The 144,179-nt window shown below is 35.5% G+C and overlaps 3 protein-coding genes, 1 long non-coding RNA gene and 1 pseudogene across 5 annotated transcripts in view; 3 read left to right on the forward strand and 2 right to left on the reverse strand.

Moving 5' to 3' along the window:
• Positions 1-18,071: 18,071 nt before the first annotated feature.
• On the forward strand, positions 18,072-99,155 carry LOC146746152 (uncharacterized). 2 transcript variants are annotated; one of them, XR_014929593.1, is made up of 3 exons: positions 18,072-18,198; positions 46,108-46,193; positions 98,992-99,155. It is a non-coding gene; the product is annotated as an uncharacterized LOC146746152 (long non-coding RNA). The 2 variants fall into 2 exon arrangements; XR_014929592.1 differs by lacking the exon at positions 98,992-99,155 and having other exon boundaries at positions 46,108-46,398.
• LOC146746153 (uncharacterized) lies at positions 20,464-25,098 on the forward strand (annotated as a pseudogene).
• LOC146746154 (uncharacterized) lies at positions 28,630-30,467 on the reverse strand. Its single transcript, XM_085499464.1, has 2 exons — positions 29,655-30,467; positions 28,630-28,956 (listed from the first exon to the last, which is right to left on the reverse strand). The coding sequence occupies exons 1-2, from the start codon at positions 30,465-30,467 to the stop codon at positions 28,630-28,632; spliced, it is 1,140 nt and encodes a 379-aa protein (XP_085355590.1).
• Positions 99,156-132,146: 32,991 nt separating the features above from the next.
• Positions 132,147-135,441, reverse strand: LOC102808983 (uncharacterized). The gene is made up of 6 exons (XM_006824592.3): positions 135,375-135,441; positions 134,865-134,889; positions 134,437-134,589; positions 133,619-133,963; positions 133,229-133,312; positions 132,147-132,500 (listed from the first exon to the last, which is right to left on the reverse strand). The coding sequence occupies exons 1-6, from the start codon at positions 135,420-135,422 to the stop codon at positions 132,343-132,345; spliced, it is 813 nt and encodes a 270-aa protein (XP_006824655.3). The 5' UTR covers positions 135,423-135,441; the 3' UTR covers positions 132,147-132,342.
• Positions 135,442-142,255: 6,814 nt separating this feature from the next.
• LOC146746155 (uncharacterized) overlaps positions 142,256-144,179 on the forward strand; it is a 4,728-nt gene continuing 2,804 nt past the window's right edge. Inside the window, exon 1 of the mRNA XM_085499719.1 lies at positions 142,256-142,360. The gene's annotated coding sequence lies outside the window, so the exon portion shown is untranslated. The remainder of the gene's footprint in view (positions 142,361-144,179) is intronic.

The raw sequence follows: 144,179 nt of genomic DNA on the forward strand, positions 1-144,179 counted from the left end.
TAATGTGAATGTCTTTAGTTTATACTAGAAGACTAGACGATTAATAATGTGAATATCTTTAGTTTATACTAGAAGACTAGAAAAGTAATAATGTGAATATCTTTAGTTTATACTAGAAAACTAGAAGATTAATAATGTGTATATCTTTAGTTTATACTAGAAGACAAGAAGATTAATAATCTGAATATCTTTAGTTTATACTAGAAGACTAGAAAATTAATAATGTGAATATCTAGTTTATACTAGAAGACTAGAAGATTAATAATGTGAATATCTTTAGTTTATACTAGAAGACTAGAAGATTAATAATGTGAATATCTTTAGTTTAAACTAGAAAACTAGAAAAGTAATAATGTGAATATCTTTAGTTTATACTAGAAAACTAGAAGATTAATAACGTGTATATCTTTAGTTTATACTAGAAGACTAGAAGATTAATGATCTGAATATCTTTAGTTTATACTAGAAGACTAGAACATTACTAATGTGAATATCTTTAGTTTATACTAGAAGACTAGAAAATTAATAATGTGAATATCATTAGTTTATAGTAGAAGACTAGAAGATTAATAATGTGAATATCCTCGTTATCCTGTTTATACCCTAAATCCTAAATGTAACGTTGTTATACAGTTGGCTTTACCCATGCTGCATTTCAAGCCGGGAAGGCGAGACAAAATGATTGGGTTCATACATTCTGTGTTGCGAAAATAGTATCTTGATGATTGGTTGTTTGTAATCTTTCTGACTACGTGGTTGTTGTTCATTAACTGGCATCGTGGTGTAGTATTGGAAGCAGAGGTATATATATATATATATATATATATATATATATATATATATATATATATATATATATATATATATATATAGCCATCGACCAGTCTCGAAGTTATTTGACGTTTTTGCAACATAGGCAGTTGTCTCTGTCAAGTGCATGCTAATATTTCAAGGTCTTTATGAAATGTTGGCCCATAATCTTCAACCAGTTTCCTGAATGTATGGTTGCAGTGCTGATACAGTCGATAGTCGGCATAATTCTAATCCTTTATCTGCCTTTCAACTCCATTTATTAAATTAACTTTTTTCTTTTCTGGTGGTCGCGCGTTTTTCATTAAATATACTACATCATTCCAGTCCCAGCACAACTTATTTTTATAAAGTACAAGTGATTCATCAAAATACTCAGTAATTAATACAAAATGTTAGGGCTTTCGTCGGTTATTCTAATTTTATTCAAATGTCCACTTTTATGATTTGTTTTAACAGGACGAATGACAAGTTCCTATGCAAACCATATGTGTTGAGTATTGACGACAATGTTGTACTACCCGTTTTTGTCGTCTTTATGAAACATACGTTGTCTTGACGTTGACATGCATCGCGTTGAAACTCTTTGTTTCCTGAGAAATCAGAATATATACTATTCAAATCAGTATTGTTACGGTTCATGCCACAGCACGAAATGCGTCATTCACAATAAGGGTGAATGACGTTTTATTGGGGTGAAGATACCATCTTCATCCTTGTTTTCCCTACTTTAGTGAACTAGTGATTCACCTAATATTCAACTGTGGTATTATAGAGGACTTGTCCACACCTTTAGTCTATTGTATTTCAATTCTGAATGACTGTACTATTACAATGTTTTACATAATTATTACAAAGTTTAATTGATCATCATCACACCATTAGTCCACGTTGTCTATATCGGACTATCTATTTAAACAGCCACATTCTACAATATTCACCCATGTAGATAATGGGGTGATAACACCAGATTCGTGCTGTGTTATCTATGTCAATCTATTAGGTCCAACCACCACATTCTACCATAATCACCCATGTAGATAATAGGGGTGATAACACCAGATTCGGACATGTTATCTATATCAATCTTTTGGCCCAACCACCACATTCTACCATATTCACCCATGTAGATAATGGGGTGATAACACCAGATTCGTGCTGTGTTACCTATATCAATATATATATTTGGTCCAACCACCACATTCTACCATATTCACCTATGTAGATAACAGGGGTGATAACATCAGATTCGGACATGTTATCTATATCAAACTATTTGGTCCATCCATCACATTCTACCATATTCACCTATGTAGATAATGGGGTGATATCACCAGATTGAGACATAATTAAAGAAGCAATATGAATAACTTTGGTAATTTTTTGAAAAATCTTCCGTTGATACTACAATTTTTCAGAATCAATTATATGATTCATCAAGAAATAAAAGTGCACTTTTTTTAGCAATCCCAGAAGTATTCATTTGGCAAAGAAAAGGTAAGGTCAAGTGAACCTTTGTCCTTTCTTTGTGTACGAATACTTCTAAGATTGGTACACAAAGTGCACATTTATTTCAATAAGTCATATAATATTGATTCTTAACAAAGCCATTAAAGAAAGATTTTTAAAGATCCTTAAAAATGCCTCAATTTGTCCACATTGCATCTTTAATGAGTAAAAGTACAGGATTGGGACACGTTGGGGAATTAGCAGCGAATTTGGGTTAACCGGGATGGGGGAGCGATGCATCTGTAGAAACAACAAAATCAAAATATACAGCACTATTAACATTTATTACATTTAAAAAACAAAAATCAATCAACCAGAAAAAATTGAAAAGTTGGAAAAAGCTCTGATAGAATAAAAAAAATTGTTCCCTATTTGTGTTGAAACACAAAATTAATTTGCCAAAATATCATTCAGCAGCGACAACTTCTCCTTCACCTTCTTGACTGTTGTTGTTGCCCTCTTCCTCTCCACTGCTAAAATCAGTCAAGGAGAACCTTGGTGCATTTCTAGAGTTATCTCTAGTCGACTGGGCTCCCACCTTTCTTCGACAGCGTTCTTGCATCATGCCCTTAGCCTGAACGCGTTTAGCGTGTTTTTCCCAAGATACTTGAACAAATTGTTCAGTATGACTGAACGCCATGGAAGTGGGTTAATAACGAGGAGTTTTCTCTGGTCTTCATCATCATCCTCGCTGCCAGACACTTCACTGGACATATATCCCACTTTCATTGCACTAGTATATAGCTCTTTATCTCCTTCAGGTATTGACCTATTTCTGTTCAATTCTGTTACACGCTTGTTCAGTTTCTGTGGAGACAAGAATAAATTGGGTTAAGTTCTAAAATTTGAAGGAAAATGCATCAATTAAAAATAACATATTTTCATAATGATAACCTCGCAACTAAATTTATTTCACTGCTAAAGACAAAACAACACAATACTTACAAATTTGCTTTACATATGAAAAAAAAACTACTTTTGGCTACATCTGAACATTATGTGATACTCATACCACATCTTCAAATGTATGGGTTCATGTATTGGTAACACATGCTCTTAAGAAAGAAAAAAAGACTATTAAAGCATTGACTTCCAGATTAATTGTTTAAAGCTGGTTCTCTTGAAATCAACTAGTTGTGTGTGGCTGTATGTGTGTTGCTGGGATTTAAAAGTGCATTCATGCAATGACTGCATTCATATTTAGTGTGAAATTCAGTGTGCACTAAAGTTAGCCATAAAATAACAAGCGGCCTGATGATCAACTGCTCTATTGTCAGTGAAATACAGAAGCAATACTAATACACTAGAATACAATTCAACAAAGCAATCAGTATTGGATATTAGGTACATGTAGTGACTCAAACAAACAGTAGTTAAACAACACAAACACATAACATAGTTGACAATTCATATGATTGTAAAGAATAGGAAAAATTAACCAAAAATAAAAATTTCCACAAAAATATTAGAAAATTGTACTGCCCATCATGAACCATGGGCAGAATGTCACTTTTATATTATGGTTTAAAATAAACGTAAATCATAATGTGAAATCAGTGTCATTTTTCCTAGTGAGAACTCTGTCCTCTATGCTAATCTTTCGTTTCCTTGGTGTTTTTCTTAATAGACAGGATGTGTAGGATCGATCAAGGTGTCAGACCACCTGCATAACCAAAACGCAGGGACACCCATGACAACTAGGGTCAGATGCTGCCACTTAATTCTGTGGTCCCTATTACTGAATTGTTTTTCTTTTTAGATTGAAGATATAATATTGAAGATATATAGGCTACCCATGCATGAACAACTTCAAGAGATAACTGCACCATGTACTTGTATGTAAATTTTAAAACACTGTGTTATGGCTTTGAAGAAGAAATTAAACCATTAAATATGGCCTAAAAAATCAAAATATGTGGTATTGACACTAGTGAACAAATCTGTGTGACAGCCATAGCTACTTGCATATCAAATTTGAGAGTATACCGACATATTCTTAAAGAATAGCAGGTTTGACATGAAATTAATTCCACGTACATAATAACAATTCTGAGAGAACCAGCCATGGCACGGATGTATGATTTTTTTGAATCTCTTCTGAAAATATAGTCAAATTCCAATTTTCATAAAAATATTCACCAAACATTTTGACATGAAATGAACAAAATTTGAAAGCGAACTTCCCAAGCATTCAGAATTATAGTTTTGAAGAAGTACTCAAAAATATCAATTTTAACCCAACATTACAAAATTAGAGAAATTGAAATGCTGACACGAAATGAACAACCATCGGATGTACTTGCATATCAAATTTGAATGCATTCAAAGTTACCGTTTTGTATTAGAAGTCAAAAGCACAGTGACTGAAGATAAAAAAAATACATTTTTGCTGCATCTTAAAAAAAACTTCTTATTAAATTTGAAGGCATGCACGCAGAGTTAGGTATTCGACCAACATTTGAAAAAATATTCACTAAACATTTTATGAGATAATCATGAAAAGGAACCTGTTCATCAAAAGTTGAATATAAATTTTCACCTAAAATATGGAATTTGTGATTTTGAGACAAAATAAACAAGAATAATAGACAAAAACATTCATATCAAATGTTAATGCATTGCGAGTTATGGTTCTGAATAAGTTAAATTTACCAAATATAAAACAAACACACACATATATATATATATATATGTATATGAGCCTCATGAATTCATGAGTTTCTGAATGAAAAGCAAGTAAAAACATTTCTTTTAGAAGAATACGATTGTAGCTGACATGGTTTGAACACAAAAAAGTGGTGATTCCTTTAGAAGAAAAAATAATAATTATATTCGTTTGGTTTCAGTGACTTCAGTCCTCCTACCGAATTTAATTTGAAGAATTATTTAAACAATTGAAATTCATTACCTATGAAGTAAACATCTGCTGATTACAGCTGCTGTGAACATGGAATCCATACTTAGCAAATATAATACAAGATATACAGCTATTCACCTGCAAGAACAGTTTAGCTTACCTCATTGAGAGTGACTTGGTAAGGAATAAACAGACACTTGATCTGTAATTAAAAAAATAACCTTGTAGGGTGTTGTTGCTTGTGTGTGTGTGCGTGTTTTGTTTTGTTTTTATAAAGTCATGTGAGTCTAAGTACAGACCAATTTAGCAGCTCCGGGTTGTCTATGTTAGACTATGGTATGGCAGAGAAGCTGCAGGTCTATGCATATGATAAATATACAATTCGCCACCCCAAATTCCGAGATGGTAAATATTTAACTTATGTTATTTTCTCCCCCTCCGACGCAGAGTGTCGATTTCAACTTCAATATCAATATAATATCAATATAATTGTTAAGTAGCGAGTGAGTAGGATAAGTTTTGTTGCATTTATTAGAGCAGAATGGTATTGGGGAAGTGTTTGTTATCATACGATCAAGGCATAGAGTAAAACTTTCCCCTCGCCTTTTAAAAATGAAGAATTTTTCTGAGTAGCATAGCACCCTGGATTCAAAACAACGAATCTCAGGTCTACAGACTTTGTTGATGCATATGCACTGTACTGAATGCGCTTAGCACGTGATTTGTGATGAAGTACAACATGTAGTTCACACATACATATATCAGGTGTGATATTTATTGGTTATTTGCCTATCGTTTTTAGACAAAAATAATGTGCACATGTACACTGTTAATTATGTAACATACAACCGGGGATTATTTATCTTGGGTCACATACGGCTTAGCTCAGTGAGTAGAGCGACTAACTACTTGGTTTGTCTGAATAGAACACGGTTTCTGATTATTGGCAATGAAATTAAAAATCTATTTTAAATTTGAGGAGGAAGTTGCACTCTAACATTCACCATGGGAGTGAGGTTGGTTCTACAGTGAGGTTACTTTTGGTTCAAAAATTACCTCCACGTGTTTTCTCTTACTTGGCGGTTATTTTCCCATGATATGGACAGCTGCAGGTAAACGCTCTGTAATATGTGCAATGCCAATAACATTAGATATGTGCTAATAATATATATATATTAACCAGGTTATACCCATACATTATATGCTGTTTTACCATGTGTAAGTATTATATCAAAATAGGAAAACTTCTTTAAATATAAATCACGATACTGGATGTATGTGATAAAAATGCGCTATGTTGAGCATGTAGTTGAGAGAATATGGAGTTTTGGTATGACATGGTCACAGTTGCTGCAGCAAATATCGTTTTATACAAATTCTATCTTCCCCATTTCTGTGCATGTGTTATTTAAACAATAATGATGGGCGAAAGCTCACGTGAATCTCAATAATTTAAAATGTCTTTCTGGAAATTATTTTCATAATCTCATATAGCAAAGAAACTAGTTTTTAATCCATCAAATATTATTGTATTTAAATCATTTACATTGCGAATGGACGAGTGAATGATGTGTGGTGTGGAATAGCGTTGTAGTGATCGCCGAGTAAAGGACACACCTTGACTGGTACGCCGTCTTTGTATCCGCCGAGGCATTGCACAACGCTACGCCAGCTCGCCACTGTGGTCTGGCTGGATCGACAGTGGGTAGGGGCCTGGGGGTCACTGGATTTTGAGGTTAGGGGTGAGTGTGCGGTAATACTATGAAGCCAAACGAAACAACAGGCGTAGCGAGCGAACAGACATGGTGGAAAGCTAGTAGGTGCTAGACATCCTAGAAGAGAACGAACAATGATGTTAAGATTGAATAAATAAAAAAAACATAAGAACACGGATACTTTCATTTGTTCATGCAAACTGTGCCCGGACTTTGACATTTACTGGGAGGTCGACTCGGACGCTGAGTAAATACAAGTCACGTCGGTATTTCGTCGATCTCGTTTCGCAAATTGTGTAGTACTACTCACTACAACAAACAAAATTTACCTCCCTGTACTCATGGACACCCCCCCCCACTTCGTTTATCGTATTTGCTTGGATAAATCACCCTCGGTTAACCTCACTTCATCGACACAATAGGGCGATCTAGTTGGGAAGCCACCAGGGCAGCGCATCAGTCGCGGAATCTAGAAGCAGAACGCTTCAACCGAAAGTTCTTCAGCGTACTATACAGAGTAGTCTACGATGCCCTTACATAGTTGTCTGATTTCCATATTGAAATCCGCTGTTAATGGCAATAGGACATTTTATTTGATACCGATTTTAGTATCAAATACTTGTTGTCTAATAATTTCCCTCCCTTTTAAATAGTTCCTCCTTAATTTCGAAAACAACATTCATATCCATGGCACGGGGCATTGCTGCTCAATAATGGGATACATTATCGCGAATAATCTTCTGTAACTTGAATGACGTCATACAATCCACTGGTATTGCTATTTAAATAATAACACATGTTCATGAAGGGTAATATCACGATTTGTTGCCTGCCCAAGGGATGGTGGTCATGACCATAATATTGATGATGCCAGAACCGAAGTCTTGATCAACAGCCCGAGCGCAGACAACAAATCGTGATATTGGCCGAATGTCAATGTGTTATTTTATCATATCGAGCAGACATCCACCATGCACAATCACATCTACCATATCACTCCACAAAATAACAACACTTATATTTGTATATAATATTTTATTTTATGTATTTCACATTACTCATTATAACAAATTTCACATTACTTAATAGCACACATTGTTTGCTGAAAAAAACTGCTAAATACACACAGTAAACGTTATTTTCAGCTATGGATGCTCTTTTTCAGTAACCGTGTTTCAGCAGTGTGAATTACTCAATTTATAATAATAGTCTAGTAGCCAATTTGGAAAAGGGCCCTATATAATGAGTTCGTGGTCCCCTCCGGGCAACTTTATTTTGACCAGTGGACATGAAAGTACACTTCTTATCCTAATTATTTTTGGTGGATGCCAGGAAAAATATTGAATATTTAATGAGTTATGACACTTTTGACCCCGCCCCCTAATTTCATCAAAATGAATGGTTTTGTGAAAAGGCATGTGAGTGTTTATTTGTATTTTCTTCTCCTGTGGCTTCACAAGTGACCAAATCTTAATGGAGTAGTTTGAAGTTTTCTAATATATGGTTATGAAAAATTAGTAATTTAGGTCAAAGTTCACATAACTGGCGGCCATTTTGAATTTTCAGCTAACAACTACATATGATCTCCGATGAACACAAATGTTACCAAAACCAACCTTTAAGAAATACTAACAGACGTGTCCGTTATTTTTTTTCATATAAATTAAGAGATACTGAGCTGGATTTATTTTTTGCATCTTGAAATCTGCACTCAAACTAGAAATTGAGTTGTTACATTTTCGAGCATTGTCAAAGACATTATCAATACCAGGGAGTGGATAACTTGGGGTCAGTGAGATACACAGCCTTGTGTATAGTCATGAAGCCAAGATCCCATGCAAATCTCATCTTGTAGATTTAAATATGTGGAACGCAATTCTAATGAGTACGCGAAGGGACGCAGATATGTGCGTTTGAACAAAATTGCGATTAATATAATGTTTTGCTCCAGGAGATTTTGTTTCTTTAACCTAAACAAGGTCCATTTTTTTTGCACAATATTTAAACTATACATTTTGCCATTTAATGTGATTCATGAGGATTTCTACCAACAGGGTTGATAATTGCCAAGATCGTTCAGTTGCTTTACATTCAGTTGCTTTAGTTATCTACCCTTGATAACACTCATCCAACAAGAAATCTCACCATTTCCCAGTTAGCTGGATTTGCAGTGAATACACAAAGACAATAGAAGTATATTGTAGATGATTTTCTGTATATCAGGTCGGTATTTATTTCTATTGAAAAAATGAACTGTTCACAATCTTTATATATTAGATACACATTTATAGTAAGCATTAAAGATAACAATGTTTATACAATGCTGCAAACGAAGAAGGATGTCCTAACACATATTACACTATTTCTGCTTTGTCAGGTCTTCAGAAACCTCTAAAAATTACCATACAGTCTGTGAATTACCAACAAGATGGAGGGACTCGCACCAATAGGACAAGCTCCCCCTGCTGAAAAAGCTAGAATGTCAACAGATTGGTCAAGATGTATTTTTTGTCAAGGTAAAAGTAAAACCTTACGATGTGGTACTATTTATGGTGTGAAAACGATAAAAGCTGCCATAGAAATCAGGTGTGATGAAGAGCCATCAAAGTGTTTGGAACAAAATATTGACAATCTTCTTGAATATGGTGCAAAATGGCACAAAGATTGTTACTCAACATTCGCGAGTCAAGAAAAGCTCAATCGCATTAAGCAGAAACAGTCTCATCTCCTTCACCTGAGTTCAAGTGGACATAATCCAGTTAGGTTCACTTGATCTGCTCTAGAATCTGACCCTAAGTGGCAAAACTGTTCGATTTGTGGAAAGTCAGAAGAGACACTTTGTCAGATTCTGACTTACCAGGCAGGAGAAAAGCTATGAAATGCTGCTGAGCTACGGAATAATGAAATTGTTAAACATCGACTAGGAGATTATGATCTTATAGCATATGAGGGAAAGTACCGTAAGAAATGTTATCAAACATTTACATCTACAGATCACCTTGCTCGCATCAAAAGTTCTGATGATGAAACAAGAAATGAGTACAGCAAAGCATTTAGTATGCTGCTATTCGAAATTGATGTTGGACTTTTCAGCTGCACCATATATATGAACTGACAAATATACGAGATAGGTAACGACAAATTGCATGCACATTTAATGTGGAAGCACATAACTACAGGTCTGGTAGAGTAAAGGAGCGTCTTCTACAGAATTATGGTACACTAATTTCCTTCCACAGACCTGAATCAAGAAACAAAAGTGAGCTTGTTTTTGCCAGTGACAGTATAACCAGACGGGCTGTAGATGCAGTGTTAAATGTTGATGCACCAGTGCTTGACATTGATGACAAGACTGCTGTTCTTATTAGAGCAGCACTTATTCTGAATGCAGAAATAAAAGAGGTAAAGGCTTACAGAACATACCACCAGATCCAGAAGATATTAATGTTTCTGAAATGGAGAACCAAGTAGGATATTGCCTTTTGCTCTTTCTTCAGTGGCTGGTCGCAGGAACTAGTAATTCCAACTTGATGGACCCTCCGATTTCTGCAGCTGACGATCGCTATAAGCATGTTCTTGCCATTGGTCATGTGACATCTAATGGTCGCAAACATACCTCAAAACATATTGCAGTTGCTAATGCCATCCACCACATAACCCGAAGCCAAGAACTTATTACATTGCTGAATAGGCTTGGACATTGCGTATCATATGACCAATTGCTTCGATTCGAAACTTCTATGACAGAACAATAACAGGTAACTGAAGAAGAAGTAATTGTTCCTTCCAATGTACAGGCTGATGTGTTCACACAAATCGCTGCAGACAACAATGACTTCACAGAGGAGACTGTGGACGGTAAAAATACCACACACTGTACCAATATGATAGTAATACAGCGAAAGAGCAATAATCCATTATTATCTGGTAGTTTCATGGATGACATTTATGTGCGTAAAAGGTCAAAGAACCTAATGTGAAAATGTATTTACCGCCCCGAAGACGACCATGTCCAGTGCTACAGTCCAAAAATTTTACCTGGTTGTCCAGAACCATGCATTCCTGAATGGACTGGCTTTAACGTGAAAGCTTCCTCGTACTCGCCAGTGTTATCTGTCATAGGTTATTGCCCTGTGATCAATGCATCGACAACACAGTATGATGTTGTGTACACAGTGCTGGACATAGCTGATAAAATTACTAAACGTGTTGGACAGACACACACTAAATTAGTTTTAGACCAAGCAATTTACTATAAAGCCATGGATGTAGTTCTTGAAAAGAAAAATGAATTTCAAAATGTTGTACTGAGAATGGGCTCATTTCATATATTGCTTGCATTCCTCGCTGTACTTGGTAAACGAATGGAATGTAGTGGCTTTGAAGATCTGTTGGTGGAAAGTGGAGCATTTGCAGAAGGATCAGTCCCAGGTATCATGACTGGAAGATCTTATAATAGAGCTGTGCGGGCTCATAAGTTGGTGTTAGAGGCCCTTGAAAGATTATTGCATAACAATTTACAGTATGAAGATCTTGATGACAATTATCAGGCCTGATATACCCAATGCAGTTAAAGACTTAACTAAACTTCTGGGTTCTCTTTTGCAGTTGAGAGATGCTACCGTTAAGGATAAATCATCCCAGTCACAAATGTTTTTATTCTGGCTCGAGTATGTTCAAATGGTTGACATTCTTTTAGCATGCATTAGAGCTGAGCAAGAAGGAAATTGGAATATGAATCTGTCATCTCTGAGATCAATGGTACCATATTTTTTTTTGCATTTGATAGACATAATTATTCACGATATGCTACTCTTTATTATGTACAAATGTTGGAGCTTGAAAATAGAGCACCTGGTGTCCATGAACATTTTATAAATGGCGAATTTGTAGTTGCAAGATCCTGCCAAAAGTTTGCACAAATACCAGTTGACCAGACACTGGAACAGACATTGAACAGAGATAGCAAAACAAGTGGTGGTATTGTTGGATTTTCAAACAAGGCAGAAAGTGTTCATCGCTGGATACTTAATGCACACTACAGAGCTGATCTTCTTTGCTATCTTAGAACAGTTCTTGAAATGAATATTGACGCAAATTCAAACAATAAAGATCTACACAAAAATACAATAGCTCGAGATAATGATATTGTCTGCAAGATATATAACCAGTTTGAAGAGTGGGTAAATCCATTTTCCATTGATGACCCATCCCCACTTTCAAACATTGCCTCAGGTTGTCAGTTGTCTGAACAAGATTCAGAATGCCTCCTAGGATCTTGCACCCTAAGTAAAGAAGCTCTTTGTAACTTTGTACAGAATCGTCTTGCACAAGGACAAATGTTCTTTGACAAGATTAAACGCAATAAAATACATACCTTTGCAAGCCTGTCCAAAAAATCGTCTACTCAAAATTTGACCCTTGCAGATAGAGAACTATTTTCCAGACTTGTAGTCATTGCTCAAAGTCGGAAATTCAGTCTGAAAGAACTTTTCAAGTATGAACTAGCCAATATACCTCTGTCAATTGCTACATCCGATGGGAAACTACGTGAGACCCAGAAAGAAAATCTTTTACATGAGATTGAACAATTTGCAAATGTACATGCTAGCAACACAATTTCTATCTCTGACAAATGTAAGTGGTGTGTTTTCTTCGACCTTATGGTCGTCATTCAAAGCCCAGGACAACTTGCACATTCTTGCCAATCATTCAGAGAGTATGGAGATAAATTATTTGATTATATTCTGGTAACATCAAAGTCTGTGGCAAGAATTGATATTGTGAGTGATCAGTATTTTGAGAAATCAATTATATTGGGCGAGAGGTCTCGCCGAACCAAATCTGGTGGAATTACAATTCACATTCATGAGCCACAGACATTGATCCCGAAACAATGGAGGAAATTTATTTCAGTCACTGCGAATAAGATCAATTTAATTGATTTTCTTCATAAATTTTGACTAGAGCATTCTGCTCATTTACTAGAAATTGACTAAATAGTCTTTTTGGTTGGAATGCAGAAAGCTAATGGACTTTCCTGCACTGCCCTGAGAAGCAACTCTGTTGCAACTATTATTCCTAGTCTGTCTTGTTCACCTGAAGAGGCAGACACAAGACTTGTCTTTCATGCTAACCATGCTTTCGATACAGGTTATGAAACTGTGATTGTGCATAGTCAAGACACAGATGTGGCTGTTTTATGCATTGCCAGTGCCTCAAGATTGGCAGGAACAGTGTATTTTGCAGCAGGCGTGAAAGCCAACTTTAGGTATATTAACATTTCAGAAATAAGCAGAGCACTTGGATGATTAGCTAAAATCCTTCCAGCTTTACATGCATTAACAGGAGCAGACACAACATCTGGATTTGCTGGAATTGGATAGAAAACTGCTCTAACCATAGCTACTTCATGCGCCGATCTTCCACAGAATCTTGGAAAAACATTGATTGTGGTTTTGTATAAGAAGATTCGCTGTGACGACATTCCAATTAATTCATTACGATACAGTTTGTTCTGTAAAACTCAAAAGCGAAATACATATTTACCACCATGTCAGGATACCCTTCAACAGCATGTTTGTATGGCAAACTAACAAGCAGCAATATGGATTCGCTGTCTGGATGGAAACCCTGAATTACCTTCACCATGTGGTCATGGATGGAATGAAAATTGTGAACCAGTGTTGATGAAGCAATCGGCAGCTCCAACTGTTCTACAGGAATTGACAACATGTAAATGCAAAAAAGATTGTACAGGACGTTGTGGCTGTCGTAAAGTTAAAATGACATGTACACCAGCATGTCGCTGTTCCTCGGAGTGTACCAACATTGAACGTATGTTCTTGCCATATTTTCTGTTATATATCACCACATTGAATGCTATCAATGAATAGCATAATTATGTATATCATATTGTATATGCAATATGAAGTTAACAATCTGAACACACTCCTTCAGGGAAATCTGTTCATCCAATATGGAATTTTCTTTGTTACCTTGGTTAGCAGCTGGAAATACAACCCACGGTATGTAGGGCTTTGTGTATTTAATGTGTATGTTCCAACCTTGCCAAAGCCATTTCAATTTGGATTTGACTTAAGTTTAGGAGTTAAGTACTTATAAATAAATTGCCCTCTATACCTTCAACAAGTTTTAAAGGATTTTGCTGAAAACTTGTCCAGATGCATCATAAAAAATAATGACTGTAGATATACACAGTCACAGGCATAGACTAAAAAGTGGCATTTGGATGTAAATGGGGGGGGCTCAAGGTGGCAAGGTGTTATAACTAATTAAATATGCGGCAATTTGTTTGGCATCCACCAAAAATGATGAAGGTAATTTATGTACTATCACATCCAATAATCAAAATAAAGTTGCCAGGAGGGGTCCACGAACTCAAAAAATACTGGCCTTGGCTACTAGACTATATCGTTGCGTAGTAGTTTTAGTGACGTCATTCATGTAATATACACATGTAATATCCAATTGGCGGGCAATATGCCATGTATTACCATTTGTATTCAATGTCACGTGACCGATTCTCAACCAATCACGTACAGCACTCGTAACAGCAGTGAGATGTGATAAAATGCTATAATATAATAGTTGTTTGCTATGAATACATTTATTCAAGAAAAGCCATGGACATCCAATGACGATACAATACAACACAATACAATACTGGTCGAGTGAGCACGTCGTTTCCAGCGCTACGTGCGTTTTCGCCTGGTTTTGGTGTCTTGCTTCCGTCTGAGTTGTGATTTTTGCTATAGGCGTTCTGTTTTTTGTTATTGTCACTACGTGAGTAACTTTGGTTTACCTTAACATATTTTGGTGCTTTTTGGAGTGTTCCTTCCCTCTGCCTTGGCAAGGTGGTCGGCGACCAAGATGGCTGCCGCTCACACACGACCACCTTCAACGCCAACAAGTCAGTTAACGAGAAATCATGCGATAAGGTATGAAAACATTGATGGAATTCCAGTCGAAACCTATGTGGAGGCAATTGCTGATTTAATCGGGGCTACTAATATTGTGGCGGCCTCTCGCATGAACCGATCTGTCATTGTTTTTTCTATCCGCAGGACTCCAGAAGACGTACCTACACTTTATGCAATTTTTTTTTAATTATGCTAATTTATTCATGACGTAGCAGTTTATGTGCTCATGAATATTCATTAATTTGTGGGTCAATACATTTTAAAAGAGGCGATATAGTATTTTGGGGGAAAGAGTTAGTTAGAAAGGGGGATCAGTAATCCTTAGGGGGTCAATACAAAAGAAGGGACCAGTTGGAGAGCAGCCATGCTCCTCGAGTCTGTTGTTGCACGTGACCTACAGCTGTCAACTGTGTTTGTTCTTCGTCGACGACTTCCTTCCATGTGAGGTAGTATTCTTGTGTTCTGTTTTTCTGACTTGAGTTTTTGAATCTGCTGTTTATGTTTTTAACGTCTTTCATGACTTTTGTAGTAGTGTCAATTCCGTGATTCGAACTTGTGATCTTTGAGTTCCCAGCGCACTGTCTTGTCCACTGTACCACGAGTGTCTTCACACAAGATATAGGATTTAAGTCCTATTCATAGGAGCACTGTCTTCACTAGCATTCAAAAATCTAACCAAACATACTGGATTCGAACCAGCGATCGCTCACATTGCTGACATAGTACAAATCAACCGAGCTATTATATGTGGGTAGTCATGCAAATTGAATAATTTGTTGTCATATTTAGCTTTATTGCCAAATAGTGTTTGCGAGAAAAAGATGGGCAGGCAAGGGAATTGAACCCGCATACTCCTGATCACTATGTAGAGAACTGACCCACAAGACCACGATGAATTGACTGGTTGTGTTTGCATTTGATAAGAGTATATAGTGTGTATATATATAGAAATACAACATATTTCTATTATTGAGTTACAATTGTCCAAAAAATTGGCAATTTTGTGTTTTTACTTGTGTAAACTATATACATGGCATAACCCGTTAGTGTACATTTTGCCAATTGGGTGTTTGCCATTTGCGTTGCCCATACCTGACCCGACCCTAACCCTAATGCCAAGACACGTTCCTGTTTATATTTGCTCAATAAGGATACTCTGTTGTGCACTGTCTGCGGGTAAGTTGCATTGATGTCAACTGATTGAACAAGTCACGTTTAAGTAATTTCCACTATTAACAAGTGGTTAAATTGTGACAATAAATGTGTGGACAAATATTTGAGATTAATTTTGGTGTAGACAACTCGTTTAATTATTTTACACCATTACAAGTTGTTAAATTGAGAGAATAAATTTCTCAACAAATATTTAATACTTAGTTTGGTGTAAACAACTCACGTTTGATTAATTCCCACAATTACAGGCTGTTAAATTAAAAGAATAAATGTGTGGACAAATATTTTAGACTTATTTTGGTGTAGACAGCTCTCGTTTGATTAATTCCCACAATTACAAGTTGTTAAATTGAGAGAATGAATGTGCGGACAAATATTTAATACTTATTTTGGTGTAGACAGCTCTCGTTTAATTATTTTACACCATTACAAGTTGTTAAATTGAGAGAATAAGTGTGCGGACAAATATTTTAGACTTATTTTGGTGTAGACAGCTCTTGTTTGATTAATTCCCACAATTACAAGTTGTTAAATTGAGAGAATAAGTGTGCGGACAAATATTTTAGACTTATTTTGGTGTAGACAGCTCTTGTTTGATTAATTCCCACAATTACAAGTTGTTAAATTGAGAGAATAAGTGTGCAGACAAATATTTTAGACTTATTTTGGTGTAGACAGCTCTCGTTTAATTATTTTACACCATTACAAGTTGTTAAATTGAGAGAATAAATGTATGGACTAATATTTGAGTCTTATTTTGGTGTAAACAACTCGTGTTTGATTAATTTCCACAAATACAAGTTGTTAAATTGAGAGAATAAATGTGTGGACAAATATTTTAGACTTATTTTGGTGTAGACAGCTCTCGTTTGATTAATTCCCACAATTACAAGTTGTTAAATTGAGAGAATAAGTGTGCGGACAAATATTTTAGACTTATTTTGGTGTAGACAGCTCTTGTTTGATTAATTCCCACAATTACAAGTTGTTAAATTGAGAGAATAAGTGTGCGAACAAATATTTTAGACTTATTGTGGTGTAGACAGCTCTCGTTTAATTATTTTACACCATTACAAGTTGTTAAATTGAGAGAATAAATGTATGGACTAATATTTGAGTCTTATTTTGGTGTAAACAACTCGCGTTTAATTATTTTACACCATTACAAGTTGTTAAATTGAGAGAATAAATGTGCGGACAAATATTTTAGACTTATTTTGGTGTAGACAGCTCTCGTTTAATTATTTTACACCATTACAAGTTGTTAAATTGAAAGAATAAGTGTGCGGACAAATATTTTAGACTTATTTTGGTGTAGACAGCTCTTGTTTGATTAATTCCCACAATTACAAGTTGTTAAATTGAGAGAATAAGTGTGCGGACAAATATTTTAGACTTATTTTGGTGTAGACAGCTCTCGTTTAATTATTTTACACCATTACAAGTTGTTAAATTGAGAGAATAAATGTATGGACAAGCATTTGAAACTTATTTTGGTGTAGACAGCTCTCGTTTAATTATTTTACACCATTACAAATTGTTAAATTGAGAGAATAAATGTATGGACTAATATTTGAGTCTTATTTTGGTGTAAACAACTCGCGTTTGATTAATTCCCACAATTACAAATTGTTAAATTGAGAGAATAAATGTGTGGACAAATATTTGAGACTTATTTTGGTGTAGACAACTCTCATTTAATAATTTTACACCATTACAAGTTGTTAAATTGAGAGAATAAATGTATGGACAAATATTGACCATTATATTTGTGAGTAAATACCTGTTGTTTAATTAATTTCCACCTCTACAAGGTTGTTAAATTGAGAGAATAAATGTGTGGATAAATATTTGATACTTATTTAGGTGTAAGAAGTCGTGTTTGACCAACTTCCACCATCGCAAGTTGTTAAAATAATGAAATAAATATACTGGTATCATTGGATATTTGATTTAATTGTGAAACTTTCTAACAAAATGTTAACTGCTGACTTCGAACCCTCAATCAACAATTCCGCAGACACAGTATAAATTCCACAACACCACTGAAGATATTCGTCTGTTGCCTGAATTGTTTTCGTAATATAGGGAACGCCTTGGACGCTTTAACAAAATTTACCTTGAATTGGGTCTTGTTTATCTCTTGTGACTGGAAACTGTTGAACAAATTGCTCGTCGTCCAGTTTAAGACGTAAGTTATTTTATTATTTATTCATTCAGTTTTGTATGGTGGAGTTTTGTGAGGTTTATTATTTTTTCGCGACGTTCTTTGCTTACTTGTTTACGGTTTGAGAGATTTCAGTTTATTTGATTTACGTTTTTACGGTAGCTCTGAGCGAGACTCGAACCCACTGTCTTTTCAAGATAATTTTGTTTTATTTTGATGGCACGCTTGGGTACCACGCCACGACGTTGGTCGTTAAGTGGTGTTCATTTTTCTAACTACTCCAGTGTTCCGATGAGTTGAACGGAAAAGCCAAAACGATTGCTCGTTTCTGATTGCTTCAGTTCGGTTCTGGTGAGTGTGTATCTAGTGTGATTCGAACCCATGTCGTTTGTATTGAGCGTTTTTTTATTTCCCATGTTGGCTACGCCGTAATATGCAACCACTTCCCCGTTTTATTGTGATTTTGAGAGTGTTTAATGATGTCTTCCTCGCCCGTCACGCCATGACCCAGTTTCAACCACACGGCCATTTTGCAACAAGTGCGTGACCCTCGGCGTCACCCGACTGACTATATGATCGTTCTGTTCAACTGTTAAGCTAGGATTTATTACCGTTATTATCATTATATTGTCACATGATTTGTTTTACCTTATGTGCAATGTCTTAAGTATCTTTATTGTAATCTGTATATACCAATTCGTATATACCGAGGAAACGACCCCGATTGAAGGTCATGTATTTTGTGACGTCACCAATTCGTGTGTAGGTACGGCTCCTAGATCCGTGCTTTTCTATCTAATGTCTCATGGGTTGACATGGTCTCTGCCGCTGGCATTGATGTTGAAGATTTACATGTGTCAGTCGAACCTCTGGTCCGTCCCTCAACAAAAAATGTGTTATCAAATGTACCCCCTTTTGTGCCAGATAAATGTATTACTGACGCCTTGGCAAACTATGGGCGTGTTATGAGCGCGGTGTGAGCGACCCCACTCGGTTGTAAAAATCCAACACTAAAACACGTTAAGTCTTTTCGCCGCCAGGTTTATGTTCATTTAAAAGATCTGAATGGTTAATTGCCTATTACATTCCAAGGTCAAACATACAACATTTATGTTTTATCCGATGAACTGACTTGCTTTTCTTGTAAGATGAAGGGGCATACTCGGAAAAATGTCCAAAATCACAATCAATGGATATGCAAATGACTCACAGTGAAAACAATGGTAATCAAAATAACTCAACAACAGACATGCAACGGGTAAAAGGTTACTTAAATACCACTGATACAATGAAAACGATGACATAACCGATAAAAATGTTACAACACCAGCTGATACTGCTATACAAAACATTGTGACCCATCTACCAGAAAACATTGAAACTGATATGGCTACTGGCTCAACCAAGAACACGACAAAAAAGCGCACGCGTTCAAAATCGCCAGTGAACAGAGAAACACAAAATGGTGACAACATAAATAATGAAAATAAGACTGAACCGATCCTCAAAAAGCGCAACGATGGAATGAAAATGAAATAGAACTATTGAAGAAAATATTTCAATTGATGAAGAGAGGGTACAAACCCCTCCTTCCCCGCTTATTGCATCACCTTCGCCTCCCCCACCCTGTTCGCCTTCCAAACCCCTCCCACATGTTTATGACAATGTGACAGTGTGCAACCCTATGCCACAACCCGATGACACTGTGTTGTCTTCATTTCCACCATCACCCTCACTCAATTTCACTACTACATCCCCGCGCTACTCATAGCTTTCTGCTATCCCGCTTGACTTAAGTGGGCTAACCGATCAGTCTCAAGACCTTTTTAACACACCAAATCCACCAGATCAAATAAATATTGAAATGGAGGAACCTGTTAGTGAATGTAGCGACAATGAAGGGTCTACGATATCCGAGATTTCAACGTGTACTGACAGTAATGAAACATTCGGAAGCGTATTAGTGCCATACTCTTAGCAAAATAATAAAAAAAATCTCGTTATAACGAGTTTATTTCTCGTTATAACGAGTTTTTTCTCGTTATAACAAGTTTATTTTTCTCGTTATAATGAGTTTTTTCTCGTTATAACAAGTTAATTTCTCGTTATAACGAGTTTTTTCTCGTTATAACGAGTTTATTTTTCTCGTTATAACGAGTTTTTTCTCATTATAACAAGTTTTTTCTCGTTATAACGAGTTTATTGCGCCCTCAGCGTTTATTTTAAATATGAATGTACTTCCGGTTCATTGGCATGCTTTTATGTTTTATGTAAGTTTTCTGGTCTACAATGGCAGATGATGATAAGTTCAACCAGTTTTTACGAGAACGCGGAATAGATGAAACAATAATAACAGCGCTAGCCAGAGAAAAGGTAAGTCTGGGGAAAGTGAATTGATTATTTAACAGATGTGTGTTATGTTTATGCTCCGTTAATTAGCAAGCAAATTTGACCCCGAGGCAGTTTTGCTGTATGGGGGCCGGACAACACGCGACACTTAGGGTCTTTTAACCCAGATGGTAGGACCAGTGTTTGGCTTGTGTCGTGGATGAGCTGAAGCTAGCAGACACTCCCAGTAGACAGTAGTAGAAGTGGAAGTTTATAGCAGACATTAGACAATGTTCAAATGGCCAGATAGTTACGAGTACATATTCCCATCAAATAATCATTTTTCACGATCAGCATAATGTATAATATTATAATAAAAACACATAGTGACTACAACTTATGATCAAGCAACTTAAACACCAAAAATTCAACACAGTGGAATGCCCAATAGAGTGTAATAATTATACAGAAGCAAATTTATTACCAACTATCTGTACTGAACAACATGACTTTGACCCGTTGACCCCTACATGTCAGGTCTAGCTTATTTCAGGGTGGATATACATAATTGAGGACAGATATATATTTCATTACAGAACGTATAATTATGATGAATACACATCTGAATGAACTGATTTAAAGGCCGGAGGTTATCGTGCGTTATCCAATTTCGAGTAAACAAATAATCTATTTTACATGTGTTGTATATGTCGCTATGATACCCATATCAAACATGACACAGCGTAACGACCACCAGACTTTAATACTGCAAGTTCAGAGAAATATGATTGACCTTGACCTTTTGTGTTTAGGTCCTGTGACGATATAGCCAGAACCCCATATTATGCCACGACCAGTTTTCATCAGGTTGACAAGCAATTGTATAAGCACCGTAGTCCTTGTGGCTGTAAAGTAACATCCCAAAATATTGTGTTTTTTTTATCCTGTGACATGTGGCATTATAGCTTAAACTGTATTTTGGGGCTTTATGACCATGAACTTTGACCTTTTGCCCCCCCCCCCCTCCCAATATAACATGTCCCGTTTCCGTCAGGGTAAATGTACATGCCAAGTTTAAGCACCTGAGGCTGAGATGTTATAGCCCGAACTGTTATTTTTTATGGTTCTTGTGACCTGGATCTTTGACCTGTTGACCCCCAAAATATATCACGTTCTATTTTCGGCTGGGTGAATGTACATGCCAAGTGTAAGCACCATAGGTGGTCTTGTTTTTGGTGTGAACAAACACACATACGTACACACATACATACATACATGCACACATACATAGATACACACAGACGGCACTGAATGCCCTACTTGCACTGCCTCTCGGGCACCAGTAATAATTAGCATGTTTTCAGATATTAATTTCAAAATTATGCTATGGTCCTAAAAAAATGTACCCTAGCAGACACTGTTTTTAATACACTAATTACACTCAAAATTGGTGCACAATCTGGGAGATTTAGTGTTATTAGTAAGTTACACACAAAGTTTCTTACACAATTGAAATGAATTTCGGATAGACGAGTTCCATCTTTGTGTCCGTTTGTGCACTCGGAGCCATTTCTTGAACATGCTTTGACCGATCTCATTCAAACTTGACCTAAATATAGTGTATGATGATGTACAGATGCAGAAAGATTTTCGTTGTCATTTGCTCAAAGTTTTAGTCATCAAATTTGCTTATTTATTATGGTTAAACATGTCCGGAACTGTTTCTCGAAGATGAACTGGGTGATTCAAACATTGGATAATGATCATGTTTATTAGGTTACATTTTGAGATTTTACATTTTTCCATGTGCGTGCTGATTCCTCGCTACCAGTATTTTTTTGATGGATTCAGTTGAAACATTGCACAGAAGTACTATACTGGTTGTGTTGTAGGTATTGCACAGAAATTGTCATGAGGGGGATAGGGATTATGTAATTTAGTAAGACTTGTTTTATCATATTTTTGACTCCCGTGTGCGAAGCACAGAAAGGAATCTTTGCAATGCGCAGATTCGATTAGGTTTTGGTAATAATCTATGCATATTAATTACCTAACTTGCATTATAATTAGCAAATTTTTAACTGTTTCATGACTGTTTCACTGATATCTAAAGAACCAGTCATTGGATTTTAATGAAACTTAGTACATAGATGCTCTGAGCTAATGCGCAGACTTGATTAGTTTTAGGTGAAAATCTGTGCATATTAATTAGCTAATTTGCATAATTAAATCAATTTTAAGCTTTCACAGTACTAATTATTCAATTGGTACATAAATGCTCTAGGTCAATGTGCAAGCCTGATTAGTTTGGGGTTAAAATCTACTATTTCCATAATTAGCATAACAATTTATAATTTTTTTATTCTAATCACATTTCAATGAAACTTGGTACATAGATGGTCTGTTACATTGTCTCTTGTCTCCAATACTCTCAGTACATGAGAGTTCTTTCTAAGCTTTCTTTGATTGTTCATTTGTTTATTGCACTAAATAAATAATTATTATTCAAGTGAGAGAATAACTTGTTTTTCTGTATGGCTCAGTTGACTTGATTTTTGTATCATATTTATTTTATTTCAGATTGATAGTAGTGTTATCAGATTCATGGATGATGAAAAACTAGCCATGTATATTAAACAGTATGGTGATAGACTGGCTATATTCCAGTTTTGCAGACGAAGCGCTCCTGAAGCCAAACGCAAACAACTTCTCTTTCAGAAGCTGAGAAAAAAAATGAAACTGAAATCAGCTACATCATCTGAAAAAAGTGATTCTTCTGATGATAACGACAGTTTATCTTGTCCAACCCGTCAAACAACCGCTAGTAAATTGGTTGGCAACCTAAATGCCAAGAAAAATTACAGGCAAGTTGAAATTGGTTGGATTATGAAAGATGTGAGCTACTGTAAGCATGTACGGACCAAGCAGGGTGGTGGTACAAGGAAACTAAAAGTTCATAAAAAAGCCAACAAAACTGACTTGCTCAAAGAAGGACTAAGTCTGTTTTTCCCACATGGACAATCAACGAAGGGACCAGAAAGTGATTTTGTGTTTGACATCTGTGACTTCACGGAAAATATTGTGGATGAGAACATCACTGTAGGACAGATGTTCATTGAGACAAAACTGACTTCACTGCGTTTTTATTTAGCCAGTACCCGTAAACCACGTACACAAAATAAAGCACAAGTTTGCAACGTTGGGGAATCTCTTGGTTCAAATGACGTCAATGCAGTTGAAGTGAAGCAGTGCATATCTTGTATGCAATCCAATAGTATAGCTGTTTGTTCGCATGATGTCAGTGTACTCGTAAGTGATGATGTAAATGGTATGGCAGATACAGTACTACCAAGTGGTGATGATGTGGTGAGAGGTGATCCAGTGTCGTCACCCAGTGGTGATATGATTATCGGTGATCTTGGCCCGTCAACCAGTGGTCATGTGATGAATGATGAGCAAGAGCCGTCAACCAGTGATGGTATTAATGCAACAGGATTAGATTTACATGTATATGATAGAATTCCTGATGAAGATGATAGTGAAATTGAATTTGGCCCTTTGAGTCCTTCAACCACTGACCATAATGCCACTATCCCAGCAGTAACTATAAGAACTATTCGTGCGCACCGTGGAAATGTTTTGAAAGAAATGATAAATGCATTTAATGATGATTCACTACGAGTTGGAACTGACATAATTACTATTGAAATGGTGTTACCAAATGGTGTTACTGAAGCTGGCGAGGACACGGGTGGTGTTACAAGAGACTGTCTGTCTGAATTCTGAGATTCTTTTTACGAACAATGCACTATGGGTTCTACATATAAGGTTCCATGCATTAGACATGACTATGGCAAGGAACAGTGGATGTCAGTTGCTAGAATAATAGAATTTGGATGGAAACAAGAGGGATATTTCCCAGTTAATCTGGCACCACCATTTCTTGAGCATTGCTTTTATGGTTGTGTTCATATCAGCATAGCTGAAGCATACGCTTTATTCTTACCAGAGTCAGAGGCCCAAGTGATTCAGCAAGCGGTTAATGATTTCACCAGTGTAGATGAAGATGAATTGACTGATATACTTGATAGCCATCAATGCAAATCATTACCTACATGCCATAATATAGCTACTATTGTAGATGAGATAGCACACAAAGAAATGATACAGGAACCTATGTATGTTATTGATTGCTGGCAACAAATGTTCAAATGTATGCCATTATCATATGCTGAGTTGTCAGAAATATATGGTAAACTGAAACCTACAGCACGAAAGGTTTTGAAGATTTTGAAATTTCCAGACAACTTATCTTGTACAGAAAATGAAGTTGCCAACCATCTGCAAAGATTTCTAAGTGGACTTGATGAATCCATGCTGAAGAAGTTCCTGCGATTTTGTACAGGTGCAGATTTACTAATTAAGGATGAAATATCTGTGCAATTTACTAGTTTAACAGGGCTTGCACACAGACCAGTTGGACACACGTGTGGATGTGTTCTTGAACTACCAAGAGTATATGACAACTTTTTGCAGTTCAGATCGGAATTTAAGTCAGTGTTGGATGCAAATGTTTGGGTGATGGACTTTGTTTAGATTGTTGTCCATCCCATATAACATAGTGTTCTCAGGATGCATTAATACAGTATAAAATACGGAAATTAAAACCATTTATGGATCTTTGCCCTTGGTTCTCAAGATATTGCGTAGTTTAGTAGTCTTAATTTAGAGTATGGTGATTGGCCATTTTTAGTTCGAAGAGAAATACTCTCTGACATATGTGATGCCTAAAGACGTCATTCCGATCTTAAGAAATAATATATGAAATTGTCTGAAATTGTATGTGTGATATCGTATGAGCAATTTCAATTGTATTTCTGCTTATAGTATTGTTGCCATGGCAACACTAAGAATTATGGGTCAAAATAGTGGTCATTATGTTAAGTAGGTTTTCACATGTAAAGGTCAGTTGTTTTATCTTTAACATTTATATGCCAAAAAGTATGTGTCATAATGACCATAATCACAGAAATAAAATGTTGCTTATTGGGTCTCTGTGTGATTAATGTTGGCATTGCAACAATTGTATAGGCAGAAATACTGTAGTTATTACTCAACACACAATTCCCATCAATTTGATTTATTATTAGCTATGGTTATTAACATTTATTTCAATTTTGGCATTATATGAGATGATGTCCGACCTCCTTATAGCATACTCTAAATTAAGCCTACTAAATATATATCTTGAGAACCAGGAATGATATCAAAGATCTGTAAACAGTCTTTATGTCCTTAGTTCATCATTTATTACATACAGTTAGTAAATAACCACATTTACCTTTCTTTTATTATTGGATGTGTACTGTTGACAGTGTTTATGTAGTATTGTAAGATAACACTAGTGATAGAATACATAGATTATGTGTATGTCAGTTGGCATGAATTGAATCTGAATTTGTCAACAAATTATTTTGTTTCAAATTCAAATCAAAAGTGCATCTGCTTAATTTGCGTAACGTCTGCCACATTTGGTTATGTTTAAAAAAAACATATTTTCTAATGTTCTGAGTTATTTTAGCAAAATAATGCGCTTTTAAGGAACATAATCAGTGTATACTAGTATGTATTTGGCTCCTGTGTGTGCGAAGCACAAAACACGAGAGCTTTTGCAGTTACCCTATCTGTGCGTCACACTTGCCTTTGTCTAATGCTATCTTTAAAATGCTTTGGTCAATGTTTACCAACTTAGCCTGAAGAAGCTATACATTCATTTAAAGAGTTGAAAAAAGTTTTGTGCAATTTAGTACTAATTAGGTATTTTTTTGAAGTTTTTTATTTTAACTGTATGGCTTGTTCGGGTAAATTTTGTGGCTGCCTCTTTTGAAGAAACCTCCACAATATGGCCTACTTTTATATATCTTGGCATCCACAACACTAACAAACATTATGTTTACATGGTGGGCGGCTATAGTAGGACCAGATGTTTTTTCCTAAATTTGGGGTGACCTTGGATGACATTTGACCTGTTTTTACATATCTTCAAATCTAATCTTCAAACAATTACTTGCAGGTTTGGGGACAACTATTTGGCAAAACATTTCTCAAAAATGTTGTGATGGTAATTTGATGACCTTTGACCTTTTACATATCTACGCATCTGCAACACTTGCGTGCATAGTAAAGAGTTTGGAGGATTGGGGACTATTTGGCATAACATTTTTTCCACAAATTGACCTTAGGTGACCTTTGACCACTTTGCTACTACACATTCAAAGTTTTCTTTGATGATATATTGATATAGATGACAGTATATTGTTTTGGTCTATACAGTTGTAGTGTAACTGCAATTGGCTATGCATAAAAGCAAGCCTTGATTCAACTTCAGAGCGAGTTAGCCAACCTACTATACTATCATGTGTTTTCAAGGAAAAAATTAGTTACATTATTATCCCACAGCATGTAGGTGCTGCAGGGGATATTATGGATCCAAGTCCGTATAGAGTAATATTTGTTACTTCAAACTTAGTGTGGTTATTGAACTTATGGGTCCAGTGCTGTCAGCATGTAGTGTGTGTGATATTTTGCATATTTGCATATGTTTGCATATTTTAATGCTTGTTGACTAAGTCATTTTTTTCATTTCTCTGTCGATCTTCACTTGGTGCTATCATGGGTGCGGTGTCGACAACATATATTGTTGGTGCTTATTTGCATATTTGCATATATTATTCCATAATTAGCGTCTTTACCAAGATTTTACCATATAACTTTCTGGTTTATGCACCGATGAAACATGTTGTGCTTGGTGTAATTGTGACTACCATGGCGATGACGTAGAAAATGTATGCTAATATACGTCTATGCACATATTAATAGCAACAATCCTCCCTCCGAGAAAGCCGGCGGATTTCTGATCGCTTTCTTATTCGACATTGTTGATATTATATTATACCATTGTTAGGGTTGTTTCAAAGTAAGTTATATGCCTGTGTAGTATAGACAAATATATATTTATATCACGTTTTATAAACATTCTTCTGTTCATGTTGTTATTATGAGTGTTATCATTAAATCAAAGTTTGGAATCTTGTTTTTAGTTCACCTCTGTTCGTGTCATGTATATTTAGTGAATCCAATGAATGAAAACGACATAGATTCGTGCACTGAATAACGCAAGCAAAAGTCAGTGTGAGATAATTACTTGTGTTGTTGAAGATTATACCATGAATTAATAAGTAATGTTTGTGAATGGCACTACGTTTATTGAGAGTTGTTTATTGCCCATGATGATCCCTTCACTACAGAAATCCAACATTGAATCTCAATTGAGTACTTCGTTATCTAGCATATTCACCAATGGTCAGAAATTACATGACAGTCCTTAATCTATGGTTTTATCTTTATTGTATTAATATCTACGAACTGAAATGCATTCAAATACATTTAAACGAATTTTAAAAAACTGGTTGCACTGTTTTCACTAGTGCAAATGTATATTGGCCAGTAAAGACACAAATAACTTTGCCTCTGGTCTGATTGTATTTGATACAAAGAAAAAGGCAAATAAAGCTTACAAATTGAAGTGCTCCGATATGTAGGGGCACTATTAGGAAATACTTTGCAGTGCTCAGGAAACCTGATATAGAAACACACGCCAAAAGCTTTATCTTGCGGAAAAAAACAGGTTTTTGAAAATGATGCTCAAATCTTCAATCCTGATATTACATGCATCTATATGAAATGTGCTTAAAATGTGCTTTGTGACGACAAAAGGAGTTCATACAAGTAGTTAAGTAATACAGTTAAAGTGTTTGTAGGTTACAGAAATGTGAAATTCATCAAAATCCAATAATGATATTTGTCGATACAGCACATTCTGGAAAACTGCTAATTGGTATGCAAATTATTTAATTAGCATAGATATGTGCTAAAGTCCACTTTGTGGTACAGGATTCAGATCATTAACCATGGTTACATTGCCTTTGCACCAAATGATAATTAGCCTCAAAGCATCCATTCATATTTTATTCATATCATAGCAGTCGCATATATTTCAGGGTCCCAATGTTTACTTCGTACACAAGAGCCTATGATCTTAGTAGTCTGCGCTACTGTATCAACGTTTCACAAAACGGCATTGAATGCACCTCTCAGCGATGTGTAAAGTTGTGCTGCGGCAAGCGGATCTGAGGGTTTAAACCAACCGTTTTCTTCCATAATTATGCAGCTAAGCTCAAATATAGTCTCGTCACATGGATATTCCGATTTGGGAGTGCATTCCCCTTCACATACGCAAATTTCCTCTACATCGACATCACGTATCTGATGACTAGTTTCATACAACTCTGGAACTGAATACATCATTAATGGGCGGCCGCTTGGTGCTGTTTGATTTCTAGAAGATCGAATCCTGTGGCTGTTCCAAATTCTGGCAACTTCGTCCAATTCCGCCTTAAAAGAAATGAAAAGAAGTGTCAATGTGAAAGTATAAAAGTATTTTATTTTATTGGACGTCAGACAAATGATCGACAGGCAATGGCCACTTCGGCACATTTTGTCACGATTCGATGCGACTGGAATTTACAAAGACGTACCACACACTATTATGTGATAACTGAATAAACGAAAATAAACGCATATAAGTACTTCTTCATGGCATGTAATGTCTACATCCAAATTTAATTTAGAATCTAAACTAGGCGGATACCTATTAGCGATTGAGGGAGTGTATAAATTCCACACACCCATCAGAACGAGATGTGACGAGGTGGGATTAGTAATGGATTGCTCTGTGGTGAGGTAATTCGTGTAGTTTTACGAAATGGATCATGATTAAACTACAATACGGGTTACGTTAAATGTAATAGATAATATACCTGAATTACAAATCAGTGTCTACAGGTTTGTCATGCAATTTCGTGCAAACGAGTCTAATACATCTGTAAGATTTAGTCATTTCAGAACGATTGAAACGTCAAATCGTCGAAACCTGAAACCTGCCAGGGATAGACGAAGCGTTGCGAAAGAATCAATGAAATATCATTTCACACAACAATGGTAGTGATAAATCACGAGACATTACATACATATCAGGACCATATGGGTGACGATACGACAGTGTGCATGGGAAACGTTTCAATGAGCATTACCTGTATCAAATTCATAAAGCAGAACTGGATGAGATTTACATCAAGAAAACTTCCAGAAAACAAACCATCATCTCTAATATTTGCAAACAGATTTATCCAAAACTTGGAATTCTGCTTCCTCATCGTACTCCACCAACACTCTATTCTTTGATTTGAAGTACTCCGTCCATATAAGAAGCTTTTAGATCCAGCGAATGAATCAGTGTGGTTTCTCCGCAGAAATATTTGCATTTGTTCAATATAGCCATTTTCAGTGCCCCTGTCTGCGCGTATTATTCGTGGGCACCCTTGTCTAGCCTTTACACCTTCTACATAGTAGCTTGCAATGACTTTAGAGTCATTGTTCGTTATATATGCTTCAAGCCATATGATTGATCTGGAAAATCCATCAATGCACCCACTGATACATATTCTATATGGCTTGAGTTTATCATACCCATCTAGATGCCACAAAAAATCCGGACCTTTACTATAATATCGTCTTCTAAGAAGAACACCGACAGGATCCAACAACTTCAGCAGGAGTCTCACTGTTTCCTGGGTCACAACAAGTCCACTTTGTATACACTTTAAATGTATCCATCGGTAGCCTGGCAATTGGTTAGATCCCTGAATTTGTCTCTGAATAAAACTGACCACGTCGTCGATATTGGTGAATTTTTTTCTCCCGAAGAGTCCTAGCTTCCGCAACCATCTTTTGAGAGACCGGATACTTAAAATTACATTGTGCCTGTGAGCTAGGTTGACCAATATTTCGTTGTAGTTGAGACCAAGGCGGAAGTAAAATGTAATCAGTTCATCTCTATCCGCCATTGCACAGCATATGACACCAGCTGGGACAACTATAAAATAACTCGTTATAACAAGAAAAATAAACTCGTTATAACGAGAAAAATAAACTCGTTATAACGAGAAAAAACTCGTTATAACGAGAAAAATAAACTCGTTATAACGAGAAAAATAAACTCATTTATAACGAGAAAAATCTCATTATAACGAGAAAAAAACTCGTTATAACGAGAAAAATAAACTCGTTACAGCGAGAAAAATCTCATTATAACGAGAAATGAACTCGTTATAACGAGAACAAACTCGTTATAACGAGAAAAATAAACTCGTTATAACGAGGTTTTTGTATTATTTTGTTAAGAGTATGGCACTAATACGCTTCCGTAGAAACAGCTATATCAAATGAAAATATTAAAGAGTTTTTGGTGTCCACGCTGCATTCTCGTAGATTTATAGACAAGTGCTTTGAATTTTGCCCCAATCTTAAGATACTTGCTAGACACCTAATAGACAACCGAAACTCCCAACAGTTGAACACTTCAGACAATGCGCGCATTCACAGACTCATTAAAAAAATATAACAACAAATCAGAACTGGTAATTTTATGGCCGATTTAAAAAAAAAAAAACCCACTCTCATGATAGCAAGCTCAATAACATGCGCAACATACAATGTTAATGGCTGTCGGGATGCTCTCAAACGATATAGTGTATTTGAATATATCTTAAGCGTGACCACCCATGCAATTTGTATATGTTACAGGAAACGCATTCTATTGTATCAGATGAAAACATATGGAAACTTGTGTGGCGTGGCCTTGGTATTTTTTCTCATGGCACCGTTAATCGCGCAGGTGTAGCTATCTTGTTTTCCCCAGCAGCAAACGTAAATATTTTATCACAGTATGAAATCATGTCTGGGTACGTTGTGCACGCCCATATTCAAATAAATAATATCTCATTTCACATTATAAATATGTATGCACCCATCAACGGCGCTGAGCGCATGGAATGTTTTTCTAAGCTTGAACATTTTATTAGTAATTTAAACAACGACCCTGTCATTTTAACTGCACTACTGAACCTGAAATAGATCGAAATAAAGGTAGAGAACCTGACATGCGCACTGCCAAGCTGCTCAAATGCGTCCTACATCGCCTCAAACTGTGTGATGCATGGCGTCAGCACCATGGTAACACGTTGAATTTTACTTGGGGTCGTGGTGGTACGCTGGTGCGTTTAGATAGAATTTACATCAGCAAGTGCTTGCGCGGTAAAATTAAAAATACCAATACCAGTAATGGTGCGCTAGCGTTTTCTGATCATTCTCTTGTCAGCAGCATAATCATCGCTATAGACGGTGGTAAACATAAGAGTCCTGTGTGGTGTATGAACACCGGGATTTTGGGAGATGATGAATACGTGGCTGTTATCACTGAGTTTTGGGCGTGTTAAGTGTTAATCGCTCCAAAACAATCATGCGAATATCCAGGCGTGGTGGGACATCAGGAAAAACAAAATCAAATTATTAACCCAGCAATATTGCACATTTAAAAAAGATAAACACAAAACAGAAAAAACACGTTTTGGAAATGGAAATCCAAGCCATTGAACGCACTACTACCCGAAATGCACCGCTCTCCAACACCTACACCGAAAAGAAGGAACTTCTTGCACGCCTCGTTAAACATGAAAACACTGGTCTTACTACTCGTGCGCGACATCAGTTTCTGAACGAAAGTGATGTGTGTCACTCCTTCTTTTTCCAGCTAGAGAAAAAGAATGGCAATGAAAAGGCGATTTTTCAGCTCAGGCGCCAAGATAACACACTCACTGAAAATCAAACTGAAATTCGCAAACTCATACATGATTTTTACAATAACCTGTACACTCCCGATAACATCGACATCGAGGCTCAAAATAACATTTTTGAAGACCTACCAAAGCTTAGTGAAATCGACCGTGACGACCTTGACGAACTGATCACATGAGCACTACCGTCAAAATACTTTCACACGGGCGTACGCCTGGCATTGATGGGATACCAAACGAGTTTTACCAAACGTTTTGGCATATTATTGGGAGAGATCTGTGTGAAGTTTTTACTGCTGCCATCAACGAAAATGCGCTCCCTCTATCTTGTACTAGAGCAGTTGTTACTCTCCTTCCTAAACAAGGTGATGTCACCAACCTAAAACACTGGCGACCAGTGAGTCTAATATGCAGTTAATATAAAATCTTCACGAAAACGCTTGCACTGCGACTGCGCGGGATCATTGGCACCATTGTTCACCCAGACCAAATTTGTAGCGTTTCCAACAGGCACATTAATGATAACATTAGTCTCCTGCGTGACAGCATTGACTATGCCAACGTTACTAACTCTCCTCTGGCCATTGTTGCCCTAGACCAAGAAAAGGCATTTGATAGAATAAACCATAGCTATCTCTTTAACACACTTTATGCCTTTGGTTTTGGTGACCGCTTCATTTCATACGTTCGTCTCATTTATGCACACGCCCAGTCTCTGATTCGCGTTAATTGCGCCCTCACTGCACCCATCACAGTGGCTAGGGGTATTCGACAAGGCTGTTCAATTTCCACTGCCCTCAACGTTATAGCCATTGAACTACTACTCCAGAAAATCAGAAATGATAAAAACATCGAAGGGTTAGTCATACCACACAGCAATAAACAGCATTGTAAACTTACTGCTTATGCTGATGATGTTGAATTTTTCATAACTCGTAAACAGGACTTTAGTTCACTTGCTCACTGGTTACAAGTGTATGAGCGAGCATCAAACTCAAAAATAAATCTGCAAAATCTGAAGGGCTTTGGGCTGGTAGCTGGCGCAACAACACTGACTCTCCTCTTAACATCAAATGGGATTGAAATCTGCCATCCTTTTATTGTGAACTCCTTCAGTGTTGGAAGTCTGTTGATAAAATGCGTAATTTGAATGATAGTAACGTTATTGATATTCACAACGAACCACTGTTTCACAATCCACTCATTCTACACCCCATAAGAAATGAACCGTTTGAACTTAGACACTTTGTGGATACAGGAGTAATCATAAGTCAGGGACCTTGTCCAGGAAACAAAATATATCTGGTTGGGTGCTGCTGATCTGGCAGATAGAATTAAAATCCACTCCCATCGTATTCTTCAGCTCAGTATAAAGGTTGTTCATGATTCCATTCCCACTAAATGGAAAGACACAATAAACACCTATTTCAAAAGTAAAAAAAGAGTGCAACCATTCTCTTTCACACCTTTCAAAACTCCACTTTTCTGATGACCTTAACTTACCACTTTATAAATTTGAAAGGAATGCAATTTATAAATATATGATTCAGATTCTCTACGTCAGTCATCGTCCACAAAAACTAGATACTCTTTGGCGTGACATACTGAGTCTACCTGAAAATGTCAAGCCCATTTTCCATGATTGTTATATAGTACCAGTTATTAGAAAATATGGGGACCTGCAGTGGCGTATCTCTCATGGTGCGTTCCCAACTGGAAGATTTCTGTTCAAAGCCTGTCTGAACAGTTCTGATAAGTGTCCTTTCTGTGATGAGGTAGATACTCTTCAACATATCTTTTTTGATTGCTCGTCTAATGATAACCTACTTTACTTTTTTACGAACATCGCATCTCGTCTGGTTCAACAAGACTTTCGGATTCCTGGTTGGTGGTTCATAATATTACCACCCCGTCGCTCAAAACAGTTTCATTCTAGCCAGGCACAAAGCACTTTTTGCTTCTTAGCGTGCATGGCTGAAGTTGCGATTCACTCCAGCCGTCGTAACAAGCGGCAAAACAAAGGGTCTAGTGACCCTCTCGAAATTGTCAAACAAAGTATTAGGTCAAGACTTAAAACGGAATATGAATATTCGCGCGTTATGAACATATTGCCTAAGTTTAACAATACATGGACAGTGCAGAATGCCCTGTGTCACATTCAGGATAATGAGCTCCGCATTACTCTATAACATATTATTGTCTTGGCAAATATTGCAATTTACGTACTCCCCTACAGAAATGCACAACCAAGTTTAGAACACGCACAGGAGCCAATAGTTTCGTCCTCTTGGTGGGTTATCTGCCAATCTGATTAAAATCTGATGTAGTGTACGGGCTTTAATTATTTTGGCTATAAACTTATTTTAATTTTATTTTTTATTACTAACACAATTGGAACTATTTTGGGATAATTGGATTCGCTTAAAATGTGCTACTGTAATGGTTTGTTTTCACAAAAATATTTTATTTGTTCATTTTAGATTTTTTCTGATAATTTCTTGTATTGATATCAGAAATGAGAAAATTAAGAACAATACTACCCTACAGTAGCACATTTTAAGCGAATCTAATTTTCCTAAAATAGTTCCAATTGTGTTTACTTTTGTTATTAATGCCCTTTTATTTTATTATTTTATTTTGATTTTGTGTTTTTTTTTATTCCGCCCTAACTATATCTGATCCGATGTCTATGTAAGTCCCGTTCAAATCTCGCGTAAGTAACAGCCAATCACAGGCCCCCTTTTATACAGGCTGTCGGTTGCTTACTTTTCAGTGTAGTGACACTCTACGGGCAATCTTTCTTTATATTTTGCCCACTTGAATAAACAAACCATTAATAGAAAATTTCTAGTATATTTTTATTTGCAAAAGAAATTCCACAGCATTTTACAATTTTTGTCATTACATTGAATATTTTTTTCACTTCCAACAAATGTGTGCACTTCCAGGTACATCTTCGCCAGCCAAGGTTCGTTCATTCAGTCATCGCTTCAATTTTACATCACTGAGCATAATTATCTAGAATGGAAGCAAAAAATAAGTAAATCGTAATGATTAGAACACTGTAAACAGCTATAGTAAGCAATGCAAACTGATTTTAAATTGTAAAACGGTCACCGGCCCACGGTATCGACGCAGACAATTGGAGCAAAAAAATATTTCCTGATCAATTGCGATGTGTTCCAATAAAAAATATTGTATTCCAGTCCAAATCAGCTCAATTACTTTAATAAAGAGTTATTGTATAATGTACAAAATGTTGATACAACTTGATAAATATTTACAGCTACGGCTTCAATACCGTAGACGATGTTGGCCCGATCGTCAACAAAACATCACCCGTCTCCAGGGCAGGCGACTGGAAAAAGACACTGGTGTTCAGTCGAAACGGTGGAAACAAAATCGTCACTCCCAGAATAACTATGCAAAATAACGATCTAAAGTCGAACCATTCGAGCCACAATATTAACATAAAAATGACTTTCGTTGCATTTGACAATGATAAACTTTCCGAAAAGCCGTGTTATTCTCGGTCGCTAACGTCGGTATAATCCGCCATTTTATTTGAGTGTGTTTGCTACCCGACTCCGCCCGGTGACGTCATCATGTGCGCTATAGAAGGAGGTTTATGATTCGTTGACTAAAGTCGTCGACAGTGGGTCTCGTTGAAATCTCGTTACATAGGCATCGGGTCAGATGTAGGTAGGGCGGAATTAAAAAAAATCACAAAATCAAAATCAAAGTAAAATAATAAAATAAAAGGGCATTAATAACAAAAGTAATAAAAAATAAAAATAAAATAAGTTTATAGCCAAAATGATTAAAGCCGTACACTACATCAGGTTTTAATCAGATTGAGGTACAGTTAACTGTTTTAGGTCCATAGAAGTGTCTGATGAAGTATGAATCACATACACAATGCTTTCTATAGCTTTCTTATCAGTCCCTTCTTTGATTCCATAGAAGACTTTAAAGAAATATTTCATGTTTCACGGTTGCTGACGTTGCTGTTGGAGACGCGTTTGTGGTTGCTAGCGTTGCTGCTGAACTGGTGAATTGGGTTGCTGACGTTGCTGCTGTGGAGCTGGCTGTAGTTGTTGATGTTGCTGCTGCGGAGCTCCTGGTGTTTGCTGGCGCTGCTGCTGGGAATGTGGATTGGGTTGTGTGTGTTGCTGTTGGGCAGCTTGATTTTCTTGACGATGTTGATGGCGTGGAGCCACTTGTGGTTGCTGGCGTTGCTGATGGTCTTCTGCATTTTGTTGTTGACGTTGCTGCTGCGGATCCGCTTGTTCTTGTTGACCTTGACAGCGTGGAGCGGCTTGTAGTTGCTGGCGTTGCTGATGGTCATCTGAATTGTTTTGTCGATGTTGCTGCTGCAGAACCGCTTGTGGCTGCTAGCGCCCTTGGTTTCTGTGTCGGGTTTTAAATTCATTTCCTGTTAGTCCCACATAAGTTTCACACTTGTTGTTGTCTTGCCGTCTGATATTAGCTTGGTAAACCAAGGCCGATTGTAAATAATTGTCGTCTAAGGGACGGCAGTTACATAATCTGTTAATCTCGGTACTGGGTGTATTGGTGTTGGCCGCTGTTGTTTGTTTTGATTGCAGATTATTTACTTCACGTTATTCGTACAACTGTATCTCAATTTGATGGTGTTACGGCTGAAAATTTTCCTGAGTTTGTTTCCCTGTTGGAAACCACACAGCATCGCTACGCAACCAATCATTAAGAAACACAACAGAGCTCAGTAAATATGCTTGGTCATTAAAAGACAATAACATCGATTATGACATCAAATGGAAAGTGTTATCACGTGCTGCACCATATAATACATCAAGCAAACGTTGCAACTTATGCATTAGAGAGAAATATATTACAATTTTCCAACCACATTACTGTAGTTTAAATAAAGGAAATGGGCTTTTTTCTTCCTGTAGAGACAGAGCCAAATCGTTGCTATGCAACAACTAGTTTTAATATCGTGAACCCACTCTATTGTTATGCAAATCTGTAGCACTTATAACGTAGTCTGTTTCGGTGGTTTATTTAATAAAGTCTTAACTCCTGATGAGTGAGATACTCCATGCACCTTACGAAACAGTACTGTAGAGTCAACTTTACTCATGTAGTCGTGTCTTAATTTCTCTATTATATATATGTTTCCGCCCAAAAGACGTCGATGTTTTGACACGAATAGATCGCCAGGCCCCTGTGGGTCCATGGCACAAACACAGTACTGGCGATGTGTAATGCGGTAACTAGATGACAACCATTACCCATGTGTTCTCAGTCACAATAACACTACAATTGGTGTATGTACATATAACAAAAACATATTTCCGAGTGTGAAAAATCCTCAAACAGGTACTTCAGATAAGACATGTACAGACAATCACGTGTTCATCAAAAACAATAGCTTTTAATTATTTTAACTATTCTTTGGGGGCAGTAGGTTCATTGCATAATGCACTCTGGACTGATTGAGTGTTTTTGTTTGTTGCCCTTGGTGCACCACGGGTGTACATATATATCTTGAATTACTCCGTGCTGTACAGTTTTTTTTTTGAAGTGATATTATTATAACATAGTTTTATAGTCAATTTTACAATTTTCGATATATAGGGCGAGGGTTAACTCTGGAATTTAACATGACACACAGTAATTATATATGTTGTCCATTTATGCATATGGTAAAGTGCAGTATTTTTACATGAAAATGATAAAAACCAAAACATCAGATTTCTGATTCAACTTGTGACATCATGGCAAACATCAGATTTCTGATTCAACTTGTGACATCATGGCAAACATCAGATTTCTGATTCAACTTGTGACATCATGGCAAACATCAGATTTCTGATTCAACTTGTGACATCATGGCAAACATCAGATTTCTGATTCAACTTGTGACATCATGGCAAACATCAGATTTCTGATTCAACTTGTGACATCATGGCAAACATCAGATTTCTGATTCAACTTGTGACATCATGGCAAACATCAGATTTCTGATTCAACTTGTGACATCATGGCAAACATCAGATTTCTGATTCAACTTGTGACATCATGGCAAACATCAGATTTCTGATTCAACTTGTGACATCATGGCAAACATCAGATTTCTGATTCAACTTGTGACATCATGGCAAACATCAGATTTCTGATTCAACTTGTGACATCATAGCAAACATCAGATTTCTGATTCAACTTGTGACATCATGGCAAACATCAGATTTCTGATTCAACTTGTGACATCATAGCAAACATCAGATTTCTGATTCAACTTGTGACATCATGGCAAACATCAGATTTCTGATTCAACTTGTGACATCATAGCAAACATCAGATTTCTGATTCAACTTGTGACATCATAGCAAACATCAGATTTCTGATTCAACTTGTGACATCATAGCAAACATCAGATTTCTGATTCAACTTGTGACATCATAGCAAACATCAGATTTCTGATTCAACTTGTGACATCATAGCAAACATCAGATTTCTGATTCAACTTGTGACATCATAGCAAACATCAGATTTCTGATTCAACTTGTGACATCATAGCAAACATCAGATTTCTGATTCAACTTGTGACATCATGGCAAACATCAGATTTCTGATTCAACTTGTGACATCATGGCAAACATCAGATTTCTGATTCAACTTGTGACATCATGGCAAACATCAGATTTCTGATTCAACTTGTGACATCATAGCAAACATCAGATTTCTGATTCAACTTGTGACATCATAGCAAACATCAGATTTCTGATTCAACTTGTGACATCATGGCAAACATCAGATTTCTGATTCAACTTGTGACATCATGGCAAACATCAGATTTCTGATTCAACTTGTGACATCATGGCAAACATCAGATTTCTGATTCAACTTGTGACATCATAGCAAACATCAGATTTCTGATTCAACTTGTGACATCATAGCAAACATCAGATTTCTGATTCAACTTGTGACATCATAGCAAACATCAGATTTCTGATTCAACTTGTGACATCATAGCAAACATCAGATTTCTGATTCAACTTGTGACATCATGGCAAACATCAGATTTCTGATTCAACTTGTGACATCATGGCAAACATCAGATTTCTGATTCAACTTGTGACATCATGGCAAACATCAGATTTCTGATTCAACTTGTGACATCATAGCAAACATCAGATTTCTGATTCAACTTGTGACATCATAGCAAACATCAGATTTCTGATTCAACTTGTGACATCATGGCAAACATCAGATTTCTGATTCAACTTGTGACATCATGGCAAACATCAGATTTCTGATTCAACTTGTGACATCATGGCAAACATCAGATTTCTGATTCAACTTGTGACATCATAGCAAACATCAGATTTCTGATTCAACTTGTGACATCATGGCAAACATCAGATTTCTGATTCAACTTGTGACATCATGGCAAACATCAGATTTCTGATTCAACTTGTGACATCATGGCAAACATCAGATTTCTGATTCAACTTGTGACATCATGGCAAACATCAGATTTCTGATTCAACTTGTGACATCATAGCAAACATCAGATTTCTGATTCAACTTGTGACATCATAGCAAACATCAGATTTCTGATTCAACTTGTGACATCATAGCAAACATCAGATTTCTGATTCAACTTGTGACATCATAGCAAACATCAGATTTCTGATTCAACTTGTGACATCATGGCAAACATCAGATTTCTGATTCAACTTGTGACATCATGGCAAACATCAGATTTCTGATTCAACTTGTGACATCATGGCAAACATCAGATTTCTGATTCAACTTGTGACATCATAGCAAACATCAGATTTCTGATTCAACTTGTGACATCATAGCAAACATCAGATTTCTGATTCAACTTGTGACATCATGGCAAACATCAGATTTCTGATTCAACTTGTGACATCATGGCAAACATCAGATTTCTGATTCAACTTGTGACATCATGGCAAACATCAGATTTCTGATTCAACTTGTGACATCATAGCAAACATCAGATTTCTGATTCAACTTGTGACATCATAGCAAACATCAGATTTCTGATTCAACTTGTGACATCATAGCAAACATCAGATTTCTGATTCAACTTGTGACATCATAGCAAACATCAGATTTCTGATTCAACTTGTGACATCATAGCAAACATCAGATTTCTGATTCAACTTGTGACATCATGGCAAACATCAGATTTCTGATTCAACTTGTGACATCATGGCAAACATCAGATTTCTGATTCAACTTGTGACATCATGGCAAACATCAGATTTCTGATTCAACTTGTGACATCATAGCAAACATCAGATTTCTGATTCAACTTGTGACATCATAGCAAACATCAGATTTCTGATTCAACTTGTGACATCATGGCAAACATCAGATTTCTGATTCAACTTGTGACATCATGGCAAACATCAGATTTCTGATTCAACTTGTGACATCATAGCAAACATCAGATTTCTGATTCAACTTGTGACATCATGGCAAACATCAGATTTCTGATTCAACTTGTGACATCATGGCAAACATCAGATTTCTGATTCAACTTGTGACATCATGGCAAACATCAGATTTCTGATTCAACTTGTGACATCATGGCAAACATCAGATTTCTGATTCAACTTGTGACATCATGGCAAACATCAGATTTCTGATTCAACTTGTGACATCATAGCAAACATCAGATTTCTGATTCAACTTGTGACATCATAGCAAACATCAGATTTCTGATTCAACTTGTGACATCATAGCAAACATCAGATTTCTGATTCAACTTGTGACATCATAGCAAACATCAGATTTCTGATTCAACTTGTGACATCATAGCAAACATCAGATTTCTGATTCAACTTGTGACATCATAGCAAACATCAGATTTCTGATTCAACTTGTGACATCATGGCAAACATCAGATTTCTGATTCAACTTGTGACATCATGGCAAACATCAGATTTCTGATTCAACTTGTGACATCATGGCAAACATCAGATTTCTGATTCAACTTGTGACATCATGGCAAACATCAGATTTCTGATTCAACTTGTGACATCATAGCAAACATCAGATTTCTGATTCAACTTGTGACATCATAGCAAACATCAGATTTCTGATTCAACTTGTGACATCATGGCAAACATCAGATTTCTGATTCAACTTGTGACATCATGGCAAACATCAGATAAAAAACTGAATATAATGTTAAGTGGTAGATATTTACAATTATGTCAATAAAGCCATGTATTGACATATATAATGCTTGAATTGAAAGGCATGTCATTATAACTCGAAGTGCAATTGACATCTGTCAAAAGTGTTTTTTTTATTCAAGGTTTGATTTCAATATATTCATTTTATATTAGCCTATTGGAACAATTTTAGCTGTATTAACTCTCCTGAATGCTCATAATATAAAACAGTAATCTTACACGACACTGAATTCAACATACGTGTTAAATAAATTGCAAACTAAATAATTTCATGATGTGAAAGCAATGACAAGGTTACCATAGTGACTGATGTTTATTTAGTTTTATTATTTATAGACAATAGGGGTTTGTATTACACACTTGAATCATAAATTTACATTTATATTCGTGATTGTGGCATTTAATAGAAGTCACCTGTTTTGTACATAGCGTCAGCTCAGTGACTGAAAGGAAAGCTGTCAACCTTGATTTTATGAGGATTTATTCTGTCACTAATAGCAGTAGTACAACGTTCAAAACCATCTGAGAGCTGACTAGGTATCAAAAACAATACATTTTCCACACACACTATTTCAGCGTGTGTGTCGCTGGTTTCATGATCTAAATAACAATGACTGAATGGTCACCATTTATTAAGGAATATGACAGGACCCGAGAACGAACCGAGATGCGGTGTATTCGCTTCGCTCGTGAAAGTACGGCCGCAGAATACACCGCATCACTCGTGAAAATAACTTCCATACGCAACGAAAGCCACGGGGAAGGTGTGGGGTTCTGTTATTATTACATATGTTCCATACTTGATTATTTCGTATTAAAGAAAGAACGTGCAAACCGGGATGGAATTTAGGTCGGGGAACCCCATTGCCCATAATATGTTCCAATATAAGTGTTACGCCCTAGCAGCGCGTGTCAGTGTAGAACGCGCCGGGAGAACGCGAGTCACTGTTTGTTTGAAATTAAAATAATCAGACGTCTAATCTGAGTCACTGTCCGAATAAATAACTCGTTGACGTTTAGTTGGGGCCACGACAGAACCAGAACTTGAACTGGACGACTATGATACATAGTTTATGTTGAAGTTAAAAGTTCGGCCACAGAACTGTGCATTGGCAAACATGCCGTGCAACTGCGGTACTCCACAGACGGGATGACTTTTGTGGACAGCGGTTGTCGCTTAGCTGCACGCTACAACTTCGTGTGTGATGTTGCTTGCTGGTCGTGGATTGACTGAGTCTTGATTACCGGTTAAAATGTTGCTCTTTTGGCGTTGATAATTTTTATTTGGAACTGAGTAACGCCGCAACGTCACCAGCAGAAACCTGGTATCTCGATGCTGATGGTTGCGGCTGCATAGTAATCGCTAATTTTACTGCTGGTGGATCTTCTGAGAGCCCTTCAAGGTTGATAAAACTCAGTTTCCAGGTGGTCAATATACATTAAGTTCTCCCAATCGTAGTATTCCATGTGATGTACACCTAAAATGCCAAAAATGTGGTTGGACGATTTGAACTGGATAAAAATAGCAGACGAAAATGTGTTTACAAAATAAAAATAGTTCGGTAGCCAATGAAAATACCATGTTCATTTGCATATCGACCGTGAACATACCGAAAACATTATTGCATGGGTGATATGCAAATTAGTTTGGGCCAAAATAAGTGACTGTCTAAAAGTACCACTACTGTTGTTCAAATTTCATTTCACTCGGCAAGTATATTCATGTACCCCAAGGGGAAAATATCGTACTTCTAAATATTGTTTATTTCAAAAAACTGTACTCCTGAAGGGACTACTTTGTTTGCTCTCAGACCTCATTTGCATATGGGTTGTGGAAATACCGATTTTGATTTCAGGGACGAATCAAAATAAACTGCAGTACATATGTAATAATACTAGGGATGTATCTCCAATACAACGATTCTGTTTTATAAACTTCATGGCTGATATGTAGGCACCTTGGGTAAAGCTTTAAAAAAAGTATTCCCTAAATTAAAGTTATGTGCACAAAGTTGCCCTGGCACTGATTCCATGTTTGGTTACTCTACATTTCACAATTGACACTAGAATATGCGCAACAACATGTGTTTACGTCCAAACTGGAAAACATACGACAATAAACAGTAATAACCTTGTTCTGATTCAAATGTTGCTAGATTCATTGAATGTTTGGTACCCACATGAGGAAAACAAAATTAACACTTTTATTTGTGTACAGCTTGGGATCGATAAATACAAGACTCGCTTCGAATCATATTAAATTTACACTTTAAATGTTTATAGAGACTTCTTTCAAGACTGTCATCCCGACTTCCACCTAACCCTCGCATTCCAACCGGGTCAATCAATCGATAATGCGTTATTCCTCAGACAATTACAAGTACAATTATGAATGTGTATCGCATGTACCTGCTGTCGCCAAGCTCTATTAAAAGAAAATAAATATAAATTATTATTGGGGTTTAAAAAGCATTGATATGACATTTATTTACACTTCTAATTTTTCCGTTTTAAATAAAACCATTTACTGCAGTAGTACTGTTCAATTCACACTGACATATATTTATGAATACATCAAGAAATTGTAATCGCTCACCATCTTACACTGACGCGACGTGTCGACAAAATTCTAAAGATGTCTACAAGAAGTTCTACTATTTCAAATAATGTGATTGCAGATATACCAATCCATAAACCCAGTGCGCCACCAATGTCAGAAAACAACTGAATCAACTGGAAATTTAAGAAACGTTCACACATTGAGTTATTTGAACGATTATATCTGATAACATAGGTCAGATAATTTGATTTATTATTTATTCAATATTATATTCGTAGTTATTTCATCAAACTAACAAACATCAGAAATTGACGTGCGAGCGTCTAAAACTTTGTAATGTGTTGCGCAATGTGCACGGAAAGCGATTAACTATAAGTTTATATCTTTTGATTAAATAACTATTTTTCTTAGAGACGCCCATACATGTATACAGCTACATATTGTAAACAATTATATTTTGCGAACATGTTATCTTCATATGTGGCATGAATAACCGACAAGTTTTTCCATGAGTAAGCTAATTGTATGCGTTCCAAGGGCACAATTAGTAAATTAGGGAAGGTGAAATCAACCTTTTACGTTTTCAATACCCTACATACAAGCCTTTAAATTGTGGAATGTGTGCTATCAATTGATAAAATGAGATGATTATTAAATTAAATAGAAACATCCACATGTTATTCTGACGTAATGTTACCATGTGGGTTGAATAAATAAAACATATTTTGTATTTATAATTCGATATACTCAATACCTAATGAATGGCACGTTAACTTGGAAAACTATATATGTATGAATGACACTGTTTTAAATCGCAAGAAAATATTCACCGGGTATGCTTCCTCCTGTGTTACCATATCGATATAAAGACTCTCAAAGTATATATTCACTCGAACAATATTTTGCCTGTTGAGTGATAAAAACATGTTTATATTATTCAATATTTCAAATTATGCGACATCCAACTTCCAATTTTGCTCAGTACTACGTATAACAAATTATCGAAACATCATTTGCTGTATCATTAGACACAATTGCAGTCCATTCAACTTACCTAATATCGAACAATGTTTTCGGCGAACGTGTTTTATCGTTTGTTTTATGTAACTGGTGCAATATTCGATCCTATTGTAAAACAAGTATATTCAAATATACATAAATCACTGCATTATATAATTAAAGCTAAAACACATTCAGTAATTTATAATTATATTTCTTTAAACTTTTTACACACACGTATTATGTAACGTAAATAAATTGAAAATAATAAAAAAATATAATGTTATTATTTCAACCGGGGAAAAATAAATCATTTAAAACTTACAGTATAGGTTTGCGATGGCCATAATGCCTGAGACACCGTCATCGTGTATGTATTGCGCCTGTACGTACAATTTATTTACATGTAAGACATTGAATTTAGTGAACTTATTTAATTTTAACACTATTATTGACAAAATTCGTGTACTTCTTCTTACCTGCACAACTCTGGGCACTCGCAGTTCAATCTATCATTTTCGAACAAGTAATACATCATCTGTCGACAGAGATTTAGTGTGGATCAAAATGGACGTAAACCATTACGTGTTAGTTTTCTACTAATTTTGTTTTCAACTTCACATGCAAATGATTTGAACAGTGTAATTGCAACAAATTATCTCGCTCAATTAGCTTGACAATGAGAAAAATATAACCTTGGATTTTATTTAAAATGTTGCACTTAGTTTCATTAATTATCATATCTACACATCCGCATTGGTCCAACAAGTAGGTTTCCAGACACTCCTTCTCACATGCCTATATCAAAAAAATTGGAAAACATAGTAATTTGAAAAAGAAACAATATTTATTTCCACGTCCCCATTCTTAGCATGTACGTGTATGCATTTATATAAGAACACATGTACATACATTCAAGTGATAATCACGTGATACCATAGTATTATGATGTAGTAGAACCCTGTCATAACAATGTATTCATTCTCTGTCACATGTATATTTTATATAAATGTAATGCTATTGTAATATATATTAGTAAGTCTATTTACCCAATATGACTTTTTTAAAGGTGTATAATTTGGGCTAAGAAAGAAGACACCCATATAAAGAATGGTAGAACTACAAATGCAAGAAAAGAGAAGAGGTGCTCTGCAGGTACAACTAAAGTATACTGTAATCAGTAAGACACCCAGGGTGGGAGTGTGGTTAACATAAGTACAGCCTGGAAAACGCTTGCAGAGACACAATTGATGAAAAAAAGATATGCCAACCCGTCACCTAAGATGTGACGACGATATATCATGTACGTCACAGTATTAAACATACATTTTCTACTTACCATCACAGAGTATGGAAAGTAGCCATGTGGTGTTGTCAAATTATTCGTACAAGTATCCCAAGGTTCAGATATTTTAACGTGTTCATTCTGAATACACCACAACATTATATTATTAGCAAAAACAATATATATATATATATATATATATATATATATATATATATATATATATATATATATATATATATATTGAAATTCTAATTAGAGTAATCTAAATGAATATACAAATATCTATGCATTTACCATTATTAGACCAATGCTTGTCTCATGCCCTGGTTATTGATTCCTTCGTCTTCTGGGAATGGATACAGGCTTGGATGATTCAATGTTATACGAAATCCGGCTCTTTTAGCGAACAACGAAAGATATTCAGATTGTTCAGCAAAAAGGAGTAATGTGAGCCCTATCAGGAAAACAATGACATATTTACGTCCACATTTATAAGCTCGGTTATTTACTATTTATTATAGTGAGTACCAATAGCGGTCTTAGTAATTAAAACAAATGTGTATTTAGCTTAAAATATACTAAAATACTAATCTAATACTATGACGGATGGCCAAATATCAACACAATGGCGACGCAGTAAACTCTGTTGCTTCTACAGATTCAGGTCAAGGAATTCCTTTGTCGACAGTTGTTACAACTGATAAGAATGACGTATTTGGATTTGTTTTGTAGGTTGCATACGACTAATTTGCATAATAAATTACATGGTTTTAATAGCCAATGTATTTTTTTCCCACTTCACGTTTTATCGGCAACGTCATACTTGAGAGGGCGTGCTGTAAGTACGTCAGCTGTTAGACTGTTAGGTACGCTTCTTTTCAAATATCGGCGACTTGTGGATCTGACAACTGTTAATTATACAGAACTGTTTTTGGAGCAATTCACCCAAACGCTAACATTGTCGTCTATGGAGATTTAATTAGTGTACTGCAATGTAAACTTATTATGTGAATTGGCTATATAATTATTTCTACCACAACTCAAAAAAGTAATATTATAACGACGTTAGATCATTGTTGTGTGTTCATACATGGCCGAATGAGAGGGAATTTGTTGAGGGACTTATCATACCGAGAGCCTATTTTTGAAGACTTGAACGGCTCCCTGTTTGCCGTGGATGGATTAAAAGTAAAGCAGTTACCATATTCGTCGTTATGGAAATCTGCAAACGTGCTGAAATAGACAACCGGAATATTTGCGTCTTTCATGATGAACAACAAGAAATCCACCTAGCTATTAAGCGACAGTACTCACCTAATATTGCACACTTGGCTGTCATATGTACATTCCAGAATCATATCCTGCATTTGATGGCCAAGTTTTGCCATTTCTTCTTTTGTTAAGTATAGTATGTCTTGAATGTCGTGTAAGGTGATCGATGACGTAGTCAACATAAAATGTTTCCAAGATGGCGGAACTATTTCCGGAATGTTGTTCTATCGATGTAGTATTGATCTTTGAAATCTTCGAACAAGCTGAGATCATCTGCGATGTCTTCAAATATGATATACCAGTCCGAATTTTTAAACAAATATCAAATACTAAGGTGTTTGTTTGTTTATTTATGAGTTGCTTCTCTATATTTAGATTTGAAGGCAAATAAAGTTTATCTACCGTATATACACTCCTGCTCGTCGTCTCCTCCAGCACAATCAACAAATCTGTCACACCGTTTGTAAGTAGGGATGCATTGAGCTGGCGTGGCTATGCCATTGAAATATCCAGCTTGGCATTTGTATTCTTTGTGACAAACTAGAAACAAATGAATACATATTACATTACTTGATGTCGAATTGTTGCTATTGTTAATTTCTATATTTCCATAAAGTTATTCCCTGTTTCCCACCGAATTATATTGAATAGCATTTCAAAATAATAGATAAAAGTGTTGCAACATAAAAAATAAACACGACAAATATAGGACATGTCACTACATTGTTGATAACAACGTCTTATCGCACACAACATGTTATCGAGAATAGTAATTAGTATTTAGAAATTGTTTGATCATCAACACTCACACTTTGGGCAATCATCTTCGTCAGAATGATCTCCACAGTCATCCCATCCGTTGCAGACTTGCTCGGCGTCGATGCACCATCGCCTGCGGCACTGATAGCTATTATTGCTGCATGTGTCTTAAAAGTGAATACATATTGCATCAATTGGCGTTACATCTACATGTATAATCATTTGACGAAATGGCGAACACAAATCACATTTTTATTTTTCGTGACAACGTTTTTTTGATACACTCACTGTCACAAAAACGTTCATCACTGTTATCGGCAATACATCCTATAATATTGTGGATTCCGTCGCACCATGATTCTTTCAGTACAAATTGTGAGTCTGCACACTGAGTTATATAATCAGGAGGTTTTTCTTGAAAAAATAAATAAATACATAAATAAGCTGCATAAAAATAAATCATACAGATATATATTCTATTTATACTATATGAATCAATTTTACTACCTGTGTGGCAAGTATGAAAGTCTTCATCCTCCCCTTCTGGACAATCTTCGCTGCCATCGCACCACATAGATACATGTAGACATGCGTCATTACTCGTACATGGCAACCATCCATGCTGGCAATTTCCTTTAAGTAGTAGCAATAACAGACGTGATTATAACCTGTATACAATTACTTTTCTCCAAATATATGCTTGTATGTTAGTTTACTATTTGTTACGCAGTGTAATTAAATGTGATGGTAAATAATGTAAATCGAATCGAATTAAATTGGATTTCACCAAATTATGTTAACCCACAACTACATTAAATACTATACGCACCGTTATGACTTGTGCATAATTCATGTGATTCATCCTGTGCATTACCGCAATGGATCTCGCCATCACATGCTTCAGACCATTCTATACATTTGCCTTTGCCACACTGGAACCCATAGTAATGCGCACAAACTGAAAAATACATTAAAACCAGATAGTAATGAAATAATTTTAAGCCTATGACTGCAAATAGATGAGCACATTTATACAATTCCTCTGGCAAATAATAATTATATATTTTCTTTAGCCATACAAATCTATATATGAATTTGGCAAAGGAAATATTGGTGACATATATAATACGCACAGTTTTCACAATTTTGCTCGTCTTCTCCATTATCACAATCAGGGTATTCGTTGCATCTCCAATACCAAGGAAGACATACACCGTCATCACATTGAAATGAACTTTCTTCACACGTGTCTGCAATTTATTATAGCATTATGGAGAAAATATACGTCTGAGAATAAAATATACAGGAAGTTTAACAAGCTTAATATTCGAATCGGAGGCAATATAAATATATAAGAAGATATTTTAAATTTACAATTGATACAGTCTTTCTCGTCCTCTCCATTACTACAAAATTCATAACGGTCACACCTTCGTGTACGATAAATACAAATTCCGTCATCACATTGAAAGCGGTCTCCCATGCATGTATCTGAAATAGTTATAAAATATATAACACCGTGAGTTAGAATGGCGTTGTCTGTGTTTATGAATGGTTTTGAAATATTTCACAATTAAATTATAACTTGAAATTCAGGTATTCAAAGAATGAACATCCAAAATAATATCGTTCATATATTTCAACTTAATTTTCACAATGTAAATTTTATTAACACATTTATTCAAATGCCAGACGTTTTATAAATTGCATAAACTATATTAAAAATCGATGTGATGTGTCCTGTGACTGTTTAAAAAGCGCTACCTGATCGCCATTTTATCTACAAATATTGTTTGGAATGTCATACGATTGGTCACGCGATATTATACGATTGTCCGAGATGTTACACTATTGGAAATATATCTAATTTATTCACACTCTGTCATTCACCAATATGATATACATCAAAATAATGGTAATTTTATGCAGAAATGTATACTGGAAACTGATATAATTATAGACCTAGTAATAACACCAGCCTAGGTCATAGTTCAATATTCGTTGCCTAGGCAACAGCAATGGTCTAAAGGCTATGTAAAGTACTTTGATAAAAGTGTTTTCTAGTAATAAACTGCTCAAATGAAATAATAGTATATTAAATTATGTTCTGTAATACTAACGAAGATCAGTGACAGCATTTTATAAGATTTTACAACTTGACAATTACCTCTTCTGTTGTGATCTGCCCTTTTGCATCATAGATTTGTACGAATATAAACATTCTTAGAATTATTTTGGTGTCCAGCATCTTTGACTTATATTATGTTCTAAGTAATAACATAATAACTTGCACTATACATTTATGCTTAACGGTTTGAGTACGGCATATATATTTGTCAATTCAAACGAAAGAAGCAGGCATATGACGTGTCTTCAGTGAAGACACGAATAAGTGAAAAAAACATAGATAAGTTTCATCAATCCATATGTTCCGAAAAAAAGAACAACAACCACAGCAAGTCCTGACACTGAAAACGATAATCTAACTCGGGGAGACGCTTGCAAGATTACAAAAAAAAGTGTTTTCAAACTGTAATCGAGGAAATAGGAACTGGCATTAGGGAATAAAGTAATGAAGCATTGCCAAACATTACAAATTAAAAATAACGATGATTCCGATCTTTTAGACCATTTGAACAATTTATGGAAGACTTAAAATACCAATATCAAACGAATAATCAGATCCGTTATTGTAAACTTACATTGCAATTTGGCAATTGAGTTTGATCAGTGTCGACAACTAACTTAAACTGATTGCTGAATTTGATACATTATAGCTGCGTCAAAGGCTTTGCAGTGACTTGTGTCTTGTGATGAAAACACATTGTGGCTCCTAGAGTTAGATATATGAAGCCTTTCGTCTCAAAAATGTGTGCGTGGGTTTCTATGTGCTTGAGTTAAATTTCCGATGTCTGGCTTAGTTAGTCAATCTGGTGACACTAGACACATATGCTTAAACCTTTGCTAATATCAATACTTGTATTCCGAGTAGCAATCCAAGGTTAATTCAGCAATCGCCCATTAAACACTACTGAGCATGTGTAAATCTAGTTCGCGAAACACTGTTATTTACACGATAGCCCTGGCAGTTTTTCTTTGTCGTGTAAAATTTCATCTACCAGGTGTGCTTGTAATTTACCTAACAAGTGATATTTACAATGGTAATTAGGTTATGCAATACAATACCAAAACTATAACCCTGCATAATATTACTGGATCGCAAACGAAGCATTATCCGCATATGCAAATAAGCTCTTCTGATAAGAATAATAATAGCAATGTGTGTATAATTGCCTAAATCTGCGACACTGTCCAGCGCACAATGTCTCACCACTCGATGACATGGAAGCTACTCTAACGCAGCGAAATTTTCCTCGTCCTCTCCATTGGCACAATCTGCTTCACCATCACATATTGACCAGGCATTGACACACTTCCCATTGCCGCACTTGAGGTCACCAGTTGGACATGTATCTGCAAAAAAGTATTCGGGAAGAAATTACCTCATATACAGTTTATGACACTAGTTAGATTCAAACTGCAATATATAAATGTCAATACGTTATATTAAGCTACTATTTGAAATAATGTCAACACTGGATTTTGAACATCGTTTCGGATACATGTGGTAGAGCAAAGTCATTCAGGTTACTGGATACATTTACACTAATATTGGTACAATTATCAATTTACACTAATATTGGTACAATAATGTGCTTCAACTTTAACATTTTACAACCACGAGATATGAGTAAAGAATATTATTATACATCTGTCAATGTAACGCCGTAAGCGTGCCGTAATTTTGCGGGATTTTACGGGGTACTTTCATCCTACCATACTAGGAAATGCGAATACCATATATGGTGCGATTACGCGCGTGAGCGTCCTCTAATAATACAAACAAACTTGGCAGCCCCGGCATTTGGCCGGACTCCAAACAAGGAAGTTCGATAAATCTGTTCTAAACTTTTTGAATTTCGGCATTCCCATGATGTATCCTTGAGAGTAAAAGATGTATAATAGTATGACAGTACGTCATCGCTACGCGTAGGTCGATACTCCCGCTGTACTGTCCTCGTACATACTTCGGTATCCTCGTAATAACCCCAGAATAATTATTTAATATCGCTTTGAAATACTCACAATTCAAACAATTTGTTTCGTCCTCTTCATCAGCACAATCTTGAAAACCATTGCACCATGATGTGTAATAAATGCAAACCCCGTCATCACATTTGATGAAATCTGCTTCACATTCATCTAAAATAAACAAGTACGTATACGTTGCTCGTTCGCCTTTTCGTGTAAGTAGTTCAATTCTAGTGAAATAAACATTGCTCGTGAACTCATTGTAATTTGCCATTTAGTAGGCGTGAATTTTACTGTTAGCTATCAAAACATCTTAAGTAGATTTTATGAAACCATATGACAACACTTAATTTCTAAATTAATTGGAAATCTACAAGTAGAGCAAGATGTGCTCACTTGCCACAAATACACAATGCCACTTGTATCGAAACCTGTTGTTATAACTCACAATTCATACAACCCTCCTCGTCTGCTGCATTGATACAATCCCCGTAAGCATCGCACCTCCATGACATGGGAATGCATGACCCATCACTACATCGAAACCGATCGCCACATGTTCCTGTATTATACGGAGGAATGTATTTTAATTGACAACTATCTTCTAAAGGAAATATATACAACGTTCTTCCTTATATATAAATGAAGATAAGTGCACATTCATCTAAGGAATTTTATGCCGAGATAAACTATTTAATGAAAGATTAGATTTTGTGGGAACACTATTATTGTTGCCCCGATATTGTTTGACTGCATAAGGTGAATTCAAATCATATTACGTGACAATCAATAACAAATTTAATTTTTTCACTGTCTTAATATTGATAAAATATTATGAGGTTATTATGGGAATACCTCAAAATATGCACGAAGACAGTACAGCTGGAGTATTGACTGACGCGCAGTGAGATCGATGCGACGGTGTACTGTAGGAGATGTATTTTTACAATAACTTTATTATTATACATCTTTTTCTTCAACGGATACATAGGAATGCCGAAATCCAAAATGTTTAGAACAAAATCAGCGAACTTCTTTGTGTTGAATCCGGTCAAACGCTGGTGGCACAGCAGTGTTTGTTTTTGTTATTACGCGCGCGTAATAAATTCATAGTTGGAATTCGCATTTCCTAATATAGAAGGATGAAAATACCCTGTAAAATACCGCAAAATTACGGCGCGCTGTAATTATGATAGATGTATAATAATAGCATATTTGAACATGTCATAGCTTAAATAATATCATGTTTATGGTATTACAACCGTTTTTGATATTATATTCTACTTTAATGTGCGCTATAACTGATGTTATAATAACTATATGTTGTACGAAACGATTATAATGGTAAATAAATTACATGTACATACAGGTATATCTGGAAAATGATTTGAATAACAAGTGCAGATTGAATCAATAGTTTCATTTGGGAAGTCAACCGTTACGTCACATAGCTGACGGAAATTACATCATGTGAGATCAAGTTACCATAACATATGTCTTACTTACTAAAAGGATATTTGCAGCCTGAATTAATAAATTCATCACTGCCATCGGTGCAATCTCGGATTCCATCACAGAAAGATTGTGTTTGGATGCAGTCGCCGCCGTTACAGTGCCTTTCACTTTAAGCACAGTGCACTGTGGAAACAATACATACATGTTTCACCGTTTTTAGTGCAGTCGATTATGTTTATTTGAATAGATATGATTGGTAATGTGGCTTACGTCGTGCTCATTTAGAGTAATATTTTGCCACAGAACATTCATGTCTCCAATTAAAAGCTAAATTTCTGGAGATATAATAGATGATCGCCAAATATGCATTCATAATTCAGTAATAATCCGCATATACACGCATAACAAGGAACGAAACATCGTTAACAGAAGACAGGTACGAAACGATAGTGATAGTCATTCAAAGGTCATGATCGGAGTTTCACATAATATGATTGTCTCAATGACTAATTGATTAATGATTAACATATTGCACTATTGACAATCTAGTATAAAAATGATACTTATATGCCATACTTATAGGACAGTCGTATTCCTCACTGTTATCCCCACAATCGTTCTTATAGTCACATTTCAATTGTATGGGTATACACATTCCATCAGTACATTTGAATTCAGTGTCATAACATTCCCCTTTTTAAAGAAATACAACAATAAATCATAAAACTATTATCATTTGGTTATTAACATTTATAAATTCAAATAAATTCAAATTCGGTGATATTAATAGTGATTATACGTACGTTGAGTACAGTTTTTTTCATCATTTGAATTGGGACATTCGCTTATTCCATTACACCACATGTACGACTTCACACACTTGTCTTCTAAATCGTTACATGGCATGTCATTTGTCAAACATGGCGCTGTTGGTGAAACCGACATTATTTGTTTTTCATATTGGACAAAACAATACACAACATTACAGCAAATGCATATACGCATAGCAATTATAATTAATATACTCCGATTACTGTAGACATCAATTATAATTAATATGCACCGATTACTGTAGACATCAATTATAATTAATATACACCGATTACTGTAGACAAGCAATTATAATTAATATACACCGATTACTGTAGACAAGCAATTATAATTAATATACACCGATTACTGTAGACAGCAATTATAATTAATATACACCGCTTACTGTAGACAAGCAATTATAATTAATATACACCGATTACTGTAGACAAGCAATTATAATTAATATACACCGATTACTGTAGACAAGCAATTATAATTAATATACTCCGATTACTGTAGACAAGCAATTATAATTAATATACACCGATTACTGTAGACAAGCAATTATAATTAATATACACCGATTACTGTAGACAAGCAATTATAATTAATATACACCGATTACTGTAGACAAGCAATTATAATTAATATACTCCGATTACTGTAGACAAGCAATTATAATTAATATACACCGATTATTACTGTAGACAAGCAATTATAATTAATATACACCGATTACTGTAGACATCAATTATAATTAATATACATCGATTACTGTAGACAAGCAATTAACAACAAGCTGTATTTATATATTTTTAATTGACAAATGTTATTTTAACGAAAACCGGAACATTAATAAACAGCGTCAAGTAAAAACAGACAATGTTGAACGTCAAATCATGTGTCATGCAGACGCATCTTTTTACACTATACAAGTAAATAGCCAAACACAATCTCCCTATTTTCTGCATTAAATATGCACAATGTACAGTTGAATAATTGACGTTCATCTTATAAGAGAATTGTTTACCTTACTCTATCATGTACATTTAACTTTGAGGTGTGAATTCATGTGTAATAATTACCGATAATTATTCTGATTGTCATCAATGTTTTACATCTTACCTTTGTAAAGGATTGGCACGTAGTCATTGAAAGTAACCATGTCTTTGTACGACGTATTCACAATGGCACTTTCTCTTATTTTGTTCATATTGCATATGGTCACCGCTGGGAATTCAATGCTGTTATTTTTCTAATCTCTAATTTGAAGGTAACATTGAATTTGAAATATTCTATAACTAATGCCCTCATGTGTACAATAAACATGCAAAATGCCGTCATCACAATCATGGTCCATGCAGCTTTGCGAAGTACCTTCTTCGATGACGATATTCGCTGAATACTATGGAAAGCCGTACGGGACCCTGCTGCGTCGATATAAATTGCATGGTAAAACATATAGCTTCAAAATTTAGCTGCTTTTTCAACAAAAGTGCGATTTCCGATGTCTACGTTTACAAATCGGAGTAGTAGCAATCAGCGCCAAACTTATTCACAGTCGTCGCTAATTAATTAGTAGTTGTCGCAAAGCGAGTTGTAGTAGTCGCGATTTAACGGGTGATGATTTGTAGAAGTCACACGTATTTGTCGCTGACACAGTTCCTTAATTTATAGACGACGACACTTCATTTTCCAAGTTGTCGAAGCAAACAAGTCCCCCTAGTAGACGACGCAACTTGCACTTTTCAAGTTGTCGACGCAAAACGAGTCCCCCCTAGTAGACTTTGCATTTTTCATTCCAAGTTGACGCAGACACACTTTTTCTAGTAGACGACGACGCATTTAGCATTCTCAAGTTGACGCAGACGCATTTTTTCTAGTAGACGACGACGCACATTGCATTTTCAAGTTGACGCAGACCGTTTTTCTGGTAGACGACGACACAAAATGTACAGTGCATTTTCAAGTTCGATATCTCGCATCTGTCGAGAATAAGTAAATGACAAAAACCTGGAAGTATAGTCATCGATTGACCTGATCCGAATTGGTCATGTTCAATACTGTATGTTATTAATCGGTTTTAGTATTGCTCCCAGGCAAACGAGCACAATCAAGTATTGACTGGTATTCTGTTCATAGTTCCACCAAATATCGCTGAAATATCCATTGTACACACTAAAATATCTCGTCACCCATTAGCCCCCCCCCCAAAAAAAAAACCTATGTTGCCCTCAAGTCGGAAAATTGAAAAATTGGGTCGGTCGGTCGGATTTTTTTTTTAACTTAATTTTGTCAACGGGGGGGGGGGGGTGTCCCCGACCACCCCCCAGATCCAACACTGGTACGTGCACACGATGGCATTACTGCGATACTGACAGCGCTAAAACGTGCAAAAGCCGTCGTTTTGTTTTTGATGTAAGCGGATGAGAGTTTTAATAATAATATAAAATGTCAAGTTTTGTAAATTCAATAAAAATTTGTGCATTTCATTTATTAAAAATAATATTTACTACAACAAACGTATTGTTTTTGTCAATATAGTTTTTATTTAATTAAGAAAATACTTGGTGCGGCGATATTTTTAATATTGTGCACCAACTATCCTTCGAATCGCAAATGTCAAAATGGTCTGAAATGATAAAGACGTGTTTGCTCTTCAGACTTCATAGTATTCGGAACATGTCAGAGAAATACAGATCAACCCGAGGTTCAAAGTCGCCACTTATCCCCCTGGGAACCCTGGGGATCAAACAACGGCCCGGTGTCATGATATGTAATCAACAAAGCATGTTAATTATGAACATATGGCAATTGACCCTGTACACACAGGAAGTCCTCATTATGCAAATTATGTGACCTTGTTTACTTATAGTTATTTGGGGTTGAATAAATCAGTTCTTAGAAGTAGTAGATAGAGACAGTGTTTTTGTCAATTACTAAACATAACGTCCGGGATCGTTAATTTTTAGAGGAAACACTTTTACTACTTAAAATGGTGAGTTTTTACTTACTCACTTTTGGGCCTATTAAAAAAAAAAAAAAAAAAAAAAAAAAGCGACCCGATATTTTATTATTTCATATTTTTCGTTCGGTGGCTGAGGGCAACAAAACAATTTTTTTTGCCTTATGTGTTTTCGTGTAGACCACGCAAAATGGGACAATGTTTATCGCTACTGGTTATTTGTGTTGCCTTTTTCTTATAACTTAAGGGGTTGGTAATTTTAAATCATGGGTGGTTGCTGAACAATTTCTTGAAACAAATAATTTGCAAGTTAGACACAGGGAAAGAAATGCATGAAAGAAGGAAATTCAAGATAAATAAAAACGTACAGATAAGACAATATGAAAAGAGTATTGCATTGGTCACACGCTTCCATCTCCCTTTATTTTAAATGTCTAACCCCTTATGTTGTGCTATTTAATATACACCTGAGCTGAAAACTGGTGTTTCATAATTACTTGCTATAGTTTTCAGCTCACCTGGGTCTGACTATTCTATTTATTCATTGTTTTAATGTCTATCAAATGATATTATTGAGAATCTAGCGGGCAATTTTATTATGGTGAATCCACATGAAAAAATGCACAATGATCTCTTAACCATGTATATTAACTACCCTGCCATCGGCAGTCCCTGACCGCAAGTACGACGTCAAACTGCTAGGACCTGAACAAATTAAACTAATAATGACTTTATGTCTTTTTATATGGCGAACATGTAAATAAACACGTATGTTCCAGGCGCCCTACCCCCTTCAGCCCGCAAACAAAAAATTGACGAACCCAGCCCACGTCAATAGTAGCGCCCCTTACCGAATTTCTGGATCCGCCAGTGTATATACGTAAGTGATCTCAAATTGTAGTGCAGCTATATTCATAAAAATAATTATTTTTATATTGATGCCATTTACTATTGGTAACTTTTCATTGTTATAATTAAGAAGATAATTATGATAGAAACTTGAAAGGGGGAAATAGTAAATTATATTCTCACTCATTTGTGTGCTAAATTTCTGTTTTAATGCAGTTTTTTATATAGTTTAAAACTGTGTTAGTGAAATTTTCTATATTATATAAAGCCTAACTAGTTATAGCGAAATCTTTAGGCAGTTTCAAGGCATAACGTGTGATGGAGGTGGTGGTATGATCAACTTATAAAACACCTATATTACGTGGTTACTCACGAATATTTTTGCAGATTCTTATTTGCTCAGTGACCTAAATAATTAGCATGCCACTGACAAAACAACCTTTAAATTTCCTCAAGTCACATTTCTTTGATTTATGACAAATATACGAGTTGGAGATCCATATACAAATATCAACCTCCAATAGTCTTCCATATCAAGACTGTTTCATTGGGCGGTTGCTACTATACACAGGTTTTATTTTATATAAATATTATTTCTGACTTGGTTTTTCTTAAAATTTTGTCTGCGAAGATTATCATCCGCACCCTAACTCAAATGTTGCGTTGGTGTCAATTTGAAAAATACACTGTGCGTTGTCGTTTACCAGGAAACGCGTCTGCGTCAACTTGAAAATGCAATTTGCGTCGTCGTCTACTTGGAAATGCAATGTGCGTCAACTTGAGAATGTTTAGTGCGTCTGCGTCAACTTGATATGCTAATGTACGTCGTCGACTACTAGCAAAATATGCGACTGCGTCAACTTGAAAATGCTAATGTGCGTCGTCGACTACTTGCAAAAATGTGTCTGCGTCAACTTGAAATAAAAAAAGGAAAGTCACCTAGGGGGACTCGTTTTGCGTCGACAACTTGAAAAGTGCAAGTTGCGTCGTCTACTAGGGGGACTTGTTTGCTTCGACAACTTGGAAAATGAAGTGTCGTCGTCTATAAATTAAGGAACTGCGTCAGCGACAAATACGCTGTAGTGTGTTAGTGACTTCTACAAATCATCTCCCGTTAAATCGCGACTACTACAACTCGCTTTGCGACAACTACTAATTAATTAGCGACGACTGTGAATAAGTTTTGCGCTGATTGCTACTACTCCAATTTGTAAACGTAGACATCGGAAATCGCACTTTTGTTGAAGAAGCAGCATAATTTTGAAGCTGTATGTTTTACCATGCAATTTATATTGACGCAGCAGGGTCCCGTACGGCTTTCCATAGAATACCATGCGCTGTCGTTACCGAAGCGAATGTATATAACGCGTCTATGGCGCCGATTTTTGTTATATTTGTATCCGTTGTTGCGTCGGGTGATCCTGTGTTCATTTCTTGCACAGTTGTCATTTTATCACGTGTTGCTGTGAAGATCGACTTTGATGAATAACAAGGGCTCTGAATGACTATTGAAATAGTGATAAAAAATATTAAATATAGATGTATATTTATCAAGTAAATGAAATATTCAGCTGAAATATACTTGACATTTGCGTATAAAATGTTCTACACATTACATATTTTCAACGAATGTCATATTATAATCCTATATCAAGTTTGAAAGTTTATCCAATTAATAATTAATGACAGCCAGTTATGCCAATTAATTTGATAAAATTAAACCAGGTGAGTGAGTGCGACATAGTTATGTTTTACTTTGCACATCTGACACAATAAATTAAATGCGATATTTACTATTTTTGTGAAAAAACACTTTCAAATAGTTAACAATTAATAATATTAGAAGCAGTACGACCCCTATTATGCGCAATTAAAACAAATCTAAAACATTGTGAAGATTGTTTTACAATTTGTTATGAAACTCTCAAACAAATCCTAGGTCGCTGTGTGAATAGTTAGGTATTATATGGTATGGACCATGTTGCTATAAGCTTATTACGAGGATACCTCGAAATATGCACGAAGACAGTACAGCGTATCGACCGACGCTCAGTGGAGGTCAATGCGACGGTTTACTGTCTGAGTGCATACTTTGAGGTATCCTCGTAATAGCCTTTTTATTACACACCTTTTCCTCCCAAGGGTACATCATGGGAATGCCGAAATTCAAAATGTTTTTAACACACTCAGCGAACTTCTTTGTGTGGAATCCGGTTAACCCCTGGTGGCAGCCATGTTCGATTTTATTATTAGAGTACGCTTACGCGCGTAATCATTCCATATTTGGAATTCGCATTTCTTAATATGGTAGGATGAAAATACCACGTAAAATATCGCAAAATTACGGCACGCTACAACTTATGGCGTTACGGTGACAGATGTATAATAATTAATATTAATGTCAGTTAAAAATCAACAGCATATTACGGAATATAAACACGCAACACGAGATTCGAATTTTTGGTCACGTCAAAAAGCGCCACGGGTGTTTCTGAACGAGTTTTTGTTCTCAGATCATTAGGATATAGCGCATATTGAGACTACACTACACACTACACACTATAATACATATACTTCATGTATGGAAAAAGTGCGTTTGTTTTGTTAATGTTTATCATGCAAGGAGCTACAGAAATTAGTATTCCCTTTCATGATCCTTATTTTCATAGATGCATTACATCGCTATTTTAGATATAATTGTAAATCTGTTTATGAGGTATCAATAGGTTTTTAAACATATTGCGATGCTTACATTGCAGCCACTGCGATTTATACAACTATTCAGCGAGAAGAGATCAATGATTTAATTACAAACCATATAAAATGAATCACAGTAATAAAATAGTGTGGACTAGTACATACCGCGAATCAGCCTTGACCATACTTACGTAGATGAGACATGCAGATTAATAACAAAATTATTCTAATGTTTCTCCAAGCAGCCAAGTTATGTGTGTGCGCGCGTTGTTCTTCGATATTTACACACATAAACTATCAAATCCAGCCTAGCGTACGTTATTATCGGACTGGGGGAGTTAGCTGTATGTCTTTGTTAACAATCATGACAATAATGATGGAAACCCTAATGTATTCTAATAAATATTTAATGCATGCATATTACTGTAACATTGACAGTATGGTTTGAATGGTGCAATATTGTATTTATATTTGAAATGTATTTCCGTCTCTACTTAAACTCACTTGGTGAAGCGCAATTTATATTTTATAATCGTTCATTTTTTTTATAATTTCGAAGAGAAACAGTGACAACGAGATATTAGAGGAAGATGTATATTATATACGTCAGTATCTACCTACATAATTAATGACAAATATGGTCTTGTTATCGTCAATTATTCATGTCTACTAATCTGGGTTTATATAATGAACTATCGAACGCTGTACGTGTAATATTCTAATCTAACCTGCCACTTCTTTAGTATTGCAGCTGTATAATTAAGTTACAGATATTTGTTACCAAATACAATATTAGGCGTACATATCCTGTATGAACTATGCAATATTACTCAGATAATTAACCAATATCGAATTAATAATGGAATAAATGACTTTATCGTATATCTTGATTGATTGTGGGCGTACTTTTACTGGCATTAAGACAGCTTTTTTTATTATTTGTCGTGGGTAATTTGAAATATAAAGATGACACGAGAGTAGGTCAAACTGATACAGCAGGAACTCCGGTGTTATACCTGATGTTACAATGATGTTAAAGACTGTCTCACTAGTACATTATTGTAGATTGAAAGACTATAAACATTTGGTATGGGCATTGATATCAAAACAACTCATGTACTTCATTCGGATCCATCTTTCGATATTGAAAGTTATAATACAGGGAACGGGTTGAGTTGGTGGAGATGATGTACCATCTCAGCAGTCTTGTTTTATCATGTTTTGTCCTAAATTAATATATATATATATATAATAAATGTAAAAGTATGTAGGAGGGTTGACTTATTATGAAGACTTTACATCAAATGAAGACATCAGTGACATGAACATAACATAAACCACATCACCTAAATAAGTGACATCTTGTCATGAAACATAGCTTATATTTACCAGTATATTAAACCATTAATTCATTTTCCAGCTATTTTTATAAGCATAACATAACCATCTGCTTAAAAACAACTGACAGAACAAAGTTGATTCAAGTATCAATAAATATTTATCTCTCAAACAAAATATGTTTGTCAATCACTAACTTACAAAGTATTGTAGTAGTTTTAGGTTTACGATGTGTGATTTTCGTGGAAATGTAATTAATTATAATTGTTGTTTGTATTGTTCACTGAACGACGTTACTGTGTTGTGCATTGTTCAAAATTCTGCGCGCGCGTGTTTGTCAACAACATAGTGTAGATCGATACGCAGGTGGTATCGGAAAACTGTTCAATATACATGTAACAGTATAAATGTTTATCAATCTCTCTCTTACATTGATATTTTATGACCCTTAAAGACCCAGTTCCGGAATTCCAGAAATGATTGTCTTTTTTTAGCACTCAAATGGCCGCCATTTTGCCATTTTGAATCAGATAGTCTAACAAATATATCTGTATATCTATAACTTTAAATGAATGAATATGTATTTGAACATAATCAAAGCATGGCTGAGATAAGGAACTACAACTGCATTCAATAACACAATATAGTCGCCATTTTAAATCCGAAGTGAAACACAAAAAGACGTGCATAATGTCCAATATATGTACCAAGTTTGAACAAAATCCATCCCGTAAATGCTTGATTTTGATTATTTTTCAGCAAAAAAATGAATCAGATTGTGAAACAAATTGTGCATATATATAATATTATGTATGATGTATGTGTGAAGTTTAAACGTAATCGATCCAGGCAAGATATAGGTCCGGACGCACGTGCAGAGGTCAATCCATAAGTCCCCGTTTTCGAACTGCGTCGAGAATAATTAGACGGTCTTTTTATAATTTTATTCACATTTTTTCATCAACATTTGCACAGCCTACTCGCTTGTGGAAAATACACAATTATATTTTTAAATTTCCTGCCAAATGTCCAAGCCTGTATGTAAATAATTAAAAGATGCTTGACGCTCCATTTATTATTAATAACATTTTACAAAATATAATCCGGCCGAATACAATAGGCTATTTGTGTATACTATTACTATTTATTGGTTGTTTTTATTAAGTCTCAGTAGTTATTGGTAAAAGTATCTCGCTTGAATGTATATTTCACACGTTCATGAATTTATATTAGCTATCATTGTGTCATTAATAACTTATAACATTCATATCGAGCGGGTAATGATTAAATTATTACTTTGCAAAGAATATGCTGAACCGTATTAATAATGAATAAAGGGTCTCGGAGGAAATCATATATTGAACGTCATGTGGCACAAACTAAGTATATTATATTGCTATATAACTCCGTACACGAGTTCCATTTAATTTTTCATAAATTGGCATTCGACTAAACCAGTGTCACATTCACATTTGAAATCAATAAAAATACGTTATGTCGTCAGCATATTTACATATCTAGAGTTGTGCTGTATGTAAACGCTTCACTGATGTGATGCCTGGTATTTAGAAAATAGCGAACCCAGCTTGTTCTTACATGTTTCACCCGTCATGCATTATTATAAGTCCTAATGAAAAACAATTTATATGAAGCATCGATGTCACCAAAAACATCTTTGAAACACTGTTATTATATTCAGTCACAAGCTCTATATTTCTTCCAAGAACAACTTTTTGAATTATAAGTGGGTATCTAACAAAATCTTTGTCTAATATTATGGAAGAAATAATTGTACAGTTTGAAAAAAAAGTTGCGCTTAGAGTCAAATTCAAGAGACGGATCAGACACGAAAACATGAAGTTTATTTTATTCATTTCCAAATCGCTGGTTGGAATATAGTCATTAATTTAGGATTGGTAATGGAAAGTAAATCATCAATATATTATAACCAAATCAAACAAACGGGAGTTCAATAAATGAGTGTAACGAGAGATTATTGCATATACCAGTCTGTACACAAATACAAGGCCACGTTCAAATAAATTATAGAAACATTTATTATTCACATAGATACACGAAGTACACTTTAAACAAACAAAGTGATAACAAATCTGAATGTCAAAGTTATGTAATGTAATCAATACATATATATATATACAAAATGCTAAGTTAAATTTTCTTTCTAAGTTAAGTTTCCTTTCAAACTAATACAATAAATTTAAATCTGAACTTGGATATCCGGTGGTGTTTGTTTATTAGACATATAAATTGGAACAGTCACGTGGTGGATTACAAAACCTACGGTAGTCTAATATATGGTTCTGCTATACGAATTTGGACGTCATGTTCCATATACTTATGTCTTCTTTTTAAAAAGTTTCAACGTTATGTAGCCAAAATTACTGTTGTTATAAGACGCAATCTTTAGAAAAGAATGTACAGTAGTTATAGGGAGGATGTAGCTAAAATAGCTACAGAAATAGCCTTAAAACTGCGTTCTTTGTTTGTAAAATCCACAAGTTTAAAAGAATGATCGAAGATTGAACTACTAGAAAATACAGGTATGTATATCCTAAAAAAGTACTACATGCGAGTACCAAGATGCGAATAGCAAGTAGCAAAATGTGTCGTATGCGATTGGTAAAAATGGCCTATGCTAGAGGTAAAATGTATTATTTGCGAGTGGCAAAAACAGGCGTATGCAAGGAGCGAAAAAAGTCATTTGCGAGTGAAAAATGTTTAACAACTATATTATGCAGAAAAATTATCGTATGCGAGGGTTTTCCTTTGCGAGGTGTAAACATTATCCATTACATTTGAGTTTGAGAATGCGTACACCGGGGTACAGTAATGCCCTGTGACCAACAGATGGATTCTAGACTAGATTCACCACGGATGAAGTCACCTTTCATTCGTGTTGCAAGTGCAATTTGCCATGTAAATGCCTCGTCACAACATACTTCAATATCAATTTCTGATTTGTTTTCTAATACAAGCACGTTCGTAAAAAATGGTGTGGGAGCAAAGAATCGTCCACGCATAGAATAGAATATAGACTTACGTCATGACTGGCAGTGAACGTTGTATATATAACGCAGGTGGAAAGTTCGAGTGTGTTTTATCATATCATTTTATCATCGTACTTATTTTACTGAAACAACGAACAGATGTTCATGGCTGTTTATCAAATTATTGTACTATAATAGAAACATTTTACGCGTGAACAGCGCACATCCGTTCTAGACAAACTACTGAAAAAACTTATTGACATACACACTTAAATGAGTAATAAAAAGTCTCAGTATCAACATCATGCCATCTTAAACCAACCATACACACACTGTAGGTAAATATTTGATTTTACGTCAGTAAAAACACGAAAAGATAGTATACGAAGAAAGGATACATGTTGAGCGATAAGTCGTGGACAAAAAGTGTGTTTACCCACAGCCTGCATTAAAACAAAGAAACGTCTGCCGTGTGTTGACACCGTTCTCAGCTAACACATTCACCTCTCAAAAGGCGACTATGTTTGTCAATCTAACAACAGCACCCCAAGCACTAGATCGGCAGTATTGTACCATGTATATTTCCCGATCGCGTTTTCGAAATCACAGTTTTATTTCCAACGAATAGCGTGGAGGTAAATAACAATAAAAATAACATACACTCACAATCTTTTTATTTGAATAAATAATACTATTATACGGATATGTGTAATGTAATGCAACATTTATCCGGCAATAATTACGCAGTGCTACAATAAAATATTCGATACTGATGCCCCTCGCATTGTGTACATTTTGTCTACAACCAGTGCCATTTCAGCAGTGGACTAGTACCATTTTGCTACAAAATCTAGCATAATTTCGCGCAATTAAAACTCGCCTTGACCACCCACTCTGTGTGGATTCCAACACCTACAGCAAATGATATTTTAACCACCCGAAAATGATACATTTTACCCCTCGCATAGACCTTTTTTTCACTCGCATACGGCACAATTTGCAACTTGCTACTCGCATCTTGGTACTCGCATACTGTGCTTTTATTTGTCATACATATCTCGCAAACATGTTCAATGGAAATCAATGAACCCGGACGGTGTGTCATAATCGCGTGTGTGATTGTACCATTGTGCATACTTGTATGAAGAGATCGTCTAAAAATATATGAAAGGTCATGTTATGCAATCGTATACGACTACACATCATTATGACATGCAGTGACAAGAAATCGAAATTTCTGGTAACAATATTTCATATCTAGGATATTTCACTCTTAATGTTTAAAATAAAAAAAGAATATTTCTACATATGCTTAATTTTTACTCGTACCATGACAGACATGCGCATAAATAACAAGCGAAGCAGAGATATGGATCCAGATAGTGATGCTTGATTATAATGATTGTTTAAGGCAGAGATGCAGTTTACCTGACAGGTATTTTAATAATTAGTAATTAGGAAAACAAGATGACCTCCCTTGTCCACAAAACTATATATTTTCGGGACGCTTATTGTATGAATTTTAAAATGTTGTTAGTAGTTTTTTTATTATAGACACTGTAGTTTGAAATATGCACAAAAATGTGCTTTTTGGTCAAAAGTGATTTAAAAAATAATAGCTTCTAAACCATGCTTCTGTTTCCTGTCAAAATTGGTTTACGGGTACATATGTTTACTATGAAGAAAGTGTCATCTTGAAAACTATCTACCAGTTGTCAAATTTCCCTACTTCATGTTTATGCATAAATTAACACCCAGGCTAGTTGTATGTACGATTGTTGTAACATTGTTCAACCAAAAGCAATGCCCCAACGGCGTTTCGAAGACAAACACATTGCCTATCATTTGTGAAACAAAAGGTCAAAGCGTCTAGGAGCTATTTTTTTAAAGTTCTGGGATGTGCACTAAAAAGAAGCTGAGGTAATTGCTAATTTGCATAACAATTCACTCAGTAACAAGTTTGCTAATGCTCATAATTAAAATGGCTTTAACCGTTCCAAATTTAAATTCACTCCCAAGGGCCTACGAACCTGCATCTCTATCGTAATATGAACCTTTTCACCACATGACGTTTTCGCCCATATTTTTCTGCTCTTTTTTTTATTATATTCTTCAATATTTCTGGACTGTTCCTGAATTTTGGAGCCATCAGACACAATTTGAGTCAGTTATCAGTTTTACTCAAACAATTTTGCTATTTGTGTCCAAATCTTCTGAAAAAGTGCTATTATCTAAACAGGACTATTTCGCGAATTTGTTATGAAAGGGAAAAACTGGTGGTGGAAAAGTTAAAATGATTGACATTCTTGTATCTGATCATCAAACGAATACTTGTCCATATTGTGAGATGTTGCTTTGAAACATCAATAATCAAAATAAAATGGGCGCCATTTTGAATTGGATCGTGGAAACCAATACATCTGTATATCTATCACATGGTGTATAATGAATTTGTAACATTTGAACATAATCAGTCGAAGCATGTCAGAGATATTCATTAAAACGAAATGACCGCCAGTCATTTTTAATCTGAAAAATAAAATGATGTGCATCGGTGACCCATGATATATAATGTGTGTACAAAATTTGAACACAATCCACCCATAAGCAATCAAGATCCGGTTACAGAATGCCAGAAATACTTGATTTTTGATGATGTTTTAGCACAAAAATGATCACCATTCGGCCATTTTGAATCAGATCATCAAACCAATACATCTAATTACATGATGTATAATGAATATATGGATTTGAACATAATCAGACAAAGCATGTCAGAGATATGACACCAGAACTGCATTTATTAAAACAAAATGGCCACCAGTCGGTCATTAAACCAATCTGAAAACAAATTGACGTTCATCATGATCCCACAATGGCCAATGTATGTACCGAGTTTGAATAAAATCCATCTGAAACAGTTTGAATGTAAACGACCCGGACGCACGGAGGTCAATCCGTAAATTCCCGTTTTCCGACGGCGTCCGAAAGGGGACTAAAACAACACAGTGTTCATTGTTAAATACAGTGAATATAAATATTATCGACTATAATATATACATGAACAAACTATTTTCTTATATTAGAATAATTGTGTATGATTGTTGTTAGTAATTTCAGGTATGTTGCACAGTCTTTACCTTTATTTATTATTCCGCAGTTTTGAGTGAACACTCTAATTTAATTTGAAATGGAACATGCAACCCGCGCAATATTAAGCCGTTGGACATACAATTTTACATATTAGATGAATGTAGGTAATCGACAAAAGGAATGACATATATATCAAACCCATTACAATAATGGTCAACAATCAAAAACTAAAAAGACTAATAAATTTCAATTTTACATTTCGATTTTAACACTTTTATAGGTTTCAAAGTGATTCAAATTTCAAACAACCTCTCGACGCCCTGTCCAGACTATTCCTAATATTTCCATGATAAGTTCTACTATTTCACACAGTGTGATTGCTGATATACCAATCCATAATCCAAGCGCTCCACCGATGTCCGCAAATAACTGAATCATCTGGAAAGAAATTGTAGATTTGTTACGTGTGATTTGAAAATATCGTAAATAAAATCGTTTATTCAAATTTTGCTTCAATTTTAAATTCTGTGCAACATTATGCTACAACAATAATTGCATGATTCATATTTATCTACTGACCGGATATGCTTCTTCTTGAGACACTTTGTCCATGTATAACGTCTCAAAGTGAACGGAAACACGTGCTATGTTCTGACTGTGATGGCGAGAAGAGTGAAACATTTTAGCGTACGCATGTCTAGAATGTCAACTAGTTTGTGTTCAGTATACATGAGAAAACGCCGTTTGGATCGCACAAAATTATTGTTGGATAATGTTGTGAAATCATTGACAATATTGTATATATGTTACCTGATATCAAATAACGATCTCAAAGTTCTAGTTTTATCGTTGGTCTTGTGCAATTGGTGCAGCATACGGTCCTGCATTATAAAAATATAATAATATAAAAAGAATATAATATAGATTGTAAAACAAGCGTGAATATAAATTGTACGGTTATATACATATACTTTCTGCTCAGTCAACTTACAGTATACTTCTGTGATGGCCATAATGCCTGTGAAACAGTCATCTTATATATACTGCGTCTATAATAAAGAAATTGTGAACCATTGATTGTTAGTTGCATGATCACCGAATGCATTATGCGCCAGTTAGGACACACTCATTAGTCTAGTCTAAACTATATACCTATGATGTTGATTACTGTCGATGTTCACGATGTAAGATTATTCTGCATACGAAATATAACATTGAAATGAAGTGAGATATTCCCCTCTGTAGTACAAATATATCTCATACAAATACATATTTACCGGTAACGGTTATCATTCACAACTTGCCTGTTTACAATGAAAAATTACTTCTTTTTGTAAATTTATATTTAAGTTAAGACACCACGACAGAATGAGCTCCCACTAACGAATATTCGGTATAAAGCATTATGAGAAGTTATAATCTACCAACATACCAACATAGACGGTAGAGAATTATTTTACCTACAAGCTTCTGGACACTTGCAGTTTAAACCATCATTTTCATACAAGTAGTACATCAACTGGCGACACACATCTAATAGATTATAAGAAAGTGATGAATGCTTTCAAAAAAACGATTTATGTTGATATCATGACTTGTTAACGTAAATAGTATAGGCCTACCTTGGGTTTTGTTTAACACGTTGCACTTGGTTTCATTTATTATCATCGTATCTACGCATCCACATTTATCAAGTAAATACTTTTCTAAACATTCCTTTTCACATGCCTTTAGATTAAAGAGGAACAAACATCAACGTTTATTTAAAACCAAGAACTGGCAGGTGGAAAAGAAGAACTGCTTGAACACACTTGAATAGTTTTCATGTTGATACTATGTATTTCTTACTAACCATAACAGAATAAGGGAAGTATCCATGCTGAGTAGTTGTTGCTTCTGTACAATTATCCCAAGGTAATGATAGTTTATTGTTCTCACTCTGAAATTATATTAAAATACATACGACAGTGGTGCAAAATGTGATTATTAGATTGAATCATTAAACACATTTGCACAAGGCATATACAACTCAACACAGCTATACAACCATTATGTATCAACCATATGTCAAAAAACAGTGTCAACCTCATAAAAGCATGATACTTAGATATAGTAAGATTGTGTAAGGTGTTTCGAAATAATTGAGCAAATTCTGCTTCATAAGCAATACCCGCATTATATCATAAATTAAACGGTTTCGATAAATATTCCTCACCATTACAAGACCAATGGATGTTTCATGTCCAGGCTCAATGTTGATTCCTTCATCGTCAGGAAACGAATATACACTGGGGTGATGTACATTGAGTCTAAATCCAGCTCTTTTACCAAATAAGGACATGTATTCAGATTGCTCAACAAAAAGAAGCATTGTTAGACCTATTTAAATAGTACATACATACATGGAAAAATGCATGGTAAAAATTGATCCTTACCATACGTGTTTGATTAATAGTAAGTTACATTCAGAAAAAAAATAATTCTTCCATTTACATACCGTATCGAGAGCCTCCCTTTGAAGATCTGAGAACGTCTCGGTTTTCCATTAATGGATTGAAGGTGAAACAATTGCCATACCCATCATCGTGAAACATTTCGATGTCGCTAAAAAATCATCAACAACAAATGCTAGAATGCATTACTTATAATAACAAAGACACACCTGTGCTGAAGGAAGATAAATAACATATAAACGCACAAACTATTAATATTGTTTCTTCGATTTCAGATACATGTATCAGCATTACTATTTTCAGCAAATAAAACATATAAATTCTAAATTACAGCCATTGGTTAATGAGAGTACATAAGTTAACATAGTTGTAGCGATAATACAGAATACAGACCTGTCGTTACACTTAATATTATCGTATTCACATTCCAAAATCATATCGACCTGTTGATGTCCAAGCTGGTCCATTTCCGTCTCAGTTAAGTAAATTATATCATCGATATCGTGCAGTGTAATAGACGATAAATAAATAAACGCTGCTCGGACTGATAAGAATGATATATTGAAGATAATATTTGGTAATCGTAGTCCTAAATAACTATTAAAAATAGCTAGACGTTTCGAGCAATGGCTCTTTATCGATAGCATAGAAGCAAGTGTGCAAGCTACAACTATGTTAACTTATGTACTCTCACACTTGCTTCTATGCTATCGATAAAGAGCCATTGCTCGAAACGTCTAGCTATTTTTAATAGTTATTTAGGACTACGATTACCAAATATTATCTTCAATATATCAGTGTAATAGACGAGCTGGCCAGCAAGAAATGTTTCCACGACGGAGGATAAATGTCCGGGATAAATTCAGTTGTTCTATGAATATAGTAGTTTGATTTGAAAGTCTCAAGGGCCTTTGGGTCTGTTATTATGTCTTCGTACGCAGTATGCCATGCATCATTAGCAAATGCATCTGTATCCTCTAATGTAATATAGGAAAGTCAAGTGTAATGCAGGGTTCAAATACATATACTCATAGCAATAAATGATGATATACATTAATTGAATGACCTACCATATGCACAACCACGCTCATCATCGCCACCAGCACAGTCAATAAATCTATCACATTGATTATATGAAGGTATGCATCGAGCACGTGTTGCCAACCCTCCAAAATAGCCTGCATCGCATTTGTATTGGTTGAAGCAAACTGTAACAGTAGGTTTACACACATAAGTCATTATTTAAAAATATAGACGATAATATTGAATTTGAATTATTACTACTGAATAAAATATTTCAATCTGTTGGATCTTTGTAGGATCAATCTATCACAAATACTTACATTTTGGACAAACATCCTCGTCGGAATGATCCCCGCAATCATCCCACCCATTGCAAACGTCTTCAGCATGAATGCACCAACCTCCTTTGCATTGAAACATATTCTCGTTACACATATCTGTAAAAAAAAATAACAGTAAGTTTAATTTATCACAATAGTACTACACAAGTATGCTAATGTATGTTAATTTCTAATATATTTTCTAATATCATGATAGTTGTACTTACTATCACAAAATTGTTCGTCGCTAAAGTCTTCACAACCCTCTGGATAAAAAGAATCAATTCCATTGCACCACTCGTCTTTAAGTATCATTTGTGAATTACGACACTGAAGTACTCCGCTTGGCAGTGAATCTCAAAATAAAGTATTACAAAACAAATAACGAACTAGGTTAATAACGCTATTAGATGTAGTTGAGTTTAGGAAATTTATTCGTTAAACTGAAGAAGCCGAGTATTACGTTAGAGCGTAGTAGACAATAATAACCAAACATTATGCACCTCTGTGGCAAGTATTGAAATTTTCGTCTTGTTCATCTGGGCAGTCATAATAACCATCACACCAGTAATGTACATGCACACACGGACCACCACTCTCACATGGTAAAAAACCATTACCACACATGCCTGTAGGTAAATATAAAGAAAATCATGATCGTGATGTCACACTATTACATTGCGTGGTAAGTATTTAGTAGTTTACGATAACAAACCACCACTTCGTCGACTTGGATGTTTATTTATTTGGCACCAGCGCTGCATCAGTTAGCAGCTATTTTTGTGGTTTTATTCATTTATTAGATAAGAGTTCCATGGGGAAACTGTAAATATTATCTGTTCGACAAGGTATTTTACATTGCTTGGGCGAGATATGTTCTATGTGGATACTTGTAACCGGGAGATATCATCGAACAACACGACAACATCGGCTGGTCGTTCTGACTGGAGTCGCCGCACCGTGAAATAGATGTGTACGCTAATAACGTAATTTTACACGATACTCCATGTATGTTAATTAAGTTAATTTTACCACTCACTGTGTATCGTACATCTGGATTTCAAATTGTTCATTTAATTGAAAATGTTTTATATTTCTTTCAATTAAGTTAAGCTGTTTTGTGTGCGGGCGCGTCATGTGTAAAAGTCGCGAATGAAATGCAAAACAGTTTATACCTAAACAATCTTAAAATGTAACAGTATTACGCACCATTACAAATGCGATGAAACAGCTATTTGTAAAAAGGGAATATTCTGGATGTTGTCATTGGAAGATTGGAGAGGAGAAATCTTGCAATGTAGCCTTTTGTAAAATGTTTATTTTTTCGGTATAGTGATACAAATACCTATGCCTCGGTTAAAATACAGGTTCAATCTGACATTATGAAATGAATACATACCCTGAGGTGCAGTTGTCTATTGTTTTGAAAATTGTTTGGGCGTAAAACTGCTATGTCAATTCATTTTACCTGAATGTACATAGTAGTTAGGTACATAATCGATTTATAGTTTTAATTTTTTATTGCTTCCATTATTCCTCCACAGATATCAAAATGAATTATTATATTCTGTCAGTGCAAACAAAAAAAGAATTTGTCACTGCTTATATAAACCCAGAACTTTAATATTGGTTATAATACCAATAGTGTCGACACAATCACAGTACTCACACGATGCGCAGTTTTGCTCATCATCTCCATCACTACAATCTGCCTCTCCATCGCATTTCCACCACTGCGGGAGACATACCCCATCATTACAATGAAATTGATCTTTTTCGCATTCACGTACATCTTGCGTCAATAAGAGAAACCAACTTTAGACAAAACACTTTAGAATGTTACAATTCTAACATATAGTTATTCGAGTTTGAAAGACATTGAGCCCCTAGCCACAGTGATTTTAATAAAATTGTGCTCAATAAATAAAATATGTCTTTAGTATTGTTATATTAATATTAAAGTGAGAATACTAAACAATTCTTACAATTTGAACAGTTATGCTCATCTTCCCCGGCATTACAATCCATGAAGGAGTCACATAAATATGACTCTACAATGCAAATTCCATCTTCACATTGGAACATACCAATGCCACAGTCATCTATAATTGATATAATACATTTCTAATGAATTTCTTCAAAATCACCTAATATTATTTATATATGTATGAGTCCCCTTATTACTTTTCAGTGTTTATCATAGATCATTGAAGTCGAGGAAGACTGACTAACTTATTAAGTATTTAGTTTCCCGTGTAGTTATTTCAGCAAAACATGACGCTGCTGCTTTTTAAAGTCATCTCTGGTATTGTATCACAATGAACTGGCACGAACAGCACGAATTACATTTACTAAAACACAAACACGTGAAACAGCTTCATACATGTACAATTAAGTACTAAACAATTGGTCGTATTGCACAGCCAACTTAATGCTGCCAATATTTTTAAAGGAATAGATCCATTGTAAAATAAATACAATGGAATATATTACGTACATATAACCCTTTTACCGATAACATTAAAACTAAAATCATTAAATATCAACACTCACTTTAAATGTATTCATCTCATTCTTTTTATAAATAATTTTGTTGGTGTTATTATTAGGGTTTCGAGCCCTATGGGGCGAAACCCTATATTAATTGCTATGTATATTCTTATTATTATTATTCCGCCGTTTTTTCTAAGCGCTGTAACTTGAAAAATAATGCTGCAATTCATTTGCTATTTTGCACGCTGATAAAGGGCCATGAGTTGTGGTGCATACCCCAAAACCAGCTATGTAGGTCACATGACCTGGCTGCCATCTTAGGTAGAAGACAAACCGGAAGTGCTAAATTGCACCACTTTCTGAGGGTCTAGGAACTTCCGGGTTTTTTTTGTGTGGCATCATTGGCTCATGTCTAGCAAATATCAGCAATAAAATCTTTAGCGGTCATGTGACATTGGCCGCCATATTGGATTTTGTGAAAATTGACAAAAAACTTTTAAAATCTTCTTCTTAAAAATGGCCCATTCATGTAATGAGAAATTTGCTTTGAAGCACCTATTGCAATAGCTCTACAAAGTTACTGAAGCAGATTTTTGAAAAATGGCTACCTTTGGCAGCCATATTGGATTTAGTCAAAAGTGAAAGTACGCTATAACTCATGAACAATTTGCCAGATTGAAACCAAAGTTGGCATAGAACATCTGTTCAATAAGATGATTATGTGTACATGAAAATATTTCCCATGATCCAAGTGGTTTTGGCGGCCATCTTGAATTTATCAAAAAAATGCCAAAAACCTCAAAAAATTATCTTCTTAAAAACTGCTTGCTTGTTTGACAATCTATTTAGCATATAGTATCTCTGATGATAGCTCTACAAAGTTACTGAAGCAGATTTTCGAAAAATGGCTTCCTTTGGCAGCCATCTTGGATTTAGTAAAGAGTGAAAGTACGCTATAACTTATGAACGATCTGCCAGATTTAAACAAAACTTGGCATACAACATCCGCTCAATGAGATGATTATGTGTTCATAAAAATATTTCCCATGATTCAAGTGGTTTTGGCGGCCATGTTGCATTTATCACAAAAATGCAAAAAACCTCAAAAAATCAACTTCTTAAAAACTGTCGGCTTGTTTGACAAGCAGTTCTGAATATGGCATCTATGTTGATAGCTATACAAAGTTTTTGAAACAGATTTTTGAAAAATGGCTTCCTTTGGCAGCCATCTTGGATTTAGTAAAAAGTGAAATTACGCTATAACTTATGAACAATTTGCCAGATTTAAACAAAACTTGGCATACAACATCCGCTCAATGAGATGATTATGTGTTCATAAAAATATTTCCCATGATTCAAGTGGTTTTGGCGGCCATGTTGCATTTATCACAAAAATGCAAAAAACCTCAAAAAATCAACTTCTTAAAAACTGTCGGCTTGTTTGACAAGCAGTTCTGAATATGGCATCTATGTTGATAGCTATACAAAGTTTTTGAAACAGATTTTTGAAAAATGGCTTCCTTTGGCAGCCATCTTGGATTTAGTAAAAAGTGAAATTACGCTATAACTTATGAACAATTTGCCAGATTTAAACAAAACTTGGCATACAACATCCGCTCAATAAGATGATTATGTGTTCATGAAAATATTTCCCATGATTCAAGTGGTTTTGGCGGCCATGTTGAATTTATCACAAAAATGCAAAAAACCTCAAAAAATTATCTTGTTAAAAACTGCTTGCTTGTTTGAAAAGCAATTTAGCATATAGTATCTCTGTTGATAGCTCTACAAAGTTACTGAAGCAGATTTTTGAAAAATGGCTTCTTTTGGCAGCCATCTTGGATTTAGTAAAAAATGAAATTACGCTATAACTCATGAACAATTTGCCAGACATTAGACAGATGACTATAAATGGTTATGTCTGTTGATTCCAGTGTGGTTCATAATAGCAAAATACCAGAGGGCTTGTTAGGAACATTGCATTTTAGACATGAAACGTTCGTCAAATAATCAAATCAAGCAAGTGCAATTTGCCATGAGCCATGCAGGCTCGAAACCCGTCATTGCTGCTATGCAGCTATATTTATTATTATTATTATTATTATTTATTATTGTGTTATTTTTATAACAAACACAAAAATAACAGAACTCAACATATGCATATTGTATGTTTGAATGACGTATTTATTGCTTAATATATTTTATTGTGTGTGCATATGAATTGATATTTCATTGAATAAACTGAAAAATCACATATAAATATATTTGCATAATCAATAATTTTGACTCGTATACATGACAATTGGAACATTTTAGCTAAACATGTCTTGAAGTGATCGTCATGTTCCTTCCGTATCTTAAATGTGCTAACCTGATTTTTTCCACTATGCACGTATTAATAATCCAATTTGTGAGTATATTTGAAGAATCACAAGGGCGTTTTTGAGCGCGATTATACTATTACAATATTATTAGACGAGTATTTGTCATGGCACTATAATAATTACTATTAACCCATAATAATAAACTACATAATTTATCAGTAGCCGTTGTTTGATTTTAATCTGGTTTTTGTTACTCAGATTAAATGGTATTACTTATAGAATTCATTACGACAAAATATTAATTGGCTATATTGTATAAAATTTTACATTTTATTTGCCTTGAATTATTGCTGAATAATGCTGAATGAAATTACAAACTATGTAGTGTTTTCAACAACTTAATAAATATGATATTAGTATTATTAAAAATACTGTATATTGGCATAAGACGATAGAATTTCATTAACATTAGAATGTTGTAAACAAGATAAAGCTGTTCACTATTCTCAGAATACACGTCATGAAATAGCAGATTACATTTATTAGTATTAGAAACATAACGACATGACGAACATATCCCTTTAAGTTTGCGTAGACAGCTTTTAGAAATTCGTTTTCTCCAACATTTGACGTGACTGTTTCCAACTGAATTAAACATCAAAATAGAAATATTTCGTTTTTACTTGTACATATGTTTCGTGAATAGATCAATAGACAATACCATAAAAAATAACTGTAAATGTTCTTGACTCCTGAAGCGCATCAATGTGACAGTGACTATGCCATCGTATGAGATGTCAAGAAAATAGTGCATGATAGTTTGTTTTTGGTTTCAGGAAAATGATGAAGGAAATTCCATTAGCCTACAAAATCCTAAGCATAATACAAATTCAAGAATTATTACTTACAGCTGGTACAGTTAACTTCGTCATCCCCGTTACAGTCGTCGAAACCATCACATACCCATGTTTGCTCAATACAGATATCTTCACCACACTTAATCCTGTCATAATGGCATATATCTGCAAAAATGACAAGGGGTGAACCATTATACGTTGAAGTATTATTGTCGATCAGCTGCCGGAAAATATAAATGATATTGCAGTGTTTTAGCGCTATGTCCTAGCTTCAAATTAATGAGAGCATCAGCAATCCCAACACTCACAATTAATATTCTCTTGTTTAATTTATATAATTCGGGACTTAGTTATGGTCGTCGTTAAGTTCAAATAATTCGTATTGTGAGTTACATTTGTGCATATGTTTGCAATGCCACCCGTTGCCAAGGTGAACAACTTTCACTTATATACAGCAACATACCTTGATCAGCGTCATGATTTATTATTGTTTATCATCAAATTAAATAAATCTACTTTTCATTAGTTTAGTTCATCATTCAAGACGTTTTCAAATTGCGATTTTGCCTACGCTTTTGTTGTTCTCTGGACAATGTCACTATTTAAGATTTTGTCGATGTATTCTAACACGATACTCAAATGATTTAACGTATACCTGAATGTGTAGCATTGTTAGTAATTATATATTATGAAAGATACAAGCGAATCGTAATCCACACATGTATATAATCAATTACACATATCACTGAGAATAGATCAGCATACATATACATGGATATCGATAGATGAGTAATGTGTGAATTAAGACAAAATCCTACACATCAAGATAGGATATATCATGAATGATAAAAGAAACAACAGAATACAATAGTCAACGCAAAATCTAGACAGTCTCATGTACTCACAATTCGTACAGTTCATTTCATCCTCTCCATTATTACATTCAATTCTTCCATTACATCTATTGTATCGTAGAATACATATCCCATCGTTACACCGGAATGTATCTCCATCGCATGTATCTAAATTAGAATTAAGGATGTATACGTCTTTGGTATTGATTTTCTAAACTGATGTTTCCATATAAAATATTGACTGAACCACACAAAGATAGTGCGTGTATGGACGTGTATAGCCATTTTCGGTATGAATAAACACATTCAGTAAAACATTTGCAAAACAGTTTTTCGGACAGCACTCACCACCATTCTGCGTCGTTTGAGATATATATCAACGTGATAGTTGAGAAAGAAATAATAATTTAGCTATCTTGAAAAAACAATGCGATCTGATTCTTTCCGGTATTCAGAAATTAGGAAATAGAAAAATCCCAACGCAGCCTGAGAGAGAACATATCGAAGAGAGTGTGCAAAAACTAATATAATGCGTCCACCGTAACTCGAGATGATTGCATGCCGTAAATTGCTGTTTTGTTTAACCAAGAAAACGGCTAACTCTAAATCAGTTTTTCCCTTCAATCATAACCAACTCATAACGTCTAGTCATAGCATATGTCTGTCAAAATCATATATATACGTGGATATACGTGGTCGCAATTGGACATAAAGTACGAAATTAAGCTCCCGGTAATAATAGGAAACAGTGTATTTCGTCCATGTTTCATAGTCGACTGCAAGACGTTAATGTTGAAGGGCGAGAATTTCAACAAAATCAAATTTGTGGACGATCGTAAATGGAATGCGTGTATGATTGAAGTGTAACTTGTATGTCTTTTATGTCTTTAGCTGATTAATTATGTGCTCTTGTTTTTAATTACCAAAATGGATGTTTACACCCAATAAAACATCCAATTCATCTTTTCATTCTGAGTGTATGCTCCTTGTAGTCCAGCATTGACAAATACAAAAAAGTAGAATTTGGGGTTTCAACGTATTCTTAAACATAGTACTGTGACTTGAAACAAACACCCATTCACCCAGTAATAATACATGATAGTAGGGATCATAACTTATTTGGATTAATTCTGTACAGGTATAAACTGTAGCCTTCATACTGGAAATAATACTTATTGAACTACATACATGTATTTTTATGTTGCGTTTCGATTCTGCATAGACGCGACAAAACAAACGCGTACACAATACGTATAGCTAGTATTTCGTTCAACAATATGAAACGTAATGCGAGAGAAATGAAAGCAAGTCTTATTTTTATAATGTTTCATCAGTGAATCCAACTGTATCTTTATTTTAATGGAAAAGCTATGCATGCAATCGAGAAGTCCAGCACTCGTTTTATTGTGCGATTTAATGCTCTAATGGTCAACCAACTAATTACATTCAGGTAGATAGGTTATATTTACCAGTCATGGTCTATAAGACATAATACTCACTATTCATGCAGTTTTCTTCATCCTCCCCGTCATCACAATCAGACTCAGAATCACACGTAAACGCATGGTCAATACAACTACCGTCATTGCAGTGAAAAATTTCTCCTTGAATCATATTACAATTGTCTATATAATATAAGAACATAAATATGCTGAAATATCAATGGGTCACATAACTACATCTAAAATTAGTGTATGGTTTGGTGGAAAATATACTTGGAACCGTACACAAAATTTGGATAAATGGCAAACAAATTAGAGTCGTTCTGGAATGTGAAAGTAAAGCGCCATTTTCCAAATTATGTTAGCAATTATTTGTTTGTCCTCGAACAATCCAATCCACTTCGTAATGAACAATAAGTCTAACCAGAGGTTATGTATCTCATGACAACAATGTTTACCTACACAGTCTAGGACATACCTTCCCGGGGTTTAACTCATTATCATCTCCGTACATTGGCACTTTAGGCCAATAATAAAAAATCTCATATATAATATATCTAATTTAAAGGTTTATCTATAAAATATTCAAATAAAGTTTACACTGTTAGACATTTCGTGATATTTCCTCAACTCTGTTCCTACTCCAACCCTATGAGTACATATATGATTTTATTCATTAATTCGTTAGCTTGACTTACACTCAATACAATTCATCTCATCCTCTCCATTATAGCAATCTACAATGTTATTACATCTATCCATAGTATAAATGCACGTCCCATCTTTACAGCGGAACCGATCCCAACAACGCTCTGAGAACAAGAGAAAAATGGTTCATTTGTTCATCCATTTTTTACATGTAATTCATAAGTATTATAAAAGTCGCGCATTTGTTATTGTAAAATGCAAACTGTTGAGTCTTACTTACGCAGAGGAAATTTGCAGGATGGACCAATCAACTCATCGCTGCTGTCTGCACAATCCTGATGTCCATCACAAAATGATTCCATGGAAATACAGTCGCCACCATTGCAACGCCACTCGGTGTCGGTACAATTAACTAATTAGCACATGAACAAACACATAATTAGTGAGGGAGGAAGGAAACACTCAAAATTGTGGTCGATAATTTCATTTCATATATTGTTAAAAATATACCTTGCGGACAATTCAATTCATCACTGTTGTCACCACAGTCATTTTTGTAGTCGCACAGCAGTTCTATCGGTATGCATCTCAAGTCAGCACATTTGAACTCCGTCTCGTAGCATTCCCCTTTGCAAGATAAACACACACACATATATATATATATATCTTCAACAATTACTTTAATATAAACGAGTTTTACTTATCTGCTATACAGTACACATACTTATTGTGCAGTTTTTTTCGTCTTCTGAGTTGGGACAATCACTTATTCCATTACACCACATATATGACTTTACGCACTTGTACTCTAAATCGTCACATGCCATATCATTTCGTAAACATGGCGCTGGTGAAAAATTACAGCAAGAGTATTATAATATTAAAGAGCCAAATGATTCATTATACAATCACGATTAAGATAGTTAGTTAGTACATCTGTCGTTAGCACACTCAGTTAAATATTTCAGAAGAATATGACAGAACGTATGTTATTGTAGGAGTACAAGTTATATAGCATATTATCATTGTAATTAGTATGTATGTATGTTAGAAAATTATTGCGTAGCGTTTAATAATATAGACTACATGCTATTATTAAATTACCTTTGTAGACGATTGGCACATATTCATTGAACTGAACCATGTCTTCATAAGCTGTACCTTTAACTGCAGTCATTCGTATTTTATTCATATTACAAATGGTCACGGCAGGAAACACCATGTTGTTCTGTTTGACAATCTCAAGATTGAAGATAACACCGTAGTCAAAATACCTGACGACAAGTCCCCTTATGTGGTAGATAAATACGCTAAAGGCAGCCAACACAACAATGATCCACACAAGCTTTTTTAAGTTTGTCTCTGATGACGAAACCCGCCCTATTCCATGTGCCGATGTTGATGACGCAAACTCCTCGACTGATTTTTGGACCGCTATTTTTCTACTCACTTTTGATGTTTCACCTGAATCGCTGGAATTTGGCTCTGGGTTCTCGGAATCTTCAGTGTATCCATGATTTGTATTTCCATGTTCTTCCATCACTGATATAACGGAGAGAGAAGAACTACATGCCCCTGGAATGTCGCTAGAAGTATCTAGTTCCTGTGTAGAACCAATAAATATACTGGCAATCACCAGTATTGTATAGCCATTCAATCAGAACTGAGTAATTTAGTAGTTCGTTGGTGAAGCATTTTAATCAAAAAAATAATGCACCTAGTCCTAAAATGGAATATGGTCTCTGTATAAGTATTTGCAAATTTCACATGAAAAAGTCGGAAGAGAGAAAACAGTGACATTCATTGTCTAGTACTGTCGTCTGACACAAAATATTTTTTAAAAATTATTAATATTCATTGAGATTAATATAACCGTACACCTAGTGATTTTTTAGTATTTAGACTAAGTTGCGTTGTAGAAAATCGTTGTTGCACTACTGTAAACGTCACGGAGAGGCAATCAAAATATTATTTCTTTACATTCACTGTAACCGTCATTGATGACTAAGAAAGAAAGTCCTTCGCTTCGCTGTACTTTCTGGCATTTCAACTCAAACAATGTGTAGTTTGGCATTTTAGAAAGCTGTCTGTGTCGACTCTGGTGGTTTAATGTGATCACCGGCAAATCAAATAGACTTTCTATATTTCAGATAGTGAGAAGCCAATTGTTAAATGTGAATCATGGATTATTTTAAATGACGGTAAAGACAGTTACTTTATCGTTCTCTACATCTTACAGCTATTTATAATCTGTACATTGCATATTTTAAAAGAGAAAATGGTATAGTATGTGATAACATGATGAACTTGTACACAAGTCGCAATGTTATAGCGAATCCTCAAATTGACATGGTATGCTGCCTCGCATCGACATGTGATTTCATGGTTTTGACTTTGACCGTCAAATGCAGCATGAAATAACATTCACAGCATATAAGCTGCTTTTTGATTTTTCCTGATTGGTTCATTTAGCGACGACAAAACTGAACCATTAATAAAAAAATCAAATTCAATGAGACTGCGCCGTACTCCCGCTGTATAATAGTATAATATACTAGAAACAAACGCTTCCGTAATCAAGTACACCGCTCGATTGTTACCGCCTATATCATGTTGATTCCCGTGTGAGTGCACCTTCGACATGCATAACATTGGTAGACATAGATAATACAAAACCGTAAAGTAAATATACTATTCATAGTGTGGATATTATGAGATTATTGCGAGGATACCAAATTGTATGCACGAAGACAGTACAGCGAAGTAGCGACCAACGCGCAGTGGAGGTCGGTGCGATGGCGTACTACGTGATTGAATACTTGGCGGTATCCCAGTAATAACTTTATTATTATACATCATTTCCTCCCAATGATACATCATGGGAATGCCGAAATTAAAAAGGTTCAGAACAGATTCGGCGAACTTCGTTGTGTGGAGTCCGGTAAAACCCTTACGCTTATTTGGAATTAGCATTTCCTAATATGGTAGGATGAAAATACCCCGTAAAATACCGCAAAATTATGGCACACCGTAACTTAATGCGTTACGGTGACAGATGTATAATAATTAACTTTACGATTATGGCAATCGTTTTTTAAACTATCAGAATGAAATAGAGTATACTCTTTGTACTTACATTCATTTCTGCAGGAGCAACACACTAACCCCGTCTACGCACCTAGACAGTCTCAGTATACCAGTGGTTCAGTTAATAATACATATCTCAACTTGGGAGAGAACACTGTTGTTTAGGGAAGACAGCTTGTCAGGATGTAATAAAATTAGAAATCGGATGTATATGGCACACAAAAGATAGTAATTACATCTGAAGGAAATATATTTACAATGAAAAAAATGTTAAGGGTGTTCACATCTCAAAAGCAATTTGTGTATGTGATAATCAGATTTGCATTGTCCACACAGTAGTAGTCTCCAAATTACAATATGTATAGTTGATAACGGGAAGATTGCAAGTGGCTTATTTGCATGTTGTTATGCTAATACCTGCACCAACTATTCGACTCCTCCTACAGTAAGGCAGACCTTGATTTAATCGCAGTCATGCAATTGGACTAGTCGGAAACTAGCCGTGTAATCATTGTAGTGCATAGATTGTTTGTCGAGCTTTACTGTAGAATTACCGATTATAATTTGTCAAATGAAAGTAAAACTTCTTGGTTTAGAATCGATGGAGTCAAGTAGATAGGGAAACTCATTTTATTCTGCTCTATATGACAGCGTAATCCATTAGTTGTTCCAGTGGTTTGCATTTTAGTCCGGCATACCAAACCAAAATTGTTCACTTATCAATTATATATGACTATTTTTTTTTATTTCTACTGTCGTACATTTCTGATATATCAATATTGGACAGGTTAATGAATATTAAAAATAGATACAATACACAAACTAATTTTAATGATTACTTCATCGACGAGCGATGTGATCGAAAAGTATTTGCTATTTCCAGTGACATTTAATATCTCGTAAATTGCAATTGTTGCATTAAATATCAACTTATTCAAATTTGATTAATATAGAGCACTCATTTGACAAGTTTTGAATATAAACTAAATCTGTATTTTTATTTTGCTTAATTCATTCTAGATGAAAATATATTTGACAGTTGTTATACAAAACCGTAACATGAAAGTTCACTAACCGACATGCTTGTCAGTGACGATAAGCGTGGTTGGTTCGCTGTATCATATGCCGTCTGTGTCATGCCGAAGCGATTCAGCCATGAACATGTATAAGTATGACTGCAAGACCTTTATCACTTGGACCTTTGTTTAGAATATCACCCATAATATATGTTGTCCTTGCATAGCTCAATATTGCCGTAGTAATAAACTTTGTCTTCAATGCATTACATGCCACACCTGTCTTACCATTTTCTCTTAGTCAAATTGGGACTCCTTTACATTGGTTAGTAAAATCCATTGTTTAATTTAAATTATCTTGTCACCCTTCCCACATATACGCATATGCTAAGTAAGAACGACCCACCACAGGGGAACGGAAAGCATTATTTCAGCTTCGTATTCAGTCCTAATGTTTTGAGTCAACAAAATTAGATGCTCTTTATTTTCTTCACAAACTATTTCTCTGAACACGATTATGCCATGTAGAAAAAATATCGGTGGTTACAAAGATCAAATTACCTTCCTTTATTACAAACTACAGTTACAAATATTTATTTCAACTGCGAATCTTGGTCAAGTTCTACTTGCCAACATCAAGACATCTTTTTCAGGGTTCAAAACCAATGTACGCCAGACAAACAGACTCATCAACCTTTGACATTGATATCCTACAAGATCTCTTACATATCTGTCTATTTCCTCGCACAGAATTGTTTGGATGTCTTATCTGTGACATACCTCTATTATCGTTGTTGTTTTTCAGCAGTATGGCTATATGTTGGTTACTTCTATCAATATCAACTGTGTACATAGTATTTTACCCCAGTGGCTGGTTCACTATCTGGTACAACATGCTCATCCCTCTTCTCTGACACTTATATATACATTTTGTGTCACCCCTGAATGTACAGAACTTCTGTTGTGAGCTTGGCCAAGCTATACTCCATAACTCACAAGAGCGTGAAAGTATGTTTTGGCTTTATATTTTAGAAGATCTTCGCAAAAAATACCATGCTTATATATACGTTGATGATTTGTGATTAGTGATACCTACGTGTAGTTTCGCATTTCATGTAACCCGACTAACAGACACGTATATATGGATTGATGGTAAAAACGTATTGGTTGATGCCTACCTACGAACAGGTGCATGTGATACACGATCTGAAAGAAATGCAACTCTGTATGGGGGCAGCTGAGTGGGACAATGTCCAATGTGCATATCATGGGCAGATATTCGTGTATATATAAACCATGCCTGATATTACACATGACTGATGCTCCATGTTAACTTTGTGACACTCGGTAATATGACATTATACACGCCCATAAACACTATCAGATACACCAGCGCAGCTTTGGAGCTCATTTTACGTATGTATATACTACGTATGATTGTGCACACTAAATGTTTATATATTATTTATTTGAACGTGTCCCTTACGTCTGTATATGAACTGGTCTATGTAATGCATCCCCCTGAATGTTTGTTTGACAGGCATAAACTCAATCATTGTATTCTGATAGCAAACAAGGTGCCCTTGTGTGAAAACATAAACTACAAAATATGTAGCAGGCAATACCTGGCGACCGAGTGAGTGCAGCCGAGTTGTTTATTGATTTACTAAAAGTAGAAACGATGTAATCATAGATCGTTGTAGCCGAGCTATTAGTTCACGCACGAGTTGCAGGGGATTCATGATAGCGCAACGAATAATTCGTGTGTCGCCGCTGATCAAAATGATTTGAAACACTATTCGAAGTTGAACTATTTTCAGTCCATTGCCAGAAAACGATTGCCTTATCATTTGACATTAGTGTGAAGATGCTTTGTTATGAGTGATCATAATTTGTCAAACAAATAAATAAAATGGTGTAAATTATTGACCGGAAGTGCACATTTCAAACTCTTATATAGGATTATATATAGGATTATATATGCTCCTATATATATATATATATATATATATATATATATAGGTCTCACGCCACTAATAAATTTAAATGCCTTGCAAGAACCAATGAAGGGCGCAATAACCTGCGTCAAAGATGAGACCAACATATGTTCTTTTGTTTACTACTTAGCGGCTGGGTTTATTGTGTGTGTATTTGGATGTTCTAATCTTGGTGTTTTTCCAGTGATTTCTCTAGGTGCAATTCAAATACAGTAGGTGTGTCTTGTTTACCTGAAATTTGAAAGAGTTTGAGCTGGCCAACATTTTTTTATGTGGCTGATTACTGGCATGTTGATTTCCCATTTTTGAGCCATGTTTTCAATTTTGTTCATCATTTTCATATAGCAATCTCGTCATATGTTAAAATTGTCGTCTATGGAAATTCAATTAGTGGTATGAGCCCTGTATATACACATACTATTTCTCCTCGGGTATTTTTACCGCCTCACAACCATTGCGGTGAAAACAAAAGCCCAAAACTCACAGAAAACGGTACTTTGGGTGGTTGTTGAGACTCCCCTGAACAGTGTAACAAGATTAGCCCTGCGTGTGTAACATGTACAAATTCGGTTGTTCAAGATTACTTCAAAGTTGAGTTTGTGTTCGACCGGCGTTCCACAGCAGCGCGCACAAAGCCCATAGAATTGCATGGTACAGTGATGCGCGTCTTAGCAACGTGTAACATCTTGTGACGTAGCTCCGCCACCAAGGATAGATCGCTATAAGTCAGTTGCTGCCTTCTCTAGGTAGTGTGAATAGAGAGGTTGTGAATGATAATGGTGTATTTGTATGAGACGCACATTGATAGTGTAGAGCAGAATATTCGAAGTTACCGGTAATGAAAATCATCAATAGTTAAAATCCTGTATATAAGATGAGATGCATGATGAGATACGATACATGTAAAACAGTTAACAATACGTATTTAAACTAGACTAATTGTATTTTCTAACATTGTAAACCAATGTAATGTACTCCGCATTTAAGTGATGCAATAAACCTCATTATAAATGACACAGCTTATAATATCTTGACTGCACCAATACATTTAGTATCAAATTACAATAATGTGTTACAACTCGGACGATCATACGGAATAAAACGTTATTCTCGTAGTTACCCATGTCCCCGTGCGAACCGATAAATCTTTCAAATTAGTATCGCATCGCCAGGCTATAATATGTAAGAGATTACTGATTCCTCATTACACTGTAAGATGCTGCATACCTTATACTTATTCACGTGCACCCTTGACTCGAATGAAATTTTATTTGGAAAGTGATTTAGGCGAGGTTGATGCACAAAATGCCAAAATTGTAATTCCACATCTATGCATAATGCCTATGTACTTTCAATAATCAATCCAGTCAGCAATCCAAATAATTTACAACAGACTTTCATTAATGCCAAACCATTAATTTTCTTTATAATAATTTCAGTATATCTTTCCAAAGCACTTTACTGAAACATTAAACTCCAGATAATTAATTAATTAATAATTAATTAATGACACTAAAGCCATTATTATAAATTCATAACGTTAATCGTTTGTCATTATAACTTCTTGGACTGCACCATAAAAAAGTAATGACATACACAAATATCTTACTCTATTCGGGATGTTTTGTGAGATGTTATTTATAAAAAAAATAACCTCAGAATTCGCTTATCATTTAAGTATGTATTACAGCCCTGATAAGTAGGCAGAAATTTTAAAAATATAATTCTGTATTCTTCACTCCTGCAAAGACTCTGAAAATGTTGACGAAACAAGCCTTCTGTCAATTTCTTTCTGTATTAGCTTTGAGAATAAACAATAAAACACAATTTTATAAGTTAAAGCACTATATAATATTATCTATTAAATGAATTTAACCAAATGGATTAATATTCATACTAACAAAAATATGCGAGTAATGTTACATTCGAAACTAGTTTCCAATCAAGTTCATTCGCTTGCTACGCCTCAAAGTGTCATTTGGCTTCAACGTTGCCAATAAAATCTACTTTAATGGTTTGAACCCACTAATGGGATTGGGTATGGATACGGCTACGTCCATGTACTCCAGGTACGCACCTCTGCGCACAGACAGTCGATCCAGCTTAGTGTGATGCCATGAGGGACACCGAGACAGCGTTCTAGTGTGACGTTCGTTCGGGCGATCATAACAATGCTATGAATCTGTCACTCGTACACTCACAATGTAAAACGAATTACCAAATAGACGTTTTAAATTATACAGATTCAGGGGTCAGTGACTGTGAGGTTTTCTGCTTTTCAGTGGCGGAAAATTTAATTATATTGACAAGGCTACAGAGTATTAACATTATTGACCTCCCCTTAGTGGCTCAAACTTCGTACATATGTCACACCATGGAACTACAAACCATGTCACACAAAGTGAGATTTCGCCCATCATGGGTTAGCGGGTCGTCCATTGTTGTTTAAACAAAACGCTCGAGCTTTGAGAACAATGCACAGTGCCATCGTACAGAAAATGAACAACAAACAATAAATTCCGATTAAATTCCATTATGTAGCTTGAACTACTACACTACTGATCGCAACAGATAATTGTAAAGAGTATGTTGAAACAATCCAAAATAATGATATACATTTTTCGATAGTAATCAACGTCACGTGTGAGATAAGAAGGTGTCAATGTCACGTGTGTGATAAGAAGGTGGAAACATGTTAAGCAGTATTATATAGTACAGAGAATAGTTTTTGAGCAGAATCCTGTGTCAGTATTTACTAGGAAGGATTTTTTAAATATTCTAATAATGCCCGTTTCCGATGAAACGAGTGTTTATATGACCGCAATTGTGAGCAAGGTGATCGAAGTACAAAATACTTGTTTTATAAACATTCAATTTAATCGAATCGATTTGTTTGTTTGTTTTTCATTTTCGGTTTTTACAGTACATTGTTGCCTGAGCGTGATGTTGACGTTGATTGAGACGTTCGTTATAACAATAATACAAATGTGTGAATATCTCTTTTAAAGTATTATCTTGATGACTCTCAGATGGTATTATATTAAGAAGTGAAAACACAACCGATATTCGGCGTGACAGAATAATGCCCTGCCCTGAAATGTTGAATATTTAGACGTTGTTTTATATATTTTACCCTATTTAAAACTACATATACTAGACTGAGGTTCGACTTCAAAATTACTCACATAATTAGAGACTAAGTTTCATAAGTTATTTTTCATATATAATATTATATAGTCCATTAACTTACAAAATGTAACTATATTGTGTTATTTTTTTATTCTCAAAGCAAAAAAGTATTTTTAGAATGCTTGCTTCATCAACGTTGGCATAAGTGGTGAATACACAATTATATTTTAACATACATACTTAAGTAAGCGATGCCTGAGTTTGCGTTTAATTTATTATAAATACAATTTCATAAAACATTATTCGCTCTGTACATCCAAAATAGAGTAAGATATTTATATATGTCATTATTATTTGATAGTATTATTAAGTCCGAGAAGTTATCATAACAAAAGATTCACGTTGTGAATTCATAATAACGGTTTTTGTTTCATTAATTATTAATTTGTATCACTTTGTTATGTTTCGAGTGTAATGTTTTAGTCATGTGCTTTGCGAATTTATACTGAAATAATTAAAAAAGAAAATTCATTATTAAAAGTTATTTGAGACAATCTTATTATGTTTATACTTTGAAATTACCATCACTAGCATATGTTTGTCTCATGCCCTGGTTGAACAATGATTTCTTCGTATTTTAGCAAACAAAGATATTCAGATTGTTCAACAACGAGGAGTTATAGTCCAGTCAATTTATGGTTTGACCCATCACAAATTGCAACAGAAATAATTTATTCACAATACATTCCAGGGAGGTGCCTAGACTGACATACTAAAAGTCTAGGAAAATCTAGGCTTCCGAAATATACCTAATTTGCATATATTCAAAATAGCCGTTTGTTGCATTTTTACAACATGGAAAATGTAACTATTAGGACAATATATCTTTAATTCTAGATGACATTTTTTAGATATTCAAGTTGCTGCGATATGCTTTGGTGTGTGTATTTATGTGATTGTGAAACATTTGATTAAATAACAATCCATTTGCATAAATCCAATATGGCCGTCAAAATAGTATCATTTAAATGTGCAACCTCGGGTGGCCCCTTGGAGTCTGGTTCTCGTAATGACTCCGTAAGCCATGCCGTGGGGTGAGGAGGGAACATCGATTTTAGTGACCCGATGCTCATCCCCCCCCCCAACCCCACTCCAACCCTCGAACCTGAAACAGGCACTCTCGGTAGGATTGTCACTGGGATTCAGAGTCCTGCATTCGGTATTGCTTTGGATCCCGCCGAGTGCTGGACGTAGGGGGGACGCACAAACGGTGTTGATGGGCTTACATTAGTTCCCCCACAGGATTGAGGCTAAAGTCCTTAGGAAACGTAGGTCCTTTTTATGCTCAACCTTTTCCGCTTGATCAAGCTCTTCCTGATCGAGCGGTGTTTGAGACCGGAGCAAGCAGTGTCTGGAGTCATATCTCGCGCCCGATCGCATCCTTTGTTTCTTTCCCCGACCTCAGTACCACAAATTTGTTTGGTGCGGTGGGACGGGCAAAGGGGTGGGGGCGTTCATGGAATATTTTGACCGGTTAGTCGGACACAATCAATGCACTGAGAGCAGAGTGGCGACTCTCAACCTTCGAGTTGTGGCCAGCCCACTGGAACGAATTGTTTTATGCTGCCAGCACTCTGAAGTCTCAATGGCGGAACGCACAGGCCTCAGACCAGCAGACAGAGCCATTGGCGGGACACCACACGGCTAAGCGGGATATCCTGGTTCTCGAGGCAGGGGCTGCCTCTATACAGCAGAATGCGGTTTTGGCTGTTTTCACTGGGCGCACCACCACAGGCTGGACCTCCCTCACCCACTTCTTTGTTTAGAAAGGAAGGAGAAGTCTCGGTGCTTTGGGATCCCATGGACCAGATGGTACAGGTGAGACCCATGCGCCAGTTTGGCTTCTGCCAAGGGCAAGCGGTAAGGACCCCAAGCTGAGAAAATGTAACGACCAAAGTCCACCCACTGGCCAGAAGTAACCAGGAGGCAAGCGTCCCAGCTCTTCTGGAGAGTGGCGACGAGCCCCCAGGAAGAAGAGACCAAGTGGTGCTTCCGACTTCCTCAGGGATCGCCTACACAGTTCACAGGAGAAGCAGGTTTGATGCTTCCACTTGCGACAAAGGGGATGGGCATATGTTCGGCGGGAGGCAGAGTCAAAACCTATCAACTTCTACAGGCCTCGCAGGGTCTCACCTCGGCACAGGCGAGATCACAATGATGTGGAACCACTAAACCCACACATCTCTGTCACACTGATTGCGCCAGTGTATTCCAGTTCGGAGGCAGGGCGTAACTGATCCCTGGACTCTCTAGGTGGCGATACACAGTTACAAGATCCTGCTGCACCAGCCCCGTTCGGGCACTAACAGAGCACACCTGCAAAGTGGGAGCAATCCGACAGGAGGTAGATAGTTTGCTTACAAAAGGCGCTTTACACAGGATAGGGGCTCAGCATTAAGTTCGTGCTTCTACTCGCAAGTATTGGTGGTTCCAAAGACTACAATGGAGATTACAGGTGACTGTGCCCCATTCTGGACTTAAGCAGACTAAATCAGTATGAGCTTCCTGGCAACGCTGAACTTCACTAGCTTTGAGTGATATTTACCCGCACATACTGTTACACCCAGTGAAGCAGCAACTCCCTCTATTCGCCCAGTTGGGCCAAGTAGTCGAGTACAGGGTGCCCCGCCCTTCGGGTTTTGCATGACCTCATATATATTGAGTGTGGAAAAAGGTGGTGCTACTGCTGCGCCGGTACACATCACATCGGTACACATCAACGTGTACCTAGATGGCTTGCCCTGGTGGTCGGCAATTGCCAGCCTCAGGCAGGGGGTCCTCTTGGACGCACTGGCCACGGCTATGACTCTGGAAACAGATGCTTCCCTGTTGGAGAGCGCACCTATTGGACGAACAAACCCAATGGAAAATATGGCCCCTGCATTAGATTCAGGACTGCCATATCAACTGGCTCGAACTGAAAGAAGTGCACTTAGCACTACTTCATCACAAAGTCCACAGAGTCTTGCTTCATATGGACAACACAGTGGTGGTCTTCTATAGCTACAGTGAGAGGGGACAAGATCCCCATCGTTGTCAGTCCTAACAGAGCAAATTCTCTTTTAGCACCAGGAATACAGAGTGTAGCTAGCGGCACACAACCTTCCAGGGGCGAGAAATAGTCAAACAGTCGCCCTCTCATTGCGGCTCTGTCTCCAGAATGCGGAGTGGCAGATAACCTCAATGAGTAACCTCCAGACTGTTTTGGCAGTGCGATGGTCCAAGGTTAGACGTACACGACACTCCTGCCGATTCCAGGAGCCTGGGCCAGGGACACGTTGTCTACCCCATGTACCCATATGAACATGTACGCCTTTCCTCTCTTCCCGCTATTTACCGGGTACTGGAAAAACTTTGACAGGAGCGCATCTGCACTTTGATGCGGGTGGCGCTCAACTGGTTTCCACTACTGTTTGAAATGTTAGCCAAAACACCAGGAGTGCTTCTGGACTTCCGCATCTGCTGTCCCAACCGGACGGCACACTACCTTTGAGCCCAGCGGTGTACCATTTACATGTATCGAGGCTCTCAGTTGACTCACTCAGATTTTTTCTGAGTGGCTGCCAACGTCCTGGCCAGGGCGAACAGGGATCCAACCGACACGACGAAATGACGTGCGTACACTTATAGGTGTAGTGGAAGGGAGATCCATGTCATCCCTTTGTTGGCTAGACAGCTGACTTTTCGTTTATCTTTTGAACGAAATGGACTTGTCCTTTCAGCGATTGTTGGCTATAGGTCAGCCTTTTCACCTACCATTGGAATTCTCTGGGGATGAGTCTAGCCGATTGTCTTACCACTGGGAGATTGGTTATTGTTTAATCAGAGGCCTAGACCCAGAACAACAGAACCAACCAATTGGAACTTACTGGTTGTGTTGGTTACTCTAAGGAGACTGCCCTTTGAGCCTCTCCGATCAGCACCATTCAAACTTTTGACGTGGAAAACAGTCTTCCTACTCACCTTCGCCCCAGGTAGGCGTCAGGCTGAACTAGGGGTCCTGTTCTTCTCGGACCAGTGGTCGCCTTTATGGACAATTAAGTCGTGATAAAGACACGAATCGGGTTTCTCACCAGGAAGCAAATCCCAGGAATGACTGACAAGTGGGCAGCATCTAAATTTCTCTTGAAGATAGTGAGATGCAACTGCTCCACAGACCGTCACAGTCTCAGATGTACCTGCAGGAAGCACAACCTTGAATGTTTTTCAGTTTGTGGTCAATGTCGAGGATCTGCATGGACAAATGTAGTTCAGATATCTGATGAAGATAGCGATGACGATTAGCAATTACAGTAACCAAACAATACACTTTGGGACAGAATTATAACTATTCAATACAGTTTGTTAAATCAAATATTTAGAATAGAATATGTACGTTTAAATGGTCTATTATGCATATAGTATAGCAGATTTGTAGATCCAAGCAAGTTGTTTCTTTCCTCTAGTTTTTCTTTTAGATGTGAGAAAGCATCAAACCGTCTACCTAGGGAACCATTCATTTACATCTTTTCTGTACTGTACTGTACTGTGATTTTTGATTTTGATTTTATGTCCTTACTGACGTCAACAAAACTTATTACGTGGGAAGTTGGAACCCACGGCTGACAGGTCCTACACCTTGCCCAAGGGTGACCCGGAGGTAGTTGTGACAAAGGGTAACCTCATTCCCCCAAGTACAAAAACTCTACAACTGGATGCAGTTTTAACATCGTGCCCAGGACATCAACAAATTGTTTAAAGCTGAAAACCGACAAGACTAAGTCGTGAGGCCAAACCTGTAATAATACGGTGTGTTGAGGAAAATGACAAGCCAAGAGGGTGGCAATTCAGTGTTTGTGTGTGTAGACTGACATCCACCATGAGAACAAAATCCTCTGACACGACTAATGTCACGAAACCAGGGATTAACACAACAATTACCAAAAAGGATACATAAAGACCAAATATGACCCAATAGGGCAAAAGCCCTAAACAGCGAAGTGGACAAGTAAAACAAAGGTGGCAGATTACAGATGAATTTGAAGTGCATCATTCTGAATGGCATAACACACCGTTCACTGCCGAAATTGTTTCAAATTTAGGTAGCTGGTTTTTAAAATGGTGGTATTCATATTCCGTTTTGATCCTCAAAATAAGTCTATTTTTTGAACATTTCTAAAGAATCTCTGGAACCTTTTCGTTGCCTCTTGTTTCGACGACTGGTGCAGCTTTCACCATGCTTGTTAACAGGCAAAACATTTGTTGTGCCTGTCGGGAAAGAAAACCCTTAGAACGACGTGGTGGCAGAATTAAAAACCACCAGATTGGCATACGAAAGCCTGTTTGAAGCAAACCAGACGTGATTATTTTATATGTATGTAATAGTTCATTATTAGATGGACATTCCATAAAGATATGTTCAAGTGTGTCCACCTCGCCACAGAAAATGCACTTATCCGAGCTTGATAACCGAGCTTTGAAAAGGAAAACACCAGTTGCAAAGGCACCACGGGATATGCGCCACTGCATATCTCCGTCACACGTTGTAATTGGTGTTGCATAACAGTCCTGAAAATTGGGTTTAGTTGCTTCAGGCAGACTAAGTATGTCACACCATACGTTTCTTGGTTGTTGTTGACGACCACTAGTACTGAGAACTTCAATTAAATATTGCGCCCTTTTTAAGTTTATAAAGCGCTAGATTCAGCTCATCAGAAAAGTGTAGCTGAAAACTGAGATGTGAGAGAGCATGAACACGATTGTTTGTTTTTTTCTTTTGAAATAATTGTTCACATTATCCTTTAATTTGGTAGGCATGGAATCATGGATAACCTTGAGACTGAGCTGCAGAATGCGTTCAGAATGTATATTTACTCTATCTGACATGTTTGAAGCTTCCAACCACGTTTGATTTGTTTCATAGACCAGATCACAGACCCGCGTCCACAAAGTGACGGAGTGCAAAAGGTTCCTTTCTAATAGGATGATTAATAAATACATTGTGAAAAGTGGTTTATTAAAGATATCAATTCGATTATTGTCATTAAATTTACGCACTTCATCTACAAACTTCCAGCATTGAAGGAGTTCACGATAAAATGGTGGTGTGCTATTCAGTTTTAAAGGAATCACAGCAGCTGCCTTGTATAATACATATTGCTTGCTTGGATGAAGAATAGTCAGTGAATGTAAAACAAAAATGATCAGTATTGCCATAAAGATATCTTTGAATATAATTTAGTCGCGTGGCGCTGATACGTGTAGGAAGATAAAGTGTTTTAGCAGAAACCCAATGGCGACCTTACCAAAAGAAGTCAGGTAACGACCTTTGTATATTCAAAACAACATCAGTGGGTGGCACTAGGCTAGTAAAGCGGTACAGTCCAGTTCTGTTTGGTATACATTTATTTATTTCCGAGAAAAACGCCCAGCAATTTTAACCCGGTGTTGTTCCACTTAACATTAAGAGGAGAATAAGTGTTGTTGCGCCAGCTACCAACCCATAAGCCTTCCGACATTTCGAGGTTGAGTTGACGCGCGTTTATAAATACGCAACCATGCAAGTGAATTCTCGTTTATGTGTGATGAAAAATCCTATATCTATATCTATATCATCAGCATAAGCTGTAAGTTTACAGTGTTCGTTATTGAGGTGCGGTGTTGTTAAACCTTTAATATTTCCATCATTTCTGATTTTATGGAGCAGTGGCTCAATGGCAATAACATAAAGGGCTGTGTACAATGAGCAACCTTGCTTAATATAACGTGACAGCATGACGGGAGGGGAGGGTACTGTTTATACGGATAATGGACTGAGCATTTGAATATATAAGATGAATGTAAGAAGTAAACTTGTCACCAAACCCAAAAGCATGAAGTGTGTTGAATAGATAAGCGTGGTTTACTCTGTCAAATGCCTATTCTTGATCTAGAGCCACGATGCCGAGGGGAAAGTTAGCCATACTAGCATAGTCAATGCTGTCACGTAATAGACTGATGTTGTCATTGATATGCCTGTTTGGAATACTACAAGTTTGATCTGGGTGAATTATGGAACCAATGATCCCGCGCAGATGTATTGCTAGTGTTTTAGTGAAGATCATATAATCACTGCATAAAAGACTCGCAGGTCGCCAGTGTTTTAGTTGTGTGATATCACCTTTCTTTGGGAGTAGGGTAACTACTGCTTTAGAGCAAGGAAGTGGAAAGACATTTTCTTCAGAGGCTTTACTAAACACGTCACAGAGGACTTTCCCAATAATATTCCAATTCTTTTATAGAACTCGTTCGGAATTCAATGCCGGGAGTTCGTCCATGCGCAAGTTGCATTACGATGTTAGTAAGTTCGCCATACGTAATAGGCTCATCAAGGTCATCGCGGTCGGTATTACTCAGCTTTGGCAGGCCCTCAAGGATGGTATTCTGTGCATCTATATCGATATTATCTGTAGTATACAACTTAGTGTAAAAGTTACGTACTATTTTGCGGATTTCAGCTTGATTTTATGTGAGACTGTTGTCATGACGCCTAAGTTGAAAAATAGCATTTTTGTGTCCATTCTTTTTCTCTATCTGGAAAAGAAAGCATTACACACATCATTTTCATTTAAAAAATGGTGCCGCGTTCGTGTGATGAGACCTTTATTGTCATGTTGAACCATGTTTGAAAGGAATCTCTTTTATATGTATGATTTAGTGGGCGACGAATTCTGGTGATATCGCGCTCCATAGCTCGGATGTCCCTTTCCAATGTTTGTTTTGCTTGTTTGTGTTTATATTGCTTGAATGCGCAATGCTGTTGAGTAATTAATTTTATTTTTTCCCACGTCCCACCAAGTTTGTATATGTGAATAGTTCTCACGACAGAGTTGCCATTCCAGCCAGAAATCCGTAATTTCATTAACATATTCATCATCCCGTACTGTATTGTACTGTACTGTACGATTCTGTTTAAAATTGTATTCTAGCATCCTAAACTTATTATGTATGCCACATAGAAGAGAAGCCGGAAGAGAAGTTACATTAAATAATTATATTATCGTGGCCATATTGGATTTATGCTAATTTTCATATACCCAATCAACAAATTTGGAACTCTCATACCTTCTCCGACTCCAAACAGTACCATAGCATCATGAATTTTTAAAATACCTCATCTAGAATTAAAGATATGTTCAAATTGTTATACTTCCATGTTGCAAAAATGTGCAAAACGGCCATTTTGAATATATGCAAAATAGGTATATTTCGGAAGCCTAGATTTCCCTAGACTTTTAGTATGCCAATCGAGATACCTTTTTCGAAAAGCACTGTGGAATATATCTGTTGAAATTTGTTACGGGTCGGCCCCTTTTTTTGCTAGAATGACTGGACTATTATGTAAGTCATATTATTAAAAAACAATGACATGCTGCACCTCCACATTTATAAAATCGGTTAATTAATAATTAAAAAAAAATGTGTATTTAGTTTTGTCATAATTCGTCGTTAAAAATATAGTAAAATACAGATCAAAAGTATATTGTTTATGACAGATGGCGACAAAGTGAACAGTTTTGCTTACACACATTTAAGTCAAATATCATAAATTAGCATATCAAATTAAATGGTTTTAATAGTCAATGTATTGTTTTCACCTTCAGATAAAAGATGGTGCGTGAGGGCGTACTGTGATTATGACAGCTGTTTGCTGCTATGTTTCCTGACCGCTTGCTTGTGGATCTATGTAACTGTTTTTTTTTCTGGAAATTATGAAGGTTAACATGACTGTATCTTGTTTACATTAATTTTAGTAGAAGTTTGAGCTTTATGACATTTTCTGTGCTAAACAGAACTTTAACATACATATGGCTTCAAATTATATTATATCTTGATCTTTGAAACCTGTGGTTTTGGAGAAATTCACCCAAAAGCTAATATTGTAGTTTATTTAGTGTCATGAGACCTGTACTGCAATGTTAACTAATTATATTAATTTGCAATAAAGTGCCATAAACACAAAGAGAAGCGTTATTATGACCATATTACGTCATTGTTGTGTGTACATATAATACCCAATGAGAAAGAATTTGTTGGGAAACTTACCAAACCAGAAATTTAAAATATTCATATTTATGGAAATCTGCAAAATTGATTGAAATACGATCGGAATATTTACGTCGTTTATGATGAGCAACTAGAAAGCTCCCTCCCTACCTACCAGTTTATGCTATTATGCAACTTTATATGTATCATAATTCCGCACTCCATGGTTTTACTTGATTGTGTATTGCTTGAATATACATAAATGCAAATTTTCTCATATAAATGCATACACATACACGATATTAAGTGTAAATATTGGTTTACTTGTAGTGCCATCTAGTGGTGATAGTGAATGTAGTATTGTTTATTGTTATTTCAATAATTATACAACAAATCGTTGATGATTTTGCTCTGCAATTAAGCTTTGTACTTGTTAATCTATAATCGCGATAATTAAAATAATATTGCGGGCGCTGGCTAGATTATCTTTCTGTGATTGCCATTACGTGCTTAATTAGCCCTCTTAAAATGAATTTTGAGCGAGTCAGGCGTGATTTCTAAGTCAATTCAACGAAAAGCGCATGAAAGTCGTCGAATATACCTCAGAGTGCCCAGTTCTGGATCAGTATTCACAGTTGTGACTTCAGGGAGAAACCAAATCTTATTCTTACACCGAACAACTTCAAAGGGTGACTTTTACCAAGTGGTCTCTAAGAATGGTTAACATGGCATGGCGTGTAAAAATATACTCTAATGTAAAACAACAATTTACAAGTAATCCTGAAATTAGTTTAAAGATGTACCTAGTTTCAAATAAAAAACATATATAACTGCATAGCAGCTTCCAAGCATATAATACTATTAAATTTGAAGAAAAATTGTTGTAAGATTTGATATTTGTTCAATCTATATACATGTTGGTTACACAATGGTTGTAAACCATCAGATGACTATGGCATTAGTTGCATGTTCCTTACTGCAACATTGCTTGAGGCTGGGAATTTATGCATATTAACAACTTCATAGGGTCATCCTTTATGTCAGTCATCTAATATGGTACTGGTTGCATATAAAAAAGTGCTTGAGATATTACAGTTGAATTGAATTGAATTTTATTTCATCACAAACAAACAGACAATTACAAAGTCAGTATTACATTACTGCGTTAATATATTATTTACAATGTAATCTCTGTAGCAGTATTTGACATATTGCAAATATGCATATTAATAAGGTAAAATGACATAATATTATCAGCTGTACATGCTACTATTCGTCCAATTAAAACAAAGATTTTCATTCGCAAATACCTATTATGTATTGTCATTCAATAAACAGTGCATACTGACCCCTCCCCTTTACCAGCATTATGCGTTGTAAAATACGAAAAAAGGTAATAAAACATTCAACAATCGTCTTCTCAGTAACGACTGGGTTTTGTGATGCGAAAGATGAGATATAGATAGTGTGTTTACTAGCCAAAAGGTGACTGTTTTGTTGACTGTTCATTAATACTAATTTAGCAAACTGCATGCAAAACAATATTTAAATCGAAAATAGCCATTTTTACTTTTTTCACATATACAACGATAGCAGCAAAACCAAATGACCTGGGGACTTGTTTTCTACAAAGTAAATTTTACGAAGGGAGTAGATGACATCAGCCAAATTGTACGCCGATTGGACAAACAGATCATAAGTAATTAGCTAATTTCTGTAAATGATATTATACAAGATGGCGACCAAACAACAGGATTAAATCTGAAAACCTGAAAAAGTCATTTTGAAGGGATGTCCCTGCGTGTCAAAAATCTATCCAACTGATAAAAGCGGTTGAGAACTAGATGATGCTGGAATGTTAAAAATGGCGGCCAAAGTTTGCGAATCTTACTTAACATACTCAATAAATGCTACACCAAAAAATGGATAATCCACCAACTACCAAATTATGATGTCCACAATATTGCGCTACATATTTCTGTGAATTGCAATATAATAGTTCAACTTTCGATGGTCCTCGGCCTGATGTAATTGTGTATTTTAGACACTCAAACGCCCAAGACGATTGGGAAATGCGAAGCGTTTCAAGCGAGGGACTTCGTGTCTAACGGCACTCAATACTTCCTGTCCCGGCGTTTGCAATTTATTCACGCCTATTTCGTTTATACACAATATTTATTAATAATAATAAATTAATATTAGGTACGACTATTGAGTCTATATAATAGTCATAATATGTATCACTATTCATCAATGCGGTGTTAACATAAGTACTGGCAACTTACTAACTTATGAGCTCACGCACAATATTCACGTTCACGGCAAAGGGTTTGACAAATCAATTCAAAACAACATCCAAATTAAAGAGCCCCACAGTGACTAGAGGAACATGCGCGGACCGAATCTATAACTACTTACATTATGATGTATCAAAATTATCTCTTTTTCTGCTCTACAAAAATGCTGTTTTCTCGCTTATTTAGTTGATTGGGGAATACGCTTCAACCACCCCTCTAACGCATGTCTACCCTAACCAAGGCACTGTTTCAAAATAACAAATTTATCCTACTATTTCGAGCGATGTTCAATCAACTTCTGGCCTTATATGATATGCTGAATTGTTCGAGTTATGGACAACGAGTTTCAAAAACAAACAAACATGAACACGCCAATATTTAAAAAACACGCTCATTCGTGCACAAGCATGTTCAAATTATAACTAGATGTTTATTAACAGTTAACCAAAATTCGCCTTTAATAGGTTTCAATAACAGTTTAGCTTAATATTACCATTACTCATAACTCTAGTTTGTGATTTATAAGTTTTTGCATCTACATGTAAGTTTCTAATATTGTTTTTATGTAATTAAAAACCAATACCGTTGACGAGAATTTATTTGTTATTTCCTACAGATAAATATGTGGTCGTTACTTGCTCCATTTAGATATATTTTGTGGACCAAATAATACAAATCAATGTTTAGGCTTCCACTACCTTAACAGCGTTTAGGAGGCCAAACACTACACGTTTGTTGCAGTTAATGTATATGTTTTAAAGTTACGTAAATGAGATTAATAATCGGAAGATGAATTGTGACTGAACATAACAGTATGTTATATAAAACGTGTAAATATTGAAATAACAAGAAATGATTTTTTAGTTTTCAACATGGCTGTACGTACTGTAACTGACACACACAGGCAATATAGGATTCCATAATAAAAATCTAAATGAATTCAAATCCTTGCATTTTACATATGATGCTAGGGTCCCAATGAAACACATATCAACTGATATTAACATTATTTGTATAGTTGTAAAGCTACGTGAAATATTTGCTCACAAGATCTGCATTTACTTCTTCATGGAACATTTTAGAAGCCTGATCAAACCAGTGGGCATGCCTTTATATGATGAATTCTTCTTCACAAGGTATATTTTCATGAACAAATTTAATCATATTCGATTCATATTATAATAGCTGAGTCGCTTTGTTCAAACCTGCTTCAAGCTGCGCTGTTAGGATTTGTTCCCAAGCCGATTGCACAATTGGTGTAGCGCCAGGTGTTGCAAGCACAGCGCTATATACTTTTATCAATTCAGATAACTCTGTTTTTCTTTAATTAATCGTATATTAAAATGTGATGTAATAAATACATTGCACAGATTTTAATTAATCGTATATTAAAGTGTGATGTAATACATACAATGCACAGATTTTAATTAATCGTATATTAAAGTGTGTTGTAATAAATACAATGCACAGATTTTAATTAATCGTATATTAAAGTGTGATGTACAGAATACTGATTAACTTTTTTTTAAATACAAATACAAAAAAAGAACAAAAAAAGTTGATAAAAATACAAATACAAAAACACAAAAACCAAGGTCAAAGTCGCTCATGTTATATATATATATATTTACAGTATTTTTATTTTTCTAGGTATTTCATTATATTTTCCCATTTGTTAACAAATATTTCGTATTTGTTATATTGTTCTGCAATTGCTTTTTCTAGGTTAAAGGTTTGTTTTACTCTTTCAATGAATAAGTTTAAGTTTGGTTTAGAATTATTGAACCTGGCAATATATAATTCGTATTTCCCAAGTAAAATTAAGTGCTTCCACAGGGCTTGAAAGTTACTATTACCACCAGAATTAAAGATTACCTCTTTTTTACAAATATTGATATTTTCGGCACATATATTTATCCAAAATATTTTAAATTTTTTCCAGAATTTCTGGCTTTCTTCACATTCCCACAGCAAGTGTTCTAAATCTTCTTTTAGGTCACAGTTTTTGCATTTGTCATCGTCAATTTTCTTATTTTTGTATAGAAAAACATTTGTCGCAAGAATTCGATGCAATATTTTATACTGAAATCCGCGCATTTTTTCGTTGATTGTTATCTGTTTAATTTGTTTCCAGGCTTCCTGCCAGTCTACATCATCTGTATATTGTTTACTAGCAAAGGTGCTCATTTCATTGTTTGTAATTTGACAATATGTACATGGCACGCTCATAGAAGGCGCAAACACGGGAAGTAAAGCACACAAGAGTTGGTTTGAGTAAATGTTTATTTTGGAATATTTATGTATTTTATGTAACCTAACTGTCAGCTACTGTCAGGTTTAAATTTTATCTCAGCAATATTTATTGTCAATATGCTGCTGTTTAACTTTCACACGTTTTACCATCTGTTTTATCAATATTTCACTACGTAATTGTTGTTGATGAGTTTTTACGTGGACGGGTTTTGTATATTCCCACGTTAGGCTAGATTATTAGTGATCGTAATTTAGAGTATGTGTCTTCGGTTTTATTTATATGTGCTGTAAGTCACTTTCCAACACATTTAACGAGAAAAATATTACTAACCAGTTAAATTCAATGCAAGTACAAAACACCACAGACAAACAGCATATGCCTCTTGCTGCCTACGTTTCCCGGTCACATGTCTTATTTTAGGCCAAGCTTTTTTGGTTTCAAATGGTCATGAAGTTTACCAATGAAATCGCTGACCTTCTCCAGAAAAATTGGGTTGATTTGATCTCGAAACTTGGGGTCTTCTATATTTTTTACAACTTGTGGATTGACAGAAGTAGGTGGTAGTGAATATGCATCAAATGTAGGAAAACAATCTGAGGATAGCATTCCCGATATCAGCATGACAGCGAGATTCAGCACTGGTAGTTGCTTCACGTTTGAAAACCTAAAACAACACATATGGAATCTAAGTTATAGTGACTAAATATTACCTGCTGAAAATGTACATCGATTATACACGAATATCCTATTTCGTATTCGTGTTTTGACGTGGTAAAATATATTCATCAGTACATTACAAGTGATGTAAATGTGATATCTAGAGAGCCCTATAAATAAGCCAATGTATCGAAACCTTAATGTTCAAACGAGGACTACGGTATAGATAAAAATTCATATACCGAAATTCATATACCTTCTCTAAAATATAATCTTTAATTTTAACTTCATCTACTACTCCATTTCTTGTAATGGTTGGAATCAAAAGCACGTCTCGTAATAACCAATACAATTTGTAGAATTCGACAGAACTTCCACTTTCTGTCTAATTTATACGCACTTGTATCCGGGTACCCAGATCTGCAACACACCTGTTATATATTGAGGGGTGTGCATAAAAGGCTTCATACAACATCACATCACCTTAAAATGACTGTCTGCTTTAAGCATATATATTTACAACACTATGATGAAGACTTTCCGTTTTCGACAATGTGAAATTCTTTCGTTTTTATGCTGAGATATTACAGTATTTTTACCAAGTAAAATCATATTTATTTAAGTTATTTTTCATACATGAGTTGTTGAACACACTGCATAGATTGTAATTTTACTCATCTTCTTTCAGCCATAATTCAAGACAAATAAAAGGCAATATATATATTGAGAATAAAGCAAATTATCTTTTTTCTGTAATACTGTGGAATACTTTATTTTCGCTGGAATTAATTTTCGCCGAAAAGGCTTTTTGGGCGTTCTTTGTGGAATTTATTTTCACTGATTTTTGGATGAGTTGAATGTGAAATATAGGAAAAAAAGTATATTCGCTGGATTTTATTTTCACGGAATCATCCCTTCAGTATGGAAAGCCGTAGGGGACCCCCGATAAATATTTGTATTCAATTGAAAGGACACATATAAGGCAAAACTAACGGCAGTCACCATTTGTCGAGAAAACTTCGTTTTTTTCAACATCCGATAAAAATTAATTTGTTTCCGGTAGCAGAAAATAAAAGCCGGAATTTCTTTTTCGGAGAAAGATCCATCGCCGAGAACATTATTTCACTAATGTGATTGTGACGAGATTTTATTTTTGTATGCCGAGATTTTACTATTCCGTATCGGCCGAGCCGAGTTTATTTTCAAACAGATTCCGAGCTGGTTTTCTTGACCGTATATAAACGTATTCATTCTGACCAATTGCCGAGATTTTATTTTTCAGCCATGCCGAAAAAAATATGCTAGCACGCTGTTGACGGCGCACGCGCAGTCACACTGATCATAAGCCGAGAAGTTTTTTTTTAGTCGTGCCGAGAAATTTTATTTTGCCGACATTTTTTCCCCTAACGCATGCGCAATACAGCTGCGTATGCATCGTATTTATTATAGCGCGCGAGATCTAGAGTAGCAGAGAAGTCCAGGCCCATTCTCCTTCCCAGAGTTCCTTGCGGTTAGATCACCGAAAGTATCTCTGCCAATCTCCCAGGCAGAGTTCTATTCGACGAATATATCTCTGCCACCACGCGATCTTATGCTTGTCGTTGATTGGTCGATGCGTCACAGCGGTATTACTTTCAAACAATCTCCTTCCCAGAGGCCTTTGCGCTTTACGCAATAGTGCCTCTGCCACAGGCAGCCTTCAATTTTGTGGTCAATCACCTCACTACGCACGGCCATTTTCCTGTAGCTGTTACATCTGAAAACGTACTACAAAAAGTGGAAAAAAACGTATGTGACATCCGAACTATTTATTAATGTCAGACTTCAGTAAAAACGTAAATACGAACCATTTTATCGCGGACTATGTTTTGCGAGGTAACGTTATAGTGGTGAAATGGCGCACGTGATACACTGAAATTTAGAGGAAAGAAACGTTCTGTTAACGAATATAGTTGGGAAAGAAACATTAAAGACTAATTTCCCTGAAAGGGGTATCCTAACATTTCCGTTCATCTTGTATTCTGGTGAATATTTCAATACTATTTCTGGCTTGAACGGGTTCGATTTTCCGCGTCTAACAGTCATAGAACACAAAGGTTCTAGTAAATTTATAAAGTTATTTATTTATTGTACATTATAATGCTTTGGCATCTAGGAAATTATTGCAGTTTTCTAAAGCAAGTCTTGTATATTTTGTTCTAATCACTAAACATTTTATTCGGATTCAAGGCGTGAAACGTCTTATTAAAGTGATTAAAGTAACCAAGTAACTTTCGCATAACTTTGTTAACCGCCAAGGTCTTGTAGTTCGAACATACTCGAATATGCAAATGAGTTCTATGCAAATCTGCTTTGTGCAGTGATGATAAGTAACGCGTATCGAACTGTGCGGAGTTCGACTTTCAAAGACGCTCACCAAAACATTGCCATGCAAGTGTTCGATTTTCGAACCCGACGAATGTGTACGCGTTGTTTACAGATTTTGGCTGTTTTCAAAGTTAGAAGCTTCTTTTTTTCTTTCTGTAGCACAAACGGTGTGATAGTGGGACGATTTAGTCGTTAATACTACGAAGTGCTTTCGTTTGTTCGTATTTCTTCGACAGGACGGTCAATTTGATTAACCGAGTAACACCTTAGTAACCGTTATTCCGCGATGAAATTATTTTCTTTTGTAAATTATATAACTAATTCACTGTTTTCAGTATGTTTACGAAAAAATCATTATCAGAGATCGATAACATATTTTAAAACTTGTTTACTAGGATGAAGAAATCAACACGAGATCCCTCTAATAACAAAAATACGCAAATAATACGCGTAGTAAAAGTCTTGTGGTGTTTCACCACAAAATGGCGGTGTGTGGTGGCAGAGATACTTTCGGTGATCTAACCGCAAGGAACTCTGGGAAGGAAAATTTATCTCTGCCACCACACACCGCCATTTTGTGGTGAAACACCACAAGACTTTTACTACGCCAATTATTTGCGTATTTTTGTTATGAAAGGGATCTTGTGTTCATTTATTCCTACTGATAAACTAGTTTTAAAAGATTTCATTGATAGCTGATAATGATTTTTTTGCAAACGCTCTGAAAACGTTGAAATAGTTATAATTTACAAAACGAAATAATTCTATTGCGTAATAACCGTTACCAAGGTGTTACTCTGTTCATCAAACTGACCGTCCTTGTCGATTGCCAGGTAAAGAATTACAAACTAACGAAAGCACTTCCTAGTATTGACGACTAAATCGTCCTACTGCAACACCGTTTGTGTTACAGAAAGAAAAAAAAAGCTTCTAACTTTGAAAACAGCCAAAATCTGCAAACAACGCGTACACATTCGTCGGGTTCGAAAATCGAACACTTGCATGGCAATGTTTTGTTGGGCGCCTTTGAAAGTAGTGCCACTGTGACGCATCGACCAATCAACGACAAGCATAAGATCGCGTGGTGGCAGAGATATATTCGTGGAATAGAACTCTGCCTGGGAGATTGGTCCAGGCCGTCTTTGATACTCGTCAACGAATTAAGTCACTAGTCGATATCACGGTATTCGTCACAAAAGAAGTTCTCCCGCGCAGCTGTATTGCGCATGCGTTAGGGGGAAAAATCTCGGCAAAATAAAATTTCTCGGCACGACTAAAAAAACACTTCTCGGCTTATGATCAGTGTGACTGCGCGTGCGCCGTCAACAGCGTGCTAGCATATTTTTTTCGGCATGGCTGAAAAATAAAATCTCGGCAATTGGTCAGAATGAATACGTTTATATACGGTCAAGAAAACCAGCTCGGAATTTGTTTAAAAATAAACTCGGCTCGGCCGATACGGAATAGTAAAATCTCGGCATACAAAAATAAAATATCGTCACAATCACATTAGTGAAATAATATTCTCGGCGATGGATCTTTCTCCGAAAAAGAAATTCCGGCTTTTATTTTCTGCTACCGGGAACAAATTAATTTTTATCGGATGTTGAAAAAAAAACGAAGTTTTCTAGACAAATGGTGACTGCCGTTAGTTTTGCCTTATATGTGTCCGTTCAATTGAATAAAAATATTTATCGGGGGTCCCCTACGGCTTTCCATACTTCAGCGAAAATAGCGAAAATAAATTCCAAGCGAAAATAAAGTATTCTACAGTATACTTGTGTAATGTATGAAAATTATGAAAAATATTTACGGGTGTATAGGAAATACATTTCGTTATAAATTTTTCTTAATATTGATTTCTGAATTATCAAAATAATTTTTTCAGGGTTTTTTCTCCCAAAACACAAAAGAATTTCACAATGTCGAAAACGGAAAGTCTTTACCGTAGTGTTATACATATATAGTTGATCGTACAGTTAATGAATCTTGCTATTGTTTAAAATTTGACAAATTTTCCCTTCGACCACTATATTAAGAAAAAGAGATTTCCCCAGTAACGTAGTAATCTTTTTTCACATTTCTTTAAACTAAATTATTTATTAAACAAAAGTTTACATATACGAAACTCATCACAGGAAAAGAATACTCAATTCATAAGTGGCTAGGTGAAGAACTTTGTTCATGTTTACAATTCGTGTGCCAATTATTGTTTTTCTAAAAGCTGGACAATTCCAGTTAATCTTGTTATCACATATGTAAGATTATAATGCTGATAAATATGATATAATAACAAGTAACCAAATACCTTAGCTTTTTAAGGTTATCCGCTCTGACAAGACCACATCCGTTATATCAACACAAATGACAACAGAACCACTAAGGTTGAAATGTGATGATCATACTTCCCCATAGTCTCAATAGAGTCGAGTCCCTTGGTATCTCGCAAAATCATTGCCACCTGTGTCCCATCGTGAAGTTTTTTAATGAATTATTTAGAATTCATCCAAATGCCTTAAAAGAAAACACACAAAATGCTATGGAACAGTCTTGTTTTAATCGTATATTTTTATATTTGTCCTTGAGTTTGAGTTCCGTACCAGACACCTTAATGTCTTATAAACATGCTTCGCAAAACAATCAGCAAATAGGCTAACCATTCAGCTGAATGAACTTTTGGTGCCAGATTTTGGGTTCTAATATTATCACTTGGCCACTGGGGCCATCGACTACTTTAGCAAATTTAGCAAAGAATTGTTTTAGTAGCGAAATAACTTAATATATTCCGACAATATTGTAATATTGCTTTTTGTTATACAGCGTTGCTAATTATTATGCCGAATTATAATGTAGACGTATTTGCCTGTACTTACGTTCCTTTAGTTTGAATAGTATATTCCGCCTTCCGCCAATCGCGTTGATTGGAATTTAACTGGAATTTGGTTCTACTCAACTAAACAAATGATTTCTCTTACATATCAACTTTCCGTAAGTACTACGCTTGTTGCCTGAAGTTTTTTTAAATAAACCATAATCTACTGTTCACTGTACGAAATATGTAATATTTAAACACTACGATAAAGACTTTCCGTTTGCGACATTGTTAAATTCTTTCGTTTTTATGCAGAAAAATACAGTATTTTTACCAATTAAAACATATTTATTAAAGTTATTGTTCATACATGAGTTGTTGAACACACTACATAGTTTGTAATTGCATTCAGCTTCTTTCATTCAAGCTGATTCAAGGCAAATAAAAGGCAAAAATATAGAGGATATAGCAAATTATCATTTTTCTGTAATATTCTTGTGTAATCGGTATTTATGAAAATTAGTTTTGGGTGCATACAAAATGAAGTTCGTTATGAATTATTTATTCTTAATGTACACTTTGAATTATCTTGTCAAAATCATTTTTTTCAAGATTTGTTCTCTCAAAAAACGAATTACAATTACAATGCAATGTATATGTCGTGTCCTACATAGTTATGAAGTAATGTACGACATGTTTAAATGATTCAGATGATGTGATGTAAGAAAAGAAGTTTTGGGTTAAATTAATACAACTGACATTGGTTCATTCAGAAGTAACGCTAAAGATATGGTCGGCTAAATGTTCCAACTGTAATTGAAAAAAAAACATACATAAATTTGCCAAAATGTAATTTGTAATACTTTTTTCAGTAGAGTCTGTATACGACGGTTTTATTTGAATTAAAATCCACTTAGTGATACTCACTGTTGTGATATTTTCTTAACATAGAAAACCTTTGTCAGTGTACCATATATAAAAGTATAATGCACATCCAGGTGTATATGTTTGAGCAAATTCGGCTGCAAAACAACGCATATAATGTAATTAGTTGTGCTTTCAAATTAGCAGTGATTATATTAAAACAAGCAGTGAAATAGTTACTGAATAAGTAATTACAAATATGTAATAATAGCTGATTTATAAAATCACCAATTCACCAATGGTGCACTTGAGAAAGGGATATACATCACTACATATATTTATTACCCTATTTAGTGTAATGAAATAATAATAATATGTTTTCACAGTTACTTAGGAACCTTGTGTATTGACGATTCGATTAATAGATATGGCGTCATCAAATATTCCAGTGAGAGGTTTGTATTTTCGAAACTACAAATTTTACACTTTCGTCGAATAGAACACATTTTAAACATCCACTAATTACGCAATTGAAATCACACTGCCCTGAAGTTATTCCTGCATTCCCAGCGATTTGTAAACGTAATCAAGGTGTTTCGATAATATATCAATGTAACCTCAATACATCATTACCAAGTATTTTTTCTAAAAAAAAATGTCAATAGGAGACGTTTGGTTATGGTATGTTGCTTTTTAACATTCAGTGCAATATTTTTCTTGTAATAATATACTTCAAGTTCATGGTATTTGAATTCCCTTTTTCAGCAATACCTAACAGTAGATATAAAATGTCAACCTAAATTGATGGAAATATATTAATATATTAAAAGTATTATATTAAAATGGAAATACATCAAGCTTGATCTATAGAAATGAAAAATAAAATAATCTGAGGACGATAAATTATTTCTGAAGTGGTCCGCTATGGGAAGTATTGTAATTATTGTGTTTATTTATACATTAAGATCAACGGTGCGTTCCACTATGTCATCCCAACAACTACAGTTGGAATAGTGTAGAAGGATGTCTTGTAGAGATAACGCCCCAGGTCAGATCTAAAATGTCAGTGTGTGAACAGGCTTTACAGATTATTAGATCAATCGAAAAACCTGTTTGTGTGGTATCTATAGTTGGTGATCGACGAACTGGCAGGTCTTATATTATAAGTCAGTTACAGTAACCAAGAAGAGATGAGTGTATATTTGGCATATCATCAAGAATGAAAGCAAAAACTATAGCTGAGTTTTAGTCACTGTAATCGGTTTCCCGTCTTGTTATCCTAGCGCAACACCAACTACTAGATAGAAATGAACCTCATTAATGTTTTCTTTTACACACGATAGGAATTGTGAACCTTTCAACAGGACAGTTGAGGATGGCACTGAAATTGCGGTAATACTGTTAGACACAGAAGGTCAAGACTCAATTGAAACAATGGGAGAAATGAACAATTAAATACTTATCCTAACTGTACTTTTATCATCATTACTCATTTTCAATGGTACAGGAATTGCCAAATCAGATGATTTAATCAAACTTAGGTGAGTGGAATACATAATGCTTAATATAATAATACATTAAACATTATCAAGTTACAATATAGTGTAATTGTAATCCAAATTATAACTACGTGATTGTGCTCTAGATCTGTTGTTGACATAGCATCAATATTTCAAATTAGTGACTCCAAGTGCTCTGAAAATAGCAAATATATTTTCTTCATTCATGTGGCTATTACGTAATGTGACTTTATTACCAACTGTACAGCGTAATGGGGAAGTGATTGAAATTCCAATCAGAGACTATATCTTAAATGAGGTGAGACTTATTATTTAATTATTAGTTAATAAATAAATGTGTAATTAATGTTTTGTAATGATAAGATGCAGATGTTATGCTTCCACTTGCAATGTGCAATGCGATGTGCCAAGCCATGAGCATTGGTAAACCCTGATCCCAAACTTTTAGCTCATTAATTGCAAAATACACTCTTACAAGTTACTCTGAACAAAAATTATACCAGTGACTCGCCAATATGAAACACAAAACTTCATTAGTAAACCAAAACAAATCGCAAGAATTCAGCAACTACAGTGAAATCATTTTGTTTTACTAATATCATTTTTATCATAGCACTGTCAAGTACTGTCACTTGAATGTTTTTCCTCTGTCAAACATGAACGCTGATTTGAATATATAATTCACTTATCAAATCATTCACAATCAAAAGATTATAAATCAGATAGATTATAGAACTTATGTCTCCCAAAAAACTACCCCATCACATCACATATGTATTGACAGATAACATTACAAGCAACAATTTTATTCAATAATATACAGTGTTTCTAAAAAAACTAATATATTACATTTGCCACGGTCAATAGTGGGCGCATGCCAAAAAAGGTATACAGCAGGACATGTTTCGTCAGTAGAGAGACATATGTATGAAATCTGACTAGCTTAGCGGATTTAGAACATAACTAATTAAATTGCTAATTGTTTACTAAACAAGTTAGTCCATGACTAAAACTGTTGATATGTTACGATTGAATTGTTCTGTTTCACTATAATTTTAGGTTCTTGTCACACGCAACGTAATATTACCGTAATTGGTATAGTACAGGTGTGATGGTTCAAATACCAAAATGGCAACAGTAACAAAAAGACTTCCCTGGCGGCGATGATAAAATACGAACACGGAGCCAACAGATGAGGTTTCAACTGGTACTGGTATTATTATACTCTGCAAACATCAAGTACAATAACGCGGTAAAACTCCACTACTCCAATAACTAGATACTTAAACTCCAATACAATTCAACGAGATCTCCGATCTGATCTCAGTGCTGAACAACTCCCCTATATATACCCACACTGTCTATAAATAGACCATTACATCAGCATACATAATGAGTCTGGAATTTACTATAAATTTCTAGAATGTTTCATTACCTTCTATTGCCCCCTACAGTGTTCTATTACCTATTCAACCAGTTTCTAAAAATTCCACCCAGACACAGTACGGTTCTAGAACATTCTCATTCACACGGAAGTCGTATGCGACATGCCTCCCCTCTCAAGAATATTATAACATATAATATTATATGACTAGCAACGACGTCAACAATACGAATACGATAACAATTTCAAATTCAACAACAATACAATATATCAAATCGAACTGAATAAAGCTCGTACATAAATTCGAAAATCACATACAGTAGAATATAATAAAATATGAAATACAGTCATAAACGAATAACATTCTACTATACTGTTCAAAGTTCCTCAGTCCATCAATCTACTCAGGTAGTCCGCTACCACATTGTCCCGTCCAGGAATATCCTCAACACGATAATTATATCCTTGCAGAGTCATCGCCCATTTCATCACTCGGTCATTTGCAAACTTGGCTTTATCCAGGTAAGACAATGGTTTATGATCCGTCTGCAAAATGAACTCCACACCGGCTAAATATAGGCGAAATTTATTCACGCCCCATACAATGGCTAAACATTCCCTTTCTACAGTTGAATATTTCTTTTCTGCATCGGATAACTTCTTACTTGCATACGCAACTGGATGAAGCTTCTCACCATGATTCTGCATAAGTACTGCTCCAATTCCTACCTGAGACGCGTCCGTCCGCAACACAAATGGTGTCTGTGGGTCTGGCAACTTCAAAATTGGTTTGCCCAATAAATATTCCCGCAAAGTGTTATATGCTTTCTCCTGGGCCTCTCCCCATACAACTTTGTTGGGTTGTCCTTTCCTTAGTAGATCACTCAGGGGTGCTGCAATAGTTGCGAATAAGGGGATGTGGTCTCTGTAGTAATTGACCAGCCCAAAGAATGATCGGACACCTTTCTTGGTCGCTGGTCTTTGCGCTTCTCGAATTGTTTCCATGTTGTCGTGACTCGGACTCACCCAATTGTGTCCAATTTCATGACCCAGGAATTCTACTGATTTTGCACCCAGAACACACTTGGATGGTCTAGCTGTTATGTCCGCTGCCCTCAGTCTTCGTAACAACTCATTCATCCGTCACCTGCCAATAATTATATCTTCTTGAAAAATACCTGTCCTATTGTTTTTTATACTCAATTGTAGTGGGTATCATAATTTTCCATTTAGGGTAAAAGGTAATAACATAATTTTTGAGGGGAAAAATGGGTTATGTAATCTCATATCTATGTGACGTTTTATTATGCTATTTAAATTTAAATCTGAATAATTAGCGGAATGAAAGTAGGTGGGCATGTCTTTAAATAGAATCATCAGTATGTAGTAGTTTTCTCGACAATATTCACTACTACACAAACAAATTCGAAGAGATCCTCAAAAAAGAAATCATCGTCAGTCATAAACACTACAAAATCGGTGTGTATATGGGCATGGTGGAGCACACTCATCAGAGATACATAATTTACGTTCTGTTTTTGGTGGATATGCCAAACGAATTAACATTAATATTGTTGTCTTTGTGTTCTAACAAGTTTATTGGTTGCAAAAAAAGTTTATATTCAAAATGCACTAACTTGACGAATTCACAAGAAATATCCAAAAAATACAAATGTCTGGAAAAAAGATTCAGTTCCTTGCCTTCCTGGGTAACTCGTTATGGCTTTATCCAATAGTCTTCGACTCGAAGAATGTCTTAAACCCCGTGGTTGCTAAGCTCAATGATTGGGTTCTGTGTAGCTGATCTAACTAATCAACTAATAACTAATCAAATTGTGTTAAGACTTGCTGCTACCCTCTGTCATCAAGTACACCACACTTCTCCCTGATGACCAATAAACTAACCAACCAGGTTTCGATTATCACTTGTTGCAAATCAAAACTGAACTATACTTCTGCTTGCGTTTGACTGAGTGATGGCTAATATAACTGAACTCAATGAATGTGCTTGCGTTATGACTAAACATTGAAATCAAATAATGGAAATATTTTCAACAATCTAGGGAACTAATGAGTATCGCATAAATATATCACAGCTGTTAATTTATTCTCTCAATGGAATCTATAGATTTGTACTGTTTATACTTTATGTTTTATCAAACATCTTGTCATCTAAATTGATTAATGTTTGGTATCTTCTAAACTGTAGTCATTATAAAGTATTGTGTGATTAGATAAGGTTTTTTTTTCAAATATAGCCTTTAAAGGCGAACAAGATACAGCTGATGACTACCAGTTTTGAGAATTTGAATTTTCTAAGTGTTTGACACCTCTTCATATCATTTCCTTCTTAGTCTTTAGTTAGCTTTCGTTATTTTTTCATATAAGGCCAAATATTTCAAATTAGCTTTCCACACTTGGCTCAAATGTAGTAAATGCATGCTAGAAATTGTCCAATTTAATGTTGAATTGGCACATGCAGATCTGTGACGTTGTGGTTGAGTGACGGCAGGTAATTCCCTTGATGAATATAGCAGCGAATATAGGCTAGGGTCACTATTTTGAAATGATCTACATGTATGTACTGATTCAGTCAGTATAGAGTAATATGAGAGAAGGGAGTTGGACACTGTGTGACTATGCGCTTCGTCCTGAAGTATTATACCTAACTTTATCAGATTTATCAACAGAGATATTGACACTGATGATGTAGTGGTGTAATGGGTATTTTCTGGCAAGCTTGATTGTGTAGCTTGATGTCAATGGCTGCATCAAACTGAATAGTTCTGCTTTATTTCCTCAACATTATCACAACTAATCAACATTGGCAACTAGATTATCCGTAATGCATCTCTGTAACGCTTTTCACAGCATATAATGCAAATTTTAGAAATTTATACAAGTTCGATATTGTTATTTCTATATAGAATTGAGTTGTATGGTGAATATATACACCAAGGTCATAGGAACGCAAGGTGTCATTCCAAATGTTGAATCAACATGGAATCAAATCCTAGCATTGCAGTTTGAAGAAGCAATTATTAAAGCATATACCACATACAAGGCAGGGATGGAGTCATTGTCATTGCAATGTGACGAAAATGAATTGCTTAAAAAACATGATGAACTATTTGATAGATTGTCGACGCAATTCTATAAGGGACACAGTTGCAGTTACTTTAACAAACTTAAGGTAAGATGACCTACTAATACATATGTTTAGGTAATTCCAACGAGTAGGTCATACGGAGGGTGGCTTTATATGTATGTTGTTGTTGTGCTTACGCCTATGCATCTATTCACTGTGAGGGTACATTTATTATGATTCTATTTAGAGCAAACTTGTTGGGTCAGTGAATGTGGAGTACTGAGGTGCGCATCATCTACATTTGCAATTTTTTTCTTCATGGCCGTGTGTACATGTCCATAATCTTTATTAGTTTCACTCGAATGTTTCTTACTGCGGGTTGACATGTGCTTTGTGTTAAAGGAGAGTCTTAACTGAGTGTGTCACACTGACTATAAATATCTGACTGTATATATGTTGTCTGTGAATTTCAAACTAGTGATTGGCTAACATATATTTATGTAATCAATGTGTTCATCGGGACGGTATTTGGAACCAACACTTTTGGTCATGGTCTGACACACTGGGGTGTCAATATTCTTACATTGGCAAGATGCTTTGCCATTGGCCCGAGTTCGATTTGTTCATTTGTTTGTACTCTCCTATACTTAATCATCATTAAAATAATTATCTATCTCAAACTTCAGCAATACAACTTGAGTACTATGATTAGAGCTTTGTAGTATTTGGTTAGCCTATAATTTATTAAACAAATGAAAAAAAATCAGTTTCATTGATTTACAAATTTGTATTTTTTAGAATAAAATAGCAGTGTATGATGGCAAAACATGCAGAAGTCGGAAGAAATGTGTAAATGTGTAAATGTGTAAATGTGTAAAAAATATCACACGAGACGGTTGAAAGCTTGTTGAAAATGAATTTAACAAACTATGAAAAGTTGAGAAGGCAGTTGACAAGGCCTTTCACCGTTACAAGACAATTGCAAAAGGTCCCAAATCCGCAGAAATGAAGATAAATCTAATAAAGGTAGTACATGGAAATTGTTAATATCAGAGTATTTGAGTTATGAAGTGTGAAGTTGCAAGGGAACTCTGAAAAAAAACAATATGTCTACAATTAGGTTACTGTACCCTGATGTATATAATAAATAATAACTTAGGTTATGATGAAATATAGGTATAAGTGGAGGACCATCAAAAACAATGGGATGATGGCAGCATTGAAATACAAAATTAAGAAAGAATTTTCGTGGAAAAAACATGGATCAATAATAGAAACACACCTATGAGAGAAAAATATTATACACACAGGAAATTAATGAGAAGCAACTAAACTAATTGGAGGAAACACTATTTTGGATAGCTTTTCTGTCAACCCGACACCCCACCCCCATAATTTTCATGGAAAAAACATGGATCAATAACAGAAACACACCTATGAGAGAAAAATATTATACACACAGAAAATTAATGAGAAGCAACTAAATTAAGTGAAGGAAACACTATTTTGGATAGTTTTTCTGTCAACCATACACCCACCCCCGCGCCAGAGTGATCCTCTCCTAAACCAAATTATCGCACTCACATTTGAATTAACATCAACAAGACGAGTAAACACACACTCACGACTGTTTTGAATATTTTTCAACATATATGAAGACTCGTTAGCTTCTAGGTGTGACCTCACACTCTGGTGATATGCAATTAACGAATTTCATGTAGCACATTTCGTCATATGGTACATAAGTACGTTTATTGTTTGCACGCTTGGTAAATAATCCATGAAATTTTTTGTGTGGACACATTCGAGTTCCTCTCATTGTCACCTTAAAGCTGTGAAAACCTCGAAAATGTACAATGAGCACCCAATGAATTGCAATTGATATTTGAAGGGAGACTCCACAATCAATTACTGGCTTTGCACGATTCTAATTAGGGAAGAAATGTTGATATGAGGAAGCTTAATTGAAGAACCGACTTCTGATCAAAATGAACTGTTTGTCAAGCTTGCAAGAGATCACAAAAAATTCCATATTTTGTCAAAATGCCATTCAGTCTTCCAAATAGAATTTTACAAATTGTTGATAACTACGTTGATGACATACTTATACATATTGCATTATGGGAATACAACAAGACACGTAGTGAGGTGATAGCTAGACCATGAAAAGCAAAGTTAATGGCAAGATCAACTAAATGCTATGTGGGTTATGAACAGATTGATTTTCTTGGTTATGTGGTTGGCTTGGACTAAACGGCGTTGTATTTTATTGCACTTCAATGGTGGCGCTCACCTGTCTTGGCATCAAAAACAAATAGCCATGGGGCCCCATACAGATCATTCATATGAAATAATTTACCTATATAATGTGGTAAATAATGCTATTATAAATTCATAGGCATTTGAGGATTATTATATTGACAACATCGTAGTGCTGAGAAAACTACCAGGATTTAAGACACCAGATATGACGGAACTTGGCTCAGTGATTTTCGTAATGATTAGCAGTAACTAACTTTTAAATTCTAAAATATATACAAATTATTTTTTTAGCCAGCTTGTTTCTATATTGAAATAAGTTACATTTAGTGTATTGTTAAGCCTTTTAAGAGTTTTAATTCCTTTCTTCTAATTTTAGAGGGGCTTGGGTCCTTTTAAGATTTTCTAATTCCTAGTTTATTTTCATTAGTTTGTTTTGAATTTTATTTGGTTGAGTGGTTTGGTTTAAGAAAAACACAAAGGCACATTATACATTCATGGATCGGTACAATCTGAAATTGTTATTTTAGCATAATTGACATATGGAATTCCTATTTTATGAAAATGAATATAATTTGTTAATTTGTATAAATGACGTGCATCGGATAAGCTTCTGCTCCTTTCCCAGCTACTATGCCTGTATTGTCGCATTATTACTCTTTCAATATTTCCTTACATTTCTTTACCCATGCGTACAATATGCTTTACTTGGTTGGATGCTTTTATGTGATCCTATTCTTATTGCCAACATCCTTGTTAAGCCTGGGAAATATGCTTTTCAGAAACAACAATATGAACAGAAAGCAGATTGTGTAGATTACGAATTTTTATTTTTTCAAACTTATATTGGTCGATTTTTAAGAAAACATGCCCCTCAAATTTTGTATAGTAGGGTAATTAGTTCAGATGTAGTCCGAAAACAGGGTATAATTTCACCTTTTGTGCACCCGTCTCCACCTGTATCTCAGAAATGCCTGCCCGATTTCAATGGTGTACAATATCTTCAAATCTCATTTTTTAGGAAATGTTTAGGTAATTTTGTCAAGATATAACATTATATAAGACAGCAAAATCTAAATTGATAGTTGTTACATGAACGCTAATTGTTTGATCCAGTTCTACGACAAGCTCAAACAAATCATTCAATTTAATATTTCAAGATTTGCTAACACCATCACACACAGGTTCGTAAAGACGGCTATGGAATGTATTTTTTTTTAATATTTTTTGTGCCAGACGACAGTTGCAAACATTGAGTGTCACTGTTGTCTCTCCTGACTTTTTTTTCTGTATGTGCAAATTGCAAGTGCTATTGACGACACACAGTGCATTTTGTCATAGAAGTCATATTCATGTTTGGAAAAATGATGCCCAAAATTATAATTTGTTTTCAGAAATCTAAGATGGTTACCAAATTATGTGACTGACTGATTTTATTTTTCTCGTAAGATGTATTGGCCATACATGTTATGTACATAATGTTAATTGGTTAAAGCACTTCTGAGAAACAATGTATAAAATGCTATTTCTACTTCTATCTCTACCATGTTTCTTCATAGTGTTGATATCTTTAGTTTTCTATTTCTATTTTTAGCAATTATTTTGTCATTTTTAAAATATTCTAGCTTCTTAAAATAAATTTGATTCTGTGTGCCAAATATAGTGCTGCCCACCTGCATGTCAATAGTAAAACATATGTTCGGCCCTCCTCGCTGAGACATCATTGAATGTTCACAGCCTGAACTTAACTTATCACAGTTTTGGAACTCGGAGTTGTAAACCAGGTGCAGATGCATGCAAGTAAGATTTAGACCTGTTGTATTGAATCAAGGCAATGTTTTTGTAATCTTGTAATCTTTGTACCGAATTTGAAACAATCATTACATTTGTACCAGAGAAATGATTAAGACCGATGCATGAACATTTCATGTGGTTGGTAACTGATGTGAAGACTTTTAACCTATTTTCTCTAAATTAGGTATGAAGATAAGAAATTATAGTTTACAAATGCGTTCATTTTATTGTTTTTTATGACATTTACATTCCAATGAAATCCCACCCCTGTGAAACGTTCGGCCAAACTATCTCAATGTTTTCATTCTTTGTTTTTACTTGAAAATACCATGTAAGGTTAAATTCTTTCGTCAACTAAATTCGGCAAAATTATTATAGTTCGTGAACCCAAACAATATTGTCAAAAAATTTACAAATCTCAGGCAGCTACATATGCACAACAAGTTAATGTTCTTCCTACACATGCATATGCATGACATTGGTCTTTCTGGATGAAGTTCCATCGATCATGACAACTAAAAGAGTGATAGTCACTACACCCTGGAACATTTCGTAGATTAGCGCTTTTTTAAAAAGGTAAATTTCCTCTTACTTGCTCTAATCGCTGATTACATTTTTAGTACATTTAAGTTGACAGTTGACATATTTATACATTTGTTTGTCCTAATTCACATGTCAAACAGAGCTGGCAATCTCATATTAGTTTGGCCATTTAGATAATGTTTATACTTGGGCTGTTATTTTGGTAGAAATTATGTACTAGAATTGTTGTCAGTTGAGTGTCTTGGGCTGTTTATATTTTGCTGTATAACTGCGTGTGTTAGATTACCATATTTCCTTACGATATTATTTGTATGTTATAGAACAAATGCAATTAAAAAGAGATGCTGCAGATGCTGAAACAAGGACAACATATGAAGGTGAGTTAAGAATCAAAAGTCAGTGTACTATCAGGGGGGAAGTCTCACTCTTCTGGGGTTCTCCACACGTGTCAGGGGGGAATCTCGTCTCGTCTCTATATCTCGTCCCCTTGAGGTATGGAATCGGGAAAGTCACTTAACTTTACAGTCAAATAAGACACACACAACGAAATACGTTTCAACTCTCGTCTTAGTCGGACAGTCGAGCACTCTATAAGACACGGCGCCCTGGGGAAGAATCCCCAAGACTATCGCAAGGCTGACCCAAGACTCTTTCAGACTGCGTCAAGGCTCGCCCCAAGTCTCTCCAGGACTGCGTCTGTTCTGGTGTACTCCCCAAGACCAACTCAAAACTCTCTTTATTCATTTTCAAAACACTAACCAATTAAAATACAGTTAAAAGACTATAGGGCGTAACCTTCAATCATAAAGCTAATCACACTAAGTACTGAATACGTCATATCTTTTGATTAATCGTTCACTACATTAATAACTACGGATACCAACTGTCAGAAATCGTAGTCAGAATAGCGTCGGTTATCTCGTAATTAGTTCCAAATCACTGAGCCAAGTTCCGTTTAAAACTTCAAATAGGCCTAAACGATGACAGACATAACACAGCAATTCGCTCGTAATCAGTTAATTAAGTCGACCAACAGATACGCAAAAACAAATTCATGACAGTACATTTATTTATGTTTGTTATAATTTATATTTAGTTATAATGCTAATAGTCTACATTTATCAAATTTATCGGGCTATTATAGTTTCATTGCAGCAAATTCAAACTATTATGATACAAAAGTCTAATTCTGTTTAAATATATAGTAAACTGTCAAATGCCCGATTTGAAGCTTGTGATAATAGATGTAAATCTTTATATGTAAAACGTTGATATGCTATGGTTTTCGTAATTCCAAACCCTTTCATTGAAACTTGCTACGTGGATGCTCTAGGACAATGTAAGACCTGGCTAGTTTCACATTAATATATTCGCTTATTAATTGCATGATTTGCATAATAATTAGTCCATTTTCAGGTTTTCCATAATATCTCTGACCTTATTTCAAAGAATCTTGGGCAGGTACATATATACTCTAAGACATTAATGTTTTGAGTTTATAAACATCCAAAATAATTACATAATTTGCATAGTGATTGGCCAAATTTAGGCATTTTCACCTGTTTCTCATGTGCCATTTTGATCAAACTCTACAGGCAGTTCGCACATTCATTCTAGAAAGCTTGACATATAGGTCTGTTCTAATGTTGCCATGACAATGGCCGACAATTTATAGCTTTGTGCAAAATGTAACCTCGTAAAATTTTTGAGTCAAAATATCTCACATCTCATTCCAATTTGCATAAGTGTGCGCCTAGAGTTACTATTTGGTTTATGAGACTGTCCTACCATTATCAAGGCGAAATGACCATTTTTTCAGGAGAGTGGAGTGGATTGCCAATCAGCCTGCCTGCTTGTATGTATTGTGTATTACTATTGAATGTTTCTGATTGCTAAGCACAAGTCCACTAAACTTCCTTGTCAATATTATCAATATTCAATTGACAGTACAAAATTGTTCGTTAAGATATTGTTTATGCATATTATATCAGTAATGGATCAAAGTAAAATTATCGTTTTAATTTTTTTACCTGCAAATCACGTATTTGTATGCCACACCACAGAAAAACAAAGAGAAGCAGCAATGACAGACGCAAAACAATTACAAGATGGTAAGTCATCGATGGTTATTCATTATAACTTAAATGTATTGTATACAAAGCAAATAACTGACGTATTAACTACTCCAGCATATTTAGACCAAGACCATGGTGGTTTTAATCAGTAGCTTAACCAATATGTTTCGAGTTCAGCAAGTCGTCAGTGCAGCAACTTAGACAAAACAAGACGTTTAAGTAATTACATTAATATTCATTTTTTAACTAGTTATAATGACAACTGTTCATAAGATCAAACAGCATTACAGTTAGCTTATATAGAGAGGCCAGATTATGGTAAAACTAATTGAAAATTATTAGAATCTATCCCGAAAAATGCGCGTTGATGTAAGAAAATGAAATAGACTATCCCGTCTATTGGATTATAAAGTGGTATTTAAGAACATTCATACATCACGAAACATGAATGTACAATGTATTCATCATACAGGCTAGCTTGAGTCAGTAGTGTCATCAAATATACCATAAGCGTTAAATTTCGGAGGCCAAATCTTATCTAGCAGTCAATTAAACATAATGGGTATTTGGTGTACGTTATTTTCTACAGATTGGATTCAAAATGTACTATCGGTTACCATCTGGTCTTAAGAACTAGTTAAGGAAAAATCTACTCCACACATTAAATTTTAATGACAAAGAATATCCATGTTTCGAAGGCGTATAGTATTAATTAATCTATTAAAGTGAGCTTTACGATTCCTGAGAGATAGTCTACGCAATAGCGATGACTACAATGTCCAGGGCCATCCAGTGTGTTTGATTTTTAGATTAACCCATAAGAGATAAGTTATGACTGTATTATCATTAATTAAACTAACATGATTTGTGTAGTTGTAATACGAAACCAATTTAAATCCAGTTCAGAAAAAGTAAATTACCGAAAAACATTACACAATATTATTCATCTGTATTTTGTGTATATGATAGGTATTAGAGACCTACAAGAGAAAATGAAAAGGGGTGAGTCATTGATAAGATTTGAATAATAACTCCATATAGCTGACCAGTTTTTAGCTATGCTTATTTGAAGCAGGCACCGCAATATAGCTCTTGATTCCATTCGTCCTTGCATTTGAAGTGCAGTGCCTCCAACTTAGGCATTGATCAGCCAGTGCAAAATATTGAAATCATTCATTTTACTCCAAAAGTCTCAATAGCTACAGTCAATACAATTGAATAAATTGAGAGCATAACCGCCTGCTTTGTGCACAAAAATCACCGTCCATTTCACGCTGACCGTGTTTCACAGTGTTCAAGATCTTATTCACGATTTGATAATGTGAAATATTTTATTGTCAATTTTCAATATGATGAATGCAGACGGGTGTATTGTAGCTACGTCAAAAGTACGAGTGAAACGAACATCTGGTGATGTGGAGGATAAAATGGTCTCCCAGCTACAGATAGATGATTTGGTAGAATCATTTGATACTCATCATAAGAACGTGATATTTACTTCAATATATTTCATCAGTCATCAAGAAACCGGTGATGCACCTAACTCAATGCTGAGATTATGCTGCAGTTCAACAACCATTGTACTATCACCATCGCATCTTGTATACACATCTATCATCAGTGACCAAGGCAAAATATCTTTTCACAATACCCCTGTCAGAGCAGATGCGCTTCGAGTTGGCAGTTTTCTGTGGCGCAGAGATAAAGTTACCAATAAATTATCAACGGATGTCGTCAATGAAATCAACATTGTCAATGAGCCTGTACGACATCCAATGACAATGAATCATATCATTATTGTGTTTTTAATGAAATATTTTTGTAGGGTTTTATGCACTAATATTAGTAATATCATGACATTTCAAAATTTATTCTTTGACATGCTAATTTACAGCACAGTCTACTAGAAAAGTCCATGTGAAACCAATGCTTTATTTTAGTTTTAGTTTTTTCACCCAGCATCAATTCTGCATAAATAATTTCTATACCATAAAGCCCTACAAACATATTTCATTAAAAACACAATAATGATGTGATTAGTTTTCCAGCTGAAAGTTTCCTTAAACTGTGTTATATACTTAAAGTATGGCGAAAACTGTTTCGTGAGTCGTCCATGAGCCGTAAAGCTGTTATAATCACCGACTATGACATCACCATCAACCTCTGTTGTTGAGTTGGCTTGCAAAACCTCAAATGAACTCGTTGGAGTTTTATCTATTTTGAAAATAATAATTGCCACTTTGCATTTAGCATTTGCAAGTAATTGGGATGAAATTATCTATAATAGAATTTAAAAAGTTCTGCATAAAATTATGCTCAGCTTGGATTTATGGTGATGTCATGAATTTGTTTTTGCGTATCTGTTAACCGACTTAATTAGCTGATTATTAGCGAATTGCTGTGTTATGTCTGTCATCGTTTAGGCATATTTGAAGTTTTGGACGGAACTTGGCTCAGTGATTTGGAACTAATTACCAGATAACCGTCGCCATTCTGACAGTTTATATTCATAGTTATTAATGTAGTGAACGGTTAATCAAAAGATATGACGTATTCAGTACTTAGTGTGATTGGCTTTATGAGTGAAGTTTACGCCCTAGAGTCTTTTACTGTTTTGTAATTGGTTAGAGTTTTGAAAATGAATAAAGAGAGTTTTGAGTTGGTCTTGACGAGTACACCACGAGAGATGCAGTCGAGTGCAGTCCTGGAGAGCCTTGGGGCGAATGTTGACGCAGTCTAAGAGAGTCTTGGGTCAGCCTTGTGATAGTCTTGGGGATTTTTCCCCAGAGCGCTGTGTCTTATAGAGTGCTCGATTGACCGACTAAGACGAGAGTTGAAACGTATTTCGTTGTGTGTGTCTTATTTGACTCTAAAGTTAAAGTGATTTTCCCGATCCCGTACCTCAAGGGGACGAGATATAGAGACGAGACGAGATTCCCCCCTGACAAATGTGGAGAACCCCAGAGGGAGAAGATTTCCCCCCCCCCGTGATACGTGGTGGAGAATCCGGGCATTGCGTCTTACACACATTGTCTTTCTTACGAACCGAACTAACTGGCTCGATGGCAGAGACAAAACCGCGCTTGACGACTAACGACTTTACCCGAATGACACCGATGTACTATGCTGAAGAGATGAAGACTTCTGAACCCCTTACGAAGGATGAGTACCGGATAGGACTGTATAATTAAGAATTGAGCGACATTAAAGACAAGAACGACCCGGACTAACGCGACGAAAGAAGAAGACGCTTATAGACTTTGATTAGAACTTTAGCTATTTGTATAGAGAACCGCTCGCAGGACACTGTAACGGACGCTGTAACTCAAGGACGTTGAACTCTTTTCCACAATCACACCCTATTGCTCAGTAATGTAATGTATTGCTTGCTTTCCCCTATCGTTTTTACCGTTTCTTTTAGTGATGTCGAATTGTATGTATGTAAGCGCCCAGATCTTTGTTTCGAACTGATATTTAGTGACGTGCGAGGTCCTTTATAACGATTTAAGTGCGCCTCAGTGGACAAGTATTTGCAACACAGTGTTTTGAGTTTTGTGAAGTTTTATGGAGTTTTAATGAGTTTATGGGTAAGGATTATGATGGGGAAAGTAATGCCCCAATGAGTTTTTAAGAGTTTTGAGATTTGTCGAGTACAGAGATATCGACGTTTTAAGAGTTGTTTTTGTTTATGTGTTGTTTCCGGAATACTCCTGACGCTTTTTGAGTTTAGATCACTTATGTAACGTTTTTGAAGTGAGAGTTTGGTGCGCTTATATAGGTATTGTTTGATAACGCAAGCTTTTTTTTCATGTTTGACAGAATTATATGTAATTCAGTAGTTTCTATCGTTTTGCCTTTCCCGTCTTTAATTGCCAGATGAGTAATTGTGTTATGATAACTTTGTCTTTGCATTCTGTTTCCATGCCTGTATGACTTTTGTTTAGATTAACGACTTGTGAGTTCAGTTGAAGTTTATAAGCGTATGTGACAGGAGTTTGATTAATAGCTTGTTTATTCATTGTTTATTAGTGACCGCTTTGCAATGCTTTAACCGAGAGACGCATCCCTGGTAATCACGTGATCATGCTGTCGACTGCAGCGATTGGCTTGGTTACACCGCCACGCCTTAGTTTTTTGACCTTTTGATATAGAGTTTGTAACCTTAGTAATGGAGACAGTGCAGCGAAGGGTTACCTCAGCGAACTGTTTTGAGAAAAATGAGTCGATTGGTAGCCTTTCCCTTGTTTTTTGATTTATAACCATTGATATTTGAGACTTTATAACCATTGAATTTAGACTTTATAATCATTGTACTTAATCAGTGTGTTTTGCTCTTTTTGATTTATACCTTTTATTAGTATTGTATTTAATCCTATGACGATGAGTGGCTGATGGTATCTTTGATTTATGAACGTGTTATGCCAGGAGGCACAATCTCAGTTTGGGTGAAGGGATGTGTCATGAATTTGTTTTTGCGTATCTGTTAACCGACTTAATTAGCTTATTATTAGCGAATTGCTGTGTTATGTCTGTTATCGTTTAGGCATATTTGAAGTTTTGGACGGAACTGATTTTATATTTGACTAAAAATGTAACATTGTTGTACATGTTCTACTGCTTTTCCTTTTTGATTCAAACATCAATGAATTCAAAACAGTTGAATCAACAATAAAATTAAAGCACGTTAGCCTTGCCTTTGAGGCAAAGCTAACAACGCGATTCGCACAATACGAGTATTGACGAGTTTCGAACTTACTGTATGTGTGTATGTTTGTTCCATCATCAATTACTGCATTTCAGGAATGAAAAGTGATGCACAGATACCAATGCACAAACACGATTTCTGTAATGTTAATTACAAATGCAATTCAAAATTATAGAGAATATAGCAAATTATGTTATCACATGTAATTATGAAATTTTGTATTGGTTGCAGAAGGAATACAATTCATTATGAATTATTCCTAATGAATTTCGGAATTTTCTTATCAAAATCAGTTTTCACAATGTCGAAAACTGAAAGTTTTTATTGCAGTGTTATATAATTAATATATCAGATGACTACTTTTGGCTAATATGCATAACAATCCACAATGTGTGATGTTTTTATCAAGTTCGATTAAAAGCACCCTGTAAATTGGCCCAACAGCGCCGAATTTATAAATAGCTGGACAATTTTCATTCTTGATAAAATAAATCAAATACTAAGCATATATTGAAATGGAATCATCGTTCACGTTGAATTGCGTGTACCCGACATCCATTCCAGTGTTCATTATTGCACATAATTCAAAGCCACTTATTTATTGTTCTATACAGCCTGGCTCAGTCAGACACGTATGATATAAGAGTTGCATGGTAATTGGGGGTTTATTCTGCTGTATAGTGGACCAAATACAGAAAAAACTTGCAAGGTCAATTAACAAATTGACAAATTCTTGTATATAAATATGCATACACATGTTGCCTTACTGTCTGAAAATATGTAAGGCCGTGAAAACTACCAAATTGTCAGTAGAACAAAATTGACTCTCGGGTCACACGCGTCTCTGGTTGAGGTACATTACGCCAGTTATGTAATAATAATAATAATAATAATAATAATAATAATAATAATAATAATAATAATAATAATAATAATAATAATAATAATAATAATAATAATAATAATAATAATAATATCATACCTAGTGATAAATGAGATATTCTTTATAAACTATTTTGGTGTCAGAAGTGAGATCTCCTGACTAAATTGACTGTTTTGTATCTGCTCAGGTTTAAAGAACAGTGTTGTCAAGCCAGTTTGTACTGCTATATATACATTAAATTGTTTTATTTTATACTACAGAAACTTGATTTACACCTTTTCAGCATGGATATTGTTAATGAACTTAAAGAGATAGGTAGAGGTTTGGCTCATTTTTGTGGAGGGCAGAGTGTGAGAAGAGGAAGCAGGAAGATAGTGAGGTTATACAGGTGGTACCGACTAGGGCTCAGAAGTTAGCTGAGAAAAATCCCTTACAGAGGCATATAGTTTCTGAGTTTATTGATTGAACCATCAAATTCACCTCATGCCTCACCCATTGTTTTGGTAAATAAGAAAGGAGGGGGTGTTTTGCATTGATTTTCAACTCAATCACATTACAGTGTTCGATGCAGAACCAGTTCTGGCAGATCCCCATATGGTTTATTTCAGTTTCTGTGAATGTCTTTCGGAATGCACTAGCCTCTTTTTCTCGCATGATTCGTAATTTGTTTGTAGGTCTTGAAAGTAAAGTTGAGAATTTTATCTCAAATTTGTACCAAATCAGTGATTTAACTATAAAATGTCGGCCAAGAAAGGTAGTCTTGGGAGATCCGCAAGAAAGTGCTTTTAATCACTTGACAGTTTATAGAGTAAGCACCCAATCTTAATGTTTGCCTTATTTTAGTAAGAGTTTTATTTTGAGATGCGATGCACCAGAATTTGGGCTTGGTGCAGTCTTATTGCAAAAATATGAGGAAGGAAAATTTCCAGTGGCATATGCCAGTCTTAAATTACTAGCAAGAGAGAAGTCTTAATCTGTATTTACATTAATTGAGTATTTGGCTGTGATTTGGGCATTGCATAATTGCATATATGGTAAAGAGTTTATTTTGGAGACTGATCACCAGCCATTAATTTATTTAAGGTAGAGATGCAGGTTCGTGAGCACTTGGGAGTGAAATTTTTTGTTTTTGCTTGTTATTATCCAAACAGTTTCGGCTATAGACTGTTGAAATTTTGTAGAATTGTGAATAGTGGAACATACTCAAAAAACGATTTTAAAATATAGATAACAGGTGCAAACGTTCTCTCTTTTAAATGCTTAGCAACATTTAGCAAGGCTGTACATAAATAATAGAAAAGAAACATGGTGAAAAAAAGAAATGACGGGATCTCCATATTATGCACTATATTTAACTTTTAACAAAACGATAATGCATTCAAATTTGAAACTGTTACAGCCATTTTAATTATGAGCATTAGAAAACTCCTTACTGAGTGAATTGTTATACACATTAGCAATTATCTCAGCTTCCTTTTAGTGCACATCCCAGAACTTTAAAAAAATAGCTCCTAGACGCTTTGACCTTTTGTTTTGAAATTTTCACAAATTATTGACAATATGTTCATCTTCAAAACGCCGTCGGGGCATTGGTTTTAGTTGAACAGTGTTACAACAATCGTTCAGACAACTAGCCTGGGTGTTAGTTTACGTATAAACTTGAAGTAGTGAAATTTGAGCTGCTGCCCCGCAAAATTGACAACTGGTAGACAGTTTTCAAGATGGCACTTTCTTAATAGTAAACAGATGTACCCATAAACCAATTTTGACAGGGAACAGAAACATGGTTTAGAAGCTAATTTTGTTTTAAATCACTTTAGACCAAAAAGCACATTTTTGTGCATATTTCAAATTACAGTGTTCATAAAAAAAATACTAACAAAATTTTAAAATTCATACAATAAGCTTTCCGAAAATATATAGTTTTGTGGACAAGGGAGGTCATCTTGGTTTCCTAATTAACTAATTAAAATACCTGTCAAGTAAACTGCATCTCTACCTTAAACAAGGCACAAGAAGTAAACAGTAGGTTAATGTGGTGGGCCCTGAACCAACGCCCAACGTATAAATGAATAAATACTTGACTATGAGGTATATCTAATACAATTGCATATGACATTTAATACAGCAATACAAAATTGATACACAGAATTATTGCATCAAAATACAAGTATTACAATACAATTCGTTCACGAAATTCGTTTCTCAAATTGTCAAAATTTGCATAAGAATTCATTGCATTCAACCTCGATCGCAAACATAGAAAAACAATCATAAAGATTCAGTTTTATCCTGACAGCCCTATATTTGCAATCATTCAGCTACCACATCATAGCAATTAAAGGTGAAGAAAACATTGGTTCTGACTATTTAAACAAAGTTTAAACAACGTTTATGCCACACAAATAAACAAATTTCACCTTTTCATACCCACTTTTTTTTACAATTTATCTATGTAATTACACCAACACATATAAGATTGTATCATTGTTGTGTATACTATTATTGATAGCGATTGCAATAGTATTTGAGTAACGTGAATCCTGTACACTATTCGCTATATACTAACATAGCTGTATAAGGTAGTGAGTTCAATGACCGGTTAGTATCACTGTTAGTGTAATATAGTACTATAGATGGTAATCATACAACTGTTTGAGTAAAGTCAGAAAGGTGACAAAGCGTAAAGATATTAACATAGCTTTATTAGACAGTGAAGACATTGAGTTCAATGACCGGTTATTATCACTGTTAGTATATTATATTATTATAGAAGGTAACCATGCAACTGTTTAAGTCATAAAGTTGGTACAATACATACATATTAACATGGCTTAATAGATAGAAGTTCAGCGATATTGATCTCATACGATCATATAATAGTTAATCGTGTTGCGTTATGAATGGCTTGAATTTTAAAACTCTGCTTTTAATTTTTATGCATTTTTCTCTGTTTAAACAAATATAAATTGAGGCAGACAATTATACTGATAATTATACCGAGGACATAATTTTGAATGCAACTCTTCAGTATATGGATGTATCTATGTTTAGTATTACGTGCCCATCATTTTATGACAACCTCGGCGGAATTCATGCATAAATTACGAAGTTTGTTATCATAAGCCATGTTATTTTCAATTTTGTACTAAAGGAGCAACAACCTGGAATCCATGAACACCTTGCATTTTTGCCTTGAAATTGTCGTACATTTATAGGGGTTTGAGGATAGATTAAAAAAGAACAAAGCTCAGTCAAACAAAACAACGAATCTGGGTATCACCTTTAATCAACAAATGACATTAGATAGAGAATAAGGTTAACAACTTTAATCAGGTTTGAGGTATTGTGAATTAGAATACTATAAATTAAACGTGATAATTGGTTTGTAATCACATCACATACACGTAATTGGTTGACCTGACCGGAATATATTATAGATATAGTCCGGTTATCTGAGGTAGTAATTATAAGGGTGCAGGTACGTTGGTGGCGAAGTCGAAAATATTTCCCGCTACTCTATACTGACAGACGACGAAGAACTTCGGTCCCCATGGTTTCTCAGATGTTCCGACACCACAGCCCAACTCGGTGCTTGCTTTCCAAATTACTTGAGTGAAATGCCCTGGAATAGATCAAGTAATGTGTAACAAAACGTTGTGTTATGTGTAAATAATATTACTATTAAGTATTTGTATAGATACATGTTTCGGTATATCGTTGTGGTAATTAATGTAAAGAACTCATTCTCAAAAAATGTTAAATCAATACGGGAGAAAGATTTTTATGTCTTCGACAAGTCGGGGTTATAGTATTATATTTCCACTATGTAATTGACAATACAATATTTATTTTAGTATTAACTACTTAATCAATCTATGTTTTGACAATATACATGATAGGTGAAAATAACAATACAAGCAGCACCAGCAATACACATTTCAACTAAAGAACTGATGATATCATTGAAAAATGAACGAATCTGAGAGAAGTTTACATGAGGGACATATATGTGTATAATGTCAAAGCAATCTGATTAACGGTTTTTAACAAGAAGTTGAAAATATCACTTTTTACCAAAAATGACAAAAATATTCATCAAAATTAAAGAATTGAAGATATCATCACGGAATGAACAAATCTAAGAGAGGTCTGTATATGCACGTATACACCAAAGTATCAAATCAATAAGAATCGTAGTTTTCAAGAAAAAAATCGAAAAAGAAAAAGTTGACACAGGCGACGGACGACAACAGACAATCACTCTTATGAGTGTCAAATTCGACAGCGGAGCTAAAAACAGGTTACAAATTTTCATCGCCATCACCATCATCAATACTTGTCACAGCTTACCTGCAGTCTTCCCTGGCTTGGCACTGTTTGTGGAGAAATCGTAATTAGCCACCTCAGAGTACCAATCAGCGACAGCTGGCTCACCTGTAATTACCAAAAACAACGCTTGTTTGAATCACATTCGTTCAAGTTGTGTATGATTGCTGCTAAAAAAGCACTTGGCAGGAATTTTCTGATAGAACTTTTCACTCAGCCAATAATAAGAAAGTGCAGTGATTTTAAATTAATACATGTTTTTTAAATCCTCGAATATTTTCTGATATTGGCGAATACTATAATGGAATATATCAAATAGTCCATTTCAATTTTAACTTTCCAGAAATTGTGTGAATGCTGTAATAGATAGGTTCAAGACCTTGTCCGATGCTCACATAGATGGGCTAATCTTACCTGTAAACTGGTCATAGCTTGTCCAGCGAGAAGCATCAGAACCTGCCCAGAGATTCTCACCACGATCTGGTGGGTTTTCGCCGCGGTCGTTGCTGTGCTTTACAACTCCGGTGCTAGCCAGGTGATCAGCATAGTCCTGTGCGTAATTATTGAGTTCATCAGACAAGGTCATGCTAGCAGAACCCTCGCCATGCAAACAACGGTAGAAGTTGTGAGCGTTTAGCATCTGTTGAATGATGTCATCTAAGCCAGTGTTACATTTCGAGTTACCGGTAGGATTGGTGCATACTCCCTGGGTTTTGCGTGTGTCGCTATTTTCCTGACAACTATCACTACCACTGTCAGCTACCAGAAAGCGTAAACAAAAATAACACATTATTTATCCATTATTCATCTAGTAGATGGGGCCTGGTTAGCCAATCAATATATAATCTGTTCTTAGTTGACATATTCAGACTGCTTTCCAAATACTTTTGCTCAAAATGGATCCAATCCAGACAATTTCACTCAAAAAAATAATCTGATACAATTTTACTGTAAATAACACTACATGAATTAATGTTATACCTAAATTGGATCTGAATACAAAACGGGACTAGAATTGTGCAGCTGCTGAGCATAAATGCATATGTAGAAATACGGTATCGTGCAATGTGTGCGCCTGATATCCTCCTATAGACTGGCATGATGTCAATGACCCTATAGGCAGCCCTGATTAAGTTTGAGTGTATAATTTATGAAATGAATATTAAATATACACATGGGAAATGATTTGATCGCATACTCCATTCACAGAACAAGACAAATTTCATCATTACCACAGTCCTCTTCGTCGCTTCCATCCTTGCAGTTGTTCAGGCCGTCACAGAGCTGGGATGGCTTCACACAGAGTATACGGTCATTGCATATCAGACTGTACGCCCCACCACACATCGATGGGTCTTCCTGTAGACCTCGCTTAGAAGTATTACCTAGATAGCCATCAGTGTAAGAATGAATATCATGACGCAACAGGATCGGCATATCATGGGTTATTTGGTACATTTTATTGATAGAAAATAGTATTTCATGTCAGCTGAATGATGTTCTTGGTGATTTACACAACAAGACATTACCCGATTTAGACAACGAACTTCCAAATGGAGATACATAAACCAGGCACATGTCAGCACATATCAACACTGAATCATTGGATGAAAACGAAAACATGTAAAAAATTCTATATAAATATCGCCGGTATACTTACTTAATGTCGGGAGTGAGTTACAAAGCTGAAAAAGAATTTTCATAATTTAATAATTTGTAATTGTGAATGCGCCACAATCTATACATCGTAATGTGATTGGTATGAATGCTTCTATGCTCTGTCTATACGAATATAACTTTAGCATCCTATTTCCGCCGTGAAGTAAAGTTTGCCGTAGATATAAGGAGAACTCAGGTATTTAATTAAGGCTACCATAGATACAAGGGGAACCCAAGCACGAAGTAAAGTTTGCCGTAGATATAAGGAGAACTCAGGCATTTAATTAAGGCTACCATAGGTACAAGGGGAACCCAAGCACGAAGTAAAGTTTGTCGTAGGTATAAGGAAAACCCATGTATTCAATTAAGGATGTCGTTGGTATAAGGAAAACCCATGCATTCAATTAAGGATGTCGTAGGCATAAGGAAACCCCATGCATTTAAGGCTGTCGGTATAAGGTATAATGGGAACCCAAGCATCAAATCAAGAAAAAGACGGTCATTTACTTACCACGATCACTGCAAAAAAAATGCACACTTTGAAATACATGGAAATCATCTTCGCTGCTAACAAACGAGATATGGTGTTAACAATTGCACCCATTTTCTTATTTATAAGTCAAGAGTGACTACTATGAGTGACGTCACATACCAGTATTCGGATAAAGTTTGCGTCGTGTTTGAAATATTTATTGATACAGTTGTTATCGTTGCTTCATTTGAAGGACATATTCTGAATGGCTATAGAAACAATGTTAAAGAAAATGATCTAATAATAAATGTAGATACCCGTATGTTTATGTCTTATTGTATGTAATTGAACAAAGGTATTATCAACTCATCTACATAGTAAATACTTTATGTATGAAACAAGCAATACAATTCGGGTATGTTGAAATACTTTGTTGTAGAATTTCCATTTTTAATATTGTGAAATTATTTTGTTTTGGTGGGGGAGGGGCTGAAAACAACTGTCTTTGACAAGTGAACTACAATATTTTAAGAATATTTCATAGCGAAATATATTTTTTAAACAAACCAATAATAATTTTCATAATTACACATGAATATTAAAGATAAAACATAATTTGTCATATTCTCAATATGTCCGCGTTACATTTGTCCTGCATTATGACTGAAAGCAGTCGTATGAAATTATAAACTATGTAGTGTGTTCAAAACCACATGTATGGGCAACAACTTTAACAAATATGATTTTATTTGTTAAAAATATTGTATTTTCTTCTAACAAAATGGAAGTATTTCACAATGACGAAAATGCAAAGTCTTTATCGTAGTGACATACAATCTCATTATGGTAATGCGGTTTGGTCAGTTAGGGACGATTAATACTAAAAAAAGGTATCAGCGTGTTTTAATAGAAACACAAATAATATAAAGTTTATTATGTAACTGATACTTTTACATGTGATTATATCTAGGTAACAATAGATTAATAGAGTAGCGGAAAAGCAAATAGAAAAACAGAAAGTATAATGCTATTAACATACTGTGCCCATGTTTTCTGCGTGACAAACAAACTATTCTGTGTGTATTATATTGTATATTTGCCTCTTAATGTCAAACTGATTGTAACATGTTTTATATCTCAACTTAATTTAAAATGTGTATTTTCTTGATTTATAACAGGAAACACAAGGTTGTCTATCTTCAACACATAACATGTGAGTTATAATATTAAGGACACTGCATGGAATCCCACGTGAGTTGTCAGATTTGTGAATCGGGACGATAATTTGTGTAGGTGGATGTATTATATATTTAACTATCATAACTTTAACGACATGATTTGTGTCGATATCAAGTAGAAAAACATGACATAAATATTATATATTGTTAAAAACAACTACTTCCATAATAATATATGCACAGTGTTTTGTGTATGATATAAACAGTTGACAAATCACCAATTACCTGCATAAACTGTGCAACCTTCGTTGCCGATACGGGAATGGATGCTCGCGCTACAAACTTGGTTACAAATAATTTAAAGAGAAATGGGCATGTTAACGAGTCACTGTTTGGATGGGCAGCAAAAATATACACTAAGGGTTTAATTTGTTGGGCTATTGCTAACTATGAAGAGTTTCCCTGTTTTCAATTAAAAATCCTGAAAAGGAAATTGAAATATTTTTTTTATTATTTAAAGTCTGAATGGTGACCCAAAAACGTGTGTACTTAGGCGCGAGTGGGCATTGTTTAATGTATGTTGTCATCAAATATATTTAACCATGTTATAATGTGGTTATTAGAAGGCATACGTGTCCTCATATACGCGTCAACTTGGTTTTATACTAGATACGACATATCACGATTGGAAAGATAAATAGCCTTTGAAATTATTAAAAATTATTGAACATATTTTACAATAGCATATTTTAATAGCAGGAAGCAATAATACACTGGCATACCATCATATCTATACCTTGCATTGTCATATTTGAATTGTGTTTTTTTCTTTTTTTATCCGAGTAACTACAATTGAGAAAAACAAATTTGTGTGGAATAATTACAATATTGTCATTATTCTACAAAGACAGTTATTCCTAATTGAGAGTGGAATTGTATAAGACAATTCACTTTATAATGTTATGATATGCCTGCCTAAAACTGACATGGCGTACAGATGTATTTTACTAATTGCTTTAGCAGTAGAGTCGTTTGCTATTTCGAATTAACCAAATAGGACTCCACACCAACAACGAGGTAACAAAGTTACCTCATTTCATCGAGTATTGTTGGAAAAGTATGTATTACACACGTACGTCGCGATGTTGGCCGCTGTGGTATAACTTTTTTATTTTGTTTTCATCTTATCAAATTGTGCCTCAAATCATTTTAGTGCACATACGCTAATACGTTATGCTAGGTAACTTTTATAATTCTTTCACACAAAATTAAAAACGCCCTTTGACAATAAGTGATAAAAATATACGATTTGTTATATCGTTGAATATGAGAAATGATGACACAAATACAAAAATTAAATGTTTCAATAATTGTTATTCTTGTTATACTATGTTTAATAGGAATAAAATCACGTTCACCTGCGCATGCGTCAGATGGCCGTAGCGTGTCTTTGTTTACAAACAAGCGTCTACCCATGAGCCTTTGCGTTTTTAGCGTGTGTTGTTATCGTCGCTTGGGACTCAATTCCCGCGCGTTCGCAGTTGACGACCCTCCCGCTTTAACATGTCAAATAACGGCCAGGCGATATTTGAAAAGCACATAATGTGTGAACCGAGATTTAAATATGCTAGGATGTTCGTACTTTGAAATTTTTTTCATATTTAGCATTTAAAATTTGTTCAACTATTGAGTTTTAAATAAATTATACAAATGTCCGATATTTCATTATTTAGATAAGCCAAGTTTGAGCTGATCTGATGTTGGCCAATTTTATTTAAACTATAATCGTCGTTCTTAAGAACCTAAATGGTGGGGTTTAGTTCATTTTTTTATCATTAATTCTCGGAGGCGGACATCCGGTATTTTCACCGCAAGGCAACCATCTAGATGAAAACAAAGGCCGGAAACTTTCAGAAAACGGTACTTTGGGATGGTTGTTGGGACTCCTGGGCTCTGGACAGTGTAACAAGATTATCCCTGCATGTCCAACATATATAATTTTGGGATCTGGTGAATTTAGTTGCCACGAAGCTAAATTCGGGATTACTTCAATTTCGATTTTGAGATTTTTTCCCGAATTTAGCTATTTTGCACCGGCCTTTTGACCGGCGTTCCACACCAACTCGCGCAGAGCCCATAGAGATACATGGTACAGTGATGCGCGTCTTAGCAACGTGGGACGTCTTGTGACGTAGCTCCGCCCCTGAGGATAGAAGATTAATCATGATTTTGGTAGTGTATATATTTATAGTACTCCACAATAGTAAATGACGGTCAAACGTGTTCGGAATAAAGTATACAACGTTATTTGAGATTCAAAGACGCGAGCTTGCAAGGACCGTCACAGGTGATCGTCTACTGATATTTTAAATAAGTGTTTTAAAGAGCGCCACCACGCGCTTACTGGGAATATCTTGACAAACATATTTAGTGAAGGGTACACTCTTTTCTTTGTTCCCTGGGGACACTCCAAGCATTTCTACTGAATGTCTGAATCTATATTTAAATATTATTCCCGAGTGTATTGTGAACCAATTATTAGAATATTTGCGTCAGCCATCAGTGCAATGGCGGATGTATTGACTTTGAATTCGACTACTAACAAGAAAATGCAATCTATCACGGTGCATGCCATGGCGCGCACGTTGTTATTAACCTTTTTGAAACGTTGTGGAAGATTGTTCCTCCATTTCAGTGTCGCCTCTGCATTTCGTGGCTCGACGAAATTCCACTACCATATAAAACATATCCATACTGATATGGAAATATTCTCGATGACAACACATGAGATGTGAATTTCACGAATTCATAAGCATAGATTGACTTGCTTGCACTCTGTTGCCATTCCGATGAAAAATTCATGACAAATAAATATAAATTGCGTAAACAAAGGTCGGGATGAACACGAAAATCATGTGACCGCGAAATCCCAACAGACTTGCCATCAGTGTAAGCGCCCTCATATAACCGGTCAGATTCGGGCTTGTAAATTTGCATATACGTCGTACATACATATGCGCAGACCACAGTCAGCTGGCGCACACGTGATAATTAAATAAATATGATATTTATTATATGGGGGCCGCCATTTTGAATGACGCATACAACTAAATAAGAGACTTATTTAGTTTTATTTAAGTTTATCCAAGAAAGTGTGTATGGTTTCCGGGGTCTCAGTTGATATGTTAATGCCTGTCTTCTGATTGGTTGAAACATATTAGACTTGTCAATCATTACAAGCCCGAATCTGTGAGGCCGCTTACACTGATGGCAAGTCTGTTGGGATTTCGCGGTCACATGACTTTCGCGTTCACCCCTCGTTTACGCAATTAATATTTATTCGTCAAGATTTTTTCATCGTAATCGCAACAGACTGCAAGCAAGTCTAAAGCATAATAATGCGCGTTATGGCACAGGGGAATCCCCAACAACTGGATGTTTTACCAAAATACAGATTTAATGGTCAAAACTACAAAAACGGTACATCGTTAAATCAACTGACGTACTCTTTATGAATACACTTGTTCGTATTTTACCACGGTGGAATAGCAAAATAAATACGACAGGATGATTTCATCCTGAGAAAAAATATATGTAAGTTTACTGATAGGCGAGAGGAACTCGAATTGTGGTTCAATGCGGTTAATTCGATCAAAAAGCGGTCTTCGAATATGGTTATATGCTGGACAAACTACCAGAAAATGAGTTTCATCTTCAACAGCATCTCTACATATTTGGCAGGTTCTATTTTCCACTGGAGTTCAATAATATCTACCGGTCTCAATGTGTAACTTATGATTAGAGCACCGGAGTTTAGTTAAAGCTTGTCTGTATAGGGGAACACGAACGATATCCAAATAATTCTCATAAAAAATATTTGTTTTAAATTGGCGAAACGTTCGTAACTTATTTCTACTGTTTGGGGATCTACGAACATCGTCAAATAAAGCATCTTTCCAACTTTTGAAATAACAATCTCTTCCTTTCTTTCCAATTAACAACGTTATTTCATCTCATCAATAAACCTATTCTCCCAAATAGTGTTTAATTAATAATTTCTTAATAGCTAAAGCAACGTCACACGGCTGTGGCGATGTTTATACGTCACACGGCTGTGGCGATGTTTATACGTCACACGGCTGTGGCGATGTTTATACGTCACACGGCTGTGGCGATGTTTATACGTCACACGGCTGTGGCGATGTTTATACGTCACACGGCTGTGGCGATGTTTATACGTCACACGGCTGTGGCGATGTTTATACGTCACACGGCTGTGGCGATGTTTATACGTCACACGGCTGTGGCGATGTTTCGCGTGTAATTACATACTAGTACATGTTTCCAGATATGAGAAGATTTACAATATTTACATTTTGACAGGGAATAATTCATAAAACCTTGCGAATCATCGGTTTACAGCGGTATTCGTTTTTTTTTACATGTATTTCAATAACCGTAAAGAATATACTAGAAAATGCGTTCAGTGTAGACAAAGTTCGTTGCAGGTAATTCCTATTTACATTGCTGAAACCATATACAATTTCCTTATTTTTTCTGAGCGTCCAATCGTTTCGGTTTGTCATGTGATTGTGTGTTTGACTTGCTATTGAATAGTGCGTTTTGAAACAAGGTATGTGCGAATTCTCGTTTTCCCTCATAATTAGTGCAAATTCACACTATCAAATAAATCATATTATAGGTAATAAAGACCCAATAAAGTTCTATGAATACTCCCAGAGTACACCGGGTACCGTGGGTTGATTTCTTATGTTTTCTTATTTTAGTTAACATCTGAAACATATTGACCCTTAAATTCGGGGATAAGGATTCATATCATTTTCACACGCGTTGTATACTAGTATGTGGCGTTATTTAGCTTAGATTAGGATATGGCTGTGCACAATTGATATTTATTATTTTCCAAATGTACGGGGAAATGTTGCGGTAGATAGAGGGCGCTTCTTGACATGAGCAGTATTCATTCTCTAACGCTTAACAACAAACACAGACTTGTTTATTTACTTACGTTGAAATCTTGTCACCAAAGAGGCGGTGTAAATAGTATGTACTTGTTTTATAAAGGTCTTATGCTCATTCAAAATGAGAGAACAGTCGAAGTGTTCAATATAAACAGGTTTACACAGGGTTTCATGTTCTGTTGTATTTACATAGAGCATTGTCATTGAAAAGCATAACATTTGGTTTGGGTGGTATCCTCTGCAGTTCTGTATCAAAATTGTCAGAAAATTGGAACAAATCGTTTCACAAAACCCTTTTAAAGAATGGTGGAATCGTGGAAGCAGGTAATTTGAAAACACCGCTGATTCACGTATTGGCAATCATAATTACCGATGTCTTCACAATCTTGGTAATACTAGAACCATTGTGGGCAATACGTTGAGCTCATACTACAATTCCACACTAAAATACAATGTTCTATAATTAAAAAAAAAATATACTATATATTAAACCTATTCCAGTGGGTCACGTGTGGAGAAAAGCCAACCATGTCGCTTGTTCTAAGCCGGTGAACCAATGAACGTGCGTGTTATAAACCAGTACACGTTGCCACTTAGACATGCTGATGCCGCTATTATGTCGTCCAGTCTGTTCAGCGGACAATGCTATATGTTTAAAAGCATTGAGGGCAGAGCAGTGAAGAGAACCTCATTTGAAATCACTAAAGCAGAACGACTGTATGCATTGATATTATAATGAAGTCAAACCTTCAACTATTTTGGCCTGCAAACGACGAGCATGTTAAAGAGAATATCAATGCTTTTACTCTTGGATCGTGTTTAAGGACATCTCTTCCCTGTCATTGTCGTTACGTGCTCCAATAAGGTAGTATAGCGTCTTTCGATTCTCAGCAAGTACACCACTACGGATCCGCTGTTATAATCACATTCATTTAGTAGGAATGCCCCTATGATCAGTGTGGGTTATTTGAGGCATCTGTATTTATGAGTAACATGGCTGTTATTGGACTAAACCCAAATAACCGTAAAATGAATTGTAACAGTAACGGGAAGTTAACCTGACCTTCTAAGTAAGTGTAATTTATGTTGCTGTGTCAGTTTGCAGGTAGGTATGCTACGGGAAAAGGGACTATGTTGATTTTTGAGCAATTTGCTGGGGGACGCCCCCAACAATACCCTCTCTCTCGGAATAACAAGGACTGCAATGCTAACGCGTTAAGACATCAGACTCGAATCCAATGTACTAATATGTGAAAGTACGGAAATATCAGTCGGTCGACCTAAATGAACACTGTGAGAAGCTCATGTCTTCGATGTGTATCACGAAGTGGTTGCGTAATTACATAGAGTGACACGTTTCAAATCACTCTTTGATATTAGTGCCGTAGAATGTTGAGACGAATTAATAGAAGGATATACTGTAGAAGGAAGTAATGCATGTATATAGACTTACAATCATGGTGGATATACCCTCTGTCATTTTGAGGTCAGACGTATAATAGCCAATAATGTGTGTACGCGCTCTGATGGCTTTCTTGTATAAGGAACCTGTTTGTTTTGACATCGCATTGTTAGTGTTTGGGTGGAGTAGGTATTAGTGTAGAAATACATGCAATAGATACCCTGCATAATATAAAACAAAATAACCTTTGTTAATTCACCATGTTAGTGAGATCAAAAAAGTCGAAGTTAATGTTTGTTTCGAAATTGGTTTACTCAGGATTTTTACAGTGGAATTGTCATTTATATATTCGGTTTTGGTTGAATAGGAATTAATTTTCAGTACAATGAAATACACCTACATATTTTGAGTTTTGAAAACAATTCGAAAAGCTCGCTAATTCTAAGACTGTATTTTCGTCGCAATGAACATATTTGAAGGAGATGCATATGCCAACATAAGGATCAGGAAGGCAGGTGGAAATAATTGCTGGAAATGTACATAATGCTAATTAGGAATGCGAATTATTGTAAAATGCAGAGTAATTTTAAAATACTACGAATTCGTAAAGTCCATCTATAACTTGTACTAGTTAGGAGTGAAGCATTAAAAACTTTGGGTAGATAAAGACAGGAAACAAAATTAAAATATGTGTCCCCTTCACTTTTGTGCTATTTTTCCCATAATGAATTTGCTGTATTTTTTCAACTTGGCGGAATATCTTTCCCCTGGGATTTAACCGTTCAGGTTTTTTCACGTTCACTTCGCACCGGGAAGGCAATGTATGTAACATCTGCATTATAAATTATGGTACTTTAGGGGGCCTGCCTTCCAAATACAGTTGCAAGATTGGCGTCCCGGGCTTGAGTTTCATTGCAATGCGCTTGTCAGCAGCTTGTGTTAAAGGTCCTCGGCATACTGTACTCGCCAAGTAATGGATTTCCTAGAGATGGCCCGTAGCGGGAAATCATCTCTGATATGGGGCTCGGATAATCAATGGGAGTGGGAGTGGGAACAAATATGCATAAGGTTATACAACAAATTAAGTCATTAACACTCAAGCTGTAACTTGGACAGCTGTAACAATGATTTAATTATTCTGTGTTATTCTAGGTGCACTATAAAGCCACAATATACCGTTGCATCACAGGGAGCCCAGGAACTATGATCAACTGTACGCACTCCCTATGATCGAGGGGTATGAACGACTGTGCTTATACCTATCGACGTCATCTGACGTCAC

Source organism: Saccoglossus kowalevskii, chromosome 5, assembly GCF_978046115.1.
Source record: "Saccoglossus kowalevskii chromosome 5, keSacKowa6.1, whole genome shotgun sequence".
Taxonomy (NCBI): Eukaryota; Metazoa; Hemichordata; class Enteropneusta; family Harrimaniidae; genus Saccoglossus; species Saccoglossus kowalevskii.

Excerpts from the sequence above, each read along its gene's own strand:
- LOC102808983 (XM_006824592.3), bottom strand. The coding sequence starts at position 135,422 with ATGATTTCCATGTATTTCAAAGTGTGCATTTTTTTTGCAGTGATCGTG. Across the intron at positions 134,590-134,864 it reads TAACTCACTCCCGACATTAA|GTAATACTTCTAAGCGAGGT; the intron begins GTAAGTATACCG and ends ATGGCTATCTAG. Across the intron at positions 133,964-134,436 it reads AAGCGACGAAGAGGACTGTG|CTGACAGTGGTAGTGATAGT; the intron begins GTAATGATGAAA and ends GCTTTCTGGTAG.
- LOC146746154 (XM_085499464.1), bottom strand. The coding sequence starts at position 30,467 with ATGGCGGATAGAGATGAACTGATTACATTTTACTTCCGCCTTGGTCTC. Across the intron at positions 28,957-29,654 it reads GCTTTATGAATTTGATACAG|GCGGAATTGGACGAAGTTGC; the intron begins GTAATGCTCATT and ends ATTTCTTTTAAG.